We start from the raw sequence: 116,980 nt of genomic DNA on the forward strand, positions 1-116,980 counted from the left end.
CAAGAGAGTTATTTTTCTGAACAGTCCTTTAACTCATTTGATATTTACAGTCCTAGTCCTGCTTCGGTAAACTCTGTGGCTTGGCTTCTAGTCTCTCTAGGTTTTCGAATGCATTCTTTACATTCTCAGATCCCTCTTGGCAGCGTTAGTAGGTCACGAGCAGACAGGACGGGAAGTTGCTTCACCCACATTGTGAGTGTTTCTACGCTCACAATGGGGGCAGCACTGCTCTTTTTTTTTAATCAACCCTGTTTATTTCCGCACTACACTTATATTGTGGACAGTTATTTGGGTTTAATTTAATCATTTCTTCACATTAGAGTTTATTAAAGGGTTATTGTCAAGGTCTTTAATGAGTAGAATGGCAAAGGGCTTTTAAAAACAACTTTAAATTGTCTCTCCAGGAAAGGAGACAAACTCTAGCGCAGCGCCACCTATTGGAAGTAGCGATCCTAAAAGTCACAAGTGGATTTTTACAAAAACTACTTTGCAATTTATCTCATTAAAAATCCTCTCTCTTCTCAAGAAAGGAAGGATATTTAACCTAGAAGCAACTACTGTTTTGGGGTGCAAATCTAAACACCACCTATAATGTGTAGTACTACATTCAGGGGCGGACATACAACCGGTGCAACCTTTGCTGCCGCAAGGAGGCCCAAGAAGTAAGGATCTCCAAAACAGGTGGCATTGTGCATTATGATGAGCTCTTGGACTGAAAAGCCCTATATAAGCCCTCACGTCTTCTGTGTCCACTCCTCCTGACTAATTAAGACACTGCAGCATTACGTCTATAGGTAGGAGCTGCGTCGTCTTATGCAATCCTCGCGTAATACGATCCCAGACCCAACCGGTTTACAATGACTATATGTTAAGGAGGATTGCTCCTTGTTGCAAAGATCACTAGATACTTATGTCTGTCACGTTCCCCTGTGCGGAAACGACTCCATGACCATCCAGCATTTGTATTTTCTGAGATCATGGTGCTGAATATTGCATCTACCCTTCTTCTGACCACGGTGGTCACCTTGATTATTTACCTGCTAAAATGGTGGAAAAGGATAAATGTGAAGAACCTACCCCCTGGTCCCATGCCCATACCTGTCCTGGGGAATGCCTTACAGATCAGCACTACAGAAATGCCAAAGTGCTTCATTAAGGTAAACTTCCATATTTTTATCATTTTATGTCTCGTTAATACAGAAAAGTCATTAGCCATGATATACTATACGTATTATATTCCCCTTCTGTCTGTAGGTTTAATGCACATGTATGACATGTAGACTCCGTCCTGGGGTCAATATCACAGGACATGTGTTTGAATTTAGCGCAGTTAGATCCATTGTCGTTAGGTGACCACTAGAGGACACCAGAGGTTCATACAATAAACGCCACAAGATGTATTTTTTAATAATTATAATCTTTATTTCTATGGCACAAACATATTCTGCAACGCCTTACGATTACAGAGGTTCATATACAAGACAATACAATAATTAAAGCAAAAATAAAGACAACTTAGCTCATAAGAGCTTACAGTCTACAATGGAGAGAGGTGGAGGTGCTTAGTTACAATGACTGTCCAGCCATCTCCAAAAAATAGGGGGATAGAAAAAGGCTGCATGAGCCGGTCACCAGACAGTCTTTGTGATACTTTTGGGTGCGGTAGAGTCTGACGTAGATTTATGTTCTGAGAAATAGTGGAAGGGCTCTGTATGAATTGACTTCTGTTAGGGAAGGTAATAGACCATAAAGATGTGTTTTTAGGGAATGTCTGAAGCTGTGTAAGTTGTGGTTCATCCTAGTTTTTTGGGGTAGAGCATTCCAGAGAATTGGTGCAGCTCGGGACAAGTCTTGGAGCCAGAAGTGGGAGATTTGGATTAGTGTGGGTGTTAGGAGAAAGTAATTTGCGTAGCGTAGAGAACAGGTAGGGAGATAGACAGAGATGAGGGTGGAAATGTAGGGGGGTGCCACACTGTGGAGAGCTTTGTGGGTGAGAACAAGCAACTTAAATTGGATCCTATGGTGTATGGGCAGCCAGTGCAATGACTGGCATAGAGCAGAAGCATCCAAGGAACCTGGGCTACAGTATTAACGATGGACTGCATTTATGAGCAATCGCGAAGATGACCATAATATTATGCCCCAGGAGATTTTTCACCAGAAGGCCATTAGTTGGTTAAGATCTCAGCTCGCCTCTCACACAGTCCAGTCAAGTTGCAAAAAGGGTGAAGCAGATTTTTGGAAAACTCTCCCAGAAGTGACCATTCGTGTTGCAGTTGTTGGGTCATCTCTCTCCCACTAACTGTTGAGAAGACACATGGCTTATATCATAGGGACAATCTTCTTACAGTCATTCCATCTCTTTCTACAGCTAAGTGAGACCTACGGGCCTGTGTACACCACCTATCTCGCCAACTACCGTGGTATCATACTCATTGGGTACGACGCTGTTAGAGAGGCCCTGGTGGACTACAGTGATGTATTTAGTGACCGAGGAAACTTAAAAGTGAACAAAATATTATTTAAAGATTATGGTAAGTTAAAAAACTGCACAATCCATTGCCTCATGTCTGGACATGTATGCAGGACATGCTCCAAACCGTGTGCCCAGAGAGGGGAGGAAGAGCTAAGTGGCCACCATCACTGAAAAGTGCTTGCAAGGGTTATGGCTCAGTGACCTTTCTTCTGCGTCTTGTTGTAGGCATCTCCCTGAGTAATGGCGAGAGGTGGAAAACAATGCGACGCTTCTCTCTTATGACCTTGAGGAGCTTTGGCATGGGAAAGAGGAGCATTGAGGAGAGGATCCAAGAAGAGGCTCAATGTCTGGCTGAAAGATTCATGAAGTACAAAGGTGTGTTAGTGGAACATGTGGATTATTAGTATATATTTATACAGAGTAAATATTGAAGAAGTCACCAATTTTCTAGATAAATATTAGAATTGACATTAAATTCTCACCAGATGTCAGTAACAACCCATTCAATCCAGGCAAGCAAATAAATCAAACCATAGATGTCCATACATTTAGGGATGTGTAATAATGATAAATGACACAGGGAAAAAGGATTCAATGCTCTTACTGAAATGTATTTAATACTTTGTACAAAAGCCTTTATTGGTGATGATGGCTTCAAGACGCCTCCTATATGGAGAAACTCATCACATGCATTGTTCAGGTGGGATTTTGGCCCATCCCACCACACAAACACACAAAAAATCTGAAGGTTTTGTGGGCTCCTTGTATGAACTCAGAGCTTTAGTTAGATGTTAGAGGAAGAAGTATCAGGCATGCTGGAATTAAACATGCCCAATCCTTGTTTGTAATACCAAACAGCACTAGTTTAGGATCACAGATTTGCTGCTTGCCAAATCTACAGCAGTCCATGAGAGCAATCAGAAAAATAAAAAACCTTAAATTATGATATGATCATTTTTATCTTCATGTCTGTGGTTAGAAAAAAAATGTGAAAACTTTTTGAGAGTCTCACATTTGCGTATAAATCGGACAAATGTTATCTGATATTTTATGGGATAACACTCGCTCCAGTGTTATACTATGGGTCAGTGCCGAACAGTGATTTTTTTTCTCACGCCAAGTAGGCATGAGAAAAATATTTATGAATGCTGCGATTGGCAGCGAATCTTGTATTACTCACGTCCATACAAGTCTAATGGGTGTGTGAGAAGCATCCGACTGCAATCAGATGTCATCCAAGTGTAGTCCTATACAGTTGGGAAAAAAGTATTTAGCCCACCACCAATTGTACAAGTTCTCCCACTTAAAAAGAAGAGAGAGGCCTGTCATTGACATCATAGGTAGACCACAACTATGAGAGACAAAATGAGAAAACAAGGGGGATTATCAGGGGTCTTGTATGTCTTCCATTTTTTTTATTATTGCTCCCACAGTTGATTTCATCACACCAAGCTGCTTGCCTATTGCAGATTCAGTCTTCCTATCCTGGTGCAGGGCTACAATTTTGTTTCTGGTGTCCTTCGACAGATTTTTGGTCTTTACCATAGTGGAGTTTGGAGTGTGACTGTTTGAGGATGTGGACAGGTGTCTTTTATACTGATAAGTTCAAACAGGTGCCATTACTACAGGTAATGAGTGGAGGACAGAGGAGCCTCTTAAAGAAGATGTTACAGGTCTGTGAGAGCCAGAAATCTTTCAGGTTTTTAGGTGACTAAATACTTATTTTCCACCAGAATTTGCAAATAAATTCTTGCCAAACCAGACGCAGTGATTTTCTGGATTTGTTTTCTCATTTTGTCTCTCATAGTTGTGGTCTAACTATGATGTCAATTACAGGCCGCTCCATCTTTTTAAGTGGGAGAACTTGCACAATTGGTGGCTGACTAAATAATTTTTTCCCCCTGTATACAGTGTGTCCACTCATATCCTGTTCACCGCCATTAACTTGAGAACGGCGGCAGCTATAGGCATAGTGGTGTCAAGGTATAGTAAAGTAGCCATGCGCTACGCAATGAAACCACCTATAGCGCCACCTGGTGGAAAACAACGGACTTAGCATTTTTATCTTAAAAACAAAACGAGATAGAGAAAAAAAGTGAATTAAAAAATTGTAGGCCATCATCAATTCAATACGAATCGACACCTTGCATACAGAAATGCTATGATATGAAACCCATGACCCCCCAAAACATTGAATGCTGGTCACGCCTATGGCGCTCATTTAACTTTGATGCTCAAAGTGGCCACCGTCAGCTGCAATGCACATCTGGACTCTGGACAGCATACTGTATCTTGCTGCACGTTGTGCAATATGGTAGGTGACACGTTTGCACAAGCATCTGTGATACGTGGTCGTAGGTCCTGCAATGTTGGTGGAGGGGTCGCATATACCTGCTGTTTGATGGGACCTCACAGAAAGAAGTCCAATGGGGTCAGGTCAGGTGAGCGTGGAGGCCACTCCACACAGCCACCATACGCAATGACTTGTAGGAAGGTCTCCATGAGGTATCGCTTCACGTCCGCAGCCTTGTGAGTTTTACACGTTCTAATCATAGCATTTATGTATGCAAGGTGTCGATTCGTATTGAATTGATGATGTCCTACAACTTTGTAATTCACTTTTTTTCTCTATCTCATTCCATTTTCGAGATAAAAATGCTAACTCCGTTGTTTTCCACCAGGTGGCGCTATAGGTGGTTTCATTGCATAGCGCAAGGCTACATTACTATACCTAGACAACACTTTTATGCCTATAGCTGCTGCCATTCTCAAGTTAATGGCGGTGGACAGGATATGAGTGGACACACTGTATACCCACGGTTACCATGCTCATCAGATCTTATATTAGGTCATTTCAATTTTATCGAGTAATTTCTTTATCCTGCTCTAATCAGATATTATGCATGAAAATAATAATAATAATAATAATATAAAGTGACACACTTTGTATTTCTATAAGCAGATGTCCCTTTCGATCCTAAACATTTCTTGGGCTTTGCCGTGTCCAATGTAATTTGCTCTATTGTGTTTGGAGAGAGATTCTATTATGAGGACAAAAAGTTCATGACCCTCCTATCCTTCCTCCGGGAGATCTTCCATCTTTTGAGTTCCCGCTCCGCACAGGTGAACCTGAAATGATTATTTCTGCTGTGAAACTAAAGACACTGTATATTGTTAGGAAATATATCTTAATTGTCATATTGCTGCCAGTTGAATTCCAGCAAAATAACAAAAAATTACCACAATTTATTAATATCCCTGTTCTGTAATGTGGAACTAAACTTCTACAAGACTTAAAAAACACAATCTTAAAGGGGTTGTCCAGGACTGAAATAATAATGACCTATCCATTGGATACGTTACCAATAAGGGATTGATGGGGGTCTCACACCCGGCACTCCCACCAGTGTGGCCCCTGTGCAAAAGCAGTGGGTCATTTTCAATCCAATAACTCATCAAAATGTATAACTCAACCTGCTATTGAGGTAGAAATGGACCATCTTGGGTTTTACCTGTGATTTGTCCACCAGTGACTCCCACTGATCAGCTGTTATCAGCTCCTACAGTGGCCAAATGTACACAGCATACACATCCTGAAAGATCCAGTTCCGTTTATTGTGTAGTGATGGCTCCTGTCTACTGTAACTCAGCTCTTCTTCAAGTGAATGGGAGCTGTGCAACAGTACCTGAGAAATGTATGGATATTTTATGTGCTATTCTGGCTCTATATATAGTATTTATATCCAGCTATTGCTGGAGCTGATATCAGATGATCAGTGGAAGCTGGTTGTCGGATTCTAACTGAGTCGATATTGAAATCCTAAGGTTATGTTAGTCATATATCAGTCCAGGATAACCCTTTAAAGACTATAGAAAATTGCCTTTGCTCATCCAATCTCCTGTCTCCAAAATAATAATCCCTGTTCAAGTGAATGGGAGCTGAGCTACTGTATCTGAGAAATGTATGTGTGGCGCCCCTGACCTGGTCAGGCACCACTGAGTACTGCACCCATGTTGGGGACAGTACAATACAGGTAATCCAGAAGGCTGACTGGGGTGTGGAACACAGGCGCATAGTGATCAGGTCTCACACATGTACCCATGAGAGGACCCCTGGGGATCCCAGGAGGGGGCAAGCCTTCACCTTCACTGGAATAGTGGAGGGGGTAGAGCCTCCATCTCCTCTCAAGGGGTGTGGTGGAGAGTCTGGTTGCTAGGTGGCATAGGCAAGAACAGGAGAGGAGGGGCAGTGAGTCAGTTAGAGCAGAACTCCATAGGGCTCAGTGAGGAGCAGACCTGTGGGGCTGTTGCTGTCTAACAGCGCCCGCGCAGTGGCTACAGACGGGGGAGAACGGTCAACTAGGAGTGCTGCCTGAAAGCCAGCTTCAGCTAGAGAGTGCACGGAGTGGGAAGTAAGGAGACTGCTAGAGAGCACCAGGCCCAACCGGGCGGCAGATCCCGAAGCGAGGATAGATTCACCTTTCCCTGCTAAACCTGCCGGTGTGGGGCTCTTAAAGCCCACACCACAACACTACAAAAGCCGCAGCCACGTAACCACAAGTTTGGGCCCATAGGTCATAGGAGGCAAGAGGCTGGAGTGGCCTGGTCCGGGGAACAAGCACACGGCAAACAACAAGGGGAGAGAGGCTGCAGCATCTTCCCTGGGTGACCCCCATAGGGACTCAAAGTCGGGGTCACCCCAAACCACCAAGGGCTAAGGAAGGCGAGTCGGTAGTCACCCTCATAAAGTCAGCCTGAAGGATACCTGGTTCCCATCTGGTTCATCCCAGCTACGCCCGGGCTACTCACCCTGCCATCAAATGTGAGTAAAGCCCTTGAAAGACATTCCTGCCTGTGTGGTTATTCTGCGACTTGTGGTACTACAAACCTACACTGGGCCCTGGGGCTTGCCTCACTCTCAGGAGGCTATTCCAACTAACTGCACACACCATCAGCCCCAGGCGTCCCCTAACCTGCAGTGGCGGTCCCCACTGACCGCAATACTGAGAGTGGCGTCACGATCAAAAACAGAAGACTTCCTACCAGTGACGGAGATCCAGCAACGTGGAGTCCCTGAAGGTAATGCACCGACACCGACACTACACCTGCGGGGCTTCACATCTGGATATTGTGCTTGGTATTCTGGCTCTATATATAGTATTTATACCCAGTTGTTGCTGGAGTCGATATCAGATGATCAGTAGGGGATGGCTGTCAGACCATAAATGAGCCGATATTGAAAACCTAATGTTATGTTAGTCATATATCTGTCCTGCTTAACCTTTTAAAGACTATAGAAAATTGTATTTGGTCATCCAATCTTCTGTCTCAAAAATAATAATCCTTGTTTAAGCAAATTAAAATTGAGCTACAGTATCTGAAAAATGTATGGATATTGTACATGCTATTCTGGCTCTATATATGGTATTTATATCCAGCTGTTGCTGGAGTCAATATCAGATGATAATTGAGGGATGGTTGTCGGACCCTAGCTGAGCCGTTATTGAAAACCTAAAGTTATGGTAGTTATATTTCAGTCTCGAAGAACCCCTTTAATGACTATAGGAAATTGCCTTTGGTCATCCAATCTCCTGTCTCCAAAATAATAATCCCTGTTCCAGTGAATGGAAGCTGAGCTACAGTACCTGAGAAATGTATGGATATTGTACTTGCTATTCTGGCTCTATATATAGTATTTATATCCAGTTGTTGCCGGAGCCGATATCAGATAATCAGTGGGGGATGGCTGTCAGACCCTAACTGAGCCGATATTGAAAATCTAATGTTATGTTAGTCATATATCTGTCCTGCTTAACCTTTTAAAGACTATAGAAAATTGTATTTGGTCATCCAATCTTCTGTCTGCAAAATAATAATCCTTGTTTAAGCAAATTAAAACTGAGCTACAGTATCTGAAAAATGTATGGATATTGTACATGCTATTCTGGCTCTATATATAGTATTTATATCCAGCTGTTGCCAGAGTCAATATTAAATGATCAGTGAGGGACTGTTGTCGGACTCTAGCTGAGCCAATATTGAAAACCTAAGGTTATGGTAGTCATATTTCAGTCTCGAACAACCCCTTTTAAAGACTATAGAAAATTGCCTTTGGTCATCCAATCTCCTGTCTCCAAAATAATAATTCCTGTTCCAGTGAATGGGAGCTGAGCTACAGTACCTGAGAAATGTATGGATATTGTACTTGCTATTCTGGCTCTATATATAGTATTTATATCCAGTTGTTGCTGGAGTCTATATCAGATGATCAGTGGGGGACAGCTGTTAGACCCTAGCCGACCCTAGCCTAGACCCTGAACCGATATTGAAAACCTAAGGTTATATTAGTCATAAATCAGTCTTGGACAACTCTTTTACAGATAGAAAATTGCCTTTGGTCATCCCATTTCCCATTAGTAAAATAATACACAGAAATCCTTCTATGCTCACTTTTTTCTTCCACCTCCTCACATTTGCCATCATTGTGTCCTTGTGTCTTCTGTGCCTACGTGGATTAGTTTGCAAGGTAAGGCACTCCAACACTCGAATGTTCACATAAAGGTTTTTTTTCTAACTATATCAGACAGTGATATATATATATATAGCCAAAGGCCTCTGCAATCCTTTCACAGTCCTATAATAAATGGAGTTTCTCAAGGCATAAGTGAAAAAAATAATGCTGCAAAAACCCTGACACTTTTGACATTTTGCAAATATAATAAATCGATGTAGTTTTCAAATTCAGTAAAAAATAAGTGTGTGCAGCTTCTTATTTGCACAAAAAATTGCAGCATAAAAACCCTATAAAAGCACTGCGTGTGAATAAAGCCTAATATACATGTAAATCTTTAGATACTTCTCTGCTATTTCAGCTGCTCAATATGTATCCAGATGTGATGAAATTACTCCCTGGGCCACATCAGAATCTATTTGTACTTTTTCAAAAGCTAAAAGACTTTGTAATGGAAATGATCAAATCCCATCAAAATACATTAGACCAGAACTGTCCGAGGGACTTTATTGACTGCTTTCTTATAAAGATGGAGGAGGTGAGTCTATACTTACTATGACATCTTGTTGACGTACAGTATATACGTTGCTGATTTTCAGTAGAGGAAACTTTACAGTGACAAAATCTGTTCTAAGTGCTTCAGATTTTGCTGCAGATTGTGTTGCACAAAGGCTGCACATTTACAACGATCTATCTTATATTAGGAGCAATGCAAATAATGACCTACAAGGTAGACCTAAGTCCGACCAAAAACCTAGGAACCCTTAGGGGTACTTTGCACGTTGCAAAGTTCTTTTGCACAAAAATAAATTTTATTTTGGGAGGAGGGGGATGCGGCTGCAAAATCTTTTTCTCCATGTGTTTGGGAGTTTCATTAATATGTAAAAATTGTTTAAAAGAACAGAGAGTCCTCAGTGGTTGATACCTTTTAATGGCTAACTGAAAAGATGGTAATAATTGCAAGCTTTCGAGACTACTCAGGTCTCTTCATCAGGCATGGTGATGAAGAGACCTGAGTAGTCTCGAAAGCTTGCAATTATTACCATCTTTTCAGTTAGCCATTAAAAGGTATCAACCACTGAGGACTCTCTGTTCTTTTAAACAATTTTTTTATCTCTACTGGCTAACACGGTACAAAGATATATTTTACTTGCATTAATATGTAGACATTAGATTGGTTTACAGGGCACAGCTGTGACATCACTCCAGGAAGAGCCAAACCTTTTACATTTATGGAGATCAGTAGAAAAACAAACAAAAAAAACCCCTAAAATATCCTGGTTAGTGATGAACAGATCTTTTGAAAATCAAATTCACCAGCTTTGCTGAAGTTTCCCAAGCAATTTTGATTTGCAGTGAACACATTTCCCCATAAAAGCTTACTCTGTACTGAAGAGAGAGAACCCCACTGACCATAAGATCTTACACTCTAGAGGAGAGAGAGAGGACCCTGCTGACCATAAGAGCTTACACTCTACAGGAAAAAGAGAGGACCCTGCTGACCATAAGAGCTTACACTCTACAGGAGAGAGAGAGGACCCTGCTGACCATAAGACCTTACACTCTACAGGAGAGAGAGGACCACACTGATCATAAGACCTTACACTCTACAGGAGAGAGAGAGGACCCTGCTGACCATAAGACCTTACACTCTACAGGAGAGAGAGGACCTTGCTGACCATAAGACCTTACACTCTACAGGAGAGAGAGGACCTTGCTGACCATAAGACCTTACACTCTACAGGAGAGAGAGGACCCTGCTGACCATAAGACCTTACACTCTACAGGAGAGAGAGGACCCTGCTGACCATAAGACCTTACACTCTACAGGAGAGAGAGGACCCTGCTGACCATAAGAGCTTTCACTCTACAGGAGAGAGAGGACCTTTCTGACTGTAAGAGCTTAAACTCTAAAGGAGAACGAGAGAGAGAGGACCCTGCTGATCATAAGAGCTTGCACTCTACTGGAGTGAGAGGACCCTGCTGACCATAAGAGCTTATATTTTACAGAAGAGAAAGAAAACTCCGCTGATCATAATAGTTTACACTCTACAGGAGAGAGAGGACCCCGCTCACCATAAGAGCTTACACTCCACAGGAGAGAGAGAGGACATCACTGACCATAAGAGCTTACACTCTACAGGAGATAGAGAGATGACCCCGTTGATCATAAGAGCTTACACTCTACAGGAGAGAGAGAAAGAGAGAGGACCCTGCTGATCATAATAGCTTACACTCTAGAGGAGAGAGAGAGAGAAGACCCTGCTGACCATAAGAGAGTATATTGTACAGAAGAGAGACTTCTTTGTGACTATGGAGAAAGAAAATGACTGTCGTATAAAGTGTGCTCCACTAGAAACCTCTGATGTGATTTTTTTTTGTGTGGACTGAGCTGTCTATGCTAAATTGGGAAGACATGTCAAATATTGATCCAAGTGCAAGATCAAACGCAACAATGAAATTGTGGGTCTATGAAAAAATCGGACAGTACTCAGATGTCATCTGATTGCTGTCCATTATTGAAGAACTGATAGAAGAGGGAAAATAAACTTTTTATCTCATCAAGGAAAACTGAAGAAACCAATGATACACAAAGATGGAGCATGGACTGATTTTTTCGTATGATGAAGTCCCTGATGTGTGCAGGACTGCTTAAAGTTGTATAATTAGCCACTTTGAAGCCTTGTTGAAAAGTTGATTATTTTTAATCATGTTGCCCCCTTATGGACAATAATTTAGATCACAACAAAAATTCTTATATCTGAAAGGTTAAACAAAAATAGGTTTTTATGTCTTGGTGAATCTTGAAATAAATAATCAAATGTTTGCAACTTCCAGGAGAAAAATAATCCAAAAACTGAATTTCATGAGGACAACTTACTGGGGACGGTTATTGACTTGTTCTTTGCTGGGACTGAGACTACAAGTATGACCATGACATATGCTTTCCTGATCCTGCTCAAGTACCCTGACATACAAGGTAAACTACCAAATCATATACAATGAGACCAATTTGAGGTGAACATGTAGACACATTGGGTCATTCCTCTGAAAGAAGAGGCCAATATACTGTACATGAGATGCAGGTGGATTGAGTTGAGTATCAATAATAAGTCTCAAGACAAATCAACGCCTGAAATCCTTATTATTTATGGGACTGATTGGCAAAAACCTTTCTTTTGCCACAGAACCAATGTCTCTCAACCTTGATGATTACTCTCTTCAAGGACAATTTGAATAATTACCAGAGGGGTATTGCAGCTATAAGTCCCCTCACTGCAGCCAGACTGGTTTGTCAGGTCTCCATAAGGAGAATAGTCTTCCCCGTGGTCCCCACATAGCTTCTCATAAGCCAGATCAGATACCCACACTTTGCACTGCCGAGGGGCAATTACCCCGAAACACAGTGTCTGCAAATTGGGATTCTGATCTGGCATTAAATCTTAAGTCTTATGAAAAGGCTTGTTTAAAAAGCCACTTTTGACTTTTAGGATTTAGGCGCTAGAGTTTGTCTCCTATCTCACTGGAGGGACAATTTGAATACTCTCTTCAAGTCATACGTTCTTCAGTTCCAGGTTCACCAGAGAGGAAGTTTCAAGTTGGGGACTACTACTAGGACAACCCCTTCTGATTCCACATCTTTTCCCCTCGTAAAATCATAAAGCCTATACGCACCTCCCATACCGGCGCCATTCTAGCAGTGTCTGGGCTCGCGGTGCCGGGGCTCACATGGGGTTGTGAAATCACATAATCCCTGTGTCCAATCAGTGCCTATACGCACCTCCCATACCGGCACCATTCTAGCAGTGTCTGGGCTCGCGGTGCCGGGGCTCACATGGGGTTGTGAAATCACATAATCCCTGTGTCCAATCAGTGCCTATACGCACCTCTCATACCGGCGCCATTCTAGCAGTGTCTGGGCTCGCGGTGCCGGGGCTCACATGGGGTTGTGAAATCACATAATCCCTGTGTCCAATCAGTGCCGGCTTCCTTCTTCCCACATTTGGACCAAATGAGCAATCAACAGGAAGTGAGCTCAGCCACAGCACTCGCTTCCTGTTGATTAACTTGTTTGGCCTGAAGGCGGGGACAAGGAAGCTGGCGCTGATTGTACGCAGGGATTGCATGATGTCACAACCCCACATGAGGCATGGCACTGTGAGTCCCGACACCGTGAGCCTGGAAGAGTGCCAGTACGGAAAGTGAGTATAGGTTTCATTATTTTACCTGGGGGAAACGTGGAATTAGAAGGGGTTCTCCTAGTAGTGTACAACCCGTTTAAGGGCATAAGAACAGGATAAACAGCCAATTTCTGAGCTAATCCCCCATCAACTAGTTTTTTTGTGTCCCTATTATATTCACCTGTTATTTTTAAGCAGTCTTCCTATAATTGACCACCTTAATTTGTAGAGAAGGTCCAAAGAGAGATCGATCAGGTCATTGGCCAAGAACGTCTTCCGACAACAGAGGACCGACCCAAGATGCCGTATACTGATGCTGTTTGTCATGAAATCCACAGATTTGCTGATATAGCACCACTAGGATTATTACACGCTGCCACCAGAGATACAACATTCAGAGGGTATCATATTCCAAAGGTAAGTCAAAATAATTGGAAACAATTGTTTTTTCTATGACCTTCTTGGTCATCTATCTAGTCTAATGGTTTTACAAAATTTTACTAGTTTAGCTAGAAATGAAAGAAAAATGGCCAAATACAGAAATTTGGAGTTTACATATAGATTTTTTTTTAGCATAAAAAGTGAAAATGAATGTATCATAAGAAAATGACCTATTGCTTAAATGAGGTTTTTGGGGGTTAATACATTTTTATAGATTATTTTTTCTATACCACAAATTGTATTAAAAATTAAAATGAGAAATCTTGCAATTTTCACACTGACCACTGAGGCTTTTTTAGACTCTAACATCCTGTGGTTTCTGGAAATGCACAAGTACATTAGAAGAAACAGACCAACTTAGATTCTACATTTTGTATTGAAAAATCTATTGTGTGGGTGCAAAGGTCATTGAGACAGTAAGAGGAGCAGTGACATTATTCTCACCAAATAATGCCATATACAAGGAAGGAATACCGCCATACCATGATCACAGATGTCACTGGTAAGTCAGTGTATTACTTGGAGACTTACACTATACACTATATACAGAGCTGCTGTACCTCATCTGATCAGTGATCATTGTATTACCTGTACACTATAGCAGTATAGTATATATATAATATATACAGAGCTCCTGTGTATAATGGCACTCATGGTAATATTAATGTTTTGTGTTTTTTATTAATGATCAGTATTGTAGTATATGCTCACTATGTAGTAGTAATATACAGTTAGGTCCAGAAATATTTGGACAGTGACACAATGTTCGCGAGTTGGGCTCTGCATGCCACCACATTGGATTTGAAATGAAACCTCTACAACAGAATTCAAGTGCAGATTGTAACGTTTAATTTGAAGGTTTGAACAAAAATATCTGATAGAAATTGTAGGAATTGTACACATTTCTTTACAAACACTCCACATTTTAGGAGGTCAAAAGTAATTGGACAAATAAACCAAACCCAAACAAAATATTTTTATGTTCAATATTTTGTTGCGAATCCTTTGGAGGCAATCACTGCCTTAAGTCTGGAACCCATGGACATCACCAAATGTTGGGTTTCCTCCTTCTTAATTCTTTGCCAGGCCTTTACAGCCGCAGCCTTCAGGTCTTGCTTGTTTGTGGGTCTTTCCGTCTTAAGTCTGGATTTGAGCAAGTGAAATGCATGCTCAATTGGGTTAAGATCTGGTGATTGACTTGGCCATTGCAGAATGTTCCAGTTTTTTGCACTCATGAACTCCTGGGTAGCTTTGGCTGTATGCTTGGGGTCATTGTCCATCTGTACTATGAAGCGCCGTCCGATCAACTTTGCGGCATTTGGCTGAATCTGGGCTGAAAGTATATCCCGGTACACTTCAGAATTCATCCGGCTACTCTTGTCTGCTGTTATGTCATCAATAAACACAAGTGACCCAGTGCCATTGAAAGCCATGCATGCCCATGCCATCACGTTGCCTCCACCATGTTTTACAGAGGATGTGGTGTGCCTTGGATCATGTGCCGTTCCCTTTCTTCTCCAAACTTTTTTCTTCCCATCATTCTGGTACAGGTTGATCTTTGTCTCATCTGTCCATAGAATACTTTTCCAGAACTGAGCTGGCTTCATGAGGTGTTTTTCAGCAAATTTAACTCTGGCCTGTCTATTTTTGGAATTGATGAATGGTTTGCATCTAGATGTGAACCCTTTGTATTTACTTTCATGGAGTCTTCTCTTTACTGTTGACTTAGAGACAGATACACCTACTTCACTGAGAGTGTTCTGGACTTCAGTTGATGTTGTGAACGGGTTCTTCTTCACCAAAGAAAGTATGCGGCGATCATACACCACTGTTGTCATCCGTGGACGCCCAGGCCTTTTTGAGTTCCCAAGCTCACCAGTCAATTCCTTTTTTCTCAGAATGTACCCGACTGTTGATTTTGCTACTCCAAGCATGTCTGCTATCTCTCTGATGGATTTTTTTCTTTTTTTCAGCCTCAGGATGTTCTGCTTCACCTCAATTGAGAGTTCCTTAGACCGCATGTTGTCTGGTCACAGCAACAGCTTCCAAATGCAAAACCACACACCTGTAATCAACCCCAGACTTTTTAACTACTTCATTGATTACAGGTTAACGAGGGAGACGCCTTCAGAGTTAATTGCAGCCCTTAGAACCCCTTGTCCAATTACTTTTGGTCCCTTGAAAAAGAGGAGGCTATGCTTTACAGAGCTATGATTCCTAAACCCTTTCTCCGATTTGGATGTGAAAACTCTCATATTGCAGCTGGGAGTGTGCACTTTCAGCCCATATTATATATATAATTGTATTTCTGAACATGTTTTTGTAAACAGCTAAAATAACAAAACTTGTGTCACTGTCCAAATATTTCTGACCTAACTGTATGGTCTGGTCATGAAGTCATGGAATTTTTCTCATGTATATGTATTCAGTCACTATCTGGTGGTAATATGTGGTCCGGTGGTATTTTGTTAAATACTGATAAAACTATCCCTTTATAAACTGCTGCTGTAAACTCTGATGATAATCAGCTACAGTAAAGGGTGCTTTACACGCTGCGACATCGCTAATGATATATCGTCAGGGTCACGGTGTTTGGGACGCACATCCGCCTCGTTAGCGACATCGCAGCATGTGACAGCTAGGAGCGACGATCAACGATCGCAAAAACGGCAAAAATTGTTGATCATTGACACGTCGCTCCTAATCATAATGTCGTTAGTGTTTCATTCTGCTGGTTGTTCGTCATTCCTGCGGCACCACACATCACTGTGTGTGACACCGCAGGAACGCCGAACATCATCCTACCTGCGTCCTCCGGAAAGGAGGAAGGAAGGAGGTGGGCGGCATGTTCCGGCCGCTTATCTCCTCCTCTCCTCTTCTATTGGGCGGCCGTTTAGTGATGTCGCTGTGACGCCGAATGCACCTCCCCCTTGAAGGAGGAATTGTTCGGCAGGAACAGCGACGTCGCTGAACAGGTATGTGTGTGTGACACTGCCATAGTGATATTGTTTGCTACGGCAGCGATCACCACATGTCGCACGAACGACGGAGGCGGGTGCTATTGCTCGCGACATCGCTAGCAATTGCTAGCGATGTCGCAGCTTGTAAAGCACCCTTTAGTCTTTGATTTACTAGCAATGCCCCCACAGGAAAGATGGAGTATTACAGAGTTTTTAAATGAAATCAATGAGCAGTCTGTAGAATGCAGGGTATTGCTGGGTCCTCCAAAACTCTCTTTCTAGGAATTTTCTGAAAAATCTTTGAGGGTCCTGCAGGAGGTGCTGCACCCCATTAAATCTCACAATTCCATAAAAGGGTTTTTAAAATTTAAAGACGTTCTCTTTAACTTACGGAATTATTTTATTGAACATGTTTTTTTTGTTGCCAGCTGTTATCTTGACCATTAATGACTCTTCACGGTGACCTGAAAGTAATTCACTCGCTGTTAACAAGGTTTACAGAAGGAATCAGCTGAGTTATGTAGAACTTTGAGTCTTGACGCTGATTTCTAACAATTTACAACAATGTAAAATATTTATTATGATATTGTCATATCAAGTATACAGCAGTTTTGTAGGTTTGGCTTCAGCAGATGTTTGTTTTGGCTGTGGATGGCTGACCGGGTCACCCGAGGATAATGTGCTGTGCTATCTGATGTGGAGCTCTTCCAGTACCAATATAATTTCCACGGAGGATCTGTGGACTTTATACAACAATGTGTTGTTTTGTAACAGTCCCTAAGCTGATTTCCTTAACGTAAAAAAACCCTTTTATTGTACTTTCCTACGGGGTGGTCTGGTCCGATGGACATCGCTGGTCTTGATCCAGGGATGTCCTCCACCTTGCTTCTTGTGGATGACGCATACTACATCATCTACACAGGCTCCGCCATCTCAGTCCTGCACAGGTGTATTTCTCTCTGCCCAGCCGAGGGCAGTCTGTAATGCGCATGCGCAAGCAAAGGCCAAAGAGCACCTGCGCATGCTCGCTAAAATTATTTGCTCTGCTCTCTGCTGGGAGAAGTGCATGTGCGCAGTAGCACAATGGAAAACACTGTGTGGATGACATAAGACGAGACATTCACACAAAGGAAGAAGAGAGGAGGCGCCGGATCAAGACCAGTGACACCCATCGGACCGGACTCATAAGTGAGTATAATAAAAGGTCTTTTTTGGGTTATGCAGATAGGTTTGGGGACATGATTACAGCATTCCAGAATGCTTTATATAAGAGCATATAGATGCTGGTCACACTTTATATGGGAAAAATTTGGTATCAGGTTCCCTTTAAGGCCAACAGAATAAATCTTGGAGCAATCAGGTTTGCAAAATGCAAATGTGATTGGCTCTGCATTCAGTTGCATGTGCTCGGGGCTACCTGCTACTTGCATTTAGAGTACATAAACGCAGAGGTGGTATTCTAAGTTCTCTGTTTGTGTTAGGAAACTACACTCATTTAAAATAAAACCACATTTGAATACCACACCAATTTTGTTAGCCTTACCTATTTTCACACACTTTTGTCAACCACAAAATACAAGTAACAGCAGCTAAAATTAAAAGCCTCCTGTCAGGTCCATGGTGTTTCAATCACTGTCGGTCACTTCTTAGTCTCATTTGTAGTATTAAAGGGTTTTCTACAAAATGACCTTCTCTCCATCTGTCACCTCAACTGTCCGCTGCACTTAAACTCTGGCCTTAGAAGCCGCAGGCCAATATGCACAAAATATCACCGCACCATGGCCATACCATATATTACCACCACATAGTGACTGAATAGTTCCACTTACAAAGCACAAATACCACCACATCATGACTGAACAACATATTACCACCACATTTCCAGAAAATGACTAGAAAGAGAGTTTTGGAGAACCCAGCAATACACTGCATTCTACTCATTGATTTGATACACTGATCATTGATTTTTTTTAAAAAACTGTAATACTCCATCTTTCCTGTCAGGGCTCTGCTAGTAAATCAAACACTTACTGTAGTTGATTATCATCAGAGTTCACAGCAGCAGTTTATAAAGGGATAGTTTTAAAAATATTTAACAAAATACCACCGCACCATGGCCAGACCACATATTACCACCACATAGTAACTGAATAGTTCCACTTACAAAGCACAAATACCCCCACACCATGACTGAACAATATATTACCACCACATAGTGACCAAATAATACCACATACATGGGAGAAATAACACCACACCATGACCAGACCACATACTACCACCACATTCTCACAGAATAATACCATATACAAGGGAGGAATACCGCCACACATCATGATCAGAAATGTCACTGGTAAGTCAGTTTATTACCTGTAGACTTACACTATATACAGAACTCCTTTGTCTCATATAATCAGTAATTATTTTATTACCTGTACACTATATGGAGAGCTCCTGTGTATCATAGAACTCATGGTAATATTAATGTTATAAGTCTTGGTTTTTTTAATTAATTTAATTAATTGATATTTTAGTATATGCTCACTATGTAGTGGTAATATTTAGTCTGGTCATGGTTTGATTGTATTTTTCTCTTGTATGTGGTATTAATCAGTGGTGGTAATATGTGGCCTGGTCATGGTGCGGTGTTATTTTTCTCTTCTCTGTGGTATTATTTAGTCACAATGTTATGATAATATGTGGTCTGGTTATGATGTGGCAGGATTTCTCCCTTATATGTGGTACTATTAGGTCACAAACAATATAGTAAAATTTTCTATTAAAACCCATTCACAAACTTTTTTTTAACCCCTAACTTGACATTATAGACGCAAGTACCAGGTTATGTAATATCCATATCCTTTGTGAATAAGTAATGAAATGTATAAACTATTTTTTTTTTTATTTATTTCAGGGAACCCTGGTCATTTCTGTGTTGTCCTCTGTCTTGAAGGATCCCAAATATTTCAAAAATCCTGAAGTGTTTGACCCTGGACATTTTCTTGATGAGAATGGAAATTTTAGGAAGAATGATGCCTTCATGCCTTTTTCAACAGGTATTTATATCAACATTTAATTCTGATTATTCATAAGCCATTATCCACTAGGAATATCACATTAGGGTATATAAACTTTATAGACCCATTCACATTCACCCATTTTGGAAGAGCTGTTCAAAACTGCCATGTTAATAGAAAATGCCACAAAATTGTGCCAAACGTTTGTGACTTTTCAAAATGTTCAATGGACCATTTCCGGCTTGACACTTTGATGAATGTGTGCTTAGCTCATTTGTCTGTGGTCTTGATGCTAGTCAGTAGATTGTCTTCTGTCTTTCCAGGAAAACGTCTATGTATGGGAGAAGGTCTGGCTCGTACTGAGGTCTTCCTTTTCCTTACCACTATACTGCAGAAGTTTACACTGAAACCCACCATGGACAAGAAGTACATAGAGATCACACCAGAACCCAACACTAATGGAACTAGACCTCGGCCCTATGAGATGTGCGCTGTCCTCAGATGACCATAGTCATTTACACGTTATGTAGATCTTCGTCCAATAATTTACATCTTACCCCAAATCCATAGACTTACTAAATATTAATTTGACTGTAAACGAGTCTGTGTATCTTCCCATGATAAGATCGGCTTCCCATATTAAAAAATCGATGAGATTTGTCTAGGAAATGCCCCCACTTCCAGGCCACAGGGGTCTTTATTACTGTATGATATGACAAAGGCTCCAACTTCTGAAATCCATGTTGATCACCAAAGAAAATTGGCAATAGGGTTTTTGGCTTTTACTTCTGCAGAACGACTTTCCTGTGTGCGTGTTGTACATGGAGCTAATACACCATTCACGCCCCCTGACAAAGGCTTTTGCCGAAACGTGCGTTGGCTCTGGGACTTGACGCCATTCCAGCAAGAGGAGATGTCCACAGATTAGGTAAATACTTTTCTTTTAACATGCACCATTATTTGATCTTGTTATATCTCGGTTACTAGCCTATATTGGCTCCACATTTGCTCTATTACCGAGATACCTGATCTGTTTTATATAGTCATTGGTGTTTCACTATATATGCCCTAACTAGTTTCCTCCTCTTGTTGCAGTGGTCTGCCATTTAGTGCACTGTGCTTGTATGACACCCTATATTTTATTTCTTTTTTCTATTTCACAATAAAGATTATATATTTTACTCTTTAATTTTGGTTTATACTTTGTGGATTGGTCTTAATATTGATACACCACTCAGTAGGTTGAGGAGCTGCAGATTTGTCTTTTTTTTTCTAAAGAATGATAGAGTTCCCAAAACTTGGATCTTTATGCTTGCTAAAATTCCCATTTTGGCCAAGAAATTTCTATAAAATGGTTTGCAAATAGACATTGTTTAGTAAAACCATGCCACAAAAATGGTCATTTTTGGTGCTTTCTTGGATAGTCCTGGACAGTAGGGATTAACTGTTCACAAACATTGAGAAATTCATGACTTATATAATAGTGTGCAATAACATTTTCTGCTGCTAAAACCCCTTAAAAGGGGTTATACAAGACTACAAAAATATGACTGATTTCCTTCAAAAATAGTGCCACATCTGTCCATGAGTTGTATCTGGTATTGTAGTTTCTTTTCATTGAAGTGAACTTGTACAGCCCCGGTGTTGGTCGGGTTGTTTGTATCCGGGATCGTGGTGGCTCGAGGGGCCTGGACCCGGCTCGGCGGACACTTGGATCCTTGAAAGGGGGTATTTACAGGGGATACGTTTGTGACACCACCTATGGGTTGCGATAATGGGAGTACCGCCGCTGCTGTAGGGGGTACCGGGGTAGGTGGAATTAATCAGCCTGATGTTAGTCCCTCCACAGGTAGGGATGGCCCCGGGCTCAGGGATGTTGGTGGTAGTTAGTTGGGAGCGCAGGGTGCAGGGGGAGCAAGGTACTCACTGTGGATAGTCGTGGTGCAGGATGAGGATTACAAAGCAGACACTCACACTGCAGATAAACCAAGTTCTCTGTATGTCACAGTTGCTACAGGGGAGCTCTGTCCAGGTGTCCACTCCCACCAGTGTCACTGGATGGTCCTGGAGCCTTCCTCCGTGCACAATTTTAGTGTCTGTCTGTGGCCCCTCGGCTTGAAGGGGTTAGGGCCCCACTACCCTTGTAAAGTGTAGCTGTGCTCTTGTGAGCTGGCACTTGGGACTTCAGCGGGCTGCTTCTGGCTGGAAAACCCTGTCCCCCGCGTTGTGCTGATGCCCCCAGCTCTGTGGAAAGGTCCCTGAAGGGTTCCTCTTTTTGCAGGTTAATTGCCAGGACGTTGGATCGGCTCCTGACCTAGGGTCCTGTACCCTGTCGTGCTCGGTACCGGTCAGTTTCGTTTGGGTTACCCGGTGCTGACAGTCATCCTAGACTATGTCCGTCGCACCCTTTCCAATATCACTGCCACCGGTCTCTGACTCCTCTGGTCCCGGACCACCGTCTGCGACCCAACCACGGTCTAGCTCACTCTCCCCAGCCCCTCTCTCCTCGAGGGCTCTTACTCCTCTCTTGTCCTTTACTGAACTCAAAACTGACTCACTTCCCTCCCACCAGTCTGCCTAACCCCTAGGTCGGTGGTTCTATTCCAGCTAGACTAATCCACTGGTGTATCTAACAGGTCTTGATGTGAGGTGCTGACTGGGGTTTGTAATGCTGTTGTTAGTGACACCGGTTTGTTAAGAACCTGGAACCATGGGGGGTAGGCCCTGCACCCTGGGTAAGGATGCAGTACCCTGTGGCACCCTGATTTACTCAGGGGCGCCACTAACTGATGTACATTCAGCTGAAATGTATTGAAGACCCACTGACTCCCTGCACCGCTATACAGGCTGCCTACCAATGAGAGGCCAGCAGCTAACATCACCAACGGTACATGACATCACTACCATGCTCCCCCCCCGACTCTCCTGCACTATCTATAGAGGAGGAAGAAGATACAGATCACCTTGGGAGCAGGAAAGTGTAAGAAGAATGTTTTTATTTAAGTATGTTAGAGAAGGGGACATTTTTACAGGATGGAGGTCAGAACGGAGGACATTATTACAGGAGGGGGCCAGAATGGAAAATATTATTATAGTATGAGGTTGTGATGGGAGGCATAACTAAAGTACAGCCATGTTGCATTTCATTTAGATTAAAATGTTTATTTAAACCTAAAAACATAATACTGATAATACGACAAAATAGTTTTATTCATTAGCAATATATCTTGGGTATTACTGCAGTGTCTCAGCTATGACATATAATGCTTTTTTATAGTATAGGAACGCTTTGATTCTGGACTTAAAAGTGCATCAGTTCACGGGTCTCCAGTCCACCATCTAGGTTGGTGGCACCTGACAGCTGGACGAGGGGCTTACAGAACTCTTAGCTACCGGCGTCACCGGATTTTACAGGGTTGTTGCGACATCATCTGTGTGAGCGAGCAGGGGCGATGCTGATGGGGAAATATCCCTGAGCCTAGCCCCTTAATCCCCAGCCATGTTTTGAAACGCTGCAGAAAACCCAACTTTTGTAATACAGAAACCATTTACTGCTGTCCCTGGTCTGGGCAGCATGAATTAGCTCACAGTTTCCCATTAAGACTCTGTTCACGCTTGAAGGAAACCACGATGCTCTGCCAGATTGAACAGAATCATGGACAAATTGACTTACAATGGCGCCATTGTGTCCATTATCTTGATGGAAGTCTGATGGAATTTGTGGCTCGCAGAGTGAAGCCTTAAACGTGATATGTGAATTTAGGGCAAATGAACAATGGACCTTGTAAAAAAAAAAAAAATTTAACCAATGAAAATCTTATAATTTATCTATGAAGTGTCACATATTTGTCAATTAACAAATGGGTGTTCATGGACTGACTTTCAAATATCCGTATGGCATTACTCCTTACTCCTCACCGGCCCCTGGGTTGTACAAAGTCAATGCATAAATCAGTTTCTTAAATTATAGATCGGTCCCAGTTTCAAATCCTTCCAGTGCATGATATTTGCACAGGTGTGCCTTAGGCTGGCCAAAATGATTATTGCACAGGTGTGCCTTAGGCTGGCCAGCACAATTATTTCACAGGTGTGCCTTACGCTGGCCACAATAAAAAGCCACTCTAAAATGTGCAGTTTTAGCACACTGCACAATGCCACAGATGTCGCAAGTTTTGAGGGAGCGTGCAATTAGCATGGCTACAGGAATATCTACCAGAGCTATTGTGTCACACAGTGTTTGGCTCTAAACTCGCCAAATGTCATGGTGGCATCAGATGCTGTTCACACTGCAGAATCTAACACTCCACTCTATGCCTCCTTTGGTGCTTCTTGGTTACGCACACAGGCTCGGGCATCAACCAGTTGTGTTTTCATTAGTAATCGGGCTTGCAGAAGTTAATTTCTGCTTGCTGCCTCATCTCTTGGATCACATTTTATGGGAAACCTATCACTGCTACTCTCTGACTTTTTAAGATGGAGGAGAATGCCTTCCCATGCTGACTATAGCATTAGCTAACCAGTCCATGTGTTGTTGTATCCCAGTGCTGCTGGTGATTGTATTGCTTTGTGTGTGGAGTTCTCTCGTCATCTCGTTGTTTACTCCCTGCTCTTATTTTCCCCCTTATAACTTAAAATTTTGGTTTCCCTCTTGGCCCATATCTGTGGGTTCACAAACAGTAGTATAGTAGTATCCAGCACAGGAAGGAAAGCACGCTTCATATATATAAGATCTCCATATAGTTTTATTCCATCTGTACACAAAATATGAGGCAGGTTACAGACAGCCCCTAGATGGGGGAAAAAAATGCGACTTGCGACGCGTTTCACCGTGTAATTCAGTTGAAATGCGTGTACACATGGAATAAAACCATATGGAGATTTTAATCAGAGCGTGCTTTCCTTCCTGTGCTGGATACTACTATACTACTGTTTGTGCCTGCCCAGCTGATAGTCTGTGACACGGAGTAAAGGCAAAGAGATCTGAAGTCGGTGAGATGAATTTTTTTGTATTTGATATCTGTATGTTCTACCACTTCTGCCCAGGCAATTTCCTGGGGTGGTATTAGATTAGGCCTGTATACGAGCCGGGGAATGAAGGCAGCTCAGACATTGTCACCATTAGATGTATCTCTGAGAGTAGGGACAGTTGGGCCCCTTAGCCTGAGGGCCAGTTTAGGAGCCCCGGTCCCCAGTTATCTCATCAGGATATGATGCCTGTGAAGTGAGTGTTTATTTCTCTACCATAAGTTGTCTTCAAAAGCGTTTCAGATAATTTGGCAGAACATCAAACTGGTCTCACAGCCGTGGACGATGTGTAACCACACCAGCCCAAGACCTCCATTGGGCATCTTCTTCTCCAAAATCGTCTTAAGCAGGTTTTACAAGCTGCGACATCGCTAGCGATGTCGTGAGCGATAGCACCCGCCCACGTTGGCGGCGCGTCACGGGGTTATCGCTGCCGTAGCGAACAATCTCGCTACGGCAGCGTCACACACAATTACCTCTTCACCGACATCGCTGTGGCTGCCGAACAATCTCTCCTTTAAGGGGGAATTTCGTTCGGTGTCACAGCAGCGTCACTAAACGGCCGCCCAATAGAAGCGGAGGGGCAGAGATGAGCGGTCGTAACATCCCGCCCACCTGCTTCCTTCCTCATTGCCAGCGGCAGGAGGTACGATGTTGTTCCTGGTTCCTGTGGTGTCACACGTAGCGATGTGTGCTGCCGCAGGAACGACGAACAACCTGCCTGCAACAGCAACGATATTTGAGATTCGAACGACGTGTCAACGATCAACGATATGGTGAGTATTTTTGATAGTTAGCGTTGGTTCATATGTTTCACACGCAACAACGTCGCTAATGAGGCCAGATGAAGTGCGTCACGAATTTCGTGACCCCAACAACATCTTGTTAGCGATGTTGTTGCGTGTAAATCCCCCTTAAGACCGGCCACCCAGAGAGCGACTGCAACAATCAGTACAAAACCAAAACATTTTTGCCCAAACTGTCAGACACTGTCTCAGGGAAGCTCATCTACTGCTCGTTGTCCTCTTTGGGAGTCTCCACCTGATGGCAGTTCATCGTTATAACCAAATTGATTGGGCATATGCTCACATTCGATGGCGTCTGGCACGTTGGAGAGCTTTCTCTTCACGGATGAATCCTGGTTTTCACTGTACAGGGCAGATGGCAGACGGGCAAATGGTGGTCACACCAGATACTGACTAGTTTTCTGGCTCCTCCAAGCCCTCCCAATACTGTAAAACTGCACATGTAAGTGGCCACACATAGGACAATATGAAAATATGCTACTGATTTATACTCTAGAATAAACTCTCAGGATCCCAAATAACATTGTTTTGCTCATTATTTGGATGCCAATCAAATTTTCTCATCATTACCTGAAATGAATCTAGGTAATTTTTATACTTTTTACAATGTATCCCTATTGTGCAACAGAGCTGTAATTCTGCACCTGGCACTAAACGCCCAACCTGTACTCGATAATGAAAAATTGGAATGTTGCCTAGTACTTAACTGAATATACACAGGGCACAGTTCAGACCAATCTGTAGTCACCGGGGCTCGGGATGGCTCTGAATATCGGAGCTACGCTTCTCCTGGCTACTGGGGTCACTCTCCTCATTTATCTCATTAAATGGTGGGGTCGGGTCAAACAGAAGGACCTGCCCCCAGGACCTACACCTCTGCCGGGCTTGGGGAATATCCTTCAGATCAGCACTACGGAGCTACCCCAGTCATTAATGAAGGTAAGAATGGCATAAACAACAACCTATAAACTGCCTACAAAGAGAATGATTCTGATTTATTCCGATTGTTTTTTGGGAAAGTCATGTACAGTTTATAAACCTGAGTGTTTTAAAGGGAACCTGTCACCACATTTGGCGACTATAAGCTGCAGTCACATCCAGTGAACTCCTATATACAGCATTCCAGAATACTGTATATAAGAGCCCAAGCCTGTGGAAAGTAAAAAACGTCTTTATTATATTCCCCTAGGGGGCAGTCCAGTCCGATGGGTGTCGCTGCTCTCTTGTCTAATGGGTGTCGCTACTCTCCGGTCTGGCGCCTCCTCTTTACAGCAATGGCTGTCCTCCTTCTATCCTGCCCAGTGTGGATGATGCGATCATCTATGTCTTCCACACTGGCCAGCATTGTGATCTTGCGCAGGTGCACTATAATCTGCCCTGCTGAGGGCAGATCAACATATTGTAGTGAGCATGTGTGTCGCCCAGGGTTATGGGGTACACGGTCCCGGGCGGTGTATAACTATGGAGTGTCACCTTGATGGCCGTAGCCTGGTTCCGTGCCCTGGGTGCTTTTTAATGGGGAGCATTTACAGGGGAGGTTAAAGTCATTGGTGTGACGACACCTGCGAGTTGCGGTTAATATGGTGGAACTGCACTGCTGAATTGGTTATCCCCAGGGCTGGTGGTAATGGCAGCTGTGGTGGTAGGCCCTCCGCAGGCAGGGCTGAGCCCGGTAAGTGTGTGGTGGAGAAGGGAGGCCACACCGTGGGTTGCAATTTAACAGTCTTTACTCACAGTTGGACACTTGTGTAGCGCTCTGGAAAACCAGGTATTGGCACATATAGGCCCCCGCACTACAACAATCCCACAAAGGGTTACAGCAGCCGACCTGAAACCCTAGTCACCATCCTCAGGGAAGGACAGACACACTAGTGGGCGGGACCAGGCAGATAGGGAACGCCCACCTAGGGGTCTGGAGAGCCCGGGGGCGGGAAAACAGTGAGTTGAGTTGAGTTTAGGGTCAAGTGAGGAGTGGAGGTGCGAGACTGACAGGAGCCAGAGTCGGAGCCCTGACACTTTGGCTAGGTGGCAGACGGTAGCCAGGGTCTGCAGGAGATGGGAAGACGGCTGCGGGGATCCAAGGTGGACTGGCACAGGGTTGTAGCCCGCCGGTACCGACACTGGAGAACCAACCGGAAACCGTGTGCACAGAGGGGGTACTTGGACCCTGAAGCCAGGATCGGCACCAACGGCCTAGCTAATTAACCAATTGAGGGCAGGATTATAGGTCCTGACCCAACCTATGGGGTACTTTGCATGTTGCGACATCGCTACTGCGATATCGTCGGGGTCAAATGGAAAGTTGCGCCAGTAACGATGGTGCAACGTGTAAAGCCTAGATGCGCCGATTTACGATCGCAAAAGCGTCGTAAATCGGCGATCTGTGTAGTGTCGGTCATTTCCATAATTTCGGGACGACCGATGTTACGATGTTGTTCCTCGTTCCTGCGGCAGCACACATCGCTGTGTGTGAAGCCGCAGGAGCGAGTAACATCTCCTTACCTGCGTCCTGCCGGCTATACGGAAGGAAGGAGGTGGGCGTGATGTTTACGTCCCGCTCATCTCCGCCCCTCCGCTTCTATTGGCCACCTGCCGTGTAACGTCGATATGACGCCGCACGACCCGCCCCCTTAGGAAGGTGGCGGGTCACCGGCCAGAGCGACATCGCAGGGCAGGTAAGTGCATGGGAAGCTGCCGTAGCGATAATGTTCGCTACGGCAGCTATCACCAGATATCACATGTGCGATGGGGGCGGGTACTATCGCGTTCGGCATCGCTAGCATCGGCTAGTGATGTCGCAGCGTGCAAAGTACCCCTATGTCCCGAAAAGTAGACAACCACCCAACGAGAAGGGTAGGGCAACCGCCAGGGCCCGTAGATCCCAAGGGTCAGCGTCAGATGGGCACGGCTCCCAACCAAAGGACCGGGAGCGGACTCCTGCGTTTTCCAGTGTAAAGTCCTATTTACAAAACAGTGCAGAGGAGAGAGACTTTGACTACCAAACCCAGGTGTGGGATCAGATACACCCGTCTGCGGCAGCCGGCCACCATCACCTTGGTTTACCACAGGACTCGTGTGCTTTATTCCACTGTGAGTAACATTCCTGGACTGACCGGGCACGCCGGCCCCTGCAATCACAATCCTCAGCATAGAGATATTGGGTCCCGGGGCATCCATTTCTATCCATGGAGGGGTTAACATCCAGCTGCCATTACATCTCCCTTGGTCTCCCATCACCGCAGCGGTGGTGCCATACCTCACCACACATCGTGGGTGGCATCACAGACAAACCTACCACCAACCCCGTACAAAAACGTCCCCATTTTATTCGGAGTGTCCGCACGACCACCGGGTCCGGAGAACCCCTCGAGCCGTACCGTGGATCCGGATCCAAGCAGCGATGGCTGTGTGTCGCCCTGGGCAAGCCAGGGGACACAGATAACAACACCACTACACCCCACACTCCAGGTAGGCACACCTGCTAACCAGAAATCCTTGTTGCCTTCCTCCAAGAGTCTGTTGATGCACACCAGGGGGTGGGCCAGGTGGTTGGCTCCGCCCACCAAGGAGCTCACAACTCTGGAGGCAGGAAGCTATCAGGCAGAAAGCTCAGGAGGAGCTGGAGTAAAGGAGTCCAGTCAGGGACATGAACGAGTGAACAGCAGAGTAGCCCAGGCAGGGGCTAGAGGAAACAACCAGAAGTGAAAGTGAAGGAAAGGAAAGTGGAAAAGGAGGAAAGCAAGAAGTGGAGAGAGCGCAGAGAGTGCACAGAGCCTGAGAGCCCAGCTGTGTGTAGGGCTAGAACAGCAAGGTCAGCGACGGCGGTGACTGTCCGGAGGGGGACCGTTTGGAAGTTCTGGAAGGACCCCGTTGGCTGCGTGCCCGGTGGTCTGGAGCGGAGGAGCTGGAGTAAAGGAGTCCAGTCAGGGACATGAACGAGTGAACAGCAGAGTAGCCCAGGCAGGGGCTAGAGGAAACAACCAGAAGTGAAAGTGAAGGAAAGGAAAGTGGAAAAGGAGGAAAGCAAGAAGTGGAGAGAGCGCAGAGAGTGCACAGAGCCTGAGAGCCCAGCTGTGTGTAGGGCTAGAACAGCAAGGTCAGCGACGGCGGTGACTGTCCGGAGGGGGACCGTTTGGAAGTTCTGGAAGGACCCCGTTGGCTGCGTGCCCGGTGGTCTGGAGCAGTGTTCCGAAGGACAGTCAGCACCAGGGCAGGGGCCTCTCGGACCCCGGCAAGGCTAGGAGTCGCCCAATTTGCCGAATCCGTCAGTGAAGGGGACGCAGATCCCCCAGCAACAAAGTACCGATTGACGGCAACAGCCCGACCATTACCGGGGAGACACCGCCACCGCCAAGGCACCAGTTTCCCCAGGGCCAGCGCCTGCGGGCAAAGGGTAGAGCTCCTCCGGCCCAGATTGCAGTCGGGGAGCGGGTAACCGGAGGGAATCCACCGCTACCATCAGTCAAACAGGTGCAAGGAAGAGAGACGTCACCGTCACCTACCGGGAGTGCAGGTGCAACCGTCTGTGGGACCGTCCTACCAGCCGTTGGTTTACCGTACAAACTGTGTCCGTGCCTCAGGCTGAGTGAGTACCACAGTGCCGCAAGGCATAGCGCTGCCCCCGCGTCCCTGCGCCCTCCAGGCCCTACACTTCACATCTCTTCACCGGGCCCCGGGATCACCAACCCCTACCCACGGAGGGGCAACACAACACCTGGCTGCTCCCATCACCATCCCCGGGACCCCCACACTGAGCAGCGGTGGTGCCATCACCACAACCGTGGGTGGCGTCACGAACTATAATCCCAACAAACACCCCCCCTTTCACTCACGGGCGAGGAGTGTCGCTCGAGACACCCCGGGATCCGGCCCGCAGCTCGAGCCACCAGGAGCAACTGCCGGACCCGAGCAGAAGGGGTGAGCGCGGTGTGCTGACACCCTCCTCCCCGCCCGCGACAGCTGCTGCCGTGGGGGCGGCACACTTGGACACGGCTGGTTCAGGCCCCTGTAGTTCCAGTGCCAGTTGATGACTCAGTTGCTCTGTCGTTGGCACCCTCAGTGTGGTTGGGTCCCCGTAGCTTGGAGCTGGTTTGAGGCCCGACTGTACTTAGGCAGTCTCCTTGTCTGTACGGCGGGCAGTGTGGATCCTGTAGGGTTGGTTCGTGGTCCCGAACCCTGATCCTCTCGTTACTGCTGATGCCCCCGGTTCTGTGGGTCAGTGAGGCCCGTGAAAGTCCCCTCCCTACACAGGTATTTGCCAGGCCACGTGAAGCTGTCACCTGACCTATGGCCCTGTGCCCCGTCAGTGCTCTGGTCCCAGCGGTACTCAGGTGTACCTGCCCTGGCAACCACTCTCCTGTGCCCCCGAGTCACCGTTACACGACCCAGCTCTAGGCACATTTGTTCACTCTCACTCTCCTGACTTAACTGCTGCTGTCCCCTCCCACCAGGCTGTCTAGTCCCTTGAACTGGCTCCGCCCTCTAGGTGGCAATCCCTTTGGTGTCTGACTAGCCAATTACCCCTGGTGTGGAGTGGAAACTGGGACTGTGGTGTGTGCAGATGTCACTGGCACTGGTGGTCCAGGTCCCTGGGGTTAGGCCCTGCATCCTGGTGAGGATGCAGCACCTAGAAGTGCCCTGAGTGGCTCAGGGGCGCTACACATGCGCGGGCAGTCTTTAACCTTTCCTCGCGCCTTCACATTACAGTACTTTGATCTGCCCTCAGCAGGGGCGCAATGGAGGCCTGTGCTGGATAGAAGGAGGATGGAGATTGCAGCAGAGAGGAGGCGCCGGACAGGAGAGTAGCAACACCCACCTGACCGGACCGCCCCCAGGGGAGTATTATAGAAGTGTATTTTACCTTCTACACAGCGGCCTGGACTCTTATATACTGTATTTTAGAATGTTGTATATAAGAGCTTACTGGTGGTGGCCGCAGCTAGGGAACAGATCTGGTGACAGGTTCCCTTTAAATTACAGTAATTAATTGAATGTTATGGATGGTCAAGCAGAGATCTCCACAGAGAGGATATTTGTGTTTTCCTTTGGAACCAATAAAATGGAAATTCTTGGATAAATTTAAAAAATAATAACAATATACAGTACAGACCAAACGTTTGGACACACCTTCTCCTCTCTAGAACAACTGTTAAGAGGAGACTTTGTGCAGCAGGCCTTCATGGTAAAATAGCTGCTAGGAAACCACTGCTAAGGACAGGCAACAAGCAGAAGAGACTTGTTTGGGCTAAAGAACACAAGGAATGGACATTAGACCAGTGGAAATCTGTGCTTTGGTCTGATGAGTCCAAATTTGAGATCTTTGGATCCAACCACCGTGTCTTTGTAGAAAAGGTGAACGGATGGACTCTACATGGCTGGTTCCCACCGTGAAGCATGGAGGAGGAGGTGTGATGGTGTGGGGGGGCTTTGCTGGTGACACTGTTGGGGATTTATTAAAAATTGAAGGCATACAGAACCAGCATGGCTACCACAGCATCTTGCAGCAGCGTGCTACTCCATCCGGTTTGCGTTTAGTTGGACCATCATTTATTTTTCATCAGGACAATGACCCCAAACACACCTCCAGGCTGTGTTAGGGCTATTTGACTAAGAAGGAGAGTGATGGGGTGCTACGCCAGATGACCTGGTCTCCACAGTCACCAGACCTGAACCCAATCGAGATGGTTTGGGGTGAGCTGGACCGCAGAGTGAAGGCAAAAGGGCCAACAAGTGCTAAGCATCTCTGGGAACTCCTTCAAGACTGTTGGAAAACAATTTCCGGTGACTACCTCTTGAAGCTCATCAAGAGAATGCCAAGAGTGTGCAAAGCAGTAATCAAAGCAAAAGGTGGCTACTTTGAAGAACCTAGAATATAGGACATATTTTCAGTTGTTTCACACTTTTTTAAGTATTTCATTCCACATGTGTTAATTCATAGTTTTGATGCCTTCAATGTGAATCTACAATTTTTAGAGTCATGAAAATAAAGAAAACTCTTTGAATGAGGTGTGTCCAAACTTTTGCTCTGTACTGTAGGTCTGTACATTTATCACATCCCATCTTGCAAGATCCAGAAAACATTCCCCCTAGGACTCTTTTTTGCACTATACATAATTCCCATGTAAACTGTTGCACAGACTTTTGATACTGTCATGTGAAAATGGCCAAAAGGTTACATTTGTCACTTTTTTTTTTAAATTTATTTCTTTAGCTAAGTGAGACATATGGACCCATTTACACCATCTACTTAGGAAACCTCCGGACCATAGTACTGGTTGGGTACGATGCCGTGAAGGAAGCATTGGTGGATCACAGTGACGCGTTTAGTGATAGAGGAGACACAGGAGCAGGAGATTTTTTTTCTAAGGATTTTGGTAAGATTATTTCATCAGAAAATCACCTACTGTCTAATTCAGGTTTTGTTACATATTTTTTTTTCCTACTATCACATTATTAATAACGAAAAAAACAAAAAATCTTGTTTGTTTTATTTTTCACACTGGCCATTGGGACTAGACTTGTCCTCTCTGTTCTTTCAGGAAAATCACATGTACATTAGCAGCATTAAACTACATTAGACCCTATTGTGTTGTACTGAAGCATCTAATGAGCGTGTGCAAAAATGATTGTGAAGGGAGAGGAGGAGGAGAGCTTTGACATCCTTTATTATTCGCTGTGTATAAAGGTGTTACCTTTCATTATAACCCAGTCTATGATGATGATGAGTCTCTGGACAAGTTTTCTGTAAAGAACTGGAAGTATGAGTCTAAATTATCCCTTAACCACTGGGCGATTTTCCGTTTTTCATTTTTGTTTTTTGCTCACTTTCTTCCGAGAGCCGTAACTTTTTTATTTTTCCATCAATATTGCCATATAAGATCTTGTTTTTTGCGGGACGAGTTGTACTTTTAAATAAAACCATAAGTTTTACCATATAGTGTACTGGAAAATGGCAAAACAATTCCAAGTGCGGAAAAATTACAAAAAAAGGGCGATTGCATGATAGTTTTGGGGATATTATTTTCATCGTGTTTACTATATGGTAAAACTAATGAGTTGCCGTGATGCCTCTGGTCAGTATGAGTTCGTAGACACCAAACATGTATAGGTTTACTTTTATCTAAGGGGTTATAAAAATTCAGAGGTTTGTCCAAAAAAAGTGGCGCACTTTTTGTGCCATTTTCCGCAAGCTGTAGCATTCTCATTTTTTGTGATTTGGGGGTCACTGACAACTTATTTTTTGCGTCTCAAGCTGCCATTTTTAATTGTACTATGTTTGCGCAGATGCTATGTTTTGATCGCCTGTTATTGCATTTTGCGCAAAATTTGCGACAGCCAAAAAACATAATTTTTGGTTTGGAATTTTTTTGCCGCTACGCCATTTACTGATTAGATTAATTGATGTTATATTTTGATAAATTGGGCATTTTTGAACACAGTGATACCAAATGTGTGCATATTTTTTGTTTTTTTAACCCTTTAATTTTCAATGGGGCAAATGGGGGGTGATTTGAACTTTAGGTTTCTTTTTATTTCTTTAATTTTTTGAAACTATTAACTTTATTTTTTATTTTTCTCATACCCTTAGGGGACTATAAGGATCAGCAGTTTGATCGCTCATTAATTTCTTCTAATCAGAGCTGCACAGCTCACATCAGCAGAAATGCTCGTCTTCTGTTACTGGTCTGCCGGCTGTAACAGGAAGTGAGTCATGATAGCGACAGGAGTCATCACATGATCCTGTGCTACCATGGCAACAATTGGCTCCCCCTGATCATGTCACGGGCCTCCGATGGTGGCAGAGAAGTGCGCGTTACTCACTGTGGGCATTTAAATCGCACTGTCCCATTTTGATAGCACAATTTAAGGGGTTAACAGGAGCAGGTGGATCACGGATCCACCTGCGCCTGCAAGGCACACATGTCTGTTGTACGAATCAGCAGACATGTGTGGGGATCGCCACTGGCTCACTGCATAATTTAGGACATACCGGTACATCCTTGGTCATGAAAGGGTGTTAACTATATCCATACCATACAATTCTGGTGCAATATATACAATATCTTGTTGGTAAGGGACCAATATTTAACTTTTTCCTAGGCAGAGGTGAAGGGAGGACCTGCAAAGTGTATCAGGGGGTTAAGGTACAAAGTGCAATGCCAGCTAAATAAACAATTAATCTATTAGCTCTTGCCAGTATATTGGTGCTCACTATAAGAAAATAAAGCTAATAAAACTTGGGTTTGAAGCTTTTTATGAGGTTCGTAATTATCAAAATATATATAGCCACTTTATTCGAGGCTGAGTGCTATATCTAGAAGTGCCATGGTTTTGTTTTCAAATCTTACAAAAATCCTTTAACTATTTGCTTCAACTTACAGGGATCTTTGCAAGTAATGGAGAAAGATGGAAAATCCTTCGCAGATTTTCCCTGATGACTTTGAGAAATTTTGGCATGGGAAAGAGAAGCATCGAAGAAAGAATCCAAGAAGAAGCCCGATGTCTCAATGACAGATTCATGAAGGATAAAGGTGGGTGCAATGTCAACATTGTGCCCCGTTCTGAAGGCAGCCGAAGGCTGTTGTTCAACAATCAACAGTCGAGAATCCACCATGAAAATTCACATAAAGGATTTCCGACCGCAGAACTTCTCATCTGAACAAAATCAGGTAGTGTGATCTGATTATCTCACATAAGGAGATGGAGAAAAACATTTCTCCATCTTCTCCATTGTGTCAGTGCGTGGAAATTGGACTGCACTCAGATGTCATCCTGTCATTAGCGTGCCCCGCTCTTTTGTGGCCTCTGGCGAGTCTGGGACCAGAAGGTAACAACGCCTTATTGTTTGAACCACTGTAACGGGGGCAGGGGGCGCCTCAGGGGTTGTAGTCGCGGTCTCTCGCGCAGGGGGCGGCAGGCTGACCCCCGGCCTGGCCGTCACTTGTAAGACAGGGGTGTTGTTTGTGGGGCAGAGTGTAGGTGGCAGGGACACTTCCATGTGAGCCATTTGCTTCTTGGTAACACCTTTTTCTCTCGGCTCACAGGCCTCTTCACCACTCCCAGTAAAGAGCCACACACAGGCAGTTGATGAACCAAGAAACATTTAATTGAACACAGCTTCCACTCTTCTTTACACCATTCAGCATCAAGTCACTACGGTTTACAGGTTAAACTTCTTGCTGATGGTTTCCTCTTTCCCCGGTAACTTTCCCTCGCCTGCAGGGGACATGCGTTAACCCCCTAGTAGCTGCACACTGAACCCTGTTTCACTGTAGGGCAGATCTAGCACAGACTACTGGCTCCGGATAAGTTCTCACCTCTCACTTCTTTGCCGGGGAACTACTTCTCTTCCTTTCTACGGGCGTTCCCATTTACCTTCACTTCTTTGTCAGGGCACTACCCTTCGCCTGCAGGGGCCACTTATTATCCCCCTGATAGCTGCACTGCACTGTAGTACACACTACCGGCTTTGGGACTAGTCTTGACTCTTCCACTTCTTCTGCCACTGCACCACTTCCACACTCTGCCCCGTCACCTCAGACTTTTTTCTCCAGTCATGACCAGCTGAGGGAGGATTCTCCGGTTGTGATGTCTGTGTAACCAAACCCCTTATACTCTAAGAATAAACACACGGACTGCATGCGACTTGGTTCAAAATGGCCACAGCAGCCTTTTATTGCCTATTGTTTACAAACTAACCCTTAGGGATGCCGTCCAACGGGCGACCCCCAAACAACAACATAAAGGTAACAATAGACAATAACATTTACAAGACCCCCCGGGGCAGGCCCAGTCCATAACTACTACTCCCCCTGTCCCCGGCCGCAACACACCGACCCAGAGACGAGGTGCCAATCACCCACGGATTGACACCCCACACCTTGGCAGAACACCGTGCCTGCCACATCCCGGAACCGAGAGCCACCATACCGAGACATTGACTCCCGGTCCAGCCACCACTCACTTCCAAACCTCTGGACCAGACCTACCCCCCCGCTGCTGTGACAAATATCATCCCAACTACCCAAAACACGTCCCCCAAAGAACAACATAAAGGGAGGGTGGGCTGGGATCGATCGGCGTCCGGAAGCAGGAAAGGAGGGAACCTTTCCTCTTCCCAAACTAACCCTTTCCCTACTCCTCCTCTTCCTCCCAGGCTACGACCAGCCCCTCTAAAGCCATATTAGGCATACCTACACTGTCCCTATTAACCCCATCACTCCCTACCTCCCCCTTGGTCATGTCGCCCCTCCACCCAGGGGGATCCGTGGCTTTCTTGACCAGCTGCGGGAGGATTCTCCGGTCGTGATGTCTGTGTTACCAAACCCCTTATACTCTAAGAATAAACACACGGACTGCATGCGACTTGGTTCAAAATGGCCACAGCAGCCTTTTATTGCCTATTGTTTACAAACTAACCCTTAGGGACGCCGTCCAACGGGCGACCCCCAAACAACAACATAAAGGTAACAATAGACAATAACATTTACAAGACCCCCCGGGGCAGGCCCAGTCCATAACTACTACTCCCCCTTTCCCCGGCCGCAACACACCGACCCAGAGACGAGGTGCCAATCACCCACGGATTGACACCCCACACCTTGGCAGAACCCCGTGCCTGCCACATCCCGGAACCGAGAGCCACCATACCGAGACAATGACTCCCGGTCCAGCCACCACTCACTTCCAAACCTCTGGACCAGACCTACCCCCCGCCACAGGACAGGCCACGTGACACCTTACGTGGCCTGGATCCGCCACACACCAAAAGCACGCTCCACGCCATCCTGCAGACTGAACGCCCATAAATCTGCACCAATATCATTGAGGTGGACACCATCACCCCTCCGAAACTGCCAAGTAGCTGGCTCCAACTCCCTGTGCCTCACCACCAGCCCACCGTTCCTGGTCATGAACCGAGCAACCACCCGATTCACCTGGGCCCTGGCCTTATTGACCTTGTCTACCGACCAGGCCCCCCTCCACGCCAACCTGGTCACTATGTCGAACCACACGACAATCAAACCAGGGTACTCCTTCCATAACCGCAATAAATCAAGCTTTATATCGCGGATAAGATCTCGCGATGCCCGGGCACCCAGATCATTACCCCCCACATGTAACACCAGCACATCCGGAGGCCGCTCGACTTTACAATGGAAACGGAATTCCGGAACCACCCTGGACCATTCCATACCCCGAACACCAATCCACCGGACAGTCGCTTGAGCGCGATCCAAACCCAGCTGCCGACCATTCTGGCTAACCTCAGCCCGACGGGCCCCCCAAAACACGAATGAATGTCCCAAGATCCAGATCAGGCACTTCCCTACAACAAAGTAAAACAAACAGAAAAATCAAAACCAATAACATCACAGCCACCAAAGCAGCCAGAAACAGCCTCTTCACAAACCACCCGCACGTGAACGAAATTACCATGCTGCTACAACAACTGCGGTCTCACATACCGCCGAAAACAGGAAGATTCCCATCTACCAATACGCTTCACCACCTTGTCGCCAAGCCCCCAACGAGCGGCCTCCGTAGCCGCCCCAATCCGAAAGGAATGCGACCTGAACTCCTCCGGGCGCTCCCCTGCGTTCCGTAAACTTCGCCGCAGAACCGCCAAAAACTGAAACCTTGATAAAAAACACCCATTCATGTGCCGCAAAAACGGGCCCGGCAAGCCCCCCCTCATGGCCACAAACCTCTCAACTAAACGCACTGGGCACAATTCTTCCCCTAGAACCGCATATATCACCACCTACCTACCACGGCCCAACTGGTCCGTCTTTGAGCGACGAATCCGGCACTCCACCTGACCACCGCCCACTCGCACATCCTCGAGCATCAAACCGCCACCTGTCACCTTGGACGGGCTCACCAACTCCCCAATCCGGAACGCCCCATAAAAAGCAAGACCGAAAGCCGTTGTAAACAAAACCGTCTCGTATGCCAACTCACAAATACCACACAGGCCACCCACCATCCGTCGCAACAAACCAAACGAAATAGGACGCCTCCTGTTCCTCACCCGTACACCGCGGCGAAAAAACCGTAAAGCCTGTCGAACCCGAAAATCCTGTGAAACATCGCGCTCCCCTCTCATTTTTAACCAAAACGCCACCGCCGCCACCCGATGTGCCACTGTCGACGCCGATCGTCCGGCCGCAAAATCCGTGCACACCAATGACAATATAGCCACCAAGTAATCTACGCTCACCCCGTCAAACAACCGACCAACCAACTCCTCCCATTCAGCCCACACTTTTTCGTAGCGGCACCAAGTCACCTCGGTCACCGACCACCGAATCAACTCTGAGATCCCCGCCTCACCAGATTCCACAGGTCCTCCGGACACTCCACTCCGACCTCGTCCGCCCAAGGCAGTAGCGCCCGAAACCTGCCGAACTGAAAACGAGACAAAGCATCAGCCACCTCATTGTCAACTCCTGGAACGTGCTTTGCCACCACCTGCACATTCAGCTGCAAACATCTCAACACCAAATGCCGCAAATACACCACTACCGGCTCCGACTTAGCAGACAAGTTGTTGATAGCGTACACCACCGCCTGGTTATCGCAATGAAAGCACACCTTCCTCCCCGCGAAATGCGACCCCCATAGATCCACTGCCACTACAATGGGGAATAGCTCCAGCAGCGCCAGATTCCTGACCAAACCACTCTCCTGCCACGCCTGCGGCCACTGCCCCATACACCAGTGACCCCGAAACACGGCCCCAAAACCGGCCGACCCGGCCGCATCCGTGAACAGCTCTAGTGCCCCGTTAGATGCCACCTTCTCCAGCACCAGCGCCCTGCCATAAAAATGCTGCAAAAATTGGTCCCACACCGACAAATCGTCCCTGATCACCCTCGTGATCCGCACAAAATGCGCCGGCGACCGCACACCTGCCGTCGCCGTTGCCAAGCGCCTCGCAAATACTCTCCCCATCGGCGCGATCCTGCAAGCGAAATTCAATTTCTCAAGCAAGGACTGCACCGCCTTAAGCCGCACCTTCTTTGCCGCTTTCACCTCCACCACCGCGGCCCTCAAATCACGAACCTTCCCTTCCAGCAACCTGCATTCCATAGCAATGGAATCAATCTAAATACCCAGAAAACGCATCACCGGCGCTGGGCCTTCCGTCTTTTCAGGCGCCAAAGGAATACCAAAACTGCTCGCGACTTTCTGCAACGCGAATAGCAGCCCCGCACAAACCATGGAGCCCGCCGGCCCAACACAAAAGAAATCGTCCAAATAATGAATAATGGACGTAAGCCCGGACACATCCCGGACCACCCACTCTACAAACGAACTAAACGCCTCAAAATACGAACACGAAATTGAACAGCCCATTGGCAAACAACGATCAACATAATAACTGCCATCCCACCAGCAACCTAACAAATGCTGGCTGTCCGGATGAACCGGTAACAACCGAAACACCGCCTCCACATCCGCCTTCGCCATCAATGCACCCGGACCCGCCACCCTGACCAGATCCAATGCCTTATCGAACGACACATAATATACCGCCGACAGCTCCGCCGCAATGCCATCATTCACCGATAGCCCCTCCGGGTAAGACAAATGATGGATGAGCCGAAATTTATTCTGTTCTTTCTTCGGTACCAGCCCCAGCGGCGAAACCACCAAATTTAAACACGGTGGGGCGTCATAAGGACCTCCCATCCTGCCCAAAGCCACCTCCTTTTCCAGCTTCTCATCCACCACTTCCAGATGCTCCCTAGCAGAACGCAAATTACGGTATGGCGGGACCGATGCATTAACAACCAACGGGATACGAAAGCCGTCAGAAAAGCCAAAACATAACAACGCCGCCGACTCACTATCCGGATATCTATTTAAAAAGGGGGCCATCGCTTCTACCTTCACCGGCGTCGTCCCTCTTACCAGCACCGTCACCAGCCTTTCCTTTCCCCTTTTTAAAACACTTGGACAGGCTATGTCCTCCCCCACATCCCGAGCATTCATGCTTAAAGCGACATGCCGCTCCAAACCTGCACTGCCCTTCATTATACTGCCAGCAGACACCTTTCTTCTGACTCGCCGCGGACCCTGCCCCCAGACCCCCGGCACCCCCCCGAAAGGGCTGAGTCAGCGCCGACATCAGCCGCATCCATAAGGAAATATCCTTATGGTCCCATCGCATACTTGGCCGCAGCGCCTTCCGCTGCCTGAATTGCTCATCGTAACGCAGCCACGCCAACCCGCCGTAAACCCGATAAGCCTCCCCTATCGCATCCATGTACCCGAACAAGGCCGAACAATGCTCCGGCTCCTTCTCCCCCACCACGCTGGCCAAAATCGCAAACGCCTGTAACCAGTTTGTAAAAGTCCGAGGAATAAGCCTATAACGGCGTTTTTCATACTCGTTCTTCTCCTTTTTGGAGTCGCTCGGCTTCACCCTATCCAGATTAAATTTCTCCAGAGGGAGCAGAGAAAATATCTCCACGTATTCCCCTTTCCAAATTTTTTCCCTCACCTCCTTCTTTAAATGGGCCCCCAGCGGGCCCTCAAAACAAACGTAAACCTCACTTCTGGCCCTATCATCCAAGCGCACCACCTCGTCCTCTTTCTCCTTTTCTTTCTCTTTTGCCCCCCCCCGACCCCACACCCCCCTTTGCCCCCCCCCTCCCCCCTTTTCCGCCCCCGCTCCATCTCCCTCCTCCACCGACGCGGCCCCACGAACTGCCGGTCCCACCCACGCCGCCGCCGGTGCCTGCGCCCCCTTCCCCGCTGCCCCTTAAGCCGCCACCAGCCCCTGCAACAGCCCCAACAATTGGCTCCATACTGCAGATCCGCCGGGCGCTGCCGTAGCCGCAGCCGCCCCCCCTCCCCCGAAACACCCCGCCAGCGCAGCCCCTGCCGACTCCACGGCCGTCTCACCCGACCACAGCTCGGCGTCCCCCGAGACCGCCGCCTCGCCGTCCTCCGTCTGTCGTCCATCTGACTCCTCTGAAGCGAAGTCCTCTTCCTCCTCCTCGCCGCCGACCTCATCTTCCACCCGACATCCGGGGGGCCCCGCCGCAGCACCCCCCACCACGGCCGCCAGATCGGGCCGCCGCGTGGGCAGAGTCCTCCCCGCTCCGTCTCTTGCCCAGGGGTGACAACCCAGGAGACCGTCCTGTCCCCCGCACCGGCACCCCGGGTCTCGACCTCTTGCGCCCGCGCCCACCCCCCTGCCGACTGCCAGGGGACTCTGGACGCGGACGGACAGACGCCCGGCCCTGGATCCCGGCCGTCGCCGCCTCTAGCCCTCCTGGGCCACCGCAGGCCTCCATCCGTCGAGTCCTCCCGCTCCCACGGGAGACTGCCACGTCCGGGGGCTGCACAGCGGACCTGAGTGACCTGGCGGTCGCCACAGGGCTCACGCCATCACTCCTTCCCTCAGCCGCACCAGGGGCAGGCACCGCAGACCCCCCCCCTGGTGCAGGACCTATCGCCACCTGCAGCCCCACGGTCCCCCCCCGCCGACTGCAGGGGGATCTGCTGGCCTCTCTCCCGCGCCGAGCGCGCTCCCGACCTGGAGCCACTGCAGTCTCAGCAACTCCAGCCCGGAGGCCGGGACCGGAAGTAGGCCCCGTGTTGGCCACTCCCACATCCCGACCGCCGCGGCTGGAACGAAGATTCCTCCCGCCGGCTTCTGTAGCAGCCAGATGCCGCTGCTGCTCTGCACTCTGCGGAGGGTCCCTGGAGGGGCTCTTGCATCTCCTCCTCGCCCCCCCCCCCGCGCCCGGGGAATACCTGCGGGGGGGGGCCGCGACTGGCGCCCGCCGTTGCTGGGGGGACGAGGGGCAAGCGCCGACGGGTTAACCCCAGCAGCCCTGATGTGGGTCTGCACTGCCAGGGGCCCGTGCGCTGCTACGGCTGCCTCTATCATCCGCTGCAGTTCCTGGAGGTCCGCCATGGGGAGTCCACGTGTGGATCGATCGGCGTCCGGAAGCAGGAAAGGAGGTAACCTTTCCTCTTCCCAAACTAACCCTTTCCCTACTCCTCCTCTTCCTCCCAGGCTAAGACCAGCCCCTCTAAAGCCATATTAGGCATACCTACACTGTCCCTATTAACCCCATCACTCCCTACCTCCCCCTTGGTCATGTCGCCCCTCCCCCCAGGGGGATCCGTGGCTTTCTCATCTCACTGCACACTGCATTCAGAACCCTTCCTTCTCCACCTAGGCTGCCCTGCCCCTCCTTCCCTGCCACTGTTACCAGGGGAACCACTGCTCTACACTGGCACCTAGTGGGGAAACAGTTTATGACAGGTAACATTTTACCATTAACATTTACAATTTGCCACCATACTACTGTGGCGTCTTCAGGGGGGGAAAAACCGCTCCTTCACTACCAGGGGTCCGACTACCCCTTACACCACTACCCCTTAGGAAGGAGGCGGGTCGCCGGCCAGAGCGACATCGCAGGGCAGGTAAGTGCGTGTGAAGCTGCCGTAGCGATAATGTTCGCTACGGCAGCTATCACAAGATATCGCATGTACGACGGGGGCGGGTACTATCACGCTCGGCATCGCACGCATCGGCTAGCGATGTCGCAGCGTGCAAAGTACCCCTTAAACCATTAATAACCTCATTGATAGCAGCCAACATACTTAGTTGCTGGGATTTCTGGAGTTCATACTCATGGAGCTCATACATTGAAATGTTTTGAAAATGTTGTTTCTATTTTTCCATCATTTGTAGATTATTCATCATCATTACCATATCTATCATTCCTGTGATTTTCAACATAGGTTGAAAAAAAAGACATAGGTCCATCAAGTTCATCCTTCCTGGACCACTGATAAATCATCTAGTGATGGATAATGTATCAGCCACAATGCCGTATGTTGTAAGAAAAGCTCACTTTAAATGCTCATGTAGTATTGGCCATAACTAGCTCTTGCGCTTGGGCATTCCACAGCCAGACTACTCTAACTGTAAAGAACCCTTTCCTATTTATTTTTGGGGACCACCTTTCCTACTCAATGAATGAATGTCCTCTGGTCTTTTGTACTGGTCACACATATTTTGCAAATTTCTTAAAGGGGGCTTTACACGCTACGATATCGTTAATGTTTGGTCGCCGGGGTCAAGTTGTTAGTGACGCACATCCGGCGTCATTAACGATATCGCAGCGTGTGACACTGACCAGCAACCTTAAGCGACCTCAAAAATGGTGAAAATCGTTCACTATGGAGAGGTCGTCCCAAACTCAAAAATCGGTAAGGGTTGTTTATCCAGGTGGTTCATCGCTCATGTGGCAGCACACATCGCTATGTGTGACACCGCAGGAGCGAGGAACGTCTCCTTACCTGCCGCCGGCCCCAATGAGGAAGGAAAGAGGTGGGCGGGATGTTACATCTTGCTCATCTCCGCCCCTCCGCTTTGATTGGCCGGCTGCTTAGTGACGTTGCGGTGACGTCGCTGTGATGCCGAACGTCCCTCTCCCTTGAAGGAGGGATTGTTCGGCAGTCACAGCGACGCCGCCGACCAGGTAGGTATGTGTAACGCTGCCGTAGCGATAATGTTCGCTACGGCAGCGATCACAAACAATCGCATGCACGACGGGGGCGGGTACTTACACGCTCGCTATCGCTACAAATTGCTAGCGATATCGCTACCGTGTAAAGCCCACTTTAGTGTATTGTACAGTTAAAGATATGACTGACGGCTTCCTTATATTTATATTTACAGACGCTCCAATTGACCCATTATATATAATGGGACTCGCTGTTTCCAATGTCATTTGTTCCGTCGTATTTGGTGAAAGATACAACTACGAAGACCAAAAATTCTTGACCCTCTTGTCTTATATTAATGCTATTTTCCGGCTGTTTAACACCCGGTCGGGGCAGGTAAATATTACAAAATGTCTATTCTAAAATGTATAAGAGTTTAATAACATTAACATTAATTTACCAAAATTAAAGGGTTTTCACTCCCTATTTCTACTTCTGCCAACATGTCTGACGGATGGCTCCCATCAAAAATGTCTGCAGCTATGGCATAAAAATTAGACAAAAGATCCACTGAGCCATCTGTTAAAATAAGGCAGCAATACAAACAGCGTTAATGTCATTATATCCTACCGTTTAGTGTCTACAGCCCCTGCACTCACAGGGGTAAACTGTAGGGAGTGCAGTGGTAGCTGACCAAAAATTTTTGCTAAAGAAGTAGGGAAAGATGGCAAAAAGTATGATGGAAAGTAAGATATGACAACACAGGGTTTGTTTGTGGTCTGTGACCTTGGAGAGAAAAAAAGAACTGCACATAGAGCTAAAGCAACTAAAAATAAAACGGTGCCTTTTTAAAGTTGTGTTATAATGGTCTCAGAAGCACCAGAGAGACCATAGTGTGGAGTGTCAAAATCTGTAGTGTGAACAGCGTCTGATGCCGCCATGACATTCGGCAAGTTTTGAGCAAAACTTTGTGTGACAGGTTGCCAGGCTGAAAAAAAACCAACAAATCAAAATGAGGTGAAAAATCTGGCATGCTGCCCTTTTGGCCCAAATCACTAAGGCTAAGTTCACACTTCCGTTGTTTTGCATCAGTCACATGCGTCGCTTGACGCATGTGACTGATGCGCTGTACAACGGATGACAACGGATGGCAAAGAACAGAATTCTTTGTCGGATTCCGTTGTGTGCGGGGGGCGGAGTTCGGGGTGGGTTGAGCCGAGCGGGGCCATGGCATTGAGTACGTCAGTGCCGCGGGGACTGCAGGACAGGTGAGTGTGAGTGTAAGTGTGTGTGTGTGTGTGTGTATACATGCTGAGAGCGGGAGAAGGCGGAGCTGGGAGGGGGCAGAGCCGGAAGGGGGCGGAGCTGAGCGGTGAAGTGTCTGGCTCCGTGCACAGCCAGGGTAAATATCGGGTAAACGCAAAGTACTTTTTGCTTGGTTACCCGATATTTATCTTGGTTACCAGCATACACCGCTCAGCGCTGGCTCTCTGCACCTGTAACCAGTGTAAATACCAGGTAACTAACCAAAGCGCATTGCTTAGTAACCCGATGTTTATCCTGGTTACCTGTGCGAGGAGCCAGAGAGCGTATGTGCAGCCAAATCCAACGGATTCCACTGCACAAAAAAACATTACATGCTGCGTTGCTCCCGCACGGCGGTCAGTCAAAAAACGACTGACCGCGATGCAGCGGATGCAACGCAGCATCATCAGTCACAATCCGTCGCCAATAGAAGTCTATGGGGAAAAACTGGAATCCTGCAAAATATTTTGTGGGATACCGTAATTCCTCAAGGCGACGGATTGTGACTGATACAAAACAATGGAAGTGTGAACTTAGCCTAAGAAAAAGAAAATATCCAGACTTCAGCTTACCATAGTTGACTGCGCTCCAGGATTTGCGGGTGCTCGTAGTCCTCCAGGCTGCCCAGGCTGGTATATAACAATGAAAGAGTAAGGAGTGGTCCTATGACTAAGGACTTGTTTTTATTTTCTGTCCGAAACACGTAAGGTGCCCTTATGCGTGTTCTCTCACGTTTTGGATCCGTTGGATTTTAATATTGGATACATTTTTGATATTTTAATATAATGGATTGTGGTGCCGGGTCCACTCCTTACGCTTTCATTGCCCTTTTGGCACTCCTGTTAATCCAGCACAAGCCACTCTGCATAAAGGAGCTGAAGACACAAAACAAAGGTCTGTTTTTAATGCCATATTGTTGTCTCATTTTTAAGTTTAGATGCACTTGAAGCCATGAAAAGAAAATAAATAAAGTTTTCTAAAGGTGAATAATAAATATGAAACAACCAGCAGCAAAGTGATGGTAATGTTGTTTTTCAATGACTTCTTTCCTTAGCTCTTTAACATGTTCCCAAACATAATGTCTTACATTCCTGGTCCTCACCAGAAGATTTTAAGAATTTTAAACAGCCTGAAACAATTTATCAATGAGATGATCGAAACCCATCGAGACACCCTGGATGAGAACTGCCCTCGTGACTTCATAGATTGCTTCCTGATGAAGATGAAGGAGGTGAGAGCGTAGATAATATAATCAGCCCATCCAGGGTCACATATTGTATCTAGAGAGCGGCCGTAATAACCAAAATAAGTGCATTAAAATCATCATTATAGTTTGTTGCTGTGATGCTAGACACTAAGAGCAGAATGAATAGAAGGGTAGTCAGACAAGCCGGGATCATAAGCCAGGAGGTAACATATAAAGATTCAAGAAGCAGACAGAGATGTGGTCAGGAAGAGATTTGAAATCAAAAGGCAAGAGGTAACTTATAAGGTTCAGGGAGAAGACAGAGATGTGGTCAGGAAGAGCTCCAAGGTCAGAAGCCAAGATCAAAACACTTACACCAAACAGGAGCCAAGAACACACTGAGCAAAGTTCAGGGAGCAGACAGAGACGTGGTCAGGAAGAGGTCTGACGTCAGAAGCTGGGAGATAACATATAAACTTCAGGAAGCAGATAGAGACGTGGTCAGGAAGAGGTCCGAGGTCAAAAGCTGGAGGTAATGTATAAAGTTCAGGGAGCAGACAGAGATGTGGTCAGGAAGAGCTCCAAGGTCAGAAGCCAAGATCAGAACACTTACACAAAACAGGAGCTAAGAACACACTGAGCAAACAGGAAGTACGACTGGCAAAGTTCAGACAGCGCAAGCCCAGTTAAGAAACAGAGCAATCATTAGGAACGAGGTGCATCTGGGAAGGCACCTCCCAAAACCAGCGTTAATCCTAGAGCTGAAAGACAACCTGTAAGCAAGTGCACAAGACACATAGCAGAGAATTTTTAAATGCAAAATGCTCTGCACATCGGAGCCGTGACAAAAGCATTCTAAATGCAAAATGCTCTGCACATGACAGTTGCTCTTGTTTGACTCCTAATTGCTCCACTAAGAGCTTGTGGGTTTTTGATCATTTTTAATAATTTTTAAAAAAAATCTTTTTTTTTTCTTTTAGGAAAAAAAGAATAAAGATACAGAATTTCATGAAAATAATCTACAGGCGACTATCTTTGACTTATTCTTTGCTGGAACAGAAACGACAAGTATTACGTTGAGATACAGTTTTCTTATACTCTTGAAATATCCAGATATACAAGGTGATTATTTTAATGCATTTTTATCATGCACATTTCTGTAATCGCAGCTTTAGAGGACGCACGAGGATTATTCTGACTCTGCCTAAAGTCTTGCCATACAGAAAGACACTAGTATTGAAAAGATTACATGATAGATTAGGGGTCTTGTAACTTTTCCCCTTAGAACCAACCAAGTTCACTCTCGTCATTAGTTCCTTTTTTAATGAAAAAATTAAATATAGTTATTTACCTTCAAAGCTAAACTCCCTATACACATGAAATGCAAAATACACTCCACAAACATAGATGTGAATCAGATACTATGAGATCAACTTCAAAAGGGTCATACTAGAAAGTTCGAACCTTGTTATCAACCTATAGAACCTTTTAATAGTTTTGGAAAAAGGTAGAACGTTGCTGCAGGTTTGACTCAGAGTTATTGTCATGCCTCAGATTTGTTCTGACGGCCTCCTGTGCTTTGGTCCATTTCCATCTACACTGAGCCACAGTCAGGTTCGGTTGCTGTCCTGGTTCTGAACACTTTGTTTGTGTGCTCATTGCCTTTTTTTCCATCAGGTGTTTACAATGCTGTTAGTTAGTCTGCACTATCACCAGGTGGATGTTACCATTTAAAGCTTCTCTGAATTTCCATTTCCCGCTAGTGATATTGCTGAAGTGAGCGGTGCTTGGAACTGCAGTCTGTCTGCCTAGTGTTCCTCCTGGCAGATTATTACTTTTAGTTTATCTTATTTTCACTCTGCACCTTCCCCCGGATTCTTAACGAGATGCATGAAACCCTCGATGGCCACTTAGGAAGCAAAGGTCAGTGGTCATCAGAGTCATCTAGTTAGGGTTGCTTCAGTCTGAGTAGGGGCCTGCTGGGACCTCTAGTCTGTACAAGAACCAGGAGGGTCAGGTATACTGTTGTAGTTTTAAGTTAGATCTTATTTTACATTATTTTCCACTTGTGCAACATCAATGAACATAACAATTGGAGTGGTCGGAGCTGTGTGTGCTGACTACTGGTGGCTACAGACAGAAATGGGTCCCCGTGCAAAAATAGTGTAAGATCCCTTCTCAGTCCAACAACTCATCAAAATGCTTAATTCCACCTGCTTTGGAGGTAGAATTGGGCCCCCTTATCTTTTGTGCCCCTGTGCGGCTCAATAGGTTGCACCAATGATATGACAGCCCATGTCTGCAATGATTCAAGTCTAGCATATCCCAAAATATAGAGTGGAATGGAAAAATGTTGAAATCTCTTTTCTAATTAATTCCAAATGCCAATAAAACGTCAGCAAAAAGATCTGAAGGACCCCAATCTAGTGGTCAAGTCAGAATTGAATGGCCTCTGGACTAGAACCCTGTGAACCTCCTCCAACCTTTGAGGATCCCCGATGCCTCTACTGATTCAAAGGCCCGATGAAATGTCATGCGTGGACGTTGTGTATATGGATCTATGCTTTATGGGTGTTTTTCATACCCAAAAGGGCTTGATATATCACTGTGGATGACATGATAAAAAAAAAATTATTCAACCTATAAAAAGTGCTTTACACGCTGCGACATCGCTAACGATATATCGTCGGGGTCACGGTGTTCGTGACGCATATCCGGCGTCGTTAGCGACATCGCAGCGTGTGACAGCTAAGAGCGACGATCAACGATCGCAAAAATCGTTGATCGTTGACACGTCGCTCCTAATCATAATGTCGTTGGTGTTTCATTCCGCAGGTTGTTCGTCGTTCCTGCGGCACCACACATCGCTGTGTGTGACACCGCAGGAACGACGAACATCATCCTAACTGTGTCCAACGGAAAGGAGGAAGGAAGGAGGTGGGCGGCATGTTCCGGCCGCTCATCTCCGCCCCTCCTCTTCTATTGGGCGGCCGTTTACTGACGCCACTGTGACGCCGAACGCACCTCCCCCTTGAAGGAGGGATTGTTCGGCGGCCACAACGATGTCGCTGAACAGGTATGTGCGTGTGACACTGCCGTAGCGATAATGTTCGCTACGGCTGTGATCACCATATATCGGCCGTACGACGGGGGCGGGTGCTATCGCTCACAATCGCTAGCGATATCGCAGCGTGTAAAGCGCCCTTCTGCCTGCTCTTTTATAAAAAACTAGAAGGTGGCCCGATTCTACGCATCGGGTATTCTAGAATTTACGTATTGTGTAGTTCATGTATGATTTTTGTTATATATATAAATATATATATATATATATATAGATGTTGTTGTGTGTAGTTACCAAGTGTTTGTGTAGGGCGCTGTACATGTTCTGAGTGTCGCGGGGGGTGAGAGCGGTGTTGTATGTGTGTTGCGTGTGTTGCGTTGTTTGTGGAGCGCTGTGTGTCTGTAGCGTTGTGTGTGTGTGTGTGTGTTGTGCGGTTTGTGTGTGTGTGGTGTGTTTTGGGGGGAGGTATGTTTTGAGCAATGTGTGTGTTGTGCAGCATGTGCGTATATTTGTGTGTGCAGCGTTGTCTGTGTGTGTGGGTGTCTGTGTAGGGCGTTGTTTGTGATTCCTAGTGTGTGTGTGTTGTGCAGTGCGCGTGTGTGTGTGTGTTGGGGGGAGGTGTGCACCTCCCATCGTGCTCCATCCCCCATGCTGCGCACCCCCCATCGTGCTGCATCCCCCATGCTGCGCACTCCCAAACGTGCTCCATCCGCCATGCTGCGCACTCCCAAACATGGTCCATCCGCCATGCTGCGCACTCCCAAACGTGCTCCATCCGGCATGCTGCGCACTCCCAAACGTGCTCCATCCGCCATGCTGCGCACTCCCAAACGTGCTCCATCCGCCATGCTGCGCACTCCCAAACGTGCTCCATCCGCCATGCTGCGCACTCCCAAACGTGCTCCATCCGCCATGCTGCGCACTCCCAAACGTGGTCCATCCGCCATGCTGCGCACTCCCAAACGTGCTCCATCCGCCATGCTGCGCACTCCCAAACGTGCTCCATCCGCCATACTGCGCACTCCCAAACGTGCTCCATCCGCCATACTGCGCACTCCCCATCGTGCACCATCCGGCATGCTGCGCACTCCCAAACGTGCTCCATCCGTCATGCTGCGCACTCCCAAACGTGCTCCATCCGTCATGCTGCGCACTCCCAAACGTGCTCCATCCGCCATGCTGCGCACTCCCAAACGTGCTCCATCCGCCATGCTGCGCACCCCCCATCATGCTCCATCCGCTTGGGAGTGCGCAGCATGCCGGATGGTGCACGATGGGGAGTGCGCAGTATGGCGGATGGAGCACGTTTGGGAGTGCGCAGTATGGCGGATGGAGCACGTTTGGGAGTGCGCAGCATGGCGGATGGACCACGTTTGGTAGTGCGCAGCATGGCGGATGGACCACGTTTGGGAGTGCGCAGCATGGCGGATGGACCACGTTTGGGAGTGCGCAGCATGGCGGATGGAGCACGTTTGGGAGTGCGCAGCATGGCGGATGGAGCACGTTTGGGAGTGCGCAGCATGGCGGATGGAGCATGATGGGGGGTGCGCAGCATGGCGGATGGAGCACGTTTGGGAGTGCGCAGCATGGCGGATGGAGCACTTTTGGGAGTGTGCAGCATGGCGGATAGAGCACGATGGGGAGTGCGCAGCATGGCGGATGGAGCACGTTTGGGAGTGCGCAGCATGGCGGATGGACCACGTTTGGGAGTGCGCAGCATGGCGGATGGAGCACGTTTGGGAGTGCGCAGCATGGCGGATGGAGCACGTTTGGGAGTGCGCAGCATGGCGGATGGAGCATGATGGGGGGTGCGCAGCATGGCGGATGGAGCACGTTTGGGAGTGCGCAGCATGGCGGATGGAGCACTTTTGGGAGTGTGCAGCATGGCGGATAGAGCACGATGGGGAGTGCGCAGCATGGCGGATGGAGCACGTTTGGGAGTGCGCAGCATGGGGGATGGAGCATGTTTGGGAGTGTGCAGCATGGCGGATAGAGCACGATGGGGAGTGCGCAGTATGGCGGATGGAGCACGTTTGGGAGTGCGCAGCATGGCGGATGGAGCACGTTTGGGAGTGTGCAGCATGGCGGATAGAGCACGATGGGGAGTGCGCAGCATGGCGGATGGAGCACGTTTGGGAGTGCGCAGCATGGGGGATGCAGCACGATGGGGAGTGCGCAGTATGGCGGATGGAGCACGTTTGCTCAGCCTCTCTCCTTCCAGCCTCCCTCAGCATCAGCCTCCCCCTCCCAGCCTTCCCCAAGATCAGCCTCTCTGCTCCCAGCCTCCTCCAGCACGCCGTGCTCCTCTGCCGACACTCACCCACACCCGATCGCATCCACTCACCCACACAACCGATCGCATCCACTCACCCACACAACCGATCGCATCCACTCACACACACAACCGATCGCATCCACTCACACACACAACCGATCGCATCCACTCACACACACCCGATCGCATACACTCACACACACCCGATCGCATACACTCACACACACCCGATCGCATACACTCACACACACAGACACTGACGATATTGCACATACGCGCTGATACTCACAACATCCGGGGATATCACATGCTTCTGGCCATGTGATCCTCCGTCAGGTCCTGGAAGCTCACAGCACAATATCGCCGCCGAGAAGCAAGCGATATCCCAGGATGTTGTGAGTATTTGGATGCGATGTGATGTGTGAGGTATGTGTGAGTGTGATCTGATTTGTGTGTGTGTGCTGTTATGTTATGTATGTTCCGCAGCTGCAGGACCTTGATGTGTGGATGCGATGTGATGTGTGTGTGAGGTGTGTGTGAGAGTGAGTGTGAGCCGGTGTACACTGGTAACTATGATACACATCGGGTAACTAAGGGACCTTAGTTACCCGATGTGTATAATGGTTACCAGCTTTCACGGCCTCCGTTAAGATCCCAGCATCGCAAGGTTATGTGTGGAGCTGCCGGGATCCTGACAGAGCCGGTGTAGAAGCAAGCGATATCCCAGCATGTTGTGATGTGTGAGGTGTGTGTGGATGTGATGTGTGGATGTGATGTGTGAGGTGTGTGTGGATGTGATGTGTGGATGTGATGTGTGAGGTGTGTGTGAGAGTGAGTGTGATGTGTGTGTGTACTCACCTGGGAATCGGAGCCCCGTGTCAGTTAGGCCAGAGCGAGCGTGCATTGCGTGAGGGGGGCGGGGCCTGCAGAGAGCCGGGGCGAGAGGCCAATCCGTGTGGGGGGGCGGGGCCATGGCGAGCCCAGCGGCCAATCAGCTTTGTGTCACCGTAAGGACACAATTTCGGAGCATGACAGACAGACAGACAGACAGACAGACAGACAGACAGACAGAATAAGGCAATTATATATATAGATAACACTCTATCCAGAATATAACACTAAAAACTAAACCTTGTGAAAATATCATCACCATGAGACCAAGAAATGGAATACTGTTCATCTTCATCATCAAATATTATTTTTATTTATTGTATTATTTGTGTTATCTGACACTACTCTATTCTGGTTACCTGTTATACCCATAGTATTTTTTTTAACTTCGGTAAACATAAAGTGGTCCATGAGAATAGAGCGTGAACTTTTATCATTTCTACATATAATATTATTTTGTGAGCTATGGATTTTTTCCCGTTGTGGTTACAACTCTTTTTTATGTGATGCTTGGTGGAATTTGGTTTGATATCTCCATTTATGATTGTTATACTTTAGCACTAATTGTATGAATATTTGCCATCTGGTGGTAGGACTCACACAAAGGGGAGAGGGGTATTGTCTTTTTTCAGTAAGGTCGTGTGCATGTAAGGAGGGGGACTGGGTACTTTCGCATTTTTTCATTTGAAGACTTCAGTCATGCTTTTGTATTGTCGTGTGGTGTAATGTGAATTGTGACCTGCGTCTTTAGTAAATATTTTATTATATGAACTGTGTTGATAATGTGGATTGTATTGTCTGATTGTAATGTGATGTACTGTAATGTGTTCATGTATAATTTATTCAAATTGTCTCTTCAGGAAGGAAAAAGACGAACTCTAGCGCCACCTATTGGAAGTGGCAATAATAAAAATCAAAAGTGGCCCTTTAACGAGCCTTTTCATATGACTTAGGATTTAAGCCAGATCAGAACCTCAACCTTCCTCTCCGAAGAGACAACTTAAATATTTCCCAGAGGAGCATTGCTGCTATAAGACCCCTCACTGGTAGCCAGACTTGTTTGTCAGGTCTCCGCAAGGAGAAAAGTTTTCCCCTTAGACCTCACAATAGCTTCTCATACATCCAAAAATCAGATCTCATACTTTGCACTGACGAGGGGCAATCACCCTGAAACACCATGTCTGCAAATTGAGGTTCTGATCTGGCATAAATCCTAAGGCCTTTTTCACACATCAGTTTTTTGCCATCAGTCACAATCCGTTTTCTCGACGGATCGAAAGATCCGTCGCAGATTGTGGCTACACTAATGCGACGGATCCGTCTACAAAAAAGATCCGTCGTACCAGTTTTTTCAGGATGACAATGGATCCTTCGCCCATAGGCTTCCATTCTACAAAACGATGGACGGCGACGGATCCGTCACCGTCTGTGTTTTCGACGTATACGAAAAACATTACTGTGTACGTCATCTCCTTCCAACGGACAAACATTTTTCAACAGATCTGTCGAACGACGGATGAAACATGAGGACATCCATCACAAGTCGATGAGAAAAAAAATGAATCCAGTGGCATCAGTCGCCATATCCGTTTTTTTCAAAATTCGACGGATTGTGAATAATGGCAAAAAACTGTGTGAAAGGGGCCTTAGTCACACGAAAAAGCTCATTAAATGACCACTTTTTACTTTTAGGATTGCTAATTCCAATAGGTGGCACTAGAGTTCTTCTCCTTCCTCCCTGACGGGACAATTTGAATATTTCCCAGAGAAGCATTGCAGCTATAAGACGCCTCACTGGCAGACAGATTGTTTTGTCAGCTCTCCGCAAGGAAAAGAGTTTTCCCCTTAGACCTCTGTATAATGTATAGCACTTTGACATGTAGTTGCCAGACTTTAGGGTAAGAAACAGTTATGTGTTGGGATTAACCTACAATGGGAGGGGTTAACTGATAGGGTAAAAGATGGTTCATTCTAGAAGACATAGTGAAGATCTAGCATGTGATAGATATGGACGGATAGTCTGTAGGTTGTGAAAGTTGCATACAGTGGGGACTTGTGGCAGTAAAAGAAGAAAGAAGACTTTAGTCTAGATATCATGATCCTTGAGTACTTAACGAGACACCGAATGCTAAAGAACTCTGAGGATAGAGTCCAGCTTCTATTCGGACTGGCATCAGATAGAAGGGTGCGGAGAACGGGACTTTAGCGACTAGGCTTTAAGCCTGAAAGGAAATGGGTCTGAACGGACTGAGATGTGAGCAGAGATGACTTTCCAGGATGGAGTCTCCCAAAATGTCTGAAAGTGCAAGGCTCTACTCCGGCACTATTGGCTATCCCCTACCCCCCTCATCAACTAGGAGAAGAGATGTAGATATGGAAGTGTCTAGCAGAACAAGGCTTTACTCTGGCCATAGTGACAGAATCCCCGATCTCCTCCTCTACGAGAAGACTGGATGTGGAGCCATTAGAAGGGAAGGTGACCGACATGAATTGGACTGTAACGTTGGGCTGGGTTGTACTGGGACTCACACGACTACTAAGATCAGAACCAATCCAATGTGAATGGAGACTGGGTCTGAATATGTCATGAACAATTGAAACATGCTGGAAGATACTGTGCCTGCTATCTGGTGTGTAAAGTTGTTGCTGAAGATGAACCATTGAGTAAAGTGTTGTTTAAAAGGAAGTAGTAGCCTCCTTGTGGAATTGAGTCATCATCCAGTCCTGGCCAGGTGACATCAGCAGCAATATGTGGCCTGCACGCATGTACAGCCCACACGAGACAAGTCCACACACCCAGCCAGGACCAACTTTTTCATGTAGCGAGCCGAAGTCAATCCCTCGCCCACTAATACCGCCCCGCGACAGTCTACATGCCACCTATGTACCGTCTTCTCTAGCGATGGCCGGTTTGGGGTCCATGTTTACTATCCTTTTTATGTGTTTTTTTTATTGTGATTACACAAAAAAATAATATCTTATCGGTAAGGAACGTTACGCGAATGTTACGCCAATATTTTCCCCAGAACTAGTTTTTAGTTATATAAAGATGTTAGACTAAAAAATATTATTTCCATTTTGTATATTTCAGAGAAGATGCACAAAGAAATTGATACTATAATAGGCAAAGAACGTTGTCCATCAATAGAAGACAGGAGTAACATGCCGTATACAGAAGCCGTAATCCACGAGATCCAGAGATTTGCTGATATCGCCCCGACAGGATTACCACACTCAACCAGCAAGGACACAACTTTCAGAGGATATCACATTCCTAAGGTGCAGTATGCTTGTCTTATTGACCAGACCTGACAATGTTTTGCTATTCTGATTTCAGGAAGATGTTTAGTTTAGCGGCACATGCGCCAATGCAAATGTTCGGTTGTTATCGTATCCATTTGAAGAGCCATTTTCTTTCCTGTTCATTCTCCTATATTCCAGGCCTTGGTCCTCACCTTCCTGAGACACTGGAGCAGGAGGAACATTATGCTACCTGGAAATGTGCATATTTTTCTAGTAGTCCGGAATGTTTTCTCTTTTCCCAGAAGCCTCCTGACTAGGGATGAGCAGACCCATGGAAGTTCGGGTTCACTGGGTTCCATCAGACTTTAGTTAAAAGTTGAGTTCGGGGACCTAGACTTGACCCAAACTTGACCCTGGACCTCAAACCTCATATAAGACAATGGAGACCTGAACTTCTGTCCTGTAAAGTGGTCATAGTAAGTGCTAGGGGGCGGCAAGATGGGGGCAATTGCCTTGCAAACAAATATGGATAGGGATTAAATAATCAAAAAGAAGGTATGTAGGGTCACACCTATTTTTGATATCCAGTGCAAGTAAAGCAAACAACTGTGGGCTGCAATTCTTAGCTGTTAGATTTACCTTGGCTGGTTATCAAAAATAACGGGTATCCCACTCCATTTTTAAATTATTTATATAAATAATTAAAAAAACGGCATGAGGTCCCCCCTATTCTTGGTATCCAGCCAAGGTAAAGCAGATAGCTGGGGGCTGGTATTATGAGGGTATGAGGGCCCATGGTTATTTGGGCTTTCCCAGCCTGAAAATAGCAGTCAGCAGCCACTCAAGAAGTGGCGCATCCATTAGATGCGCCAATTCTGGTGCTTCGCCCAACTCTTTCTGATTGCCCTGGTGCAGTGGCAATCAGGGTAAAACGTTTGGGACTGATGTCAGCTGTGAATCAACAGCTGGCATCAAGCCCAGGAGTTAGTAATGGAGAGGTGTCTATCAGAAACCCAGTAAGTATAGAGTTAAAAAACATTCACAGAAAAAAAAGTTTATTTTAATAAACACTCCCCAACACCCCCTTATTCATCAATGTATTGAATAAAAAAAATCTTGATGTTCCGACGTTATCCAATTTGTGAACAAACTCACCCTCACACTACCTCGTTCACCAAATGATTACTTCAAAATAAAGCCTGGAAGTTCCGATGTAATCCAAAGAGTAATGTCCCACAACTTCCATAGATTCCAATGGTGCCTCGTTCTTATAACATTCTCGTAACAAAACTCCATAGAAATCGATGGACATAGTTAAACATCATTCTTTGGATTTTGTCAGAACTTCCAGGATTTCTTTTTAATTATTAAACTGGTGTATGATGTAGTGTGGGGAAGAGTTTATTCACTGTGTGGATTATGTGGGAACGTCAAGAACGTCAAGAATTTTTTTAATTAAATAAATTGGTGAATGAGAGCTTTTTTCCTTGTGTATGTGTTTTGTTTTTTAACTCTACACTCGGAAGAGCCGGGCAAAGCACCAGAATTGGTGCATCTAGTGCATGTGCCACTTCTGGGGCAGCTGCAGGCTGCTGTTTATAGTTTGGGAAGGGCCAAATAACCATGGACCTTCCCAGCCTGCTGATAACAGCCCCCAGCTGTCTGCTTTACCTTTGCTGGTTATCAAAAATAGCTGTAAGCCCGCTTAATTTTTTTTTCTTTATTGTTCACAGGCAACTTCCGCGTGCAATAAAGCTTGTTGATTGGCTGTGCTGCAGTCTTTTAACAAACTTTATTAACATATGAACAGCACCCGAACTTGGACACATACTTTTTTAAAAAGTCCGTGTTCGAGACCGAGACCCAGACACCCGATGTACGGTATGCTTCCGAACATTACTGTTTGGGTTTGCTCATCTCCAACACCTGATCAATCCAGGAGACTTGGCGAGTATGACCAGTTGCTCTCTTTTAAGTTGATGAATCAATTCCAACATTTAATTATTTTTCCTTTAACTCTTAAGGCCACTTTACACGCAGCGACATCGCTAACGGTATATCGCTGGGGTCACGGAATTCGTAACGCCTTGTTAGCAACCTCGTTGCGTGTGACACTTACCAGCGACCGCTAACGATCCGAAAAGTGCTCAAAATCGTTCGTTGTTGACACGTCGTTCGTTTCCCAAAAATCGTTGCTCGTTTGGTACGCAGGTTGTTCGTCATTCCTGAGGCAGCACACATTGCTACATGTGACATCCCGGGAACGACGAACAACAGCGTACCTGCGTCCTCCGGCAACGAGGTCGGAGTGACGTTCATGCGGCTGCTCTCTGCCCCTCCACTTCTATTGGTGGCCCGCTGTGTGATGTTGCTGTGATGCTGAACAAACCACCCCCTTAAAAAAGAGTTTGTTCGGCGGCCACAGTGACGTCGCTAGGAAGGTATGTGGGTGTGACGCGTACCGGCGATATAGTTCGTCACGGGCAGCGATTTGCCCGTGACGCATGAACGACGGGGGTGGGTGCGATCGCTAGTGACATTGCTAGCAATTACGCTGAATGTAAAGCAGCCTTTGCACTCCTCTTTTTTTATACAGTAGTTAGTCATTTTACCTCAGAGTTACCGGTCTATCTGAAAACGTTGTGCTGATCTTAATGGTTTTCTTCTACTCTTCAGCTTCCTATCTTTCTACAGCTGCATATACATTATTTTTCAGGGAAGCTTTGTGTTCCCAGTCCTGACCTCTGTCTTAAAAGATTCTAAGTATTTCAAAACCCCAGAGAAGTTTGATCCCGGACACTTCCTTAATGAGAAAGGCGGCTTTAAAAAAAGTGATGGATTTATACCCTTCTCTATAGGTAAGAGATTATTACATGATTATGGCAAAAAAAAATCTCCAAACTATGACTGAATTTAAAGACTACCTTTGTTTATTCTTGGTTTTCTTTCTCAGAAATCAATAGTACAAGTGAAAATTAGAAACTTTGCATTATATCTTATGAGAGAAAATCATCTTCTCTATCCTCCAGGACTGATCATTAATTCACAAAATTAAGCATCAAGCCCAGGGTTTAGCAATGAGAGGCATCTATCAGACACCCCATTACTAACCCCAGTAATCCAAATAAACCCTACACACAGTAAAAAAATAGTTTATTCAGATAAAGACTCCACCATACTATCCCTCATATCAAAAATGTTCCCTCGAAATTCCATAGTACTCCATGTTCCTCAAATGCAGCTCTGGCATCTGTGAATAGCAGTAAAATACAGCTATTCACAGGTGCCGGGTAGTGAAAAAGGTCTCATCAGAGCCGTCGGCTCAATGCTGCGCTCAGCGAGACCTAGTGATGCTGATGAGAGTTGTCGTCACTACCTGGTAGCCATGAATAGCTTTACTTTACTGCTATTCACAGTCACCAGAGCTGCATTAAGGGAAAGTGGACTACAACAGAATTTCATGGGAACATTTTTATAATAAATTGCATGAGGGATAGTGTGGGGGAGTCTTTATTCAGATAGCTATTTTTTCCTTTGTTTGTATTTTTTTTTATTACTGGGTTAGTAATGGGAGTGTCTAATAGACTCCTCTCAATTATTAACCCCTGGGCTAGATGCCAGCTGACATTACACAGCTGACAACAACCCCCAAGAATATTACCCCAATTGCCACCACACTAGGGCAAAGCGCCAGAATTGGCATATCTAATGTGTTGCTTCTATTACAGGGCAGCTGCAAGCTGATATTTTTAGGCTGGGAAGGACCCAATAACCATATAAGACATGTCTCATGTAACACATGTAATATATGACACAATGTGGCCAGCCAATCATAAGAATGCCAGTAACCAACATGGCTTTGGCTTTACTGTGTATGGCAGGCAATTCCCGCATGGTGTTTGGCTGTCTAACATGCAGGGTGGGGACTTGATCATGGCGCTCGAACACCCGCAATACTCGATCGAGTATGAATGTACCCGAGCACCCCAATGCTTGATCAAGTATTCCCCAGTGGTGAGCACACTCACTCATCACTACCTATTGCATGAAATCCCACCAACCATCTAATACGTATGGGTGCATCTGACTCTCTACCAAGAGATGATATCATATGATATAAAGATTAGGTAGTTTCATTTTATTTGCTCAACAAATAAGCCACTGATTTCTGATACTCTGTCCATTATGAAAAAAAGATCATGAACACATTTACCACAAAGGCGGAATGTCACGTAATGAATTTTTTCACCTGGATACTGGTTCCACCTAAATTGCAATATAAAATATTTATCCAAGTGGGTGAAAAAAGAACAATTACCACAATTTTAATTACCTATTAATAGCTAGTTGCTACTCAATTTTCTTTCTTCCTCACCAAAACCCTCTTCTCTAATAACATATTACAAAGTTTCACAGTCTGTTTTTGTTTACTTGCAATGTTAGCTTAAGCCTCTTATCTTTATCATTAGTGGGTCTCAGCAGCTCATGAGTTATAGTCTGACTCCGCCCCTTTTTGTGTTAGCAGCTTCTGCCTATGGAAATGTACATTGAAATCCTGGTGTGGGTGAGGATAGCTGTCCCAGCAGTGCTACATGCAAAATCTAAAATCTGTCACTGTGTCAGAATGGCTGCAGACACTAATCTAAGTGATAGATCATTAAACTCAGGGCCTCTTTACCTACAGTACATCATGCTGCTCTGAGATGAGGTAGCAAATACCTACTGACAGATTGCCTTTAAGGGGGTATTCTAAAGTTTGAAGGCTATCCCTTGTCTGTGTGATAGTCCACTTTGAAAGAGACAGGCAGGCAGTCCCAATACTGCGGTGCACGTATCGCTGGATGGCCTCCACAATTCAAATAAATCACAAGGATCGGCACTCGTAGATTTCTCTTTTCATCCTCCTCTTCCTTATTTGAAATCATAGTGCAAATACACCATAAATGTGACGCGTTTCGGTCAAAAGGATAACATGACCTTTCTCTGAGGCTGAGTTTGAGAAAGATCATGTTATCCTTTTGACCGAAACGCGTCCCTTTTATGGTGTATTTGCACTATGATTTAAAATAAAGAAGAGGAGGATGAAAAGAGAAATCTATGAGTGCCAATACTTGTTATTTGTCTGTGTAATGGGAATAACATTCCAACTGGTGGTCTTTGGTCATCCCAAGAACTGGAGCTCTTCAGAATGAAGTTCTGGTGGATGTTGTCCACTACTGTTCCATTTATTCTAATGGGAGTACCTAAGCTTGACTTCTTGTGCCCTCTTGTGATTTCTCAGGCAAACGCATGTGTATGGGAGAAGGCCTGGCTCGCATGGAGCTCTTCCTCTTTCTGACCTCCATACTGCAGAAATTCACCTTGGAACCCACCGTAGACAGAAAGACCCTGAGTATAAGACCCGAGCCCAACACCAATGCTTCAAGACCCCATTCATACCAGATGAAGGTCGTCCCTCGTTTCTGAGCTGAAGATGAACTTCTTGCACAAAGGAAAGTCAGAACTTAAAAAATAATAAAGCTGCATTAATGTTGGAATGAAATCAACTGATAAAGCAATACAGAGACTTATTTGTACAAAAAAAAATCATTTTTTTATTGTATTTTTAGTACTGTCTTACCACAATGGTAGTGAACACAATAGAAAATCCATTACCACATTTGTTATCATTTTAGGTTATTGACAATATTGGACTCTGACACGTTCCAATATTTTACGGTATGCGGTACACCATTTGTAAAAAAAAAAAAAAAAAGAGGATCACATAACCCTTTTAACAAATTATCTTATCGTAAAACCCTTTGCAAAGCTACAATTTGTTTAAAAACAAACAAACAAAAAAAGTACTTTACTCCCCCTTCCCCGGTCCAGCGCTGAGTCTCAGTACCTCTGGCACTGTCCCCAGTGCTTGTTATTGTCTGCATTGCTGACATCATGTTGACCACACTGCAGCCAATCAGTGAACAGCCACTTGGGCAGAGTCACTGAGCTCACTGATTGGCTGCAACATGGTCAACATGATGTCAGCAATGTAAACAATAACAGACTTTAAGAATGGTAGCGAAAATGCAACGCTGGACCTGGGGAGGGTGAGTAAAACCCAGCTAATTTATGCAAAAGAAACTGCAGCTTTGTAATGAGGTTTCCAGAGAGCAGGGAACCCCTGTAATGTAATCAGTATAGTCCATTTCACAGGGCTAGAACAAAGAGTTGGTACTGGTAGAACTAAATGTATAGAAGGAAAGGGGTAAATCATGATGAGCTTTCACCTGAATATTTAGGCAGATGAAAATGTTCTTATCTTGTCAACAAAATAGGCAGGTGTCCCTTTCGGACCATAATAATTATTCAGAAACATGAATTTAGAAAAATGCCTACTTCCTACAGTGAGACATGATGGTGGCAGTGTCATTTTCTAGGGCTGTATGAGCTGCAGGTGTCAGGGAGCTACATTTCATTGATGTTATCATGAATTCAAAGATGTACTGCTCTTGCTCGATAATGAAGGAGAAGATCTTCCCATCACTCTGGGCTCTTGGTAGACGTGCACTTTTCCAACATGATGATAATTGGAATGTAGTTCTATCAGTGGTTGCTCTAAAATGGCTACCACGGACAAGCTTATTAGCACAAGCCACTCTGCTTACCAGATCCCAGGGAGTGCCCAAGCCTTCGAACTTTAACCCTTGTACAGGGTTCAAGAGCTGGGGCCACTGAATAAGCTGCTGTACGCTGGTGCTGGATGGCACGAGTCAGGTAGCCGAGTCAAAGCCAAGAAGGCAGAAAAGGTGCAAAATAACAGGCAGAATGTGCATCAGAATACAAGCCGGGGTCAAACAGGAATACACTAATACTAAGCAGGGGCAGAAACTAGAGACCTCAACCAGGGAAGCACAAGCTATATCTATCAGCTTCCAGCAGTAACGCTGGAGTCACAGTTGCATGTAACTTGCACATGCATCGGATCACATCACCCAGACCGGCCACCCCCACCACTGACAGGAGTGGCTCAGCAGCTGACCTGCTCCTGTCCAGAGAGTAGCTGGCCGTGCCGGGCAATGCGATCCATTCCACATGTGAGTTGCACACATTTGTGACTCCAGCCTTACTGCTGTGAGCTTTAGTATGGTGTGGTGCTTTCTAGTTGACTAAAGCAAGAAGCTGATACCTCCAGATGATCAGCACACACACCCGTACGGTCAGACTGCACAGCTTTGCAGATCCCAGCCACCCTATGCTTAGTGCATGAACAGAGCCTGTGCCATCCAGAGCTTCTGGTTTCCCACATCTCTTCTATCATCAGCACCACACGCAGAGTGAATACCGCGAAGCGGCGCCTGGCGAAAAAAGAGATATCACAGTATAAGGCTCTGATGGAGATATGACAAAAATGATCCAAAGGACACATCTGTTGCCTCCTGAAGAAGAACAGGGTGAAAGTGATTCAGTGACCAAGTGTCTCCTGATCTGAGCCCAACAAAACACCTATGGGGAGTTCTGAAGAGACAAGTTGTCATCACTTTTCATCCACCACCCAAGCTCTAAAAGAGGTCGCTCTTGAAAAATGAAAAAAAGACAGAGGCTGCAATATGTCGCCAACTTGTTCATTCCAGGCCTAGGCTTGGTGCGCTCCTTAATAATCATGGTCAAACAAAAGTCTAGATGTAGTAGTTTTCAATGTGAGTTGTGTTAATTTTTCCATCGGCTAATTTGAGTAATGAAAGTTAAATTATTGCCCTTACTTTCATGTTATGGTTTAATAGATGTTCTCTGAAACCCAGTCTTGTCAAAATATTGGAAATTGTTCTTGTCTTCAGTGAGATATTGATTAAAATCTTACTTTTCAAAGAGGATCCTTCTCCCATTTCACACAATCAACAGAGCGAGAGATGGATGAACAATCCAAAGATCCTTCATTCCAAGCAAAATGACATGGTCCATAAAATAATCCACTATACAGAGGGTAAGATAGTTCAGGAACACGGATACAGTCCAGTAAGTGATAAATGTCCAAGTCTCTCTGGGGAGCCTCAGCTTCTCCCACAGAGGATGAATCTTCCTGCTTCTCTCTTGAAGTTCTCAGACTGACTGAATAATTTCCCAGGTAAGCAGAGAGTTTGGTGGATCCCAGAAGCCCCTCCCCCAGACTTAGGGACAAAAGCCCGGCAGGGGGTGATTAACCTAACTTAACAGGACAATGTACACAGAATGGACAGAGCACCACGTCTAAAATACGAATCTACACAAAATTATACACAACCTACCATATTCCACCATCACAAGGGTGTACTAATTTATACTGAACCTGTATATACCACTCAACATTGAAATTGTAGAAAAAAGAAGGAAAAGTTTTTTAATTATGTAAATCACAGACTGGATAGACATGTTAATAATATGCAAATGAAGAAAAAAAGGAAGCAACATTTCCAAAGCGTTTCTATTTATTCAGTATGAGTATGAGCGCCGCGTGCAGAGATGTTGTTTCCTCTTTTTCATCATTTGCAGAAACATGAATTTAGAAAAATGCCTACTTCCTACGGTGAGACATGATGGTGGCAGTGTTATTTTCAGAATTCCTCAGGAAAGCAGATGTTTTCCTTGATCTTCGGATCATCAGCGGAATGCTGCGGAATGTTTACATAATAAAGGCTCTTCACTCTCTTTCGCCTCTTCTGCTGATTACCATTAATGTGCTGTTTTCTGTTCCACACTGTAAATCCAGGCTACCATAGTACTCATGTTTTGTTTGCGAAAAATGTCTATATTTTGGAAGGATTCTAAGAATTCAGCAAATCTGTACAGTAGCCACAAAGCAGAGAAGGAGGGGGATAGAGCTGCAGCTTCCACCATGGGAGAGTCTGCTATGAGAGGGGTGGGAGTAGTGTCTGATCTCCACAGCACTGCCATACAGAGAGCGGAAGTGTAGAACAATACAGCTGGAACTCTGCAATTCACGCTCGCCCAAGCTGTTCTCACTGATCACATGTAGGAACATCGCCCCATACATGACCGAATATAAATACACAGGACACAGTACAGACTGAGCTGTAGTCACCGGGGCTCGGGATGGCTCTCAATATCGGAGCTACACTTCTCCTGGCTACTGGGGTCACTCTCCTCATTTATCTCATTCAATGGTGGGGTAGGGTCAAAAAGAAGAACCTGCCCCCGGGACCTACACCTCTGCCCTTCTTAGGGAATCTCTTTCAAATCAGCAACACGGAACTACCAAAGACATTAGTTAAGGTAAGATTACATAATTATTTATTATTATTATTTATTATTATAGCGCCATTTATTCCATGGCGCTTTACATTTGAAAAAGGGGTATACATAATAAAAACAAGAACATTAATCATGAACAATGCAGGGTACAGACTGGTACAGGAGGAGAGAGAACCCTGCCCACGAGGGCTCACAGTCTACCGGGTATGGATGAAGGTACTATAGATGGGGTTGAACTGGTTATACAAGGGTATAGTGGACTGAGGGAGGTGGGTGAGAATACAGTAGATGGGGGTAGACCTGGTCGTGCAGCAGTATAGTGGACTGAGGGGGGTGAGTGAGAATACAATAGATGGGGTAGAGCTGGTCGTGCAGTGGTATAGTGGACTGAGGGGGGTGGGTGAGAATACAGAAGATGGGGGTAGACCTCGTCGTGCAGCAATATAGTGGACTGAGGGGGGTGGGTGAGAATACAGAAGATGGGGAAGAGCTCGTCGTGCAGTGGTATAGGGGACTGAGGGGGGTGGGTGAGAATACAGTAGATGGGGTAGAGCTGGTCGTGCAGTAGTATAGTGGACTGAGGGGGTGGGTGAGAATACAGTAGATGGGGTAGACCTGGTCGTGCAGCAGTATAGTGGACTGAGGGGGGGTGGGTGAGAATACAGAAGATGGGGTAGAGCTGGTCGTGCAGTGGTATAGGGGACTGAGGGGGGTGGGTGAGAATACAGTAGATGGGGTAGAGCTGGTCGTGCAGTAGTATAGTGGACTGAGGGGGGTGGGTGAGAATACAGAAGATGGGGTAGAGCTGGTCGTGCAGTGGTATAGTGGACTGAGGGGGGTGGGTGAGAATACAGTAGATGGGGTAGAGCTGGTCGTGCAGTAGTATAGTGGACTGAGGGGGGTGGGTGAGAATACAGAAGATGGGGTAGAGCTGGTCGTGCAGTGGTATAGGTGACTGAGGGAGGTGGGTGAGAATACAGTAGAAGGGGTAGACCTGGTCGTGCAGCGGTATAGTGGACTGAGGGAGGTGGGTGAGAATACAGAAGATGGGGTAGACCTGGTCGTGCAGCAGTATAGTGGACTGAGGGAGGTGGGTGAGAATACAGAAGATGGGGTAGACCTGGTCGTGCAGTGGTATAGTGGACTGAGGGGGGTGGGTGAGAATACAGTAGATGGGGTAGACCTGGTCGTGCAGCAGTATAGTGGACTGAGGGGGGTGAGTGAGAATACAATAGATGGGGTAGAGCTGGTCGTGCAGTGGTATAGGGGACTGAGGGGGGTGGGTGAGAATACAGAAGATGGGGGTAGACCTGGTCGTGCAGCAATATAGTGGACTGAGGGGGGTGGGTGAGAATACAGAAGATGGGGTAGAGCTGGTCGTGCAGTGGTATAGGGGACTGAGGGGGGTGGGTGAGAATACAGTAGATGGGGTAGAGCTGGTCGTGCAGTAGTATAGGGGACTGAGGGGGGTGGGTGAGAATACAGTAGATGGGGGTAGACCTGGTCGTGCAGCAGTATAGTAGACTGAGGGGGGGTGGGTGAGAATACAGAAGATGGGGTAGAGCTGGTCGTGCAGTGGTATAGGGGACTGAGGGGGGTGGGTGAGAATACAGTAGATGGGGTAGAGCTGGTCGTGCAGTAGTATAGTGGACTGAGGGGGGTGGGTGAGAATACAGAAGATGGGGTAGAGCTGGTCGTGCAGTGGTATAGGGGACTGAGGGGGGTGGGTGAGAATACAGAAGATGGGGTAGAGCTGGTCGTGCAGTAGTATAGTGGACTGAGGGGGGTGGGTGAGAATACAGAAGATGGGGTAGAGCTGGTCGTGCAGTGGTATAGTGGACTGAGGGAGGTGGGTGAGAATACAGAAGATGGGGTAGACCTGGTCGTGCAGCAGTATAGTGGACTGAGGGAGGTGGGTGAGAATACAGAAGATGGGGTAGACCTGGTCGTGCAGTGGTATAGTGGACTGACGGGGGTGGGTGAGAATACAGTAGATGGGGTAGAGCTGGTCGTGCAGTAGTATAGTGGACTGAGGGGGGTGGGTGAGAATACAGAAGATGGGGTAGAGCTGGTCGTGCAGTGGTATAGGGGACTGAGGGGGGTGGGTGAGAATACAGTAGAAGGGGTAGACCTGGTCCTGCAGCGGTATAGTGGACTGAGAGGGATGGAAGAGGATACAGTAGATGGGGATAGAGCTGGTCATGCACCAGTATAGTGGACTGAGGGTGGAGATTGAAGATACAGTAGATGGGGCTAGAGCTGGTCGTGCAGCGGTATAGTGGACTTGAGGGTGGTGGGTGAAGATAAGTAGATGTGGATAGAGCTGGTCATGCAGCGATATAATGGACTGAGGTGGGTGGGTGAGCACAGAGTAGATGGGGTATACCTGGTCATGCAGCGGTATAGTGGACTGAGGTGGGTGGGTGAGGATACAGTAGATGGGGGTAGAGCTGGTCATGCAGCGATATAATAGACTGAGGTGGGTGGGTGAGCACAGAGTAGATGGGGTATACCTGTTCATGCAGAGGTATAGTGGACTGAGGTTGGTGGGTGAGGATACAGTAGATGAGGGTAGAGCTGGTCGTGTAGCAGTATAGTGGACTGAGGGGGGAGGGTGATAATACACTAGATGAGGTAGAGCTGATCGTGCAGCGATATAGTGGACTGAAGGGGATGGGTGAAGATACAGTAAATTGGGGTAGAGCTGGTTGTGCAGCGCTATAGTGGACTGAGGGGGGGGTTGAGGATACAGTAGATGGGGTAGAGCTGGTAATACAGCGGTATGGTGGACTGAGGTGGGTGGGTGAGTACACTAGATGGGTAGAGATGATCGTGTAGCGATATATTGGACTGAGGGAGATGGTGAGGATACAGTAGATAGGGTAGAACTGGTTGTGCAGCAGAATAGTGGACTTAGGGGGATGTGAGGATACAGTAGATGCGATTGGAGCTGGTGGTGCAGCGGTATAGTGGACTGAGGGTTGTGGCAGGTTGTAGACTTGCTAGAAGAGGTCGGTTTTCAGATTCCTTTTGAAGGTTTCCATGGTAGGTGAGAGTTTGATATGTTGGGGTAGAGCCTCCCAGAGTATTGGTGGAGGCACGGGAGAAATCTTGGATGCAATTGTTTGAAGAGGAGATAAGAGCGGAGTAGAGCAGGAGATCTTGTGAGGATCTGAGGTTGCGTTCAGGTAGGTACCGGGAGACTAGGTCACACATGTATGAAGGAGACAGGTTGTGGATGGCTTTGTAGGTCATGGTTAGTGTTTTGAGCTGGAGTTTTTGGCCATTGGGAAGCCAGTGAAGACATTGGCAGGGTCGAGAAGCTGGTGAATAGTGAGGGGACAGGTGGATAAGTCAGGTGGCAGAGTTTAGGATAGATTGGAGGGGTGTAGGAGTGTTAGAAGGAAGGCCACAAAGTAGGAGGTTACAGTAGTATAGATGGGAGATAATGAGGGCATACACTAGTGTTTTTGCAGATCCATGGTCAAGAAATGTACGGATCTGGGAAAAATTTTAGACAGTTTGTAGCAAGATCTGAAGGAAAAAATGTTGTATTATTGAACTCACATGAGCAATAGGGCAGGGTTAGGCGCGCCTGCACAGGTCTCTTATTCCACTGTGTAAGTGTATCACTCAGGGAATGGGGTACTCGGTCCTGGGTAGTTTACTACTGGGGAATGTCACTTTGGTGGCCGTTGCCCAGTCCCGTGCCCTGGGGCCTTTTTGAAAAGGGGTTATTTACATGGGAGATGAAAGTCATTTATGTGACGCCACCTGCGGGTTGCGGTTAATAGGATGGAACCGCTGCTGCTTAGTGGAATTACCCCTGGGCTGATGGTGATGGGAGCTATGGTGATAGGCCCTTCGCAGGCAGGGCTGAGCCAGGGGATTTGTAAGATGGGAGCTTTGCACTTCATAATGAAGTAGACCACACCAGGGTTGTAATGAACAGTCTCTACTCACTTTAACCTGTGGACGGCTGGTTCAGGTCCCTGTATTTCCAGTGCCAGTTTGATGACTCGGTTACTCTGTCCCCGGCACTCTCAGTGTAGTTTGGGTCACCGAAGCTTGAAGCGGTTTGGGGGCCCCGACTGTCCCTTTAGGTGGCAGTCTCTTCGTCCGTATGGTGGGCAGTGCGGACCCTGTGGGGAGGTATGTGTCCGAACCCCGATCCTTGCTTTACTGCTGATGCCACCGGATCTGTGGGTCAGTAAAGTCCATGCAGGTCCCTCCACTGTGCAGGTATTTGACAGGCCGTATGAAACTGTCGCCTGACCTAGGGCCCTGTGCCCTATGTGTGCTCTGGTCCCAGCGGTACTTGGATGTACGTGCCCTGGCAACCACTCTCCTGTGCCCCCGGGTCACCGTTACACGACCCAGCTCTAGGCACATACGTGCACTTCACTGTTCACCACTGTTCTCTTCTTGTCCACTCCCACAAGGCTGTCTAGTTCCTTGTCTGGCTCCGCTCTCTAGGTGGCCATCCCCTAGTGTCTGACTAGTGACTGCCCCTGGTGTGGAGTGGTAACTAGGATTTTGGTGTGTGCAGGTGTTACTGGCCCTGGTGTCCTAGGTCCCAGAGGGTAGGCCCTGCATCCTGGTGAGGATGCAGTACCTAGTAGTGGAAGGAGTAAGACGGGAGTCAGCACCAGTTCTAGGGTAGAAAAATATATCCAACGAAAAATATATAAAATGTAGAAACTTTATTCAAAAAGTTAAAAATCCAAGGAAAACATCATCGATTCCATGAAAGTATCATGGCTTGACGCGTTACGGACAGTTGGAATGCAAGAAAAGTCCTTAATTATAAGGCTTATGATTAAGGACTTTTCTTGCATTCCAAATGTCCGAAACGAGTCAAGCCATGATACTTTCATGGAATCGATGATGTTTTCCTTGGATTTTTAACTTTTTGAATAAAGTTTCTACATTTTATATATTTTTCGTTGGATATATTTTTCTACCCTAGAACTGGTGCTGAGTCCTGTCTTACTCCTTCCATTTGCCTTACAGACCTGCCTGTCTGGTGGACTGCTTGCATCCCATCTGAACTGAGCGAATACATACACGGGTGAGCTGAATTTTTTTCTTTTTTAGTACCTAGTAGTGCCCTGAGTGGTTCAGGGACGATACAGTAGCACGAGACTGAGCTCTGTGTGAATTACATAAAAGACGCCATCCAGTGCCATAAACATAGAGGAGTCGGTGTTTGAAGGGACTGGAGCAGCAGTGAGCACGACCGAGCTGAGCAGTGTGCATGCAACGCGGGACGTGAAGGAAACACTTTTTTGTAGTTATGCTGGTTCCTTTGGAGCACCGCCCTGGAACCTTTCATGCATCCTCCACAATGTGGTAGTGCGGTAAGCTGAAAATCTGTTTTCTTCATTACTTGTTTTTTTTTCACATTTCTAATACCCTCATGTGAAAATAGTCAAAGTTTTATGTACATCTTTTTTTATATCTCTCTAGCTGAGCCAGACTTATGGACCCATCTACACCATCTACTTCGCAAACGCTCCGATAATAATGCTGATTGGCTGCGATGTCGTGAAGGAAGCCTTGGTGGACTGCAGCGACGCCTTCAGTGATAGGGGAGACACCGGATTTGCAGAATTTTATTTAAAGGATTTTGGTAAGTGGCAAAGGGAATATTTAATCAGAAAATACCCAACTGTCTAATTCAGGTGTTTATGTTATATAGATTGTTTAAAATAATGTTGCCAACTTTTTTTTTAACAAAAAAAAATCTTAATCTTTATAAAAATAAATAAATGAATAAATAAATAAATGGAAATCTTGAAATTTTACCTTGACAACTGGGGATTTTCTACACTCATGCTTTCTGCTCTGTCAGGAAATGCACATTAGTAGCAATAAACTGACTCAGACACTATCTTTCATATTAAAGCATCTAATGAGCGTGTGCAAAGGGAGAGAAAGAGGTGGACTGCTACATCACCTGCTGTGTATGGTGGATATGTTTGCAAAGCTGTATATAAAGGTGAAATCTGTGACGATTATGAGACTGCTGTAAAGTCTTCTGTAAAGGACGGGAAGTAAAACATTAAAATAGGCCCAGTAGACAGTATAAAAATTGCCTAGTTGCAAGATTTTCTATTTTTATATAGACTATAGTAAGTTCATTTCAGGACTTTTTACACCTTTAATGTTGCCCATAATCTGTACAAATGTTTTGTGAGACAAACTGAAAACATTTTTAAAAGGAAAATAAAAATTAATACTTAAATAATGTGGTTGCATAAGTGTGAACACCCTCTTATAATTTGGGATGTGGTTGTGTACTCAGTGTGTGACGCCCTGGCCAGGCCAGGTAGTCACAGAAAGAGTTAATCCTCCTTGGCAGCTACACAATCCCCACCCAGATGTACACCAGCCAATCAGGCCCTACTCACCCCCTCCCCAGGAAAAGGAAGGGGGCGAGAGGAGCTAAGGAGTGACAGAGCAGAATTCAGTCAGTTGTGCTGTATTCAGTGGAAAGCTGACAGGGGAAGCTTGCAGCTCCCCGGAGAAAGTGGTAGCCGGGGTTGGAGCCCTGGACTACCGGACTAGGTGGCTGTGAGGGCCACAGGCGATGGAGATCCGGCAGCGGGGAAACCTGAGGCGACCGGGACAGGGTTGTAGCCCGTCGGTGCCGGGAGAGGGACCCAATCCGGAGGCCATTCAAACGGACTAGTCCAGACAAGAGAGAGACAGACAGAGAGTGTGGAAGGAAGGGCCCCTGGCTGTACATCTGGGTGTGGGACCCGAAGACACCCGCCAACGGTGACCGGCCATTTGGCAAGTTTGTTTACAAAGGACTCTGTGTTTTCTGACCACACACATCAGCCTAACCTCATCCAACACCACGACTACCAACTGTAAGTGCTTTACTTCCTGCTTAATAAAGACTGCTCCCTGCAACCTCTCACAATACCCTGGGCCCCGGGACTACACCTCCCCTACCCGTGGAGGGGATTCCATCTTGCTGCCCTGCTCCATCAGTCCCGGGCACGGTCCCCAGAGGCAGCGGCGGTGCCACCATCTCATCACCGCAACCCACGGGTGGCGTCACAGACAATCTTCCTAACCTAATCCCCTTTTTGTTGTGGAGCCTGGGATCACAGACCGGGTCACGCCACCGTGATACCTACAGAAGTGACCCCTTGGCCCGGATCTGAGGACCCCTTATCCCTGGGCGATACAAGTGCACAACTGTTATCATTTACCGTGATTTTCATCAAATCTCATAGTTGTATTTTAGAACAATAGACATGGTCCATAAACAGCTTACAACACAGCAAAGGGAACTTGTTGTTGAAAGTTTTCAGTCAGGGGTACAACATTTTTCCAAGGCGTTGATTATACTATGGATAAAGACATTCATTAAGAAGTGGCATTACCTAGAACTGGACGTCCCTCAAAACCTGTTGAAAAGACAAGAACATTTTCCTGGGAGGCTGCCAAGATGCAAACAGCAACATTAAAGAAGCTGTAGGAGTTTCCGGCAAGGACTGGTGCCTACTGCATGTGACAAAAATATCTCATATTCTTCATGTCTGGCCTATGGGGTAGAGTGGCAAGACGGCACCCTTTTCTTCCAACCAAAAAAAAAAACCTCAAAGCCCAGCTGTTTTGCCAAAACCTACATCAAGTCTGACAAAATCAGGTGAAAAAACTTGTTATAGTCTAAAGAGACCAAAGGGGGAACATTTTGACAATAATTCCAAAATATATCTTTGACACGAAGCCAACACTGCACATCACCAAAAGAACCAAGTACCCACAGTGAAGCATGGTGGAGGCAGCCTTGTGCTTTGGGGCTGTTTTTTGACAGCTGGAACTGGACTTTTAGTGAAGGCGGAGGGACTTATGAACAGTTCAAAAGTATGATTCATTTTATTTTTAACTATTTCTTTAACTATTTGCTTGAGCTTACAGGGATCTTTGCAAGCAGTGGTGAGAGATGGAAAATCCTTCGCAGATTTTCTCTGACAACTCTGAGAAATTTTGGATTGGGAAAGAGAAGCATCGAAGAAAGAATTCAAGAAGAAGCCCGATGTCTCACTGAGAAATTTATGAAGGATAAAGGTGAGTGCAGTGTTCAAAACTTTCCTCATGTTCCCAGGCCGGCCGTACATATCAAATGGATTTTGGCCAACAATCCCTCATGTAAGTACTGTACATTCTTGGAATGGGCAAATAAAGGATTGGTCATGTTGAAATTAAACATTCTCGATCTTTTTTGACAATATTTACAATGGAATAACTGTTAGGCTACCTCTATATACATTAGATCATTACATTAGATGGGCGAAGTGCGACCATTGGGCCACATGCGAAAAAAAATTTGGGAGGAAAATGAGGGGTGTATCTTAAAATCCGAATGTAGCTTACCGGGAGGTGGAGAGCGCTGTGCTGGCTGCGGTGGGTGCTGTATGGAGCAGGGCGATGCAGGGCTGTGCTGGCTGCAGCTGGTGAGATGCTCTGTTGGTGGTGCAGGGCTGTGCTGGCTATGGCGGGTGAGATGCTCTGTCGGTGGTGCGGGGCTGCGCTGGTGCAGGTGAGATGCTCTGTCGGCAGTGCAGAGCTGTTCTGGCTGCGGCGAGTGAGATACTCTATTGGCGGTGCAGGGTTGTGCTCGCTGTGACAGGTGAGATACTCTGTCGGTGGTGCGGGGTTGTACTGGCACAGGTGAGATGCTCTGTCAGCAGGAGGGGGCTGTGCTGGCTGCGGTGGGTGAGATGTTCTGTTGGCGGTGCGGGGCTGTGCTGGTGTGGGTGAGATGCTCTGTCGGCGGTGAGAGGCTGTGCTGGCACGGGTAAGATGCTCTGTTGGTGGTGTAGAGCTGTTCTGGCTGCGGCGGGTGAGATACTCTATTGGCGGTGCAGGGCTGTGCTGGCTGTGGCAGGTGAGATGCTCTGTCGGTGGTGCAGGGTTGTACTGGCACAGGTGAGATGTTCTGTCGGTGGGAGGTGGCTGTGCTGGCTGCGGTGGGTGAGATGCTCTGTCGGCGGTGAGAGGCTGGGTTGGCACGGGTAAGATGCTCTGTCGGCGGTACAGGACTGTGCTGGCGTGGGTGAAATGCTCTGTCGATGGTATGTAGATGTGCTGGCTGTGGCGGGTGAGATGCTCTGTCGGCAGTGCGAGGCTGCGCTGGCTGCGGGGGGTTGATGTGTGGAGCAGGGCGGTGCGACAGATGAAATGCTCTGATGGCGATGCAATCTTCAAATAATGCTGCCAGGAGTCAGCGCCTTTGCAGATGGGGTGCTCAAAATTGTCATTGAGCCGATATTGGGGGTGCGTCTTATAATCCAGTGCGTCTTATAAAATGAAAAATACGGTAATTTCAACCTGTTGGTTCGGCTCTCCACACCAGTCATGGTCTTTCATGTGGCCCTTCGGGAAAATTAATTGCCCATCCCTGCATTAGATCAATGGCTGATACACTGAAATTGATGGATACAGTCAAAATTAACATGAGCTCACCATACACAGTGGACTATTTTCCATGGTCTATATTTTCTTATTGTTTTCAGTGTATTGTATAGTTAAACCAATGACTGACGGCCTCTTTATATTTACTTACAGATGCTCCAATTGACCCTCCATATATATTGCGAAACGCCGTTTCCAATGTCATTTGCTCCGTTGTGTTTGGTGAGAGATTCGACTACGAAGATCAAAAGTTCTTGAGCCTCTTGTCATATGTTGATGATATTATCCGATTGTCAAGCTCCGGTTCAGGGATGGTAAATATTACAAAATGTGTATTCTAAAATATTTTAGGGTGTAATTTAATTAATGTAAAATTTGAACAATAAATGGATTTCACTCCCTATGCCAACTTCTGCCCACATTACTGGTGGATGGCAGGAGTCCTGGGCTCCCATCAGAATTACGAAGTCTTGGCACAAAATTGGAACAGAAGTTCCACTGAGTCATCTGTTAAAATAAGGCAAATTTGTAGACAGTTTTGCTGTGAACCTATCCTACCGTTTAGTGTCTACAGCTCCTGCACACACAGGGGTATATCTATAAGGTATTGTCACGGTCATTTCCCTGTTGTTTTGAGACTAGTGACAGCCTTAGGACTGGAGCCTCCCATCTCCATCTTGACTCCTCAGTTAAACGAGGTTTCCTTTCCTTTGGTACTTTGGTGTCTTATGAATTAATTTCAGGTTTTGTTACCAGCAGCTCTGAGCAGGGCAGGTCAGCTGTTTTTGCTTTGGGCCCACGCCCATTTAGGTTAAATACTGGAGATTTCCATTTCCCAGCAGACCCTGCTGCTGTTAGAATCATTTCTACTTTGGCCATCCTGGTGGAAGGAACTGCTGAGGACTTGTCCTGTGCCCATCCACCTGCTACTTTTGAGTCTGTCTTCTACAGTGAAGTTTGGTGCTTTGTATCCTTCTGCTTATTCTCCCTGTCTTTCTTTTCCCTCCATGTTTATTAGTTTAGGTGGCGAGTCTAGTGTACTCTTCGGCCTACTCACTAGACGGGGAGTTTAGGGCCGGCTGAGGGACCCAAGTATCCTGCTTGCAGACAGGTTGAAAAAACCTGTATAGGGATGCTAGGGAGTTCAGGAGTCAGCTTGAACTGAGTGCAGGAGGTGCCCCCTCACCACTCTCCCTAGTGGCAGGGACCTCTGTTATATCATAACCCCGGTGTTTCCTCCTTTTGTGTGGTGTTTTTTTGTAGTACATCAGACGCCCGTTAGTCTGATCGCATGTGTCGCGCATTATATATGGACATATTCTACTCCGTGCTTGACAGTTATGCATTAATAGCCACAATTTCCCTCAATTCTCGCTAAGCTACTTACTAAATGCACATTAGGGTACTTTCACACTTGCGTTGTTTTCCTTCAGTTGCAATCTGCCATTTTGGAAAACAGCAGAATCCGTTAACGGATTCCGCTGCTTCCCATAGACTTGTATAGACGACGGATTGCGAGTAATGGACCTGCGTTGCTCCGCTGGCCGACGCTGTGTTGCATCTGCCGGGCGCAAGGAATGCAGCATGTAACGTTAATAGCTTGCGTTAAAATGACGCTGAGCGACGGATTCCGTTACATCCGTCAATAGTTATAATGGATCCCTATGGTGGCGGATTCCGTTGAAAAGTGCTTTACAACGGAATCCGCCGCTGGATTCCGCTAATGTCTACTGAGCATGCCCAGAATGAAAAAAATGAAAAAAAACCCCAAAAAACGGAGCCGACGCATTCCGTTAGACGGACGCCTAACGGACGCCAAATGGATGCAATGGATGCAACGGGTCCGTTATTTCACAGGAATCAGCTAACGGATTCCTGTGAAATAACGGACCTGTTGCGTCCGTTGACAACACAAAAATAACGGATGCGTCAAAATGACGCAGCAACAGATCCAGCGGATTCAACCCAATGCAAGTGTGAAACTAGCCTTAAGACTGACAGACTGCAGGATATATCAAGACAGGATTAATATGTTCTTTAAGATCATATACGAAAAAGTATAACTTGAAAGTACTGGAACCCAAAGCAACTTACAATACTACAGTATTGTGCCATTTTAAAGATTATTTGTTTTAAATAAAATATGAATGGGATAAAAAAGTAAAATTTGGCATAGTCACCCCCTGTCCCCCCCCGTGTATTTGACAAAGGCCTCTCCGATGTCGCACTCTGCATTGGAAGTGATGACTAGAGATGAATGGATCGATCTACAGAGGATCGAGTTTGAGTAGAAGTTTCTGAAATTCACGGTTCCACGCAAATTCGAACACTTTGAGAAAAAAGGTTCTCCGGCACCATTTCCAAGAAGAGTCAACTTGGGTTGCAGTTGGGCTATAGGAAATTTTGTTGTTTTCTGCAAATAGGAGAGCAGACACCGCAAAACCATTTCACAAAAAAACAGTGACGGTCAAGAAACAGATTGTTTCTTCCAGGAGTCAATGTCCTACATTGACCTCTGGTAGCTCCAGAAAAAGTTTTTCTTCCGCCAAGCCACATAAAACTTGCGCTGATGAAGAACTTTGTCAAGTTAATGGATGTTGATGTTGAGGGTTTAGCATACCTCAGTTTCCACAAATCAGCAGGCCAAAATCGGGGAAGGAATTTTTGTGGGGCCACAAATAAGGGAAATTATGAAAGACATTGATTTTGACACACAACTAAGCAAGACTGAGGCACCGGCGTGGAAGTCTTTAAAAAATGTAGGGTTGAACTTCCTTGGCCACCATAAACACCAAACGATAGAGATCTTGTGACTGACTTACCACAACTCTACAAAGAATTGGGATGCAATATGTCTCCCAAGATACATTTCCTGGACTCCCGTTTAGATTTTGTTTGGAGATGTCACTGATGAGCACAGGGAGAAGTATCACCAGGACATCGTACTAATTGAAGGACGTTATATGTGGAAATGGAGCCAGAAAATGCTCACAGACAACTGTTGGGGACTAAACATGACCAGCTAAATATTCAAGATAAACAAATACATTTTATTCAGATACCGTATTTTCCGTTTTTAAGACGCACTTTTTTCCCCCCAAAATGGGGTGGAAAATGGGGGTGAGTCTTACAAACTGCATATGGCTTATTGGAGCGGCAGTGGTGGTGCAGGGTTGGCGATACTGCGAGCTTGTGGGGTGTCACGGTGGCAGGCGCAGTTGATCTGCCATTGGTTTCAGAGGAGGGGCGGTCCGGCACAAGAGAGTCAGTGTGCGGCAGCAAAGGGACAACAATACTGCGGGCTCGTGGGGTGTCACGGAGGTGAGCGCCATTGATCTTCCGGCTGCTTTGAATTGCCTGCAGTTGAATAGATAGACTTCAATAAAATGGCCTCAGAGGTGACATGTGTGCAGATAGAACTCCGCGGCCATTTTCTTAAAGTGAATCTGTGCACGCGCCGCCTCCACGGCCATCTTCTTGAAGTCTGCTGGTGATTCAATGGAGCCTGCAGTCCACCGGCAGATCAGTAGTGCTCACCGCCGAGACACCCCATGAGCCCACAGTATCGCCGACCCTCCGCTGCCACACACTGACCCTTTTGAGCTGTGACACCCTTTCCTCTGAACCCACCAGCAAATTAATGGCGCCCGCTGCCATGACACCCAACAAGCCCACAGTATCGCCGACACTCCACACACTGACCCTCTTGAGCCGCGACACCCCCTCCTCCGAGCTTGCAGCATCACCTACCCTGCCTCCTGTGACCTTCTTGAGCCGCTACACCATTGCCGCTCCCCGTGGTGAGCTAATATAAGAGGCGGTAGGATTATAAGATGGACCCTCATTTTAACATAAAAAAAAAAATTTTCCTATTTTCCTCCTTCAAATTTGGGGTGCATCTTATAATCCAGTGCGTCTTATGAAACAAAAAATACGGCGATTACAAAAAAATAAAATTTGTATTAAGTAATTTCTGTTAAAAATAAAAATAATTCAAAAATTTAAAAGTGTGTTACTCAAAATCCCTGTCCATTTGAAAATTTTTGAAAGAAAATATGGACTCAGGGGACAAATTAGCATAAAAAACAGCCTATGTCATGCATTTAATACAAAAAAGTAACATTTGGTAGGCCAGTGTAAAATCGGTGGGATGGGAGCAAGATCAGATACTACAGAGTCTTTTGTAGGGTCTAATCGTGGAGACACATACTGTGCCTCTGTAATGGAACTGTAGGCACAAAGCAGAAGTCCGTTACTCAATCCCACATTGTTGTTTGATTTGATTTTTAAGTTCAGATGCACTAAAGAAAAGCAAAAAATAGTTTGCGAAGGTGAATATTGCAGATGACACCGAAACAACAGAGTAAAATTGTTTCTTTTCTATGACTTTTCCTTTATTAGCTCGTTGCCATGTTCCCCACCGTAATGCCCTACATTCCTGGTCCTCATCAGAGGTTCTTCACAACTGTTATCAGCTTGAAACAATTTATTAAGGAGACGATACAAACTCATCAAGAGACTCTGGATGAGAACTGCCCTCGTGACTTCATAGATTGCTTTCTCAAAAAGATGGAAGAGGTAAGTGTGACAATACGCCACTAGATGTCACTAGAAGCTACTAGAGACAGGGAAGTCAAACACGCCAGTGGTCAGAAACCAGGAAGTCAGATAAGGTACACAGGGAGCGAACTGACCCGGGGTCAGGATACAAGCCGGAGGTCAGAAACCAGGAAGTCAGATAAGGAAAACAGGGAGCGAGCAAAGCCAAGGTCAGGGTACAAGCCAGAGGTCAGAAGCCAGGGGGATAATGTCAGAGTCAGGGGCACAGGCAAAGAAGGATAACAAAGGTCCAGGGTAGGGAGGCAAGTTCAGAACAATAAAACTCACAGGAGCCAGAGAACTCCCTGCAGAGCAAGAACTACGACTAGCAGCATTTTGGGTGAAGTTGCTCTCTAATGAAGCCGAGCACTCACCCAGAATGATGTGCCTGAACAAAGACCCCTCCCCGCACCAGCGTAGGACCTAAAGGCTGAGAAGCAACACATCACCTGGAGCATAATACAGAACATTGGCTCTGCTGGACAGCAGAGCACCGCTGATCATGACAGTAAAATAGTAGATATGTTAAGTTATTAGAACGTCCATAATAACTAAAATTAAGTTTTGAAATCAATTATCATAAAATCAACCATGATATTTGGTCTTCAGAAGATTTGTTCACACTGAGGTTTTTTTTAAGTATTTGAGAAGAAACTGTACAAAAACCAGAACTTTTGATTGGAGAGTTCCTGCTCCAAAAACTCACAAAAATAATAAATCAGTGTTAACAAACACCCAAAGTATAAATTTACTGTAGGTTTTTTTTACTTTTCTGGTTAACTAAAAAAAAAATGTTACATTTTAATTTTAGGAAAAAGATAATCCAAACACAGAATTTCATCAGGAAAACCTTCAGGCCACGATTATAGATTTATTTGTGGCTGGAACAGAGACGACAAGTTTGACACTAAGATACGGTTTTCTCATTTTCTTGAAACATCCAGAAATACAAGGTGATTATTTTAATTCATTTGCTAAAGCATTTTTTGATTACCATATTTTTTAGTTTATAAGATGCATCGAATTCTAAGACGCACCCCAAATTTAGAGAAAATAGGGCGAAAAAAATGGGGTCCGTATTATAATCCTGTGGTGTCTTATTGGTGGGGGCTGGCAGTGGTGGTGGAGCGGGGTCACCAGGAGGCAGAAACTATCGGCGGTGGCAGCTGTGCTGTGGCGGTGACTGGGCTGGGGCTGTGGCTGTGAGTGGTGAGAGCTTCAAAGAAATGGCGCCCCAAGTTGGTGCGTGTGCAGATTGAGCGCTCGGCTCAATGACAAGCCGAGCTTTCATCTGCGCATGCGCCACCTCCAGGCGTCATTTTCCTTAAGTCCGCTGCTGGGAGATCAGTGGACCTGCGCACATACCGAATCCGGGCACCATTATTTCAAGTCCTCAGCGCCCGCAGTCTCAATTCAGCCGCCGTAGCACGAGCCCAGCCGCCGCAGCACGAGCCCAGCCACCGCAGCACGAGCCCAGCCGCCGCAGCACGAGCCCAGCCGCCATAGCACAGGAGCTGCAGGATGAGCATAGCTGCCACAGCTCTTGCACAGTGACCGCAGCATTGCCCCTGCCTCCTCCTACCCCTCTCCACCATCCTCTGTTAAGCTACATTCGGATTCTAAGACACATCCATCACTTTCCTCAAACGTTTTTGTGAGATAAAGTGCGTCTAATCCGAAATATATGGTATATAATGCTCTCCCCATGTAAATTGTGCAGGTGCAATGGTCAGAGTGAGCCCAAAATCCTGCCTCATAGACAGATAAGTTTTTTTTCTCGTTGCTACCTATTTCCCTAGTATTGGCCTAGTCAACTAATTTTACTGTAATGTTACTCCAGCCAAAGTCTGGCATATGTTTCTCTTCTTATTTACTCCACTCTTGTGACATAAACTATGATGAAATTGTTGGTTAGGCTTCGCCTCCTATTGCGGCTTAGACTGGGGTAAAACTGTGAGTTGTCACATTTCAATTTGTTTTATGCTAAAATTTTTGTAAAATCTCCTTGATAAATCAAACCTTTAGGGGTACTTTGCACACTAAGATATCGCAGGTGCGATGTCGGTGGGGTCAAATCGAAAGTGACGCACTTCCGGTGTCGCTGTCGATATCGTAGTGTTCAAATCCTTTTACATACGATTAACGAGCGCAAAAGCGTCGTTATCGTATGATCGGTGTAGGGTCCGACATTTCCATAATTTCGCAGCAGCAACGGTACGATGGTGTTCCTCGTTCCTGCGGCAGCACACATCGCTGTGTGTGAAGCCGCAGGAGCGAGGAACATCTCCTTACCTGCGTCCTGGCTGCAATGCGGATGGAAGGAGGTGGGCGGGATGTTTACGTCCCGCTCGTCTCCGCCCCTCCACTTCTATTGAACGCCTGCCGGGTGACATCGCTGTGACGCCGCACGACCCGCCCCCTTAGTAAGGAGGCGGGTCGCCAGCCAGAACGACGTCGCAGGGCAGGTGAGTGCATGTGAAGCTGCCGTAGCGATAATATTTGCTATGCCAGCAATCACACGATATCGCTGCTGCGACGGGGGCGGGGACTATCGCGCCCGGCATCGAAAGCTTCGGCTTGCGATGTCGTAGTGTGCAAAGTACCCCTTAGTCTGGGAAAATGTCACCAACCCAAGACCAAGTATAGAATATCTTTAAGATCAAATATAATAATTTATTGAATAATCACTATAAAAAAGTGATAGCCAGTACATTAGAAATAAGTAACACTTCTGAAATTCGAATTATCCAGCTTCAGTGAATGTTCCCCATAATTTGACTTGCAGGTTGACTACTTGGGCTGTAAGATATGTATAAGACCCTGAAATCTCCTAGGACTCTATTCAACTATTTTTAAGATCTTAAACAAATACAGCTTTAGTAATTTCAAAGTCAACTTTACATATAGAGATATGGGTATTGTCACACTTGCCGGTTAAGACAAGAGTGGCGGGGGGCATTCAGACCTACGTGTGTCTGACGCAAAAAAATACAACTAAAAGAGGGGACACCAGGGGACACAAAAACAGCGGAGGCCCTGGAACTAGTGGAAGGGAACGATGGGATACGTCCTATCCTCACCTGCAGCTGCCCCTACTCTCCTATCCAGTCCCTATACAGTCTCCGCAACTGTTGCCAAACAGGAACCTGAGACCCTGAGAAGACTCTATAGGTACCCTGAGAGTGGAGGGCAGGTTAGGTATACGAGACCTCACTGCTGCACAAACCAGACACAAGGTAGGGTAAGATAAACAGGGGGGAAAAAGTAAGAAAATGTTAATGCCTGAGAGCAGGAATGTTCCTCAGCAGAACCTTCCTCCAAGGCGGCCAGAGACCAAATAACTTTGTATCTTCAATAGGGATTGCTGGGAAACCCCACTATTTAAACCTGAAGGTCATGACTACTTAGTAAGTGTAGCTGATCCCTCAGCTAGGAAAGCTGCAAGACAAAAACTGACATTTAAGTATTAAAATATACAAAACCCTTTTAAATCTAGAGAGCCAGATGAGAGGCTCCTATCCAAAGCCTGTCACTGGTTTCTAAAAACAGGGAGATGAACGTGACAAGTAAATGGATGATAACCCCTCTTTACTACTGTTTTGTCATGCACATTTCCTGTACTGACTATTCATAATTTTTGAGCTTTATTTCCACATGCCACAGACAATAGTTCAGCAGGTAGGTGAGACATGATAGAGATAAGTAGCAGGGGTACTGGAGAGTGCAGGTGAATAGGAGACTGTCATCAGGTAACTGAAGTACTGGAGTACGCAGGTTGACAGGAGACCGGGATCAGATAACTGAGGTGCTGGAAGCTGCAGGCAGATAGAAGACATCCTGAATACAGGTAGCAGAGGTCCTGTAGATGCAGACTTGTAGCTGGGGTACTAGAAGCCGCAGACAGATAGGATACATTCTGATGAGCACAGAGAGCATAGGTACTGGAAGTGCAGGTTAACCTACTCGTTGCCGGGCCGTTTCGAGTCGGGTCAGGTGATGTCATGGGTGGCCTTGCCTGGTTCCGTTGCCCCGAGGCGGTCAGTAAAAATAAGGGAAAGCGGGGTGATTGGAGAAAGTTTGTCGGGATGCCACCTGTGGTATGCAGCCAGGGAGTAGCCACTGCTGCAGAATTCCTCGCCAGGGCAGGTGTTATGGTAGCTGGGATGGTGTCGCTCCCCATAGGCGGAGCGGGCCCTGGGTGATTGAAGAGGGTGATAATGGCGGTCGGCACCTAAGCGCAGGGTGGCAACGCCAGTAAGGACAATCCGACACAGTCTCTGCGGGTTCAAGGTGTCTTTACTCACAACTTCAGTTGCCAGCCCCGTAGCACCAGTCACCGCCGTGATAGGCTCCAACCGATCCCATATTCCTGGGAGGTCAGAACCGGTACAGTAGTCTGTGGGCCCTTCCTTGCTGTGCGTGCAGTGCGGTAGCGTGGATCCCCTTGAGTCTGACTGTGATCAAGGACCCGGAATCCTAGGTGCCACTTGGCTCTGGAAACTTGTGTGGTCAAAGAGGCATAAAACCTCTCCGGCAGAATCTGATGGTGCAACTTGGAATTACACCACCCTAGGGTACTGCACCCTGTACTGCACTGGTCCGGGGGAACTGACACACTATCTTCAACAGCGACTGTTAAACTCCTATGTCCCACACGAGCTACCGGAAAACCCGTCTGCTCACTATTTCTCCTGCTGGAGAAGCCTCTATATTGCTGTGTGTGACTCCTAACTCCCCCTGGTGGCCACTCCTCCCCACACACAGGTCCTAAGCTAGTGGATTGGGGCTCCAGTTCTGATAGAATCCTGTAAATGCCACACTGTAGGCGACCCCTTTGGTACCAAAACCAAGCCCAGTGCCCAGTGGGGAAAGGGCAACCCATGTGTGTATGTGGTTGTGTATGGTGAAACCGGCAATGACTTCCCCTGGATCCATGATCAGTACTACACCCTAAGTGGAGTGCAGTACACTGTGGTGGCCAGAGCCTCAGGGGCGCCACAGAATCTTCAGGTAGACAGGAACACTAAAGTCTTAATACCAGAACACAGGTGTGTATCTTGGTGAGCCATTTATACGCCCAGGCAAATGATCACACTGGATCATGCCAGGCCATCTGCAAAGCCCAACATGGAGCACAATAGAGTTTAGCAAACCATGGTGAGAGAAGCAAATCCTGTATCCAGATAGATGAGTAACAGATATGTTGTGTTATACTATGTGATATGATAGCTGTAAAGATTATTGGGAAATGTGTCTGGTCACTCCAGAAGTCAATTCTCTGACTGAAAGAATCTTCTGCCTTCTGTAATATAGCTATAAACATTTTTGGCAATTCACTTGCACCAAATCGTAATTGTTGGAATTTACCGGGATCTGCAAAATTCAATTCAAAGTCAATTCACAATGAATAAATTATTACTACATTACATGTTATCTTAACTAGAAGACATGTTACCTCGTATTTCTTGGTCTTGGCATGGTGATATTTTCAACAGAGCTATGTTTTCGGTTGTAAAATAGGACTAGCACACTGAAACATGAAAATATGTTCTTTGTTCCATTTTGGAACTTTTAGAGAAGATCCAGAAAGAGATCGATACCGTAATAGGAAAAGATCGCTGTCCATCAATAGAAGACAGGAGTAAAATGCCGTATACAGAAGCCACAATCCATGAGATCCAGAGATTTGCTGATATCGTCCCTTTCGGAGTTCTCCATGCTACCAGCAAGGACACAACCTTCAGAGGATATCACATTCCTAAGGTACAATGTACTGACATTTTGTTCTGTTTGGCATCAGTTTAGCAGTGTGTGCGCCACTGCAAATTCTTGGTTGGAGTCACACATTATTTTAAGGACCATGCACTTCCCTATCCATTCTCCACCTCACAAAACCTTGGTCCTCACCTTTCTGATACAATGAGGGACATTCTGAGTTCCTTGACATTTGCCTACTTTTCCAAAAGTCTGGAATATTTATTTTTGGTTCTCGAGCCTCCTCCTGACCAATCCAAGAAAGAAGAATGCCGGTGACTGTCTTAGATCATCACATGTTCCTTTTTTTAAGAAGTTTTCTATTAAACTCAACATTTAAGACATTGTGTTGTAACTAGTACTCTACTGTTTATACAGTAACTTGTCAGGACTAGTGATGGGCGGACCTGGACTGTAAAAGTCTGTGCGGTTTCAAAGGTTTCTGAGTGCCAGAATTCAGGGTGTTAATCTGGATCCGGCACTCAGATAAGTGTCTGGATCCGGCACTCAGGAAATTAAAAAAAAATAAAGGAAAAATAAAGAAAATAAGAATGAAGCAAGCGTTTCATACTTACTAAGGCTCCGTCGCGGCTGTAGCTGCTCCTGCAGCCTCTCCTTCACTCCTGGGGCCGCTCATTATTGCTCATCAATATGCACTGCATTCCCCACCCACTGGCCGTCCTGGCATCTGTGATTGGTTGCTGTCAGACGCGCCCCCAGGCTTTGAGACAGCGTCTGACTGCAACTAATCATAGGTGCTGTCTGCAGGTCAGTATCGGGGTATAAAAATAAAAACATAAATAAAACAATTGGCGTGGAGTTCCCCATATTATGATATCCTGCACAGATAAAGCCTATGGCTACAGGCTGCAGACCCCAGCTATGCACTTATCTTGGTTGTGTATCAAAACAAGAGAAATCAGCTGTCGGCTTTATCTTGGCTGGGTATCAAAATTGGGGGACCACATGCAGTTTTTTTTACAAATTATTTCTTTAAATAATTTTTTTTTAAAAAGTCGCATGCGGTTCCTCTTAGTTTGATACACAGACAAGATAAGCGCACGGCTGGGGGCTGCAGCCTGTAGCCATATGCTTTGTCTGTGCTGGGTATCATAATATGGAGGGACCCTAAACCAAATGTTTTATGTATTATTACACCATGATAGCCGCAAATAGTACTTGTGATTGGAAGCGTCAGACACGCTGTCACTCAGGCTGGGGGCGCGTCTTACTGCAACCAATCACAGATGCCGGTGGGCGGGTAGAGCAGTACCTATGCAATGAAGGCTAATGTGCAACACCTGGGGGGAATAAGCGGCCAGGAAGCAGTGTACAACTTTGCCGGAACCTCGGTAAGTACAGCTCACTTGCTTCTATCCCTTCTACCAATATATTTAATCACCAGATTCTGGTCCCCATAGACTCATGTAGAGACCAGAATCCAGCTCGGAACGAGATTTTAAAAACCGGATCACTGGAACCCGCCAGTCCTGGTTATCAGCGAGTCCGCTCATCACTAGTCAGGACCTCAGAGACACTAAGGATGTCCCATGTAAAAAAAAAGTTGTGTTGATCGAATTAATGTCTTGGTTCTCCCATTCAGCTACTACCTAGATCTCACATTTTAAACTTAAGTTTTCTAAATCTATATATTTTATACATTTTCTTTCAGAGATGCTTAGTGGTTCCAGTCCTGACCTCTGTCCTAAAAGACCCCAAATATTTCAAAAACCCAGGAGAGTTTGATCCTGGACACTTCCTTAATGAGAAAGGCGACTTTCAGAAAAATGAGGCATTTATGCCATTTGCTGCAGGTAAGAAATGATTATTTGATTATGAGGAAAAAAAAAAATATCTGTAAACTATGACTGAATTTAAGCTTCAAACTATCCAGAGTTTAGAATGTGAAGCTATCCTACTTTGAGATGATTTGTAGATATAGGCCGGGTTTAAAGAAGACCAAAAACATGACTTGGTAGGCCTTTGTCTTTACGAACCCATCATATTTCTAATACTGCAACCATAATACTCTGAAAGACATGGAATACTGTTTTCTTAAAATACCACTCCAGCGTTTTGTTTGTTTTTTTATTCCACCACTGGAGTGATGCTTTAAATCTAAGTCCCCTGATCCCTTTCTTATACTCATCTTCTGATGTCTTCATCTTATATCACCACCAGACCGTCGATTTGTGACCTGCTGGCAGCTCCAGTGTTTCATGGAGCATGCTGGAGGTCAGAACTCAATACAAGTCTATGACAGCCTTGTTCTGGCTCTCATAGACTTGTATTGAGAGCTTGTGATGTGGCCCATGACTTTCAGACAATCAGAAGTTATTGGCATAATATTTCAATGCTTAACTGGAGCGGTGTCTGAAAAAGGTGGAGGCACTGGAGGGTGAGTATATGTTAGGGACAGGGAGCTTAGATTTAAAGCACCACTCCAGCAGAGAAAAAAAATAAACACTGGATTGGTTGTTTAGTTAGTCATGGCTGTAGACAGAGCATATGCAATGTTTGAGCAACATTTTTCAAGTCTGAGATTTTGGTTCTTATTTGACATCATGATTGATATGACAAAAAAAAACTAAAGGTCCCCATATACATTAGATGAAAGTTGACCAAACTCACTGATTTTGGGGACCCCAGATGACCATCTGTTGTATATAAAGGCTTCTTGCTTCTTCACTAACAGATTATATCAAGGCACGTAGGATCAGACAGTTGTCATTACAATAGTCTTTTTTTTCTAGAAAACATAAGCCTACTCCAGGGATGTCCTCCTCCATTGAGGGATTAGCCTCCTCCAGGGATGTCCTCCTCAGGGAGGGATTAGCCTCCTCAAGGGATGTCCTCCTCCAGGGAGGGATTAGCCTCCTCCAGGGATGTCCTCATCCAGAGAGGGATTAGCCTCCTCCAGGGATGTCCTCCACCAGGGAGGGATTAGCCTCCTGCAGGGATGTCCTCCTCCAGGGAGGGATTAGCCTCCTCTAGGGATGTCCTCCTCCAGGGAGGGATTAGCCTCCTACAGGGATGTCCTCCTCCAGGGAGGGATTAGCCTCCTCCAGTGATGTCCTCCTCCAGGGAGGGATTAGCCTTCTCCAGGGATGTCTTCTTCCAGAGAAGGAATAGCCTCCTCAAGGGATGTCCTCCTCCAGGGAGGGATTATCCTCCTCAAGGGATGTCTGGCTGTGCTTTTCTCCTTTTCCGTTGAAAACATAAATGCTAAGCCAAAGTGCTTGTGTACATGGGAGATTTGGTAGGGTCCTGAGTAGCATAATACAGATGTCTCACATATTCTTTGATTGTAGGCCTTATAATTGTAATGGTTGGCATTGGAGCTGCCTTAGGGGAAATCAATCATTATATTCTGGTTGAAATCACTGATCATTCAGGAGTTTTAAAAAATCGAAAATATTTTTTACACCATACAAACCTTTTATGCTTAGCTTGACGTCTTATCATGTACACTTATTCTGTCTTCACAGGCAAACGCACGTGTATGGGAGAAGGCCTGGCTCGCATGGAGCTCTTCCTCTTTCTTACCACTATCCTTCAGAAATTCACCTTGGAGCCCACCGTAGACAGAAAAGATCTGAGTATTAGACCCGAACCCAATACTAATGCTTCCCGACCCCAGTCATACCAGATGAAGGTCGTTCCTCGTTTCTGAGCTGAAGATGAGCTTTGTCACGATTCCTCTGTGCAGAGCATCTTGCACACTAGGAGATGCTTTGCTGTGCTTTCCTGGACTACTGAGCTGGCAGTGACACGATTGCTTAGTGCAGAGCATCTTGCACATTAGGATGACAGCTGACATCTCTGCTGTGTTTTCCTGAGCTATTCAGCTGGCAGGTTAATTGACAGTGCAGGATTCCATGCTGGTTCTGGGAGGTGCTGATTACTCAGATGTTTCATCTTCCTGGTAATTGCTCTGCTTCTTTACTGAGCATGCTCCTCTAGAACCTTGCCAGTCGTACATTCTGATTCTGTAGTTGTGCTGTTGGCCTGTGTTTCTGCATATGTTGTGTTCTTTGTTTCTTGACCCTGGACCGTTGTTTGACTCTGTCTCTGCCCGCTCCCTGTTCCTGTCGTGACCTCCTGGCTTTCAACCTCGGACCGTTACCTGACCTCGTCTCAGTTTTCTCCCTGAATCTATTACTTGCCCTCCTAGAATTCTGACCCTCCGATTGTGACCTGACTACGCTTCTGTGTACTTTCTGTATCCATACATTTCCTCCTGTTACCAGACCCCGGCTTGCCTGACTACTCTTCCGTCTGTACTATCAATAAGTAGTGACTTGCATTACAAACGTCCTTTACAATGGAAACCTAGAAGCTCCAGAACTTAGAAATAAGAAATCTGCTCTAATATTGGAAGGGTACTAACTAACAAAACACTACAAACACTTGTTTTTCACAAAAAAACATATTTTTTTATGGTATTTTTAGTTTTTTTTATGCCACAATAGTATTCCACACAACATAATATAATTTTCAACATCTGTAATCATTTTATGTTAATAAAAATATTGGACTGTAACGTTATTATTGTCCTGTGTGCTGTATATCACCTGTTTGCTTTTTATATTTTTTTTCTTTTATTCATCTCTGTCTGATATTTGCTTTTTTTGTAGCAGTGTTGCCTAACAACTTATAATCACATCTGCATTAAGTCTGGAATTACGGTAGACATTACGACAAAGGACTAAAGCCCGCTTTACATGCTGCAATATATCTTACAATGTGTCGGCGGGGTCACGTCGTAAGTGACGCACATCCGGCATCGTAAGGTACATTGCAGTGTGTGACAGGTACGTGCGATTGCGATTGAACGAAAATCCGTTCATCGCATACACATCGTACCTTTCTCTAAAATTGAATGTTAGGTTGTTCAATGTTCCCGAGGTACCACAGATCGCAGTGTGTGACACCCTGGGAACGATGAACTGCAGCTTACCAGCGTCCTGCAGCTCCCAGCTGACAATGCGGAAGGAAGGAGGTGGGCGGGATGTTTACGTCCCGCTCAGTTCCTCCCCGCCGCTTCTATTGGCCGGCTGCCGCGTGACGTCGATATGATGCCGAACGTCCCTCCCACTCCAGGAAGTGGACGTTCGCTGCCCACAGCGAGGTCGTATGGATGGGTAAGTACATGTGACGGAGGTTAATCGTTTGTGCGGCACATTCAACAAATTGAACGTGCCGCACATACGATGGGGCGTTGCAAATCGCATACGATATCGTATGCGAAATTGCAACGTGTAAAGCAGGCTTTACAGATGCAAATTTAGTCAATCGTGTCCATCCAATAGATGCTGCAGGTACATGGACGTGATGGATACAACACTTTCACAAAATTTGAAGTTCTATTCCTTCTGGAACTCACTGCCTCAACACGTCAGATTATCTACTACACTTGCAAACTTCAAACGGAACCTAAAGACTCATCTGTTCAGAAATGCCTATAACCTTGAATGACCTCACTGCCCCACCACCGTGCGGAGCTGCCGCCCCACCACCGTGCGGAGCTGCCGCCCCACCACCGTGCGGAGCTGCCGCCCCACCACCGTGCGGAGCTGCCGCCCCACCACCGTGCGGAGCTGCCGCCCCACCACCGTGCGGAGCTGCCGCCCCACCTACACCCCACCTACTGTCTCCTCCCCATAATCCTATAGAATGTAAGCCCGCAAGGGCAGGGCCCTCTTCCCTCTGTACTAGTCTGTCTACTGTAACTTGTACATGTATTTTGTATGTAACCCCCTTCTCATGTACAGCACCATGGAATCAATGGTGCTCTATAAATAAATAATAATAATAATAATAATAATGATACAGTGGAATAATATATTTTCAGTTGTGAACAGTGTTGGTGTATTGAAATCGGATCATACACCTGATTAATTATTGGATTGTTGAATGTTTAACATATTATCAGATGCTAATGGGGTTTTCCACTTTCAGAAAACCCCTTTCCAAATCCACAGACAGTTTATAAAAAAACAAACTTTTTTTTCTCACCCTCCCTGGTCCCAGTGCTGAGTGTCACAGGCTATATAAAAACAGGACAGGGGCCCCTATGCTGGCCCTCAGACTTGCAACCCTGTGCTGTCCCTTATCTCGGAGGTACGTTTGATGGAACCAGGTCCGAGCCACCAGCGTGATCCTAACTCCTATCTGGGCCCTGAACTTAGTCCTTCTCTCCCACACCCTCAGAGTGGGCCAGAAAACACAAACACAAAACTTCACAAAACAATACTGACAAGGGAGAACGGAAACTCGAACACACAGCACTCAAAACACACAGGAGAGACAATAAAAATAGAACACACAACAGGGAAACTCTCACACCACGCACGGATCACCATGAACAGGATTATCACCAATACCGAGATCACTGGAGAAAAAGCTGAAGCTATGATCGGCACATACAGGAAGGAAGCCGTGCTTTAATTATGGAGGAGACTGCTGCACTTGGCAAACAGCAACCTGAACATTTAGGTCCTGCTCACCAGTCTGCAGGAATTAACTCCTGCAGAGCTGAAGACCAGTAAACCTGAACCAGCCGATGCCCTGCTCTGGCTGAACAATCCAAAAGCCTCAGGTTCAGGTTGCTTGTCTGACTCAGTAGTGTGAACAGAATCTGACGCCACCAACCTTAGGCCAGTGTTGTCACAGGGTATGTAATGACAGAACAGGGACTCCAAGGACTCGAGACCCTTTGCTGTCCCTTATCTCCTCTGCATTACCCTGTAATACCCGCCTGCAGTGCGTGATCTAATATCTCTGGCTGTTCAGCTTCAGGAGATGTCACAAGAAAAGGAGCTCAGTGCAATAATGTATATGTCAAGTAATTGTCAGCAGTGGATTTTGATGATTTGCATAATGAAGTGTAGCGCCAGCGTCCTTGCAGGGATGCCAACTTACCACCCCGGCCGGGTCCCGTTGTCCCCTGATGCTGCGCAACTTCCCACATGTTCTCCTGCCTTCCTCTCCTCCTGGGCTCTGTACATGCTGAACAGGGTTCCTGGGAGGGCACCTAAGATATGTGCGCGCACACCAACCCTCCTCTTAAAGGGCTGACTCATCATTTCCTGGAAACGCCTCTCAGCAAATGTGTCGCCCTGGACAAGCCAGGGGACACAGGTCACAACACCACATACACCCCCAGCCCCAGCAGTTTCACAGCAGACATCCCCAGTGAAACTTGATTCCTTTCCTCGGGCTCAGACTGACACACCAGGTGGGTGGAGTCAGGAGATGGAGACGCCCACCCTGGAGTGAGCTGGCCTGAGGCAGGAAACAAGGGAGAGAGAAGTTCAGGAGTGAAGGAGAGAGGAAGTCTGCAGAGAGGCAGACGCAGACTGGGGCCTAGGTTGGAGCCTAGGGCCCCTGTGCAGAAAGTCAGGCAGACGGTAGTGGCCGTCTGCAGGGAGCCGGGGAGCCAGTTGGTGGAACCGCAGGTAGCCGGGGCTGGGCGGTGGCCCCCCGGTACTGAATCGGGGAGCCAGCTGGAAACCGGAGAGCAGGAAGAGTGTGCACGGAGGCGAAGGAAAGGACTTACACTAACAACCTGGGGTCAGGGGAAAAACACCGCAGCCGCCTGTGGGACCCGTCCATCCAGCCGTTTGTTTCAGCAAAGACTCTGTGTGCTTCATTGGGCTGAGTGAGTACCACCGTGCCGTGCGGCACAGCGCTGCCCCTGCGCCCCTGCACCTCCACAGGCCCCATACCCGCCTGTCCACCATCCCAACCCCATCACTGGGCCCCGAGATCACCAACCCCTACCCACGGAGGGGCAACACAACAACTGGCTGCTCCACACCATCACTCCCGGGATCCCCAGCCAGAGCAGCGGTGGTGTACATTCAATCACCACAACCGTGGGTGGCGTCACGGACAATAAACTATCCCCAAATCCCAATCCCTTTTCACTCACGGGCGAGGAGCGCCGCTCGAGTCCCTGGGATCCGGCCCATCGCTCGAGCCACCGAGCAGCGGCAGGCCGCAGCAGCCGCTGCAGCCGGACCCGAGCAGTGGGAGAGCGCGGCGTCCCCTCCTCCGCCCGCGACAACTTGGCGTCACGAACAGGAGCTTACCGCTCTGCCGTTGGGTAGAGGTGCGCCTTGTGACCGCCGGAGGTGTCCGGCCGAAAATTTTGTAAAACCGCCATCTTGGGCGCGAAAATTTCCTGCTCGAGCGTCTTCCTCGAGCAGGCAAGGCGCGAAAGTGGAGCCCCTCCCTCTGAAGAAGGAAGTGCTAAAAAGAGACTAAGGGGGACGGGATGGCGTCACGCCGCATGTGAACCGCGGCTGTGGAAGCAGGGACGCCAGGACTCTGCCAGCATTTGGTTCCTGGAAGAGGCCGCCGCAGTGATGCACCGACCCGTTACCCCTGTTACCGGTAGCGGAGCCTGCAGCGTCTGTGGGGGAGGACCCAGACCTGGGGTCCCCAGGCCTCACCTTTGTCACCGCCCTGCCACCGGCCCCGGCAGTCCGCCCGGCCGCGACGGAGATGACGATGGCTCCGGCAGTCCGCCCGGCCGCAACGGCAGCGAAGTAGCGGTCCCGTTGACCAATCTGGAGCCGTTCCTGGACTGGGGTCAAGGGGTGCTGCCCACTTTCTAGGGGCAGCACCAAGGCTAGGTTATTTGGGTGGGTGACTGAAGGACCCGTTGCCGTTATTAAAAGTGTTTAATGTTTTATATGCCTCCCGTTGTGGGATGATGTTAGTATCCTTGTATTGTTTTTTTTTTCCTTATCTTCTGCAGTTTAAAATAAAAATAAAACCGGTGATGGACGGGCAGCCCGAGGACGGTCTGCATTTTGCTAAGGGGGAATGTGTCGCCCTGGACAAGCCAGGGGACACAGGTCACAACACCACATACACCCCCACCCCCAGCAGTTCACAGCAGACATCCCCAAAGTGACCTGCTTTCTGCCTCGGGCTCAGACTGACACACCAGGTGGGCGGAGTCAGGAGATGGAGACGCCCACCCTGGAGTGAGCTGGCCTGAGGCAGGAAACAAGGGAGAGAGAAGTTCAGGAGTGAAGGAGAGAGGAAGTCTGCAGAGAGGCAGACGCAGACTGGGGCCTAGGTTGGAGTCTAGGGCCCCTGTGCAGAAAGTCAGGCAGACGGTAGCGGCCGTCTGCAGGGAGCCGGGGAACCAGTTGGTAGAACCGCAGGTAGCCGGGGCTGGGCAGTGGCCCCCCGGTACTGAATCGGGGAGCCAGCTGGAAACCGGAGAGCAGGAAGAGTGTGCACGGAGGCGAAGGAAAGGACTTACACTAACAACCTGGGGTCAGGGGAAAAACACCGCAGCCACCTGTGGGACCCGTCCATCCAGCCGTTTGTTTCAGCAAAGACTCTGTGTGCTTCATTGGGCTGAGTGAGTACCACCGTGCCGTGCGGCACAGCGCTGCCCCTGCGCCCCTGCACCTCCACAGGCCCCATACCCGCCTGTCCACCATCCCAACCCCATCACTGGGCCCCGAGATCACCAACCCCTACCCACGGAGGGGCAACACAACTGGCTGCTCCACACCATCACTCCCGGGATCCCCAGCCAGAGCAGCGGTGGTGTACATTCAATCACCACAACCGTGGGTGGCGTCACGGACAATAAACTATCCCCAAATCCCAATCCCCTTTCACTCACGGGCGAGGAGCGCCGCTCGAGTCCCCGGGATCCGGCCCATCGCTCGAGCCACCGAGCAGCAGCAGGACGCAGCAGCCGCGGCAGCCGGACCCGAGCAGTGGGAGAACGCGGCGTCCCCTCCTCCGCCCGCGACACATATGGCTGAGAAGCACTATGTATTTAAGGCACCCTCCCATTGGGGGAGGTGCCTGCACAACACCTTGATTTAGTCAGTGTCCTGTCTGTCTAGCTAGTTGTCAGGTCCTGTTATCCCTGTGTCCGTTACCCTGTACCTGCCTTCCCATACCTGGCTGTCCCTGCCATGCCCACCAGTCCTGTGTGTACTTGCCTGTTCCCGCCTGTCCAGCCTGACTTAGTGACCCCACCTGTACCCGTCTATTCCTGATTCTGTCACCTGCCCTGAGGGTCAGCTGCCACAGTCCCGGTCTCTGCCCTGGCAGTGGTACCTGGCGTCCACCCCATGGTGGGTGCTTAGTTAAGCTCATACCACTAAAGTGTAATCCCCTGTGGTGTAGTGGGTCCACTAATCCTGCTTGCTGCCTCTACACCGGTCGTGAGCGTTACACCAAGTGCATTCAGGGTGCCATAAAATTGCTCAGACAAGCATGAATAACCTCACGACGGGTAAGTGTGATGATTTCTTGGTGCATATACTCGATACTGAATAAATCAAGATGTTATGAAAATTCCGATTCTATTTTTTCGGCATTTTCCTGTCACTAACATGTCTATCCTTCCTATAGTTTTCATAACCATTTCCATAGGTACACCGCCTCCAGGAAAGCAGGGGTTTTGCTCATTCTTTAGATAATCAGTTGAAAGTAGTCGAATATCATCCCGTATGAATTTACCTTCACTCTCTTTCCACCTCTTCTGATGTTTACGATAGATAGCACTCATATTTTGGCTGGGATTTAGGAAATTTCAAGGCTATATTTGATTTTTGTAAATGTCCTCAGTAATAAGCAAATCTGTGAAGTGCAGGAGGATCCAACTGCATCTTCCCCCCATCGGAGAGTCTGCTGAGAGAGGGGTGGGTGTCATGTCTGATCTCCAGAGTTCTGCCCATACAGTGAGCACCGAGTGCGTAAATGTAGAACAATACAGCTCGAACTCTGCAATTTACACTCGCCCAACCTGTTCTCACTGATTACATGTAGGAACATCGCCCCGTACCTGACCCAATATAAACACACAGATCAAAAAAGGTCTGTGGAGCCTCTGTTAGGAGTCTCGACATGGAAAAATAGCCAGATATCCCTCCGAGAAGGACCTAGCCAAGGAGTAAACACACAGGACACAGTTCAGAACAAACTGTAGACCCCGGGGCTCAGGATGGCTCTGAACATCGCAGCTACGCTTCTCCTGGCTACTGGGGTCACTCTTCTCATCTATCTCATTAAATGGTGGGGTCGGGTCAAACAGAAGAACCTGCCCCCAGGACCTACACCTCTGCCCTTCTTGGGGAATATCTTTCAAATCAGCAACACGGAGCTACCACAGTCATTAGTTAAGGTAAGATTACATAATATACGACAAACTCTACCTGCTGTTAAATTGTCTGAAAACACACGCACACGGTGATATAAACTATGTACATTTTTATTTCTTCGTTTCTATTTATGTTCACGAAAAAGAAAAGTGGGGGCAGGTGATTTTAACTTTTGTGTATGTGCCGTGTACATGTCACAAGGAGATTTTTGGTGGCGCCATGATCTGTGGAAGCTACAGATTCTGGCACTCTGCCCGCTAACTTCTCTGGGGACTGTGATCAGCATAGGGAGATACATGCGTGGACACACAGGCAAGAGTCAATTTCTGCTGGGCTGCCTGTTAGTCTGTTTGATCACATGCTGTGGGGGAGCCAATCATGTTCATTCCTGTCTTATATATGCTAGCTGGGCTATTTCATTAATGCCAGCTATAGTTTACCTATTTTGGTCTGGTGAGGTGTTGTGATCCAGACTTAGTGGTGGTTGTTGTGTATTATTACTGTGAGCAGTTGTGGTGTATTTTTGTTGCTGCCTTTCTGCTCTTGCTTTTCTCCCTAGTCTCTTACTGTTTGTTCCTGTAGGTTTGCAGTGTAAATGAGTTTTGGTTTAACCCTGTCTATCTTAATCTGAGCTACAATCACACTCCTGCCCCTTCCTTCCCTGAGATTAGATCTAGTTAGGAGACTAGCCAGGCATGGGACTCGGACATCACCACCATTAGGGGTAACCCTGAGGTTAGGGATAGCCTATGGACCCTAGCATAAGGGACAACATAGGTGCCCTCTGCTTATTGCTATCCTGTAGTCACATCGTGACAGTACATGCGCGTGGTGCTCTATCTCAATGCTGAAAAAATTGATTTGTTTAGAAAAATGTTTTCTTTTTTTATCATTTGCATATCATTAAAATGTGTAGCAATTCAGTGTTGTTTATGACGCGCCGACAGGGTCTGGGGTTACTTGTTACCAGGCCGCGGTTCTGCTTCTGGGATGCCATAGTGGCCAGGCCCGGTTCAGTGACCCCGGCAGTGTCAATAAATGGGGGAAATGATTGTGGAAGGTATAGTTCTTCGTGACGCCACCTGTGGTGTGCGGCTATTATTGGAGCCGCCGCTGCGGCAAGTCTTCTCTGGGGCATATGATAATGCAGCTCAGATGGTACAGCTCTCCTCAGGCAGAGCTCAGGCCCCAGGGAGGATGTTGGGAGTAGTAGTCGCCTATGGCGCAGAGACGCGATGATGGGATGGCCGGCAGTGATGGGACGACACAGAGGGTGCAGTGAAAGTTCTTTACTCACTGAGGTTACACCGCCTCAATGTTACGGGCTCCAGCTGATCCCAGATAGTTCGGTCAAGGCCGGTGTTTCCTTCTGTGTGTCCTTTCTAGTGGTTCTCTCTCCACCTCAGCTTCTGGGCCGTGGAACAGGTCACGGGTGCCTGCTGCACTCCCTGTGAACCCTGGGATCCCCCTTCTTCCTAAGAACCTGGGTCGAGCCTCCAGCTCCGGACCACGGGCTACTTTCTATTTTGTGTTCTTTTCCTGACGTCTCTTCCTGGTGCCTTCTCGACCCCCTTCCTGGATGCCGACGTGGCGCAAACTAAACTTCTGAGTGAGATGGCTCCTAACTTCCCCCTGAAGATGTCCTGCCTCCCGAGTTGCTGGACTAGTGGGCAGGAGGTCCTATACCTTGTGATGGCCACCTCCAGCACCTACCCTGGCCCAGTCCCAGTGAAAAAGCTCTCGTGCTATGTGTTGGATGAGTTATGGTGGCTTACCGGTGATGACCTCCTCCGTATCTGAGATAAATACTGCTCCCCGAATGAGGTGCAGTACCCTGTGGTGCCTGAAGCCGCAGGAGCGCCACATTCATACTTCTACAACTTTTTTTCTTGGTGTTACAATTTCAATATTGAGCAGTAAATAAACACTTCTTTTGGAGTTTTCATCCTCAGCAGGAGAGAAAGGAAAAGTCAAGGAATTGTGGATAACACAGGATGAGTAGACATGTAAATGATGGAAAAATGGAAACAACATTTTCAATACATCTCCATTTATTCAATACGCAGTATCATCTCCATGCAGAGAAATATTCGTACTTACAGCCTTGGTTGTCCTCAATGAGGTTGTTAATGGTCATCTGAGGAATGTTCTGCTGAACTGAATGCACTTGGGTAAATCATCAAGAGCCACTGCTGACAGCTCCTTTTGTAATTGCCAATTAATGACATCCCAGATGGGCTCGATGGAATATAAATCTGTAGATTCTACAGGCCTCGAAAGCACATTTAGTCCAGACTAGCTGCAAAAGAAATTTGAGCTGAGTTGGACCCATGGCATTAACAAAGTGTCCAGCCGCTTGTCACAGGTGTGTCACGTGTGACAGGCAGCTATGTGGTTTCTGGCCATCCAAAGTCACAACGTTTGGCTGCGCAAAATGGTCCCTAACTTTCCATTGTTCCTTCATCTCTCTCCCTTTTGGACTTAGCAGGAGCTCGATTTCCACCCAGCTGTTGATTCAGTATTCCTTTGCTTTTTAAATACACCTTCCTTCCTTTGGACTGGTGCTGGTGATATTTTCAGTTCCTTCTAGCCATGGTTGCAAGCAGGTGGCTTCTAATCCTCTGTGATATTGTTGCTGAACTTCTACCTGATTCATCTAATGATAAATAGTTCATGCATTTTCCCCCCGTATGTCCTCCTTGTATCGTCTATAGTGGTTAGTGGGGTTGACAAAAAGCTCATCCCATTCGTTCCCTATTTAGGATCCAGCACTAGAGATACCTAGGGTTAGATATCAAGCTCAGCGCATAGGTGCAGAACCTATCTAGATTGGTGAGTGACCCCTGGAACCAGCACTAGGGATACCTAGGGTCAGGTATCCGGCTTGGTGCATAGGTGCAGAACCTATCTAGGGTGGTGAGGGACCTCAGAGACCAGCAGTAGGTTCAGTCAGGGGTCACCATCTTCCCTTTTAAACACAGAATTTCCCTTTCCTTCCTTTTCGCCATGCGCTTGGTACTTCCCCTTACCTAGCGTGACACCGCTGGAACCTTCACCAATAAGCTGTTATCTGTTGCAGTGGGTGTTCAATGTGGCTACAGCACCTCCGCAGGGGCAGTGAAGCATTACATGGTAGCATGTTAAATATATAGACTAATTGTAATACATGGACATATTGGGTCCTCCCAAGAGATGATATTTGTAGCTGCTCTCTCTTTAAAAAGAGTATTTTTTCATATCCCAACTTCTATGATCCAGAATACATTTTCCTAAGACTTGTGGGTAAAACGTTTTTGCACTATATACAGTCATATGAAAAAGTTTGGGCACCCCTATTAATGTTAACCTTTTTTCTTTATAACAATTTGGGTTTTTGCAGCAGCTATTTCAGTTTCATATATCTAATAACTGATGGACTGAGTAACATTTCTGGATTGAAATGAGGTTTATTGTACTAACAGAAAATGTGCAATCCGCATTTAAACAAAATTTGACCGGTGCAAAAGTATGGGCACCTCAACATAAAAGTGACATTAATATTTTGTAGATCCCCCTTTTGCAAAAATAACAGCCTCTAGTCACTTCCTGTAGCTTTTAATGAGTTCCTGGATCCTGGATGAAGGTATTTTTGACCATTCCTGTTTACAAAACAATTCCAGTTCAGTTAAGTTTGATGGTCGCCGAGCATGGACAGCCCGCTTCAAATCATCCCACAGATGTTCAATGATATTCAGGTCTGGGGACTGGGATGGCCATTCCAGAACATTGTAATTGTTCCTCTGCATGAATGCCTGAGTAGATTTGGAGCGGTGTTTTGGATCATTGTTTTGCTGAAATATCCATCCCCTGCGTAACTTCAACTTCGTCACTGATTCTTGCACATTATTGTCAAGAATATGGTGATACTGAGTTGAATCCATGCGACCCTCAACTTTAACAAGATTCCCGGTGCCGGCATTGGCCGCACAGCCCCAAAGCATGATGGAACCTCCACCAAATTTTACTGTGGGTAGCAAGTGCTTTTCTTGGAATGCCGTGTTTTTTTGCCTCCATGCATAATGCCTTTTTGTATGACCAAACAACTCAATCTTTGTTTCATCAACCTTTGTCCAAAATGTAACTGGCTTGTCCAAATGTGCTTTTGCATACATCAGGCGACTCTGTTTGTGGCGTGCTTGCAGAAACGGCTTCTTTCGCATCACTCTCCCATACAGCTTCTCCTTGTGCAACGTGCGCTGTATTGTTGACGGATGCACATTGACACCATCTGCAGCAAGATGATGCTGCAGGTCTTTGGAGGTGGTCTGTGGATTGTCCTTGACTGTTCTCACCATTCTTGTTCTCTGCCTTTCTGATATTTTTCTTGGCCTGCCTCTTCTGGGCTTAACAAGACCTGTACCTGTGTTCTTCCATTTCCTTACTATGTTCCTCACAGTGGAAACTGACAGTTTAAATCTTTGAGACAACTTTTTGTATCCTTCCACCTTGTTGAATAATCTTTGTTTTCAGATTATTTGAGAGTTGTTTTGAGGAGCCCATGATGCCATTCTTCATAGGAGATTCAAATAGGAGAACAACTTGCAAGTGGCCACCTTAAATACCTTTTCTCATGATTGGATACACCTGCCTATGAAGTTCAAAGCTCAATGAGGTTACAAAACCAATTTAGTGCTTTAGTAAGTCAGTAAAAATTAGTTAGGAGTGTTCAAATCAAGAAATTGATAAGGGTGCTCATACTTTTGCACCGCTCAAATTTTGTTTAAATGCGGATTGCACATTTTCTGTTACTGCTATTACTCAGTCAATCAGTTATTAGATATATGAAACTGAAATAGCTGTTGCAAAAACCCAAATAGTTATAAAGAAAAAAGGTTAACATTAATAGGGGTGCCCAAACTTTTTCATATGACTGTAGGAAGCCCAAGGAAACTGTTGCACACATTTCTAATACCCTCATGTGAAAATAGCCAAAGTGTTACATACATAATTATTTTTTAATCTCTCTCTAGCTGAGCCGGACATATGGACCCGTCTACACCATCTACTTAGCAAACTATCGGATGGTGGTACTGATTGGCTACGATGCCGTGAAGGAAGCCTTGGTAGATCACAGCGACGCATTCAGTGATAGAGGAGACACCGGATTTGGAGAGATTTTTTTAAAGGATTTTGGTAAGTCACTAAAGGAATATTTAATCAGAAAATGCCCAACTGTCTAATTTAGGTGTTCCTGTTACATGGATTGTTTAAAAAAAATTGTAGCCAATTTATTTTTTTCAATTCAATTGTAGAAACTATATGTGACATTAAAGTTAGAAAATGTTCTTAAATGATTCTTATATGAGGAATAAGAATCGTTTTAGAACGTTTTCGATTTTTATTTTTTTTACATGACTATACATTTTAACAGAGTTGTGTAGACTTTTCATAATCATGGTGGCTCGGTGGTCAGCACTGTATGGTGGCTCAGTGGTTAGCACTTCAGTCTTGCAGCGCTGGGCCCCAGGGTTCAAATCCCACCAAGGTCAACATCTGCAAGGAGTTTGTATGTCTCCCCGTGTATGTGTGGATTTCCTCCGGGTTCTCTGGTTTCCTCCCACACTCCAAAGACATACAGACAGGGAATTTAGATTGTGAGCCCCAATGAGGACAGTGTTGCTGATAGAAATGATGGTTCTATATAAATGACTACATACTATTGTAGCGCCAAACGGGGCAGGCGGTTAACCTACTCGTCGCCGGGCCGTTGACTGTCGTTGTCACAGATGGCTTAGCCCGGCTCCGTTGCCCTGAGGCGTACAGAAGATGGCTGGGGGAGAGATGATGATGTGGGTAGTAATGGGGATGAATGTTGTGACACCACCTGTGGTATGCAGCCAGGGAATTAGCCGCAGCTGCTGTCACTGTCCTCCGGGGCAGATGGTAATAGCAGCCTGGGGTGGTATCGCTCCCCACAGGTGGAGCAGGCCCCAGGGATGATGATGAGGGGAGTAGTAATGGTGGGCACCGAGAGGCGGTGGTGGGAATCAAGAGACAGAGTCTATGACTGCGGTTCCAAGTTGTTTACTAATTGTTTTTGCTGTGCCGCTTGCCCGGGTAATACTGGTCTCTTGCTGTGATGGGCTCCGCCGAACCCGAATCTTTTCAGAGGTCAGCCCGGTGTGGTGTTCAGTGGGTTTCCTCCCTTTTACACCTGTGGCGTTTGGATCCCCTTGGCATAGAGCTACTTGGGGACCCCAATTCGTCACGAGTTGTATTCTTGTCCCTTATCTGCAGGTGCCGCGGTTCTGCTGCGGGGTATGGTGTTTCCTAAGGCCCCGGATCCTATATGGCACTGTGCTTTAGGGCGCTGAGCGGAAAGAGAATCTTGAAACTTTCTCCCTCCAGGCAGATTCTGGAAAACCAACGTGGAGTATGATCTTCCCTAGGGTCCTGCCGCCCTGCGTAGCACCGACTCCGAGGGAGCAGATGCACTCTCCCTGCAGCAGCCATGTGAACTCTCCTCCTTCCCACCGGAGCACCCATGACACATGTCTGCTCCCTTCCTCTCCTGCTGGAGAACTCCCTAACTGTTGTGGTGGCCCTTGACTCCCCCTGCTGGCTATACCTCCCCTCATCCAGGTTCTTAGCTAGTGGGACTGGGGCTCCTGTTGGAGGGCATCCTGTAAATGAAACTCTGTATGCAACCCATTGATCACCCGACCCTAGCCCAGTTCCCAGTGGGAAACAGGGCAACCTATGGTGTATTTGAGGCCTCTGTCACACGTTCGTGCCTCCGGTACGTGTTTGGCAGTTTTTTCATGTACCTGAGGCACGTACACACATGGACATATGATTTCATAATGGTTTGGACACACATAAGTGTGACGCCCTGGCCGGGCCAGGTAGTCACAAATAGGGCCCCGCATTACACCTTTCCCTCACAGGTAACACACAGCCGACCATTAAACCCTAGTCACCCCCCCCAGAGCTAGACAGACACACCAGGGGGCGGAACCAGGCGGTTGGAAGACGCCCACTGAGGAGTTTAGACAGCCCAGGGGAGGGAATGCCAAGTACACAGTCAAGTTCAGAGCGTTCCGTTTTAGCGTTCAGCTGGAGTGGAGGTCAGGCCTGTGTGTCAGGCCTGAAGCTAACTGACCGGTACCAGGGTAGGAGCCCTGGTACCACTGGCTAGGAGGCAGACGGTGGTCTCCGTCTGCAGGAGATGGGAAGACGATTCGTCAGAACCGGGTGGTACCGGGACAGGGTCGTAGCCCGCCGGTATCTACACCGGGGACCCGACCGGAAACCGTGCACAAAGGGGGGTACTCGGACCCTGAAGCCAGGAACCAGAACCTACTGGAACTAGTTAATTAACTAATTGAGGCCAGGATTATAGTTCCTGTCCCACCCAAAGTCCTGAAAGAAGGCAACAGCCCAACGAGGGGGATAAAAGGCCACCACCACGGCTCAGAGATCCCACAGGCCAGCGTCTGCGGGCAAGGGCTCCTTAGGCCACAACCAGCCGGGGGCAGGCTCCTGAAGTTTCATGCGCAGGCAGTCCACAGTCTACACAGGTGCGGGAGAAAGACAGAGACCACCAGCCAGGTGGGGGAACCAGAACGCAGTCGGATGCGGGCACCGACCACCATCACCTTGGTTTACCAGAGACTCGTGTGTTTTCTAATAGTGAGTACACCAGCACCCAGCAGCCGCCCATCTGCCTGCACCAAACCTCCCCTACGGGTCCCGGGGCCACCATCCCTGCCCACGGAGGTGTTAACAACTTGCTGCACAACATCTCTCCCGGGTGCCCCGTAACTGCAGTGGTGGTGTCCAACCTCACCACATCCCGTTGGGTGGCGTCACGAACTCCGTACAGCCCACCCCGTACATATACGTCCTACATCCACCATCCCAATCCCCTTTTCATTTGAAGTGACCGCGAGACCCCCGGGTCCGGAGACCCTCGAGCCACCCACAGAAGGACCGGATCCGAGCAGCTCGGCTGCTGAGAGCGGGGTGGTACATAAGTATTTTGGAACGGAACGTGTGTCCGTTCCGTACTTACGTGTGTACGTGAACTCAACACGCCAACATGTCCATGTATTCTCCAGCAGCACGGGTGTCACAAGGCCCGCACCCATACCACACGGATGTAGTGTGGATGCGATCCCGTGTGACACGCGCCGGAGAACACGTGTCATTAATTTAAAATTAAAGAAAACACATACTCACCTCCACCAGCCCTGCAGAATCTTCTGCTGCAAACTGTTCCTGCTGGCCGCCACTCATTATGAGCGTGTTATGGAGGTGGGCATGCTGTCACGGGCGCTAATCCCCCCCGCCCCTCTGCTCGGCCGGAAGCAGCAACAGCGGGGAGTGGGCGGGGCTGGAGCCGAAGATCAGAACCCTGGACAGCAGCATCTACCACGTGAGTATGAAAATTACCGGTTCTCCGTGTGTTATCGCGGGTAGTACACGGAGAACACACGGAGAACACACGTGGACCGCACGTACCGGAGATACGTACTTACCACACGCAACACGCAGGGAAAATACGTGTCTCGCGGCATGTGCGTGATTTCCACGTGAGTGTGGCAGAGGCCTGAGTGTGTATGTGGTGACACCGGTACTGACCTCCTCCAGAACAAGGTTTAGCATTACACCTAAAATCAGGTGCAATACTCTGTGGCGACTGAAGCCTCAGGGGTGCAACACTATTATATATAATGTTTTTCTGTGCATAGCCACCCCCGTTAACTATTTGCTTGAACTTATAGGGATCTTTGCAAGCAGTGGTGACAGATGGAAAATCCTTCGCCGATTTTCTCTGACAACTCTCAGAAATTTTGGATTGGGAAAGAGAAGCATCGAAGAAAGAATCCAAGAAGAAGCCCGATGTCTCACTCAGAAATTCATGAAGGATAAAGGTACATGTAAATACAATGTCAAAAATATTCCTCACAATCCCAGGCCGGCCGTACATATCAAATGGATTTTGGCCAACAACCGTCAGTTGGCATTCCCTCATGAACATGCACAATCGGACTGGGCAAATAAAGGATTGTTCACATTGCCCGATCCTTTTTTCCCCAACATTTACGAAGGAATATCTGTCAGGCTGCCTCTATTCACAATGGCTGATCCACTAAAATTGATTTGTGCAGTCTTCATTAACATGAGATCACCATACATAGTGGACTACTTTCCATAGTCTATATATTTTTTTATTTTCTTCCGTATATGGTAGCGTTAAACCAATGACTGACGGCCTCTTTATATATACTTACAGACTCTCCAATTGACCCTCTATATATATTGAGATCCGCTGTTTCTAATGTCATTTGCTCCGTTGTGTTTGGTGAAAGATTCGACTACGAAGATCAAAAGTTCTTGACCCTCTTGTCTTATATTAATGATATTTTCGTATTGACAAACTCCCGTTCGGGGCAGGTAAATATTACAAAATGTCTATTCTAAAATATTTTACGGTGTAATTTAATTATCATGAAATTATAACAATTATAAGATTGAAATTCCCTATGCCAACTTCTACCCGCATGACTGGTGGATGTCAGAACTATCGGGCTCCCGTCAGAAGTGTCTGCATCCTTGGGACAAAAAATGGATCAGAAGATCCTCTCAATAATCTGTTAAAATATGGCAATTTTGTAGACAGTCTTGCTTTAAAGTGATCCTACTGTTTAGTGTCTACAGCTCCTGCACACACAGAGGGGTATAGCTTTATGAAGTGTAGAGGTAGCATCCCCCAATTCTTCAAAGTCTACTTACTAAATACATGTTAGTAAGAAGTAAGGGACAGATGGCCAAAAGAATGACTGACGGATACCACAGCATGTGGTTTATTTGTAGGCTCTAACCATGCAGTGTAACTTGAAAGAATTGGAATCAAAAGCAAATTAAAGAACCATTTTAAAGATTACTCAGCTTAATGAGGTTGTCCACTACATTAAGATTGATGGCCTATCCATAGGATAAGTCATTAATGTCTGATCGGCCAGGGTCCAACAACCCGGCGATCAACAGGAAGCCGGAAATGCTTAGTTCCAGAGCTGCTCCTGTCCTGCCTCCGGTAGGCCTCTGATGTCATGGTGGTGGGTCACGCCATCCGAGTGGTGAAGGATAGAAAATTTAAAACACCACGCTTTATTGAAAATCTTTAAAATATGCAAATAAAAAACAAATGTAGAGCTGGTATACACGTTTCAAGCTTTTGTAATCTCTTAATCATGACCAAATCATGATTAAGAGCTTACAAAAGCTCAACATGTGTAGACCGGCTCTACATTTGGTTTTTTATCTCCTCATTTTAAAGATTTTCAATAAAACATGATGAATTGAATTTTCGATCATGTCCCTTTCCAATTGCTGAATAACTTATTTTTTTAATTTGGCTACGTCCATCCAGGAAGTCGGACTAGGACTCATGCATTTCTGAAGTCGGTGAGCTGATGTATTTTTCCTTAAAACAAGACTTTTCTCCATCCATTATCATCTCATTTTTAACTTCAGATGAACTGAAACAATGAAAAAAAAAGTTTTGCAAAGAATAACCTTTGTTTTTATAATTTCTTTCCTTATCTAGCTCCTTACCATGTTCCCCACCATAATGTCCTACATTCCTGGTCCTCACCAGAGATTCTTCACAATATTTGCCAGCCTGAAACAACTGATTAATGAAATGGTAAAAACCCATCAAGACACCTTAGACGAGAACTGCCCTCGTGATTTCATAGATTGCTTCCTCAAAAAGATGGAAGAGGTGAGTGTGGATAATACTAAATTATCAGACTTTTGAGGGTCACATATTGGATGTATAGAACGTCCATAATAACCCATATGCAACCAGCTTTGAAAAAGTAGATTTGAAATTGATTATCAAATTAATTGCCTTTGTTTTGACTTCTATTTGGATTTCCAAGGGTGTGTTCACGGTGACTTTCTTATCTTGCTAAGTTTTTGGATTGGAAACTCTATAAACACCACAACGCTTGGTTGGAGAGCTTTTTCTTCAAAAATTTAGCAAAAAAAAAAAGTCAGCGTGAACATACCCAAAGTATAGACAGTATTTTTTTTTTAGGAAAAAAATAATCCAGACACGGAATTTCATCAGGAAAATCTCCAGGCCACGATCATAGATTTGTTCATTGCTGGAACAGAGACGACAAGTATGACGCTGAGATATGGTTTTCTCATATTCTTGAAATATCCAGAAATACAAGGTGATTATGTTACTTAATTTTGCTAATATGTTTTTACATTATATAAGACGCTCCCCGGGTCCAAAATTTTGTCTCATCGAAAGATACATGGATTAAAAATAGTGGTGTAATGTCCATCTCACAGAGGAGTGCGGAACTATTCATTGAGGGATGCAGTAACAGGTAGTAAGCTAGGTGGCACTAGGGATAATAGAAACTGAGTGAAGTCAGGCAGGCCGGGTCAGAAGCGAGAGGACGTGGAGAAACTCAGGGAGTAGACAGCAGTGAGGTAGTGAAACAAGCCAAGTTTCAGGTAACCAGGAGAGTACGTACAAACACAAGGGACAGGTAAAGAGTAGTCAGAAGGGAAACCAAAGTCAGGAGGCAGAATGAAACGGAAAAGTCAGGGGGAGCAGGCAGAGACAAGTCAGAGTTCAGTCTGGGCTCGATTACCAAGATCAATCGCTGTAACCAGGAGCCGGGTGCTTACCTCAACTTAACCAGAGAATACGACTGGCGCCGCTCCGGGCATGAACACTCCCAGATAAAGCACAGCAATTGCCCAGAAGTGGCACGTGTGAGGAAGCCCCACTCACCGCCCGCGAATGACCAAATGCAGGGAACAGCTTGTCACAGGGCAAAGAATAACATGATTGTCGCACACAGGAGGATACAACAGAAGGTCCCAGCATAGGAGCTGACCTGCAAGTCAGGGTCATGACAAGTGGTTGAGTTCTTGTAACTTTTTCCCTTAGTATTCACCAAGTCAATTAATGTGACATGAAACAGATTCATACCAAAATGGTTGCTGCATTCCCTGCCTCAGGTTTTATAGAGACTATGATAGAGTGTGTTATACTATGTGATGGCTGAAAAGCAGTATTGGAAACTCCAAGGTCATCTGACCCCTCTGTGCCTGCTATATTCTGTAAAACGGCCATGAACATTTTTGGCACTTCTCCTGAAACAAATCGTAGATTGTTCGAATTTTCCAGGACTTGCAAATTGCATGAAAGCCAACTCAAATTTACTATCTTTACTTCACATGCCCGTACTAATATAAGTTTTTATGAATATTATTTATGTATTATCTGTGCTTTTTATGTGATTATATGACAAAATATGAATATCTTATCTAGAATATCTGATGTCTTGGTCTTGTGTTGATGGCATTTTCCCACTACTAGTTTTTGGTTGTAAAATAGCATAATACCAAAAATATGTTCTTTGTTCCATTTTGGAAATATCAGAGAAGATCCAGAAAGAGATTGATAATGTAATAGGCAAAGATCGCTGCCCATCAATAGAAGACAGGAGTAACATGCCATATACAGACGCCACAATCCATGAGATCCAGAGATTTGGTGATATCATCCCTATAGGAGTGCTCCATGCAGCCAGCAAGGACACAATCTTCAGAGGATATCACATCCCTAAGGTACTATATGTTCGTCTTATTCACCACACCATTTTTTTCTGTTTGACATCAGTTTAACAATGTGTGTGACACTGAAAATTTTCGGCTGTATTCACCCTCTATTTTAAGGACCTTGCTCTTCCCTTCCTATTCTGCAACTGTCCAAATCTTGGTCTTCATTTTTTGAGACATTGGGTTATAAAGAGTTGATACACATGGCACTTCTGGGGTGGTGCACAAGTAGGGCCCAAAACCGTCTCAAGTAGATGAAGAAACTTGGCACTCAAGATCAATGTGGATAGTGTTTTTTATTCTGAAGAACTTGTAGGACCAGCACAAGCACAGACGTTTCGGTCAAAAGACCTTCATCAGTGTGCGTGCAGTGGGTCCTCAGAATGTATAGTAACAAGCCAAGTGGCATAGCTGGGTATGACGTGGTGTCCACCACTTACTATGTGGGTTAAAAGGAGGCTTGGCGAGTATGACCTTGACTTCCTTAGCTTTCTATTTGTTCCTTTCTTCTAAGATTATAAACCAAGCTGAACATTCTGTAATTATTTCCCTTTTAACTATTACTCTAGTCTAAAGGGGGCTTTACACGGTAGCGATATCGCTAGCAATTTGTAGCGATAGCGAGCGTGTAAGTACCCGCCCCTGTCGTGCATGCGATTGTTTGTGATCGCTGCCGTAGCGAACATTATCGCTACGCAGCGTCACACATACTTACCTGGTCGGCGGACCAGGTAGGGACGTTCGGCATCACAGCGACGTCACCGCAACGTCACACAGCGGCCGGCCAATCAAAGCGGAGTGGCGGAGCTGAGCGTGATGTAAACATCCCGCCCACCTCTTCCTTCCGCATTGGGGCCGGCGGCAGGTAAGGAGACGTTCCTCGCTCCTGCGGTGTCACACATAGCGATGTGTGCTGCCGCATGAGCGATGAATCACAACGCTAAACAACCCTTACCGATTTTTGAGTTTGGGACGACCTCTCCATGGTGAACGATTTTCACCATTTTTGAGGTCGCCTAAGGTCGCTGGTAAGTATCACACACTGCGATATCGTTAATGACGCCGGATGTGCGTCACTAACAACTTGACCCCGACGATCAAACATTAACGATATCGTAGCGTGTAAAGCCCCCTTTACGTTATTTTCTTGAGAATCTTAACCAATCCAGTAGACAAGTATGACTTTGACTGTCTTAGCTCATCAGCTTCCCTATGAACCATATCTGTTATAACTATTACTCAACTATTTATACAGTAACTAATCATTGTACCTCAAAAACACCAAAGATGTCCTATGTGGAAAATGTTGTGTTGATCGTCTTAATGTCATGGTTCTTCCATTCAGCTAATATCTAGTTCTCATTTTTCACACTTAAGTTTTCTAAATCTATATATTTTATACATTTTCTTCCAGAGAAGCTTAGTGCTTCCAGTTCTGACCTCTGTCCTAAAAGACCCCAAATATTTCAAAACCCCAGAGGAGTTTGATCCTGGACACTTCCTTAACGAGAAAGGCAACTTTCAGAAAAGTGATGCATTTATGCCCTTCTCTACAGGTAAGAAATAATTTTTCATTTTGGAGACAAAAAAGATTTATAAATCATGACCGAATTTAAGCTTAAAATTATCTGGAGTTTAGAATATGAAATTATCCTACTTTGAGATGCTTGGTAGATATAGGCGGGAAGGAAGACCAAAAACATGGCTTCACATGCCTTTGTCATTACAAACACACAATATTTGTAATACTGCAACCATAAAACTCTGAAAGACATGGTAAAGAACCACGCCAGTGTTTTTTTTTTATTCCACCTCTGGAGTGGTACTTTAAATCTAAGGGGTACTTTGCATGTTGTGACATCGCTACTGCGATATCGTCGGGATCAAATCGAAAGTGACACACATCCGGTGCCAGTAACAATGTCACAACGTGTAAAGCCTAGATGCGCCGATAAACGATCGCAAAAGCGTCGTAAATCGGCGATCAGTGTAGCGTCGGTCTTTCCATAATGTCGGTACAATGTTGTTCCTCGTTTCTGCGGCAGCACACATCGCTGTGTGTGAAGCCGCAGGAGCGAGGAACATCTCCTTACCTGCCTCCACCGCCAATGCGGAAGGAAGGAGGTGGGCGGGATGTTTACATCCCGCTCATCTCCGCCCCTCCACTTCTATTGGCCGCCTGCCGTGTGACGTCGCTGTGACGCCGCACGACCCGCCCCCTTAGGAAGGAGGCGGATCGCCGGCCAGAGTGACGTCGCAGGGCGGGTAAGTGCGTGTGAAGCTGCCGTAGCGATAATGTTCGCTACAGCAGCTATCACACAATATCGCAGCTGCGACGGGGCGGGGACTATCGTGCTCGGCATTGCTAGCATCGGCTAGCAATGTCGCAGCGTGCAAAGTACCCCTAAGTCCCCTGATCCCTGTTTTATACTTATACACCTTCTGGTGTCTTTATCTTCTTACGTTGCCGAAAGGTCAGTTTCAGAACATGTTTGACTTACCGGCAGCTCCAGTGTTTCATGGAGGGCACTGGAGGTCAGAAATCAATTCAAGTCTAGGAGAGCCTTGTTCTGGCCTTGTCCTGGCTCTCATAGACTTGGATTGAAACCTTGTGATGTAACATCTGACTTGCGGCCAGTCAGAAGTTACAGGCTCAAGATAGCGCCTTGGACTTTGAGCGGCACTTTTAATAGGTGAAGACGCCGGAAGGCGAGTATAAGATCGGGGGCAGAGGCCTTAGATTTAAAGCACCACTCCAGCGGTGAAAGAAAAATAAATGCTAGAGTGGTGTTTTAATTAGTTATGGCTGGAGACTGAGCATATCCAATATTTGTGCAAATTTTACAAGTCTCAACTTTTGTTCTTTAATGAGAGGTTCTTAATTGACATCATGATTGATAGGACAAAAAAGTGAAAGGTCCCTATACACAATAGATGAAAGTCAACCAAACTCACTGATTTCGGGGACACCAGATGACCATCTGTTGTATATAAAGGCTTCTTGCTTCTTCACCAATAGATGATATTAAAGGCATGTAGGATCAGAGAGTTGGGATTTGAATGTGCAATCCTTTTTTTTGTCTAGAAGACATAAGCCTCCTCCAGGGATGTCCTCCTCCAGGGAGGGATAAGCCTCCTCCAGGGATGTCTGGCCGTGCTTCTCACCTTTCTCTCCACTGAAAACATGTGAATGCTAAACCAAACAAAGTGGTCGTGTACATGGGGAAATCGGGAGAGTATGGACTATCCTCTGGTAGCATAATACAGATGTTTCATATATTCTTTGATTGTAGGCCTTATAATTGTAACGGTTGGCATAGGGGCTGCCATAGGACATGGAGAGGAGACACAGGGAGCCGACAGGAGAAAGGTCGTAAGACAAGCCGGAGGTCGGGTAACCAGGAGAGAAAGTAGGAACACAAGGGGCAGACAATAGAGTAGTCAGGAGAGAAAGTCAGGGACAGGAGATAGACAGGAACAGAGGGGAGCAGACAGAGGCAAGTCAGGAGCTCAGTCTAGGGTCGAGTACTAAGATCAGTCACTATACCAGTGTTACGGGCGGAGGAGGGGACACTGCGCTCTCCCACTGCTCGGGTCCGGCCACTGCTGCTGCAGCTGCTGCTGCTCGGTGGTGGCTCGAGCGGTGGGCCGGATCCCGGGGACTCGAGCGGCGCTCCTCGCCCGTGAGTGAAAAGGGGATTTGATTGGATGGTGGGGATTTGGTTATTATCCGTGACGCCACCCACGGTTGTGGTGAAGTTGTTGACACCACCGCTGCTCTGGACGGGGATCCCGGTAGCGGTGACAGGGAGCAGCTTTGATGTTAGTTCTCCTCTCCATGGGTAGGGGGTTGGTTGTCCCAGGGCCCGGTGATGGGGTAGGGATGGATGGCAGGCGGGTTACGGGGCCTGGTGAGGTGCAGGGTCGCGGGGGCAGCGCTGTGCCGCACGGCACGGTGGTACTCACTCAGCCAATGATGAGGACACAGTTCTCGGTAAAACACACGGCTGGATGGACGGGTCCCACAGATGGCTGCAGTGTTGTTTCTCCCGGCAGGTTGATGGTGACTGCCTTTCCCTGCGCCTGTGTACTGTAAACGGTTCCAATGGGTTCCCACCGGTAACCCGCTCCCCAGCTTGGATGGTTGCCGAAGGAGCCCCTTTTGCCCGCAGGCTCTGGCCCTGGGAACTTTAGCCTTGGCGGTGACTGTGTTTCCCTCTCTCAGTTGGACTGTTGCCTTCTGACGGGACTTGGCTGCTGGGAAACACAGGAGGTTCCCTTCGCTAACGGATTTGGCAAATTCACGGTGACTCCTAGCCTTGCTGGGGTCCGTAAGCCCCTGCCGGATGGTGCTGACTTCTCTTTGCGTACCGGTCCGGTACCGCCGGGCCACCGCCCATCCACGGTCCTTACGGTAGACTCCGATAGGCCACTCCTGCAGACGGTCACCACCGTCTGCCAACCTTGCTGATCCGTCCGGGCCACACACCCGGACCAACTTCAGTCTGCTCTACTACCACTTTTTCTTCCTTCCACTTTCACTTCCAAACTCTGTCTGCTTTTCCCGCCTCCAGGACTGTGAACTCCTCGGTGGGTGGGGCCAACCGCCTGGCCCACCCCCTTGGTGTGAACCTCAGCCCCTGGAGGAAGGCAACAAGGGTTTTTGTCTGACTTCGGTGTGCCTGACCGGGAGTGGGGGGTGTGTAAGTGTTGTTCTCTGTGGCCCCTGGCTTGTCCAGGGCGCCACACCAGGAGACAGACGCTTGCAGAAACAGAGCCAGAAAATAATACAACTGGCAGAGTTCTGGAGGAGCATGCTCAGTAAAGAAGCCTGAGCAATTATCCAGAAGGTGGAACAGTTGAGTAACCAGCACCTCCCAGAACCAACCTGGACTCCAGTATAGTGACCAAGCTGCTAGATCTGCAAGTGCCGCGGAGCATCTCAGAGAACCGTGACACTGCTCTTATGTAAACTTACATGTTTTTTTTTTTTATTGAAAATATTTTTTTCGACACCATACTACCTCTTATTGTACACTTATTCTGTTTTTACAGGCAAACGCATGTGTATGGGAGAAGGTCTGGCTCGCATGGAGCTCTTCCTCTTTCTGACCTCTATACTTCAGAAATTCACCTTGGAGCCCACCGTAGACAGAAAAACCCTGAGTATAAGACCCGAACCCAACACCAATGCTTCCCGACCCCAGTCATACCAGATGAAGGTCATCCCTCGTTTCTGAGCCGAAGTTGAGATTCTTTTACAATGGAAACCTAGAAGCTCCAGAACTTAGAAATAAGAAATATCTAATATTGGAAAGATACCAACTAATAAAATACTACAAACACCTATTTGTACAAAAAAACATATAAAACATTTTTTTATTGTATTTTTAGTGTTTTTATGCCACTACAGTATTCTATACAACATAATATAATTTTCAACATCTGTTGTAGTCTTATGTTAATAAAAACATTGTAATATCATCTTTTTGAGTTTTACTACTATTTATTTTATTGAGGCTAGTGGGATATTTGCTTTTTTTTTATAATACAGTTGCTTAACTTATCTTATGATCATATCTGTATTTAGTCTGGAATTATGGTAAACAACATGAGAAAGGTAAAAACTGTAGAGACAAGGAGCGCAAAGAGGGTCTTATCCGACATACAGTGACACCATAAGCAAAATATGCTCTCCTACAGCTGTGTAAGACGCAACCCCTGAAAAGCTTAGAATCGGCTTCAGCAGCCCCTCATGTAATCAGCATCTCAGATTGGAAAGGAAGGGGTTAATCCTGTGCCGCCAATGGGAGGAAGACAGAAGAGATCTATCCTGGATTGTGGTTTATTAGTCAACGTGTTTGGGAGTGCTCAGACACCTTCATCAGGACAGTCACATTCAATGAGACAGCAGACAGCACCGTTTCACCCTACAGTAGGGCTTTATTAAGCTTGATAAAGCCCTACTGTAGGGTGAAACATTGCTGTCTGCTGTCTGGATGAAATAAATATCCTTTTGAAGATCACCCCTGAGATGCTGTCTTTCAATATATTATATGCTGATTGTGTCGCGGGCGGAGGAGGGGACGCTGCGCTCACCCACTGCTCGGGTCCGGCTACTGCTGCTGCTCGGTGGTGGCTCGAGCGGTGGGCCGGATCCCGGGGACTCGAGCGGTGTTCCTCGCCCGTGAGTGAAAGGGGGCGGTTTGGTTTAGGGATATTGTCCGTGACGCCACCCACGGTTGTGGTGAGATTGGTGACACCACCGCTGCTCTGGACGGGGATCCCGGGAGCGATGACAGGGAGCAGCTTGGATGTTTGTTCTCCCCTCCGTGGGTAGGGGGTTGGTTGTCCCGGGGCCCGGTGAGGGGTAGGGATGGATGGCAGGTGGGTTATGGGGCCTGGTGAGGGGCAGGGTCGCGGGGGCATCGCTGTGCCGCACAGCACGGTGGTACTCACTCAGCCAATGACGAATGCAAAGTCTCCGGTAAAACAAACGGCTGGATGGACGGGTCCCACAGACGGCTGCGGTGTTTCTCCTCCCGGCAGGTTGATGGTGACTGCCTTAACCTGCACCTCTGTAGTGTGTACGATTCCAATGGGTTCCCACCGGTAACCCGCTCCCCAGCTTGGATGGAGGCTGAAGGAGCCCCTTTTGCCCGCAGGCTCTGGCCCTGGGAACTTTAGCCTTGGTGGTGACTGTGTTTCCCTCTACGGTTTGAGCTGTCGCCTTCAATCGAGTCTTGACTGCTGGGAAACCCCGGAGGTTCCCTTCGCTAACGGATTTGACAAATTCAACGGCGACTCCTAGCCTTGTCGGGGTCCGTAAGCCCTGCCGGATGGTGCTGGCTTCTCTTTGTTCACCGGTCCGATACCGCCGGGCCACCGCCCGTCCACGGTCCTTACGGCTCACTCTAATCGTCCTCTCCTGCAGACGGTCACCACCGTCTGCCAACCTTGCTGTACTGTCCGGGTCACACACCCGAACCGCCTTCAGTCTGCTCCTCTACCACTTTACTTCCTCTCACTTCAAACTCTAAACTCTATCTGCTTCCTTTTCCCGCCTCCAGGACTGTGAACTTCTCGGTGGGCGGGACCAACCGACTGGCCCACCCCCTGGTGTGGACATCAGCCCCTGGAGGAAGGCAACAAGGCTTTTGTGTTTGGCTTCGGTGTGCCTAACCGGGGTGTGGGGTGTGTTGGTGTTGTTCTGTGACGACCTGGCTTGTCCAGGGCGCCACAATTGCCAAGAGGATCCCTTGGTTCATAGACCTGTGTCCATTTTTCCTTTTGAAGGATCTCAACTGAGGTGCTGCAAATGTCTTGTTTTCTGCTCGTTCAGTCACATTCAATGAGACTGAGCAGTCCGAAATGCATTGACTAATAAATCACCATCCAGGATGTATCTCTTCCTTCTTCACTCAATCGGCAGAACAGGATTAACCCCTTCCTTTCCAACCTCAGAACATGACAAAGGACTAACAGATCCAAAATTAGTCAATTGTGTTCATCCATTGGACGCTTCAAGTGTCCATGTGATGAATCCGATACTTTTATACAATTTGTAGTTCTGTTCCTACGATAGACCGGAATAATGGAATTATGAACAGTCTTGGTGTATTGAAATCGGATCATGCAGCTGATTTGTGACTGGATCACTGAATGTTTAACAAATTACGCTATGTAACGCAATTTTTGTCTCCAGCTTTTAAGTGCTATATTCCAGTTACTCATGCCTAAATAGTCAAGAAAAACTATTTAATTAATTATAGAATTGCTTTTGTGACCAGGACAATGAAATATTCAGTTTTACGTATTTGCATAGGGAAATCTAAAATGGTCACCATTTTTTTTTGATGATGCAGTTACAAAAACATTGTACAGTGGAACTTTGGTTTACGAGAACAATCCGTTCTGGGACTGTGCTTGTAAACCAAGTTACTCGTCTAACAAAGCAAGATTTCCCATAGGAAATAATGCAAGCTCAGACAATTCGTTGCACAACTTGTTCAATGTCCCATCCTGGTCCCCTATTCTGTCATTCCACACATGCACAAACACACCCGCACACACATATTATGCTCACCTTACCTTCCGTTCCATCGCCGGCCTCCTGGTTCTTATAGTTGGCCGGTACAGGATGTGTATCGGGTAACCATCGCAACCGATGCCGGAACTTCCGCTGCCAGCGCCCTGACGTCAAAGGCAGGAGCCGCTTGCCTCTGATTGGTCAGCGCGCTGCCTTTGAGAAGCGGAGGTGTATCGGTTAACCATCGCGACGATGGAGGAACATCCACTGTTAGCTGCTTCTCAAAGGCAGCAC

General features: G+C 46.7%; 4 protein-coding genes across 5 annotated transcripts; all 4 read left to right on the plus strand.

Moving 5' to 3' along the window:
• Positions 1 to 913: 913 nt before the first annotated feature.
• On the plus strand, positions 914 to 20,775 carry LOC142251069 (cytochrome P450 2G1-like). Of its 2 annotated transcripts, XM_075323572.1 has the most exons (9): positions 914 to 1,157; positions 2,372 to 2,534; positions 2,702 to 2,851; positions 5,439 to 5,599; positions 9,349 to 9,525; positions 11,826 to 11,967; positions 13,398 to 13,585; positions 19,484 to 19,625; positions 19,910 to 20,775. In XM_075323572.1, the coding sequence occupies exons 1-9, from the start codon at positions 978 to 980 to the stop codon at positions 20,089 to 20,091; spliced, it is 1,485 nt and encodes a 494-aa protein (XP_075179687.1). In that variant the 5' UTR covers positions 914 to 977; the 3' UTR covers positions 20,092 to 20,775. The 2 variants fall into 2 exon arrangements, with proteins under 2 accessions (XP_075179687.1, XP_075179688.1); XM_075323573.1 differs by lacking the exon at positions 9,349 to 9,525.
• Positions 20,776 to 26,167: 5,392 nt separating this feature from the next.
• Positions 26,168 to 64,505, plus strand: LOC142251065 (cytochrome P450 2A4-like). Its single transcript, XM_075323567.1, has 9 exons — positions 26,168 to 26,356; positions 32,628 to 32,790; positions 34,798 to 34,947; positions 44,133 to 44,293; positions 46,257 to 46,433; positions 47,369 to 47,510; positions 55,707 to 55,894; positions 58,575 to 58,716; positions 61,140 to 64,505. Exons 1-9 carry the CDS (start codon positions 26,177 to 26,179, stop codon positions 61,322 to 61,324), a joined length of 1,488 nt encoding a protein of 495 aa, XP_075179682.1. The 5' UTR covers positions 26,168 to 26,176; the 3' UTR covers positions 61,325 to 64,505.
• A 238-nt stretch (positions 64,506 to 64,743) lies between these two features.
• LOC142251062 (cytochrome P450 2A5-like) lies at positions 64,744 to 89,417 on the plus strand. The gene is made up of 9 exons (XM_075323564.1): positions 64,744 to 65,107; positions 70,556 to 70,718; positions 73,025 to 73,174; positions 74,675 to 74,835; positions 78,923 to 79,099; positions 79,932 to 80,073; positions 84,696 to 84,883; positions 86,547 to 86,688; positions 88,363 to 89,417. The coding sequence occupies exons 1-9, from the start codon at positions 64,928 to 64,930 to the stop codon at positions 88,545 to 88,547; spliced, it is 1,488 nt and encodes a 495-aa protein (XP_075179679.1). The 5' UTR covers positions 64,744 to 64,927; the 3' UTR covers positions 88,548 to 89,417.
• Positions 89,418 to 95,652: 6,235 nt separating this feature from the next.
• On the plus strand, positions 95,653 to 114,126 carry LOC142251063 (cytochrome P450 2G1-like). Its single transcript, XM_075323565.1, has 9 exons — positions 95,653 to 96,044; positions 101,031 to 101,193; positions 104,787 to 104,936; positions 105,299 to 105,459; positions 106,613 to 106,789; positions 107,108 to 107,249; positions 108,479 to 108,666; positions 110,072 to 110,213; positions 113,713 to 114,126. Exons 1-9 carry the CDS (start codon positions 95,865 to 95,867, stop codon positions 113,895 to 113,897), a joined length of 1,488 nt encoding a protein of 495 aa, XP_075179680.1. The 5' UTR covers positions 95,653 to 95,864; the 3' UTR covers positions 113,898 to 114,126.
• The last annotated feature ends 2,854 nt before the right edge of the window (positions 114,127 to 116,980 follow it).

Source organism: Anomaloglossus baeobatrachus, chromosome 9 (genome assembly GCF_048569485.1).
Source record: "Anomaloglossus baeobatrachus isolate aAnoBae1 chromosome 9, aAnoBae1.hap1, whole genome shotgun sequence".
In the NCBI taxonomy this organism is placed as follows: Eukaryota; Metazoa; Chordata; class Amphibia; order Anura; family Aromobatidae; genus Anomaloglossus; species Anomaloglossus baeobatrachus.

Coding starts and splice junctions, on each gene's coding strand:
- LOC142251069 (XM_075323572.1), top strand. CDS start 978: ATGGTGCTGAATATTGCATCTACCCTTCTTCTGACCACGGTGGTCACC. Junction 5,600..9,348: donor TGAGTTCCCGCTCCGCACAG/GTGAACCTGAAA, acceptor CTGCTATTTCAG/CTGCTCAATATGTATCCAGA. Junction 19,626..19,909: donor CTTCATGCCTTTTTCAACAG/GTATTTATATCA, acceptor CTGTCTTTCCAG/GAAAACGTCTATGTATGGGA.
- LOC142251062 (XM_075323564.1), top strand. CDS start 64,928: ATGGCTCTCAATATCGGAGCTACACTTCTCCTGGCTACTGGGGTCACT. Junction 74,836..78,922: donor CAAGCTCCGGTTCAGGGATG/GTAAATATTACA, acceptor TTCCTTTATTAG/CTCGTTGCCATGTTCCCCAC. Junction 79,100..79,931: donor TTCTCAAAAAGATGGAAGAG/GTAAGTGTGACA, acceptor TTTTAATTTTAG/GAAAAAGATAATCCAAACAC.
- LOC142251063 (XM_075323565.1), top strand. CDS start 95,865: ATGGCTCTGAACATCGCAGCTACGCTTCTCCTGGCTACTGGGGTCACT. Junction 105,460..106,612: donor CAAACTCCCGTTCGGGGCAG/GTAAATATTACA, acceptor TTCCTTATCTAG/CTCCTTACCATGTTCCCCAC. Junction 107,250..108,478: donor GAAATATCCAGAAATACAAG/GTGATTATGTTA, acceptor TGGAAATATCAG/AGAAGATCCAGAAAGAGATT.
- LOC142251065 (XM_075323567.1), top strand. CDS start 26,177: ATGGCTCTGAATATCGGAGCTACGCTTCTCCTGGCTACTGGGGTCACT. Junction 46,434..47,368: donor TCCTGATGAAGATGAAGGAG/GTGAGAGCGTAG, acceptor TTTTTCTTTTAG/GAAAAAAAGAATAAAGATAC. Junction 58,717..61,139: donor ATTTATACCCTTCTCTATAG/GTAAGAGATTAT, acceptor GTGATTTCTCAG/GCAAACGCATGTGTATGGGA.